The following is a 107,937-nucleotide window of genomic DNA, read 5'->3' on the forward strand; positions in this document are numbered from 1 at the left end:
AACACACGGATATACCCCACACCCCTCACTGTAACACCCTGATGTACCCCACACCCCTCACTGTAACACACTGATATACCCCACACCCCTCACTGTAACGCCCTGGTATACCCCACAACCCTCACTGTAACACCCTGATCTACCCCACATCCCTCACTGTAACACCCTGATATACTCCACACCCCTCACTGTAACACACTGATATACCCCACACCCCTCACTGTAACACCCTGATATACCCCACACCCCTCACTGTAACACACTGATGTTCCCCACACTGATATACCCCACACCCCTCACTGTAACACCCAGATGTACCCCACACCCCTCACTGTAACACCCTGATATACCCCACACCCCTCACTGTAACACACTGATATACCTCACACCCCTCACTGTAACACGTGATATACCCCACACCCCTCACTGTAACACATGATATACCACACACCCCTCACTGTAACACCCTGATATACCCCTCACCCCTCACTGAAACACACTGATGTACCCCACACCCCTCACTGTAACACCCTGATATACCCCACACCCCTCACTGTAACACACTGATGTACGCCACACCCCTCACTGTAACGCCCTGATATACCCCACAACCCTCAATGTAACACCCTGATATACCCCACACCCCTCACTGTAACACACTGATGTACCCCACACCCCTCACTGTAACGCCCTGATATACCCCACACCCCTCACTGTAACACACTGATATACCCCACACACCTCACTGTAACACCCTGATATACCCCACATCCCTTTCTGTAACACCCTGATATACCCCACACCCCTCACTGTAACATCCTGATATACCCCACACCCCTCACTGTAACACACTGATATACCCCACGCCCCTCACTGTAACACCCTGATATACCCCACACCCCTCACTGTAACACACTGATGTTCCCCACACTGATATACCCAGCACCCTTCACTGTAACACACTAATGTACCCCACACCCTCACTGTAACACACTGATATACCCCACACCCCTCACTGTAACACACTGATGTTCCGCACACTGATACACCCCACACCCCCACTTTAACACACTGATATACCCCACACCCCTCACTGTAACACCCAGATGTACCCCACACTCCTCACTGTAACACCCTGATATACCCCACACCCCTCACTGTAACATCCTGATATACCCCACACCCCTCACTGTAACACCCTGATATACCCCGCACCCCTCACTGTAACACCCTGATATACCCCACACCCCTCACTGTAACACGTGATATACCCACACCCCTCTTTGTAACACACTGATATACCCCACACCCCTCACTGTAACACCCTGATATACCTCACACCCCTCACTGTAACACGTGATATACCCCACACCCCTCACTGTAACACACTGATATACCCCGCACCCCTCACTGTAACACACTGATGTACCCCACACCCCTCACTGTAACACACGGATATACCCCACACCCCTCACTGTAACACCCTGATGTACCCCACACCTCTCACTGTAACACACTGATATACCCCACACCCCTCACTGTAACGCCCTGGTATACCCCACAACCCTCACTGTAACACCCTGATCTACCCCACATCCCTCACTGTAACACCCTGATATACTCCACACCCCTCACTGTAACACACTGATATACCCCACACCCCTCACTGTAACACCCTGATATACCCCACACACCTCACTGTAACACCCTGATATACCCCACACCCCTCACTGTAACACACTGATGTTCCCCACACTGATATACCCCACACCCCTCACTGTAACACCCAGATGTACCCCACACCCCTCACTGTAACACCCTGATATACCCCACACCCCTCACTGTAACACACTGATATACCTCACACCCCTCACTGTAACACGTGATATACCCCACACCCCTCACTGTAACACATGATATACCCCACACCCCTCACTGTAACACCCTGATATACCCCTCACCCCTCACTGTAACACACTGATGTACCCCACACCCCTCACTGTAACACCCTGATATACCCCACACCCCTCACTGTAACACACTGATGTACGCCACACCCCTCACTGTAACGCCCTGATATACCCCACAACCCTCAATGTAACACCCTGATATACCCCACACCCCTCACTGTAACACACTGATGTACCCCACACCCCTCACTGTAATGCCCTGATATACCCCACACCCCTCACTGTAACACACTGATATACCCCACACACCTCACTGTAACACCCTGATATACCCCACATCCCTTACTGTAACACCCTGATATACCCCACACCCCTCACTGTAACATCCTGATATACCCCACACCCCTCACTGTAACACACTGATATACCCCACGCCCCTCACTGTAACACCCTGATATACCCCACACCCCTCACTGTAACACACTGATGTTCCCCACACTGATATACCCCACACCCCTCACTTTAACACACTGATATACCCCACACCCCTCACTGTAATACCCAGATGTACCCCACACCCCGCACTGTAACACACTGTTATATCCCACACCCCTCACTGTACCAACCTGATATACCCCACACCCCTCACTGTGACACACTGATATACCCCACACCCCTCACTGTGACACCCTGATATGCCCCACACCCCTCACTGTAACACAGTGATAAACCCCACAACCCTCACTGTAACACACTGATATACCCCGCACCCCTCACTGTAACACACTGATATACCCAGCACCCTTCACTGTAACACACTAATATACCCCACACCCTCACTGTAACACACTGATATACCCCACACCCCTCACTGTAACACACTGATGTTCCGCACACTGATACACCCCACACCCCCACTTTAACACACTGATATACCCCACACCCCTCACTGTAACACCCAGATGTACCCCACACCCCTCACTGTAACACCCTGATATACACCCACACCCCGCACTGTAACACACTGTTATATCCCACACCCCTCACTGTAACACCCTGATATACCCCACACCCCTCACTGTAACACCCTGATATACCTCACACCCCTCACTGTAACACGTGATATAACCCACACCCCTCACTGTAACACGTGATATACCCCACACCCCTCACTGTAACACCCTGATACACCCCGCACCCCTCACTGTAACACACTGATGTACCCCACACCTCACTGTAACACCCTGATATACCCCACACCACTCACTGTAACACACTGATGTACCCCACACCCCTCACTGTAACGCCCTGATATACCCCACAACCCTCAATGTAACACCCTGATATACCCCACACCCCTCACTGTAACACACTGATGTACCCCACACCCCTCACTGTAACGCCCTGATATACCCCACACCCCTCACTGTAACACACTGATATACCCCACACACCTCACTGTAACACCCTGATATACCCCACATCCCATACTGTAACACCCTGATATACCCCACACACCTCACTGTAACACCCTGATATACCCCACACCCTTCACTGTAACACACTAATATACCCCACACCCCTCACTGTAACACCCTGATATACCCCACACCCCTCACTGTAACACACTGATGTTCCCCACACTGATATACCCCACACCCCTCACTTTAACACACTGATATACCCCACACCCCTCACTGTAACACCCAGATGTACCCCACACCCCTCACTGTAACACCCTGATATACACCCACACCCCGCACTGTAACACACTGTTATATCCCACACCCCTCACTGTAACACCCTGATATACCCCACAACCCTCACTGTAACACCCTGATACACCCCACATCCCTCACCGTAACACACTGATATACCCCACATCCCTCACTGTAACACCCTGATATACCCCACACCCCTCACTGTAACACCCTGATATACCCCACACCCCTCACTGTAACATCCTGATATACCCCACACCCCTCACTGTAACACCCTGATATACCCCGCACTCCTCACTGTAACACCCTGATATACCCCACACCCCTCATTGTAACACCCTGATATACCCCACACCCCTCACTGTAACACCCTGATATACCCCACACCCCTCACTGTAACACGTGATATACCCCACACCCCTCACTGTAACACACTGATATACCCCACACCCCTCACTGTAACACCCTGATATACCTCACACCCCTCACTGTAACACGTGATATACCCCACACCCCTCACTGTAACACACTGATATACCCCGCACCCCTCACTGTAACACACTGATGTACCCCACACCCCTCACTGTAACGCCCTGATATACCCCACAACCCTCAATGTAACACCCTGATATACCCCACATCCCTTACTGTAACACCCTGATATACCCCACACACCTCACTGTAACACCCTGATATACCCCACACCCTTCACTGTAACACACTAATATACCCCACACCCCTCACTGTAACACCCTGATATACCCCACACCCCTCACCGTAACACACTGATGTTCCCCACACTGATATACCCCACACCCCTCACTTTAACACACTGATATACCCCACACCCCTCACTGTAACACCCAGATGTACCCCACACCCCTCACTGTAACACCCTGATATACACCCACACCCCGCACTGTAACACACTGTTATATCCCACACCCCAAACTGTAACACACTGATATACCCCACACACCTCACTGTAACACCCTGATATACCCCACATCCCATACTGTAACACCCTGATATACCCCACACACCTCACTGTAACACCCTGATATACCCCACACCCTTCACTGTAACACACTAATATACCCCACACCCCTCACTGTAACACCCTGATATACCCCACACCCCTCACTGTAACACACTGATGTTCCCCACACTGATATACCCCACACCCCTCACTTTAACACACTGATATACCCCACACCCCTCACTGTAACACCCAGATGTACCCCACACCCCTCACTGTAACACCCTGATATACACCCACACCGCGCACTGTAACACACTGTTATATCCCACACCCCTCACTGTAACACCCTGATATACCCCACAACCCTCACTGTAACACCCTGATACACCCCACATCCCTCACCGTAACACACTGATATACCCCACATCCCTCACTGTAACACCCTGATATACCCCACACCCCTCACTGTAACACACTGATATACCCCACACCCCTCACTGTAACATCCTGATATACCCCACACCCCTCACTGTAACACCCTGATATACCCCGCACTCCTCACTGTAACACCCTGATATACCCCACACCCCTCATTGTAACACCCTGATATACCCCACACCCCTCACTGTAACACCCTGATATACCCCACACCCCTCACTGTAACACGTGATATACCCCACACCCCTCACTGTAACACACTGATATACCCCACACCCCTCACTGTAACACCCTGATATACCTCACACCCCTCACTGTAACACGTGATATACCCCACACCCCTCACTGTAACACACTGATATACCCCGCACCCCTCACTGTAACACACTGATGTACCCCACACCCCTCACTGTAACGCCCTGATATACCCCACAACCCTCAATGTAACACCCTGATATACCCCACATCCCTTACTGTAACACCCTGATATACCCCACACACCTCACTGTAACACCCTGATATACCCCACACCCTTCACTGTAACACACTAATATACCCCACACCCCTCACTGTAACACCCTGATATACCCCACACCCCTCACCGTAACACACTGATGTTCCCCACACTGATATACCCCACACCCCTCACTTTAACACACTGATATACCCCACACCCCTCACTGTAACACCCAGATGTACCCCACACCACTCACTGTAACACCCTGATATACACCCACACCCCGCACTGTAACACACTGTTATATCCCACACCCCAAACTGTAACACACTGATATACCCCACACACCTCACTGTAACACCCTGATATACCCCACATCCCATACTGTAACACCCTGATATACCCCACACACCTCACTGTAATACCCTGATATACCCCACACCCTTCACTGTAACACACTAATATACCCCACACCCCTCACTGTAACACCCTGATATACCCCACACCCCTCACTGTAACACACTGATGTTCCCCACACTGATATACCCCACACCCCTCACTTTAACACACTGATATACCCCACACCCCTCACTGTAACACCCAGATGTACCCCACACCCCTCACTGTAACGCCCTGATATACCCCACAACCCTCAATGTAACACCCTGATATACCCCACACCCCTCACTGTAACATACTGATGTACCCCACACCCCTCAGTGTAACGCCCTGATATACCCCACACCCCTCACTGTAACACACTGATATACCCCACACACCTCACTGTAACACCCTGATATACCCCACACCTCTCACTGTAACACCCTGATATACCCCACATCCCTTACTGTAACACCCTGATATACCCCACACACCTCACTGTAACACCCTGATATACCCCACACCCTTCACTGTAACACACTAATATACCCCACACCCCTCACTGTAACACCCTGATATACCCCACACCCCTCACTGTAACACACTGATATACCCCACACCCCTCACTTTAACACACTGATATACCCCACACCCCTCACTGTAACACCCAGATGTACCCCACACCCCTCACTGTAACACCCTGATATACACCCACACCCCGCACTGTAACACACTGTTATATCCCACACCCCTCATTGTAACACCCTGATATACCCCACACCCCTCACTGTAACACCCTGATACACCCCACATCCCTCACCGTAACACACTGATATACCCCACATCCCTCACTGTAACACCCTGATATACCCCACACCCCTCACTGTAACACCCTGATATACCCCACACCCCTCACTGTAACACACTGATGTTCCCCACACTGATATACCCCACACCCCTCACTGTAACACCCAGATGTACCCCACACCCCTCACTGTAACACCCTGATATACCCCCACACCCCTCACTGTAACACACTGTTATATCCCACACCCCTCACTGTAACACCCTGATACACCCCACACCCCTCACTGTAACACACTGATGTACCCCACACCCCTCACTGTAACGCCCTGATATACCCCACACCCCTCACTGTAACACACTGATATACCCCACACCCCTCACTGTAACACCCTGATATACCCCACACCCTTCACTGTAACACACTAATATACCCCACACCCCTCACTGTAACACCCTGATATACCCCACACCCCTCACTTTAACACACTGATGTTCCCCACACTGATATACCCCACACCCCTCACTTTAACACACTGATATACCCCACACCCCTCACTGTAATACCCAGATGTACCCCACACCCTGCACTGTAACACACTGTTATATCCCACACCCCTCACTGTAACACCCTGATATACCCCACACCTCTCACTGTGACACACTGATATACCCCACACCCCTCACTGTGACACCCTGATATGCCCCACTCCCCTCACTTTAACACACTGTTATATCCCACACCCCTCACTGTAACACCCTGATATACCCCACACCCCTCACTGTGACACACTGATATACCCCACACCCCTCACTGTAACACAGTGATATACCCCGCACCCCTCACTGTAACACACTGATATACCCCGCACCCCTCACTGTAACACACTGATATACCCCGCACCCCTCACTGTAAGACACTGATATACCCCACACCCCTCACTGTAACACACTGATATACCCCACACCCCTCACTGTAACACCCTGATATACCCCACACCCCTCACTTGAACAACATGATATACCCTGCACCCCTCAGTGTAACACATTGATATAACCCACACCCCTCACTGTAACACCCTGATGTCCTCCACACACCTCACTGTAACACCCTGATATACCCCGCACCCCTCATTGTTACACCCTGATATACCCCCACACCACTCACTGTAACACCCTGATATACCCCACACCCCTCACTGTAACACCCTGATTATACCCCACACCCCTCACTGTAACACAGTGATATACCCCACACCCCTCACTGTAACACCCTGATATACCCCACACCCCTCACTGTCACACCCTGATATACCCCACACCCCTCACTGTAACACCCTGATATACCCCACACCCCTCACTGTAACACACTGATATACCCCACACCCCACACTGTAACACCCTGATATACCCCACACCCCTCACTGTAACACACTGATATACCCCACACCCCACACTGTAACACCCTGATATACCCCACACCCCTCACTGTAACACCCTGATTTTACCCCACACCCCTCACTGTAACACAGTGATATACCCCACACCCCTCACTGTAACACCCTGATATATCCCACACCCCTCACTGTCACACCCTGATATACCCCACACCCCTCACTGTAACACCCTGATATACCCCACACCCCTCACTGTAACACCCTGATATACCCCACACCCCTCACTGTAACACACTGATATACCCCACACCCCACACTGTAACACCCTGATATACCCCACACCCCTCACTGTAACACACTGATATACCCCACACCCCACACTGTAACACCCTGATATACCCCACACCCCTCACTGTAACACCCTGATATACCCCACACCCCTCACTGTAACACCCTGATATACCCCACACCCCACACTGTAACACCCTGATATACCCCACACCCCTCACTGTAACACCCTGATATACCCCACATCCCTCACTCTAACACACTGATATACCCCACACCCCTCACTGTAACACCCTGATATACCCCACACCCCTCACTCTAACACACTGATATACCCCACACCCCACACTGTAACACCCTGATATACCCCACACCCCTCACTGTAACACCCTGATATACCCCACACCCCACACTGTAACACCCTGATATACCCCACACCCCTCACTGTAACACCCTGATATACCCCACATCCCTCACTGTAACACACTGATATACCCCACACCCCTCACTGTAACACCCTGATATACCCCACACCCCTCACTGTAACACCCTGATATACCCCACATCCCTCACTGTAACACACTGATATACCCCACACCCCTCACTGTAACACACTGATATACCCCACACCCCTCACTGTAACACCCTGATATACCCCACACCCCACACTGTAACACCCTGATATACCCCACACCCCTCACTGTAACACCCTGATATACCCCACATCCCTCACTCTAACACACTGATATACCCCACACCCCTCACTGTAACACCCTGATATACCCCACACCCCTCACTCTAACACACTGATATACCCCACACCCCACACTGTAACACCCTGATATACCCCACACCCCTCACTGTAACACCCTGATATACCCCACACCCCTCACTGTAACACCCTGATATACCCCACACCCCACACTGTAACACCCTGATATACCCCACACCCCTCACTGTAACACCCTGATATACCCCACACCCCACACTGTAACACCCTGATATACCCCACACCCCTCACTGTAACACACTGATATACCCCACACCCCTCACTGTAACACCCTGATATACCCCACACCCCTCACTGTAACACCCTGATATACCCCACACCCCACACTGTAACACCCTGATATACCCCACACCCCTCACTGTAACACCCTGATATACCCCACACCCCACACTGTAACACCCTGATATACCCCACACCCCTCACTGTAACACACTGATATACCCCACACCCCTCACTGTAACACCCTGATATACCCCACACCCCTCACTGTAACACACTGATATACCCCACATGGTGTGCCCATGTTTTGTGGCGTATATTTGTTGATTTTGGGACAATCTGTTTAGATTTTATTCTCACTTCTTCACTGGACATTTTGTCTGTCTTTCCTCCCTCCTAACCCTCCCCGTCTCTCTCCCACTCCACCTCTGCTTCATGTCTGTCCTCCCTCTCTCTCTCTCCCCTTTCCACCCATCTCTCTCTCTCCCTCACTCTCTCTCTCTTTTCCATTCATCGCGTTCTCTCTCTCTCCTTTCCATCTCTCTCTCTCTTTTTTTCTCATTTCCATCCATCTCTCTCTCTCTCTATCTCTCCCCCCACTCCCATCTCTCTCTCTCTCCCTTCCATCCATCTCTCTCTCTCTCTCTCCCTCTCTCTCTTTTCCATCCATCTCTCTCTCCCCCCCCTATCCCCCACTCCCTCCCTCTCTCTCTCTCTCCCCCCCCACTCCCTCCCTCTCTCTCTCTCCCCCCCCCACTCCCTCCCTCTCTCTCTCTCTCCCCCCTCCCCCCCACTCCCTCCCCTCTCTCTCTCTCCCCCCCACTCCCTCCCTCTCTCTCCCCCCTCTCCCCCACTCCCTCCCTCTCTCTCTCTCCCCCCCCCACTCCCTCCCTCTCTCTCTCTCTCCCCCCTCCCTCACTCTCTTGCCCCACTCCCTCCCTCTCTCTCTCTCCCCCCCACTCCCTCTCCCTCTCTCTCCCCCACTCCCTCCCTCTCTCTCTCTCTCCCCCCACTCCCTCCCTCTCTCTCTCTCCCCTCTCTCTCTCCCTCCCTCCCTCTCTCTCTCTCCCCCTCTCTCCCTCCCTCCCTCCCCTCTCTCTCTCTCTCTCTCTCCCCCCTCTCCCTCCCTCTCTCTCTCTCTCTCCCCCCCCTCTCCCCCACTCCCTCCCTCTCTCTCTCCCCCTCTCCCTGCAGATTGCTGCCTCCATTGCCTGCTGGCCTGCCTGTTTTGCGAGCTCCTCGTGTTCTGTGACCTGCTGTTGGAGTGTGGCCCCCGTGGAGCAGGTAGTGAACCCGGCTGTCCCTGCTGCTGCTCCAGCCCAGGCCCAGGCCCGGGCTCGGCCTGCCCAGAGCCAGACGACGGCTGGCCCTGCAGCGTGGAGTGCGGCCTGCTGGAGGACTGCTGCAGCTCCGCTGACTGCCTCGAAATCTGCCTCGAGTGCTGCTCGATCTGCTTCACCGCCTGAGGCCAGGCCCGGGGGAAGGGGGGAGGTCTAGTCACCTGAGGCCTGAGGCCTAGCTAGGCCCCAGGGGAATGGGGGAGGTCTAGTCACCTGAGGCCTAGCTAGGCCCCAGGGGAATGGGGGAGGTCTAGTCACCTGAGGCCTGAGGCCTAGCTAGGCCCGGGGGAATGGGGGAGGTCTAGTCACCTGAGGCCTGAGGCCTAGCTAGGCCCTGGGGGAAGGGGGAGGTCTAGTCACGTGAGGCCTGAGGCCTAGTTAGGCCTGGGAGAAGGGGGAGGTCTAGTCACCTGAGGCCTAGCTAGGCCCCAGGGGAAGGGGGAGGTCTAGTCACCTGAGGCCTAGCTAGGCCCCAGGGGAATGGGGGAGGTCTAATCACCAGAGGCCTAGCTAGGCCCCAGGGGAATGGGGGAGGTCTAGTCACCTGAGGCCTGAGGCCTAGCTAGGCCCGGGGGAATGGGGGAGGTCTAGTCACCTGAGGCCTGAGGCCTAGCTAGGCCCTGGGGGAAGGGGGAGGTCTAGTCACGTGAGGCCTGAGGCCTAGTTAGGCCTGGGAGAAGGGGGAGGTCTAGTCACCTGAGGCCTAGCTAGGCCCCAGGGGAAGGGGGAGGTCTAGTCACCTGAGGCCTAGCTAGGCCCCAGGGGAATGGGGGAGGTCTAATCACCAGAGGCCTAGCTAGGCCCCAGGGGAATGGGGGAGGTCTAGTCACCTGAGGCCTGAGGCCTAGCTAGGCCCGGGGGAATGGGGGAGGTCTAGTCACCTGAGGCCTGAGGCCTAGCTAGGCCCTGGGGGAAGGGGGAGGTCTAGTCACGTGAGGAATGAGGCCTAGTTAGGCCTGGGAGAAGGGGGAGGTCTAGTCACCTGAGGCCTAGCTAGGCCCCAGGGGAAGGGGGAGGTCTAGTCACCTGAGGCCTAGCTAGGCCCCAGGGGAATGGGGGAGGTCTAATCACCAGAGGCCTAGCTAGGCCCCAGGGGAATGGGGGAGGTCTAGTCACCTGAGGCCTGAGGCCTAGCTAGGCCCGGGGGAATGGGGGAGGTCTAGTCACCTGAGGCCTGAGGCCTAGCTAGGCCCTGGGGGAAGGGGGAGGTCTAGTCACGTGAGGAATGAGGCCTAGTTAGGCCTGGGAGAAGGGGGAGGTCTAGTCACCTGAGGCCTAGCTAGGCCCCAGGGGAAGGGGGAGGTCTAGTCACCTGAGGCCTAGCTAGGCCCCAGGGGAATGGGGGAGGTCTAGTCACCTGAGGCCTGAGGCTTAGCTAGGCCCCAGGGGAATGGCGGAGGTCTAGTCACCTGAGGCCTGAGGCCTAGCTAGGCCCCAGGGGAATGGGGGAGGTCTAGTCACCTGAGACCTGAGGCCTAGGTAGGCCCCGGGGGAAGGGGGAGGTCTCGTCACGTGAGGCCTGAGGCCTAGCTAGGCCTGGGAGAAGAGGGAGGTCTAGTCACCTGAGGCCTAGCTAGGCCCGAGGGGAATGGGGGAGGTCTAGTCACCTGAGGCCTGAGGCTTAGCTAGGCCCGGGGGAATGGGGGAGGTCTAGTCACGTGAGGCCTGAGGCCTAGTTAGGCCCGGGAGAAGGGGGAGGTCTAGTCACCTGAGGCCTGAGGCCTAGCTAGGCCCGGGGGAATGGGGGAGGTCTAGTCACCTGAGGCCTGAGGCCAGGTCCGGGGGAATGGGGGAGGTCTAGTCACCTGAGACCTGAGGCCTAGCTAGGCCCCAGGGGATAGGGGAGGTCTAGTCACGTGAGGCCTGAGGCTAGGCCCCGGGGGAATGGGGGAGGTCTAGTCACCTAAGGCCTGAGGCCTAGCTAGGCCCCAGGGGAATTGGGGAGGTCTAGTCACCTGAGGCCTGAGGCCTAGCTAAGCCCTGGGGGAAGGGGGAGGTCTAGTCACGTGAGGCCTGAGGCCTAGCTAGGCCCCAGGGGAATTGGGGAGGTCTAGTCACCTGAGGCCTGAGGCCTAGCTAGGCCCCAGGGGAATGGGGGAGGTCTAGTCACGTGAGGCCTGAGGCCTAGTTAGGCCTGGGAGAAGGGGGAGGTCTAGTCACCTGAGGCCTAGCTAGGCCCCAGAGGAATGGGGGAGGTCTAGTCACCTGAGGCCTGAGGCCTAGCTAGGCCCCAGGGGAATGGGGAAGGTCTAGTCACCTGAGGCCTGAGGCCTAGCTAGGCCCCAGGGGAATGGGGGAGGTCTAGTCACCTGAGGCCTGAGGCCTAGCTAGGCCCCAGGGGAATGGGGGAGGTCTAGTCACCTGAGGCCTGAGGCCTAGCTAGGCCCAGGGGATTGGGGGAGGTCTAGTCACCTGAGGCCTGAGGCCTAGCTAGGCCCCAGGGGAATGGGGAGGTCTAGTCACCTGAGGCCTGAGGCCTAGCTAGGCCCGGGGGAATGGGGGAGGTCTAGTCACCTGAGGCCTAGCTAGGCCCCGGGGGAAGGGGGAGGTCTAGTCTCCTGAGGCCTAACTAGGCCCCAGGGGAATGGGGGAGGTCTAGTTACCTGAGGCCTGAGGCCTAGTTAGGCCCAGGAGAAGGGGGAGGTCTAGTCACCTGAGGCCTGAGGCCTAGCTAGGCCCCGGGGGAAGGGGGAGGTCTAGTCACGTGAGGCCTGAGGCCTAGTTAGGCCCGGGAGAAGGGGGAGGTCTAGTCACCTGAGGCCTGAGGCCTAGCTAGGCCCGGGGGAATGGGGGAGGTCTAGTCACCTGAGGCCTGAGGCCAGGTCCGGGGGAATGGGGGAGGTCTAGTCACCTGAGACCTGAGGCCTAGCTAGGCCCCAGGGGATAGGGGAGGTCTAGTCACGTGAGGCCTGAGGCTAGGCCCCGGGGGAATGGGGGAGGTCTAGTCACCTAAGGCCTGAGGCCTAGCTAGGCCCCAGGGGAATTGGGGAGGTCTAGTCACCTGAGGCCTGAGGCCTAGCTAAGCCCTGGGGGAAGGGGGAGGTCTAGTCACGTGAGGCCTGAGGCCTAGCTAGGCCCCAGGGGAATTGGGGAGGTCTAGTCACCTGAGGCCTGAGGCCTAGCTAGGCCCCAGGGGAATGGGGGAGGTCTAGTCACGTGAGGCCTGAGGCCTAGTTAGGCCTGGGAGAAGGGGGAGGTCTAGTCACCTGAGGCCTAGCTAGGCCCCAGAGGAATGGGGGAGGTCTAGTCACCTGAGGCCTGAGGCCTAGCTAGGCCCCAGGGGAATGGGGGAGGTCTAGTCACCTGAGGCCTGAGGCCTAGCTAGGCCCCAGGGGAATGGGGGAGGTCTAGTCACGTGAGGCCTGAGGCCTAGCTAGGCCCCAGGGGAATGGGGGAGGTCTAGTCACCTGAGGCCTGAGGCCTAGCTAGGCCCAGGGGATTGGGGGAGGTCTAGTCACCTGAGGCCTGAGGCCTAGCTAGGCCCCAGGGGAATGGGGAGGTCTAATCACCTGAGGCCTGAGGCCTAGCTAGGCCCGGGGGAATGGGGGAGGTCTAGTCACCTGAGGCCTAGCTAGGCCCCGGGGGAAGGGGGAGGTCTAGTCTCCTGAGGCCTAACTAGGCCCCAGGGGAATGGGGGAGGTCTAGTTACCTGAGGCCTGAGGCCTAGTTAGGCCCAGGAGAAGGGGGAGGTCTAGTCACCTGAGGCCTGAGGCCTAGCTAGGCCCCGGGGGAAGGGGGAGGTCTAGTCACGTGAGGCCTGAGGCCTAGTTAGGCCCAGGAGAATGGGGAGGTCTAGTCACCTGAGGCCTGAGGCCTAGCTAGGCCCCGGGGGAAGGGGGAGGTCTAGTCACGTGAGGCCTGAGGCCTAGCTAGGCCCGGGAGAAGGGGGAGGTCTAGTCACCTGAGGCCTGAGGCCTAGCTAGGCCCGGGAGAATGGGGAGGTCTAGTCATGTGAGGCCTGAGGCCTAGCTAGACCCGGGAGAATGGGGAGGTCTAGTCACCTGAGGCCTAGCTAGACCCGGGAGAATGGGGAGGTCTAGTCACGTGAGGCCTGAGGCCTAGCTAGGCCCCGGGGGAATGGGGAGGTCTAGTCACCTGAGGCCTGAGGCCTAGCTAGACCCGGGAGAATGGGGAGGTCTAGTCACATGAGGCCTGAGGCCTAGCTAGACCTGGGAGAATGGGGAGGTCTAGTCACGTGAGGCCTGAGGCCTACCTAGGCCCTGGGGGAAGGGGATGAAGGCCAAAAAGACTCTTTGTTGCCTAGTCCTCTGCCAACCCCTCTCCCCCTCTGCCGTGCACACAAGTGGGCCGGTCCCCATCTCCCTGTCGCCAGCTCCTAGCATTCTCCCCCCAGTCCTCTGCCGGGTCTTTCCTCATTTCCCCCCACTCCTGCCCCCCCAACCCCAGACTCTCTCCGCCCCCACCACGGCCTCCCCAACTCTGCCCCCACCATCCACTTTCCCCATTACTCCCCTCCCTGTCTCCTCCCTCTCCACCATCTCCTCCCCCTCCCCCTCCCCATCCCCCTCCCCCTCCCCTTACCCCTCCCCCATCTCCTTCCCCCCTCCCCCATCTCCTTCCCCCCTCCCCATCTCCTTCCCCCCTCCCCATCTCCTTCCCCCTCCCCATCTCCATCCCCCCTCCCCCATCTCCTTCCCCCCTCCCCCATCTCCTTCCCCCCTCCCCCATCTCCTTCCCCCCTCCCCCATCTCCTTCCCCCCTCCCCCATCTCCTTCCCCCCTCCCCCATCTCCTTCCCCCCTCCCCATCTCCTTCCCCCCTCCCCATCTCCTTCCCCCTCCCCATCTCCTTCCCTATCTCCTTACCCCTCCTCCATCTCCTTCCCCATCTCCTTCCCCTCCTCCTTCTCCACCCCTCCTCATCCCCTTCCCCCTCTCCATCTCCTTCCCCCTTCCCCCTCCCCATCTCCTTCCCCCTTCCTCCTTCCAACCTCACCTCCCTCCCCTCCAACCACACACCCCCTTTTTGCCTTGCCCAGTCCCCTCCTCCACCACACCTCCCCCCACCCCCTTCCACCCTCTCCCTCGGCCCCCCTGCCTTACCCTGACGCCCACCTGCCTCCATATCAAAACTAGGTGACCCGATGCCACTACTTACGAAGCCGTGACTTTCTGTGCCTTGCTGGAGCCACTCCACCCTGCCTTAGCTCGTCACGATTTCCTGCATTTCAGTCCACACCCCACCCCCACCCCTCCAAACCCTTCCCGGCCTGTTGTCCACCCCCTGCATCCACCATTTTCCCCGGAAACCCGATCCATTTCCACGCGCCAGCGTGAAAATGCTATCCCTCTCCCCATCTCCCCATACACCCAACCTCTCTAAACCCTCTCATCCTCACCTCCCCATCCCTGGGGTGGGTGGTGGTGACACGATCTGCATTCGCTCGATCGCTACCCCACGCGTTGGGTGTATACACCTCGTTCCAGGGGAGGATTCTGGGTAATCCAAGATGGAGGACGGGGGAAAATGTCGCGTCAGTCCAGAGCTGCTCCTGTGTTGGAGGATTCTGGGTAATCCAAGATGGCGGACGGGGAAAACGTCACGTCTGTCCAGAGATGCTCCTGTGTTGGAGGATTCTGGGTAATCCAAGATGGCGGACGGGGGGGAAAAGGTCGCGTCTGTCCAGAGCCGCTCCTGTGTTTTGGACGATCTCCTCGAATCCCGGGAGCTGCAATTGTCCGCTGTCGGGACGGTCGCTATGGCAACGTTTGAGAGGCGTCTGGACGGGGACTGGGATAGGGAGGGGGAGCTGGGCCAAGTGCTGGGGGATGGGGACTGGGCAAGACCAGGGTAGCAGGAGCGAAGGGCCTGTTTCTGCGCTTGTACATCTCTCTCTGTGACTCCCTGAATAAAGGCCTTCTTCAATAGTTTCGTCTGAGGCCTCAAACTCCCTGAAACGGTTTCGGGAGGGGGGAGCCAGACCCCCTCGGGTTTTGAAAGCCGCAGTTTGGTGAGTTGCTTTACTTTCCCCGTGTGGGAAAGTAGGAATCGGGCTAAATTTGGACTACGGAGACCGGAATGGCTACACATGTTCCAGTAGAGAAACGGCCCTCTGCAAAATGCCGAGTTCACGGAGACAGATTGTCTCTCGATTAGAGAAACCCTCCCCCCTCCCTCCCCAGAGAGAGAGGGTTGGGGTGGGGGGGAGCGGGAAACAAAATTGTCTTCCACCTCTTCTCCTCCCCATGCACTCGAATCCGCGAATCTCCAGTCGTTGCGGGGGGTTATTGACCCCACCCGGCCAGGCTGCCTCTATTGTTTCGACCGGGATTTCCCAAACGCAACCCTGAGGCCTCGTGGGCAGGAGGGGGAGGAGTTGGGGGGAGGAGATGGAGGAGATGAGGGAGGTGCTTCAATAAATCCTCCTCAAACAGAAAAGCCCAGGCCGAAATAATCTTCTATCGCCACGTCTCCTGCTCCTGAGTTCCGTATCACCTCCAGATACAACCCTTCGTGTGCCCCATCCATTGTACCAGCCCCCACCACTTCCTCTGGCAACTCGTTCCACACACGCACCACCCTCTGGGGGGAAAAAGTTACCCCTTGGGTCCCTTTCCCCCCTCTCACCTTAAACCTACCCCCCTCTAGTTCTGGGCTCCCCCACCCCAGGGGGAAAAGACCTTGTCTATTTACCCTATCCCTGCCCCCTCATGATTTTATAAACCTCTATAAGGTCACCCCTCAGCCTCCGACGCTCCAGGGAAAACAGCCCCAGCCTGTTCAGCCTCTCCCTGTAGCTCAAACCCTCCAACCCCGGCAACATCCTTGTCAATCTTTTCTGAACCCTTTCAAGTTCCACAACATCTTTCTGATAGGAAGGAGACCAGAATTGCACGCAATATTCCAACAGTGGCCTCACCAATGTCCTGTACAGCCGCAACATGACCTCCCAACTCCTGTACTCAATACTCTGACCAATAAAGGAAAGCATACCAAACGCCTCCTTCACTATCCTATCGACCTGCGACTCCACTTTCAAGGAGCTATGAACCTGCACTCTAAGGTCTCTGTGTTCAGCAACACTCCCCCAGGACCTTACCGTTAAGTGGATAAGTCCTGGTAAGGTTTGCTTTCCCAAAGTACAGCCCCTCGCATTTATGGGAATTAAATGGAGTCCATGGCACCCCGACCAGTACCATTCATGGAGGCACGGAGAGGCCGCAGCGCACTCACAGCAGGATGGAGGGACATGGGGAGGTGCAGGTACTGGGTGCCAAATAAATCCAGTCTCAGACAGTGGGCCCACCCACACATCAGCGGGCATGGGTTTGGTGGCGATCACACATTCATTATTTCACTCACACTCACGCACACTCTCACACACTCACTCGCACACTCACACACACACACTCGCACTGACACACACACCCCCACACATACACCAGACACACACTCACTCACACACAGACACACACACACTCACACACACCCACACGCACACCCACACACTCACATGAATACACACACACGCGCTCTCACACAATCACATACACACACCCACACATACACACACACACTCACACTCACACACAGACACACACACTCATGCACACACTCACACACGCACCCACACACACTCACACTGACACACACACACACCCCCACACACTCACACGAGCACACACACACGCTCTCACACAATCACATATACACACACTCACAGACACAGACACACACACATGCACACTCACTCACACGCACACCCACACACTCACACTCTCTCACACACACAAAATTAATTATACACTCACTCACACACACTCACACACAGAGACACAGACACACTCACACACACACACTCACACACTCTCACACACACACACTCTCTCCCACACACACACACACTCTCTATCTCACACACACACTCACTCACACTCACACACACTCACACACTCACACACATACTCTCTCTCACACACACACTCACACTCTCACACATACACACTCACACATTCTCTCTCTCACACACAATCACACTCATGCACACACACACCCACACACTCACACGAACACATACTCACACACACTCTCACACAATCACATACACACACATACACACACACACCCCTCACTCCCCCCTCCCTGATTACACCTCTCACTCACGGTCACTCTGGGAGAGCTGTGGTCACTCACGGTCACTCTGGGGGAGCTGTGGTCACTCACGGTCACTCTGAGGGAGCTGTGGTCACTCACAGTCACTCTGGGAGAGCTGCGGTCACTCACGGTCACTCTGAGGGAGCTTCGGTCACTCACGGTCACTCTGGGAGAGCCGGGGTCACTCACGGTCACTCTGAGGGAGCTGTGGTCACTCAGTCACTCTGGGAGAGCTGCGGTCACTCACGGTGACTCTGAGGGAGCTGTGGTCAGTCACGGTCAATCTGGGAGAGCCGTGGTCACTCACGGTCACTCTGGGAGAGCTGTGGTCACTCATGGTCACTCTGGGAGAGCTGCGGTCACTCACGGTCACTCTGAGGGAGCTGTGGTCACTCAGGGTCACTCTGGGAGAGCTGTGGTCACTCACGGTCACTCTGAGGGAGCTGTGGTCACTCACGGTCACTCTGGGAGAGCTGTGGTCACTCAGGGTCACTCTGGGAGAGATGTGGTCACTCACGGTCACTCTGGGAGAGCTGTGGTCACTCAGGGTCACTCTGGGAGAGATGTGGTCACTCACGGTCACTCTGGGAGAGCTGTGGTCACTCAGGGTCAGTCTGGGAGAGATGTGGTCACTCACGGTCACTCTGAGGGAGGTGCAGTCACTTTCGGACACTCTGAGGGAGCTGCGGTCACTCAGGGTCACTCTGGGAGAGCTGCGGTCACACACGGTCACTCTGGGAGAGCCGTGGTCACTCTGGGAGAGATGTGGTCACTCACGGTCACTCTGGGAGAGCCGTGGTCACTCTGGGAGAGATGTGGTCACTCACGGTCACTCTGGGAGAGCTGTGGTCACTCAGGGTCACTCTGGGAGAGATGTGGTCACTCACGGTCACTCTGGGAGAGCTGTGGTCACTCAGGGTCAGTCTGGGAGAGATGTGGTCACTCACGGTCACTCTGAGGGAGGTGCAGTCACTTTCGGACACTCTGAGGGAGCTGCGGTCACTCAGGGTCACTCTGGGAGAGCTGCGGTCACACACGGTCACTCTGGGAGAGCCGTGGTCACTCTGGGAGAGATGTGGTCACTCACGGTCACTCTGGGAGAGCCGTGGTCACTCTGGGAGAGATGTGGTCACTCAGGGTCACTCTGGGAGAGATGTGGTCACTCACGGTCACTCTGAGGGAGGTACAGTCACTTTCGGACACTCTGAGGGAGCTGCGGTCACTCACGGTCACTCTGGGAGAGCTGTGGTCACTCAGGGTCACTCTGGGAGAGATGTGGTCACTCACGGTCACTCTGGGAGAGCTGTGGTCACTCACGGTCACTCTGAGGGAGGTACAGTCACTTTCGGACACTCTGAGGGAGCTGCGGTCACTCAGGGTCACTCTGGGAGAGCTGCGGTCACACACGGTCACTCTGGGAGAGCCGTGGTCACTCTGGGAGAGATGTGGTCACTCACGGTCACTCTGGGAGAGCCGTGGTCACTCTGGGAGAGATGTGGTCACTCAGGGTCACTCTGGGAGAGATGTGGTCACTCACAGTCACTCAGGGAGAGCTGTGGTCACTCAGGGTCACTCTGGGAGAGATGTGGTCACTCACGGTCACTCTGGGAGAGATGTGGTCACTCACGGTCACTCTGAGGGAGGTACAGTCACTTTCGGACACTCTGAGGGAGCTGCGGTCACTCAGGGTCACTCTGGGAGAGCTGCGGTCACACACGGTCACTCTGGGAGAGATGTGGTCCCTCACGGTCACTCAGGGAGAGCTGTGGTCACTCTGGTAGAGCTGTGGTCACTCAGGGTCACTCTGGGAGAGATGTGGTCACTCACGGTCACTCTGGGAGAGCTGTGGTCACTCAGGGTCACTCTGGGAGAGATGTGGTCACTCACGGTCACTCTGGGAGAGCTGTGGTCACTCAGGGTCAGTCTGGGAGAGATGTGGTCACTCACGGTCACTCTGAGGGAGGTGCAGTCACTTTCGGACACTCTGAGGGAGCTGCGGTCACTCAGGGTCACTCTGGGAGTGCTGCGGTCACACACGGTCACACTGGGAGAGCCGTGGTCACTCTGGGAGAGCCGCGGTCACTCTGGGAGAGATGTGGTCACTCACGGTCACTCTGGGAGAGCCGTGGTCACTCTGGGAGAGCTGTGGTCACTCAGGGTCACTCTGGGAGAGATGTGGTCACTCACAGTCACTCAGGGAGAGCTGTGGTCACTCAGGGTCACTCTGGGAGAGATGTGGTCACTCACGGTCACTCTGGGAGAGCTGTGGTCACTCAGGGTCAGTCTGGGAGAGATGTGGTCACTCACGGTCACTCTGAGGGAGGTACAGTCACTTTCGGACACTCTGAGGGAGCTGCGGTCACTCAGGGTCACTCTGGGAGAGCTGCGGTCACACACGGTCACTCTGGGAGAGCCACGGTCACTCTGGGAGAGATGTGGTCACTCACGGTCACTCTGGGAGAGCCGTGGTCACTCTGGGAGAGATGTGGTCACTCAGGGTCACTCGGGGAGAGACGCGGTCACTCACAGTCACTCTGGGAGAGATGTGGTCCCTCACGGTCACTCAGGGAGAGCTGTGGTCACTCTGGTAGAGCTGTGGTCACTCACGGTCACTCTGATGGAGCTGTGGTCACTCAGGGTCACTCTGGGAGAGCTGCAGTCACTCACGGTCACTCTGAGGGAGCTGCGGTCGCTCACAGACACTCGGGGAGAGCTGTGGTCACTCACGGTCACTCTGGGAGAGCCGCAGTCTCTCACGGTCACTCTGGGAGAGATGTGGTCATTCAGGGTCACGCTGGGAGAGATGTGGTCACTCACGGTCACTCTGGGAGAGCTGTGGTCACTCAGGGTCACTCTGGGAGAGATGTGGTCACTCACGGTCACTCTGAGGGAGCTGTGGTCACTCACGGTCACTCGGAGCTGCAGTCACTTTCGGACACTCTGAGGGAGCTGCGGTCACTCAGGGTCACTCTGGGAGAGGTGTGGTCACTCACAGTCACTCTGGGAGAGCTGTGGTCACTCATGGTCACTCTGAGGGAGCTGCGGTCATTCAGGGTCACTCTGGGAGAGCCGTGGTCACTCACGGTCACTCTGAGAGAGATGTGGTCACTCTAGGTCACTCTGTGGGAGCTGCGGTCACTCAGGGTCACTCTGTGGGAGTTGTGGTCACTGACAGTCACTCTGAGGGAGAGGGAGAGAGAGAGAGAGAGAGGGAGGGGGGAGAGGGAAAGAGAGAGGGAGGGAGAGAGAGGAAGAGAGGGAGAGAGAGGGAGAGTGAGGGGGGAGAGGGACAGAGAGAGAGAGTGGGAGAGAGTGAGGGAGAGGGAGAGAGAGGGAGAGAGAGGGAGAGAGAGAGAGAGAGAGAGGGGGTGAGAGAGAGAGGGAGAGGGAGGGAGAGGGAGAGAGAGGGGGGGGGAGAGAGAGAGAGAGAGGGAGGGGGGAGAGGGAAAGAGAGAGGGAGGGAGAGAGAGGAAGAGAGGGAGAGAGAGGGAGAGTGAGGGGGAGAGGGACAGAGAGAGAGAGTGGGAGAGAGTGAGGGAGAGGGAGGGAGAGGGAGAGAGAGGGGGAGAGAGAGAGAGAGAGAGAGGGAGGGAGAGAGAGGGAGGGAGAGAGAGAGGGAGAGGGAGGGAGAGAGAGAGAAAGGGAGGGAGAGAGAGAGGGAGAGAAAGGGAGAGAAAGAGAGAGGGAGGGAGAGGAAGAGAGAGAAGGGGAGGGAGAGAGAGGGAGAGCGAGAGATGGAGAGAGATGGAGGGAGAGAGGGAGAGAGGGAGAGAGAGCGGGAGAGCGGGAGAGAGAGGAGAGAGAGAGAGAGAGGGAGGGGGCGAGAGAGAGAGTGAGGGAGAGGGAGAGAGTGAGGGAGAGGGAGAGAGTGAGGGAGAGGGAGAGAGAGAGGGAGGGGGAGAGAGAGACAGTGGGAGGGAGAGAGAGGGAGGGAGAGAGAGAGGGAGAGAAAGAGAGGGGGAGGGAGAGAGAGAGAGAGAGGGCAGTTCCTGAGAGTGGGAGACGACTGTAACCCCGTGTAGACCCAGAGAAGCCAGGCTGTGACAGGTTCATCAACTGGGCTCTGTCAGAAAGCACTGGCCCCTCTCTCTCTGTCTGACTTTATCTCTCTCTGTCTCTCTCTGTCTGACTTTGTCTCTCTCTCTCTCCCTGACTTTATCTCTCTCTGTCTCTCTCCCCCTCTCTCTCTGTCTGACTTTGTCTGTCTCTGTCTCTCCCTCTCTCTCTGTCTGTCTCTGTCTCTGTCTCTCTGTCTGTCTGTCTCTCTCTCTCTCTCTCTCTGTCTGTCTCTGTCTCTGTCTCTCTGTCTGTCTGTCTCTCTCTCTCTCTCTCTCTGTCTGTCTCTGTCTCTGTCTCTCTGTCTGTCTGTCTCTCTCTCTCTCTCTCTCTCTCTGACTTTGTCTGTCTCTCTCTCTCTCTCTCTCCCAGAGCAGCTTAAATCCTGCCCCATAACCTCACACAGTGCTTTTAAAGGATTTAACTCTCTCTCTCTCTCACACAGAGTACCTCGATCATCACATCATCTCTCCCTGCTGCCTCTCAGATCCAACCCCAGCCCGCGCTGAAAACTTTCCTTCCTCTCTCACTCGATTGGGAGTTGAGAGGACTCTCTCTCCCTCTCCATCTCTATCTTTCCCTCTCGGACTCTTTCTCTCTCTCTCTCTCTCTCTCCCTCTCTCTCCATCCCTGCCTCAAAATCTCTTTATCCCTGTGTGGATCTATCCCTTTATCCGTCTCATTGTCACACTCTCTCCATATTTGTCCTTTCCCTCTCTCTCTCTCAATCTCCATCTCTCTCCCTCTCTCTCCATCTCTCTCTCTCTATCTGTCTGGCCCCATCTGTCTGTCTGTCTCTCTCTCTCTCTCTGTCTGTCACACTATCATTCTCTCTCTCTCTTTCTCCCTGTCTCTCCCCCACTCTCTCTCTCTCTCTCCCCCTCCGTCCCTGTCTCTCGGTCTCGTGTTTATATGATTTTAATATATTTATTCCATATTGCCTCTCTGTTGGACAGTCGGAGTTTCCCTCCCTCTCGATACCTATATTTATACCTTCCTCTCCTCCCTCCCTCTGTCTTTCACCATCTGTTTCTCTGTCCTTTCTCTGTCTCTCACTCCTCTCTGTTCCTTGCCATCCCTTCCCCCTCCTCTCTCTTCTCTCTCTCTCTCTCTTCCTCACTCTCCCTGTCTCGTTCTCTATTTCACACCCACTTCTCTCTCTCCATCACCCTCTTTCCATTCTCCTTCTCTCTCTCTATCACACACTCTCTCCATCCCCCATCTCTCTCTCTCTCTATCACACACTCTCTCCATCCCCCATCTCTCTCTCTCTCTATCACACACTCTCTCCAACACCCTCTCTCTCTCCATCACCCTCTTTCCATTCCTCTTCTCTCTCTCTCTATCACACTCTCTCTCCTTCCCCCTCTCTCTCCGTCACACACACTCTCTATCCCCCCTCTCTATCTCTTAGTCACACACTCTCTCCATCCCTCTCTCTCTCTCTCTCTCCATCACCCTCTTTCCATTCGTCTTCTCTCTCTCTCTCTCTGTCACACACTCTCTCCTTCCCCCTCTCTCTCCGTCACACACTCTCTCTATCCCCCCTCTCTATCTCTCAGTCACACACTCTCTCCATCCCTCTCTCTCTCTCTCTCCATCACCCTCTTTCCATTCCCCTTCTCTCTCTCTCTATCACATAGTTTCTCCACCCCCCCCTCCATCGTCCCCCCCCCCACCCCACAATCACGCGTTCTGTCCATCCTCGCTCTCTCTCTCTCCGTCACACACTCTCTCCATCCCTCCCCGCTCTCTCTCTCTGTCACACACTCTCTCCATCCCTCCCCGCTCTCTCTCTCTCTCTCCGTCACACACTCTCTCCACTCCCCCCTCTCTCACTCCGTCACACACTCTCTCCATCCCTCCCCGCTCTCTCTCTCTCTCTCTCTCCGTCACACACTCTCTCCACCCCCCCCCTCTCTCTCTCTCTCTCTCCGTCACACACTCTCTCCACCCCCCCCTCTCTCTCTCTCTCTCTCTCTCCGTCACACACTCTCTCCACCCCCCCCCCCTCTCTCCATCACACACTCTCTCCATCCCTCCCCGCTCTCTCTCTCTCTCTGTCACACACTCTCTCCATCCCTCCCCGCTCTCTCTCTCTCTCTCCGTCACACACTCTCTCCACTCCCCCCTCTCTCACTCCGTCACACACTCTCTCCATCCCTCCCCGCTCTCTCTCTCTCTCTCTCCCTCTCCGTCACACACTCTCTCCACCCCCCCCTCTCTCTCTCTCTCTCTCTCTCCGTCACACACTCTCTCCACCCCTCCCCGCTCTTTCTCTTTCAATCCATCGCACGTTCTCTCCATCTTCTCTCCCTCTCTCGCTCCTTCGGCCCCTCTATCACCTCCTAACTCTCTCTCCCATCGCCCCACACTCTCCCCTTGTCTTCTTATCCAGACCCACTTGGAAGGGGAGAGAGGAGGGGGTCACTCGGTTACCTCTGACCTTTAACCTCGACGTGCCCTCGAACCCCACCCCCCTCCCGCCTCCCCCTCCCCGTATTCCAGACTTGGATGGGGGTCTTCCCACCATCTGGGGTCTGATTTCCCCCCTGGCACGGGGAGAGAGCCGGGCAGAGGGTTCCTGGGACTGAGGAACTGGGATCTTCCTGTGCCTAGCGGTGATGGGGCTCCCGGGTGAGTCAGGGGCTCGGTGGAGGGACGTAGGGGGGTGGGGGGAGGTTTCTGAGCCGTGGGAATGGGGTGGGGGGGGGGGGGGGCGGGGGTTACTGTCAGAATGGTAGGGGATGGGGGAGGCACTGACCCAGAGAGAACGAGGTATCCGGGGGGGGTGAGTATGTGTGGGGTGTGTGTGTCTGTGTGTGTGTATGTTTGTGTGTGTGTGTGTGTGTGTGTGTGTGAGTGTGTGTCTGTGTGTGTGTTTGTGTGTCTGTCTGTGTCTGTGTGTATGTCTGTGTGTGTGTGAGTGTGAGTGTGTGTCTGTGTGTGTATGTCTGTGTGTGTGTGAGTGTGTGTCTGTGTGTATGTCTGTGTGTGTGTGAGTGTGTGTCTGTGTGTGTGTCTGTGTGTGTGTGAGTGTATGTCTGTGTGTGTGTGTGAGTGTATGTTTGTGTGTGTGTCTGTGTGTGTGTATGTCTGTGTGTGTGTGTGTGTCTGTGTGTGTATGTCTGTGTGTGTGTTTGTGTGTCTGTCTGTGTCTGTGTGTATGTCTGTGTGTGTGTGTGAGTGTGAGTGTGTGTCTGTGTGTGTATGTCTGTGTGTGTGTGTGTGTCTGTCTGTGTCTGTGTGTATGTCTGTGTGTGTGTATGTCTGTGTGTGTGTGAGTGTGTGTCTGTGTGTGTGTCTGTGTGTGTGTGAGTGTATGTCTGTGTGTGTGTGTGAGTGTATGTTTGTGTGTGTGTCTGTGTGTGTGTGTATGTCTGTGTGTGTGTGAGTGTGTCTGTGTGTGTATGTCTGTGTGTGTGTGTGTGTGTCTGTGTGTGTGTTTGTGTGTCTGTCTGTGTCTGTGTGTATGTCTGTCTGTGTGTGTGTCTGTGTGTGTGTGAGTGTGTGTCTGTGTGTGTGGTGTGTGTGTGAGTGTGTCTGTCTGTGTGTGAGTGTGAGTGTGACTGTGTGTGTGAGTGTGCTTGTGAGTGTGTGAGAGTGAGAGTGTGCGTGTGTGTGTGTGCGCATATGTGTCTGTGTGAGTGTGTCTGTGTGAGTGTGTCTGTGTGTGTGTGTGAGTGTGTCTGTACTACATGCCCAGGATAGGGGTATAAGTGGGTTAGGTGCCCCATACCCACTAGCTGAGCTGGGCTGAGGACGGGCTGATGTTGCTATTGAACTGTGGTGGGCAGCGCTCACCCCTCTCTCTGTTTCTCTCCCAGGCGTGTTTCCCAGCCATACCCCCTCCCCCTGGCCCAGGATCGCTGGCCCCTGGACACTGGGCACTGGGACCTGTTGGCTAGTCTTGGCGTTGGGGGTTGTGATGAGGCTGGAGCCTGGCAATGCCCACCAAGAGAGGCACTCCATCAGGATCGAGGGAGACATCACCCTGGGGGGCCTGTTCCCGGTGCACGGGAAGGGTGTGGCCGGGGTCCCGTGTGGGGATATCAAGAAGGAGAAGGGGGTCCACAGACTGGAGGCCATGTTGTACGCCCTGGACCAGATCAACAATGATCCCGAAATCCTCCCCAACTTGACCCTGGGCGCCCGGATCCTGGACACATGCTCCCGGGATATCTACGCCCTGGAACAGTCGCTGACCTTCGTCCAGGCCCTGATTCAAAAGGATACCTCGGATATCCGGTGCTCCGACGGGGGGCTGCCCATCATTCCCAAACCGGAAAGGGTCATCGGGGTCATAGGGGCCTCAGCCAGCTCTGTCTCCATCATGGTGGCCAACATCCTGCGGCTCTTCGCGGTAAGGTCACCCAGCCCCGACCTCTCACCTCTAACCCCTCACCCCTCACCTCCCAAACCCCTAAACCCAAACCTAACCCAAAACCCTAACCCCAAACTCAAATCACAAACCCTAATCCCAAATCCAAATAACAAACCCTAATCCCAAACCCTAACCCCAAAACCCTAATCCCAAAACCCTAATCCCAAACCCAAACCCTAACCCCAAAACCCTAACCCCAAACTCAAATCACAAACCCTAATCCCAAACCCAAATACCAAATCCTAATCCCAAACCCTAACCCCAAAACTCTAAACCCAAATCCGAATCCCAAACTCTAACCCCAAAACCCTAATCCCGAACCCTCATCCCAAACCCCAAACCCTAACCCTAACCCACAACCCTAATCCCATACCCTAACCCCAAACCCTAATCCCAAACCCCAATCGCAAATCCAAACCCCAAACACTAATCCCAAATCCAAATCCCAAACCTTAATCCTAAATCCAAATCCCAACCCCAAACCCTAATCCCAACCCAAGCCCAAACCTTAATCCCAAACCCAAATCCTAAATCCAAAGCCTAACCCCAAACCTCAATCCCAAACCCAAATCCCAAATCCTAACCCCAAACCCTATCCCCAAACCCTAACCCAAGCTCTAATCCAAAATCCTAATCCCAAACCCTATCCCCAAACCCTAACCTCAAACCCTAACACCGAACCCTAATCCCAAACCCTAACCCCAAACCTTAACCCCAAACACTAATCCCAAACCAAAACCCCAAACCAAATCCCAAACACTAATCCCAAACCTTAATCCTAAACCCTAATCCCAAAATCTACTCCCAAATCCTAATCCCAAACTCTAATAACAAAACCTAACCCCAAAAGCCTAACCCCAAACCCTGATCCCAAACCCTAACTCCAAACCCAAATCCCAAACACGAATCCCTAACCCAAACACAAACCCCAAACCCTAACCCCAAAACTGTACCCCAAACCCTAATCCAAAACACTAATCCAAAACCCTAATCCCAAAACCTAATCCCAAACCCAAACCCTAACTCCAAACCCAAATCCCAAACCCTAATCCCAAACCCAAACCCTGATCCCAAACCCTAACTCCAAACCCAAATCCCAAACACTAATCCCTAACCCAAACACATCCCCAAACCTGTACCCCAAATCCTAATCCAAAACCCTAAACCCAAACCCTAACCCCAAACCCTAACCCAAAACCCTAACCCCAAACCCTAACCCCAAATCCTAATCCCAAATCCTAATCCCAAACCCTAACCCCAAACCATAATCCAAAACGCTAATCCAAAACCCTAATCCCAAACCCAAACCCTGATCCCAAACCCTAACTCCAAACCCAAATCCCAAACACTAATCCCTAACCCAAACACATCCCCAAACCTGTGCCCCAAATCCTAATCCAAAACCCTAAACCCAAACCCTAACCCCAAACCCTAACCAAAACCCTAACCCCAAACCCTAACCCCAAATCCTAATCCCAAATCCTAATCCCAAACCCTAACCCCAAACCATAATCCAAAACGCTAATCCAAAACCCTAATCCCAAACCCAAACCCTGATCCCAAACCCTAACTCCAAACCCAAATCCCAAACACTAATCCCTAACCCAAACACATCCCCAAACCTGTACCCCAAATCCTAATCCAAAACCCTAATCCCAAACCATAACCACAAACCCTAACCCCAAACCCTAATCCCAAACCCTAACCCAAAACCCAACCCCAAATCCTAATCCCAAATCCTAACCCTAACCCTTAACCCCAAACCCTAATCCCAAACCATAATCCAAAACCCTAATTCCAAACCCAAACCCTAATCCCAAACCCTAACCCCAAAGCCAAATCCTAAATCCTAAACCCAAATCCCAAACCATAATCCCAAACACCAAAGCCAAATCCCAAACCCAAATCCGAACCCCAAACCCTAATCCCAAATCTGAACCCCAAACCTTAATCCCATTCATTAATCCCAAACCCTAACCCTAATCCCATACTCTAATCTCAAACCCTAATCCCAAGGCCTAATCCCAAACCCTAACCCCAAACCATAACCCCAATCCCAAATCCTAACCACAAACCCTAATCCCAAACCCAAACATTAATCCCAAACCTTAATCACAAACCCTAATCCCAAACCCTATCCCAAACCTTAATCCTAAACCCTTATCCCAAATCCTAATCCCAAACTCTAATAACACACCCTAACCCCAAAATCCTAACCCCAAACCCCGATCCCAAATCCTAACTCCAAACCCAAATCCCAAACACTAATCCCTAACCCAAACCTTAACCCCAAACCCTAATCCAAAACCCTAATCCAAACCCTAATCCCAAACCCTAAACTCATTCCCTAACCCAAACTCTAATCCCAAACACGAACCCCAAACCCTAATCCCAAACCCTAACCCCAAACCCTAAACACTATTCGCAAACCTGAACCCCAAACCCTAATCCCTAACCGTAACCCTAATCCCAAACCCGAACCCCAATTCCGAACCCCAAACCCAAACCCGAACCCCAAACCCTAATCCCAAATCCTAACCCAATCCCAAACCTTAACTCTAAACCCTAACCCCAAAACGCTAATCCCAAACCAAACCCCAAACCCAAACCCCAAACCCTAACTCCAAAGACCAAACCCTAATCCCAAACCCGAACCCCAAACCCTAAACAAAGCCTAACCTTAACCCCAAACCCTAACCCTAATCAGCACTGACCCTCCCACAGCACCCACTCCCTCAGCACTGACCCTCCCACAGCACCCACTCCCTCAGCACTGACCCTCCCACAGCACCCACTCCCTCAGCGCTGACCCTCCCACAGCACCCGCTCCCTCAGCACTGACCCTCCCACAGCACCCACTCCCTCAGCACTGACCCTCCCACAGCACCCGCTCCCTCAGCACTGACCCTCCCACAGCACCGACTCCCTCAACACTGACCCTCCCACAGCGCCCACTCCCTCAGCACTGACCCTCCCACAGCACCCACTCCCTCAGCATTGACCCACCCACAGCACTGACCCTCCCTCAGCACTGACCCTCCCACAGCACCCACTCCCTCAGCATTGACCCACCCACAGCACTGACCCTCCCACAGCACTGACCCTCCCACAGCCCCCACTCCCTCAGCACTGACCCTCCCACAGCACCCACCCCCTCAGTACTGACCCTCCCACAGCACCCGCTCCCTCAGCACTGACCCTCCCTCAGCACTGACCCTCCCACAGCACCCACTCCCTCAGCACTGACCCTCCCACAGCACCCATTCCCTCAGCATTGACCCACCCTCAGCACTGACCCTCCCTCAGCACTGACCCTCCCACAGCACCCACCCCCTCAGCACTGACCCTCCCACAGCACCCGCTCCCTCAGCACTGACCCTCCCTCAGCACTGACCCTCCCACAGCACCCACTTCCTCAGCACTGACCCTCCCACAGCACCCGCTCCCTCAGCACTGACCCTCCCACAGCACCCGCTCCCTCAGCACTGACCCTCCCACAGCACCCGCTCCCTCAGCACTGACCCTCCCACAGCACCCGCTCCCTCAGCGCTGACCCTCCCACAGCACCCGCTCCCTCAGCGCTGACCCTCCCACAGCACCCACTTCCTCAGCACTGACCCTCCCACAGCACCCGCTCCCTCAGCACTGACCCTCCCACAGCACCCACTCCCTCAGCACTGACCCTCCCACAGCGCCCGCTACCTCAGCACTGACCCTCCCACAGCATCCACTCCCTCAGCACTGACCCTCCCACAGCACCCACTCCCTCAGCACTGACCCTCCCTCAGCACCCGCTCCCTCAGCACTGACCCTCCCACAGCACCCGCTCCCTCAGCACTGACCCTCCCTCAGCACCCGCTCCCTCAGCGCTGACCCTCCCACAGCACCCACTCCCTCAGCGCTGACCCTCCCACAGCACCCACTCCCTCAGCTCTGACCCTCCCACAGCATCCACTCCCACAGCACTGACCCTCCCACAGCACCCGCTCCCTCAGCACTGACCCTCCCTCAGCACCCGCTCCCTCAGCGCTGACCCTCCCACAGCACCCACTCCCTCAGCCCTCTGTATCGGGTAACTCCCCTTTCTCTGTGTGTTCCTCACCTCGGTGCAGATCCCTCAGATTAGTTATGCGTCGACCGCCCCTGAACTCAGCGACAACAATCGCTACGACTATTTCTCGCGGGTGGTGCCTCCCGACTCCTACCAGGCACAGGCCATGGTGGACATCGTCAAGGCGCTGGGCTGGAACTACGTCTCCACCATCGCCTCGGAGGGCAACTACGGCGAGAGCGGCGTCGACGCCTTCGCTCAGATCTCCAGGGAAGCCGGTAAGGGCCTGGTCTGTCGATCCCCCACCCAACCGGGCGTTCGAACCTCACAGTGGGGCCTGGAAAATGGCGTCTGCCATCAAAGAGCACCCTGGGATACATAGGTTGACGCAACAGGCCCTGGGCAGGTCTGGTTGCCGAACTGAGGCCTAGTTGCCAAACTGAGGCCTAGTTGCCGAACTCAGGCCTAGTTGCCAAACTGAGGCCTAGTTGCCAAACTGAGGCCTAGTTGCCGAACTCAGGCCTAGTTGCCGAACTGAGGCCTAGTTGCTAAACTGAGGCCTAGATGCCGAACTGAGGCCGAGTTGCCAAACTGAGGCCTAGTTGCTGAACTGAGGCCTAGTTGCTGAACTGAGGCCTAGTTGGCGCTCCGAAGCCTCTGTCAAGTGGGTCCTCAAGATGGCCGCCGCAGAGGGCCGGAGCCAGCCTTGTTCAGTGCCGTTTTCTTCTTAACGGCCTTTCTCTTACTTTCGTTTCCTTCCCCCCACCCCCAACAAATACCACGCCCCCTCCGCCCTCTCCCCGCTGCCCCCTCAGGGGGCGTCTGCATCGCCCAGTCTCTGAAAATCCCCCGGGAGCCCAAACCGGGCGAATTCGACAAGATCATCCACCGACTGATGGAGACGCCCAACGCCCGCGGGATCATCATCTTCGCCAACGAGGACGATATCCGGTGAGTGTGGCGGGGGGGTGGGGGAGGGGCAGCAGGGGGGAGGGGCAGCATGGGGGAGGGGGGAGGGAGAAGGGGGAAGGGGCAAGTGGCGTTCGGTATGGGGTGTGGGAAGGGGGCAAGGGGCGTTTGGTATGGGGTGTGGGAAGGGGGCAAGGGGCGTGGTGCGAGGGGCATGGTGCGAGGGGCGTGGTGCAAGGGGCATGGGGCGAGGGGCGAGGGGCAAGGGGTGAGGGGCGAGGGGCATGGGGCGAGGGGCATGGGGCGAGGGGCATGAGGCATGAGGCATGGGGCGAGGGGCGAGGGGCGAGGAGCGAGGGGCGAGGGGCGAGGGGCGAGGGGCGAGGAGCGAGGGGCGAGGAGCGAGGGGCGAGGGGCGAGGGGCGAGGAGCGAGGGGTGAGGGGCGAGGGGCGAGGGGCGAGGGGCGAGGAGCGTGAGGCATGGGCCTTGTGACGGGAGACAAGAGTCATGGGGTATGGGGTATGGGGCATTGGCTTTGGGTCAGGGGACAAGGGTCAGGGGGTACAGGACAAGAGGCAAGGGGCAAGGGGCGAGGGGCGAGGGGCGTGGTGTGGGGCGACATCAACAACAACCTCAACTCCCCTCACCCTCACCTCAACTACCCTCACCCTCACCTCAACTCCCCTCACCCTCACCTCAACTACCCTCACCCTCACCTCAACTACCCTCACCCTCACCTCAACTACCCTCACCCTCACCTCAACTACCCTCAACCCCACCTCAACTACCCTCACCCTCACCTCAACTACCCTCACCCTCACCTCAACTACCCTCAACCCCACCTCAACTACCCTCACCCTCACCTCAACTACCCTCACCCCCACCTCAACTACCCTCACCCTCACCTCAACTACCCTCAACCCCACCTCAACTACCCTCACCCTCACCTCAACTACCCTCAACCCCACCTCAACTACCCTCACCCTCACCTCAACTACCCTCAACCCCACCTCAACTACTGTCACCCTCACCTCAACTACCCTCACCCTCACCTCAACTACCCTCACCCTCACCTCAACTACCCTCAACCCCACCTCAACTACCCTCACCCTCACCTCAACTACCCTCACCCCCACCTCAACTACCCTCACCCTCAACTCAACTACCCTCAACCCCACCTCAACTACCCTCACCCTCACCTCAACTACCCTCAGCCCCACCTCAACTACCCTCACACTCACATCAACTCCCCTCACCCTCACTTCAACTACCCTCACCCTCACCTCAACTACCCTCACCCCCACCTCAACTACTGTCACCCTCACCTCAACTACCCTCACCCTCACCTCAACTACCCTCACCCTCACCTCAACTACCCTCAACCCCACCTCAACTACCCTCACCCTCACCTCAACTACCCTCACCCTCACCTTAACTACCCTCACCCTCAACTCAACTACCCTCACCCTCACCTCAACTACCCTCACCCCCACCTCAACTCCCCTCACCCCCACCTCAACTACCCTCACCCTCACCTCAACTACCCTCACCCCCACCTCAACTACCCTCACCCTCACCTCAACTACCCTCATCCCCACCTCAACTACCCTCACCCCCAACTCAACTACCCTCACCCTCACCTCAACTACCCTCACCCCCACCTCAACTCCCCTCACCCTCACCTCAACTACCCTCACCCTCACCTCAACTACCCTCACCCCCACCTCAACTACCCTCACACCCACCTCAACTACCCTCACCCTCACCTCAACTACCCTCACCCTCAACTCAACTACCCTCACCCTCACCTCAACTACCCTCACCCTCAACTCAACTACCCTCACCTCAACTGCTCTCACCCTCACCTCAACTACCCTCACCCCCACCTCAACTACCCTCACCCCCACCTCAACTCCCCTCACCCCCACCTCAACTACCCTCACCCTCACCTCAACTACCCTCACCCCCACCTCAACTACCCTCACCCTCACCTCAACTACCCTCACCCCCACCTCAACTACCCTCACCCTCACCTCAACTACCCTCATCCCCACCTCAACTACCCTCACCCTCAACTCAACTACCCTCACCCTCACCTCAACTACCCTCACCCCCACCTCAACTCCCCTCACCCCCACCTCAACTACCCTCACCCTCACCTCAACTACCCTCACCCCCACCTCAACTACCCTCACACCCACCTCAACTACCCTCACCCTCACCTCAACTACCCGCACCCTCACCTCAACTACCCTCACCCTCACCTCAACTACCCTCACCCTCACCTCAACTACCCTCACCATCACCTCAACTCCCCTCACCCTCACCTCAAGTATCCTCACCCTCACCTCAACTGCTCTCACCCTCACCTCAACTACCCTCACCCCCACCTCAACTACCCTCACCCTCACCTCAACTATTCTCACCCTCACCTCAACTCCCATCACCCCCATCTCAACTACCCTCATCCCCACCTCAACTACCCTCACCCCCACCTCAACTACCGTCACCCTCACCTCAACTACCCTCACCCTCACCTCAACTACCCGCACCTCAACTACCCGCACCCCCACCTCAACTACCCGCACCCCCACCTCAACTACCCTCACCCTCACCTCAACTCCCCTCACCCTCACCTCAACTACCCTCACCCCCACCTCAACTACCATCACCCTCACCTCAACTACCATCACCCTCACCTCAACTACCCTCACCCTCACCTCAACTGCCCTCATCCCCACCTCAACTCCCCTCACCCTCACCTCAACTACCCTCACCCTCACCTCAACTACCCTCACCTCAACTACTCGCACCCCCACCTCAACTGCCCTCACCCCCACCTCAACTACCCTCACCCTCACCTCAACTACCCTCACCCTCACCTCAACTACCCTCACCCCCACCTCAACTACCCTCACCCTCACCTCAACTCCCCTCACCCCCACCTCAACTACCCTCACCCCCACCTCAACTTCCGTCACCCTCACCTCAACTACCCTCACCCTCACCTCAACTACCCTCACCTCAACTACTCGCACCCCCACCTCAACTGCCCTCACCCCCACCTCAACTACCCTCACCCTCACCTCAACTACCCTCACCCTCACCTCAACTACCCTCACCCCCACCTCAACTACCCTCGCCCTCACCTCAACTCCCCTCACCCCCACCTCAACTCCCCTCACCCTCACCTCAACTACCTCACCCTCACCTCAACTACCCTCACCCTCACCTCAACTACCCTCACCCCCACCTCAACTCCCCTCACCCTCACCTCAACTACCCTCACCCTCACCTCAACTACCCTCACCCTCACCTCAACTCCCCTCACCCTCACCTCAAGTATCCTCACCCTCACCTCAACTGCTCTCACCCTCACCTCAACTACCCTCACCCCCACCTCAACTACCCTCACCCTCACCTCAACTATTCTCACCCTCACCTCAACTCCCATCACCCCCATCTCAACTACCCTCATCCCCACCTCAACTACCCTCACCCCCACCTCAACTACCGTCACCCTCACCTCAACTACCCTCACCCTCACCTCAACTACCCGCACCTCAACTACCCGCACCCCCACCTCAACTACCCGCACCCCCACCTCAACTACCCTCACCCCCACCTCAACTCCCCTCACCCTCACCTCAACTACCCTCATCCCCACCTCAACTACCATCACCCTCACCTCAACTACCCTCACCCTCACCTCAACTGCCCTCATCCCCACCTCAACTCCCCTCACCCTCACCTCAACTACCCTCACCTCACCTCAACTACCCTCACCTCAACTACTCGCACCCCCACCTCAACTGCCCTCACCCCCACCTCAACTACCCTCACCCTCACCCTCACCTCAACTACCCTCACCCTCACCTCAACTACCCTCACCCCCACCTCAACTACCCTCACCCTCACCTCAACTCCCCTCACCCCCACCTCAACTACCCTCACCCCCACCTCAACATCCGTCACCCTCACCTCAACTACCCTCACCCTCACCTCAACTACCCTCACCTCAACTACTCGCACCCCCACCTCAACTGCCCTCACCCCCACCTCAACTACCCTCACCCTCACCTCAACTACCCTCACCCTCACCTCAACTCCCCTCACCCCCACCTCAACTACCCTCACCCCCACCTCAACTTCCGTCACCCTCACCTCAACTACCCTCACCCTCACCTCAACTACCCACACCCTCGCCTCAACTACCCTCACCCCCGCCTCAACTACCCTCACCCCCACCTCAACTACCCTCACCCCTGCCTCAACTACCGTCACCCTCACCTCAACTACCCTCACCCTCACCTCAACTACCCTCACCCCCACCTCAACTACCCTCAACCCCACCTCAACTACCCTCACCCTCACCTCAACTACCCTCAACCCCACCTCAACTACCCTCACACTCACATCAACTCCCCTCACCCTCACTTCAACTACCCTCACCCTCACCTCAACTACCCTCACCCCCACCTCAACTACTGTCACCCTCACCTCAACTACCCTCACCCTCACCTCAACTACCCTCACCCTCACCTCAACTACCCTCAACCCCACCTCAACTACCCTCACCCTCACCTCAACTACCCTCACCCTCACCTTAACTACCCTCACCCTCAACTCAACTACCCTCACCCTCACCTCAACTACCCTCACCCCCACCTCAACTCCCCTCACCCCCACCTCAACTACCCTCACCCTCACCTCAACTACCCTCACCCCCACCTCAACTACCCTCACCCTCACCTCAACTACCCTCATCCCCACCTCAACTACCCTCACCCCCAACTCAACTACCCTCACCCTCACCTCAACTACCCTCACCCCCACCTCAACTCCCCTCACCCTCACCTCAACTACCCTCACCCTCACCTCAACTACCCTCACCCCCACCTCAACTACCCTCACACCCACCTCAACTACCCTCACCCTCACCTCAACTACCCTCACCCTCAACTCAACTACCCTCACCCTCACCTCAACTACCCTCACCCTCAACTCAACTACCCTCACCTCAACTGCTCTCACCCTCACCTCAACTACCCTCACCCCCACCTCAACTACCCTCACCCCCACCTCAACTCCCCTCACCCCCACCTCAACTACCCTCACCCTCACCTCAACTACCCTCACCCCCACCTCAACTACCCTCACCCTCACCTCAACTACCCTCACCCCCACCTCAACTACCCTCACCCTCACCTCAACTACCCTCATCCCCACCTCAACTACCCTCACCCTCAACTCAACTACCCTCACCCTCACCTCAACTACCCTCACCCCCACCTCAACTCCCCTCACCCCCACCTCAACTACCCTCACCCTCACCTCAACTACCCTCACCCCCACCTCAACTACCCTCACACCCACCTCAACTACCCTCACCCTCACCTCAACTACCCGCACCCTCACCTCAACTACCCTCACCCTCACCTCAACTACCCTCACCCTCACCTCAACTACCCTCACCATCACCTCAACTCCCCTCACCCTCACCTCAAGTATCCTCACCCTCACCTCAACTGCTCTCACCCTCACCTCAACTACCCTCACCCCCACCTCAACTACCCTCACCCTCACCTCAACTATTCTCACCCTCACCTCAACTCCCATCACCCCCATCTCAACTACCCTCATCCCCACCTCAACTACCCTCACCCCCACCTCAACTACCGTCACCCTCACCTCAACTACCCTCACCCTCACCTCAACTACCCGCACCTCAACTACCCGCACCCCCACCTCAACTACCCGCACCCCCACCTCAACTACCCTCACCCCCACCTCAACTCCCCTCACCCTCACCTCAACTACCCTCACCCCCACCTCAACTACCATCACCCTCACCTCAACTACCATCACCCTCACCTCAACTACCCTCACCCTCACCTCAACTGCCCTCATCCCCACCTCAACTCCCCTCACCCTCACCTCAACTACCCTCACCCTCACCTCAACTACCCTCACCTCAACTACTCGCACCCCCACCTCAACTGCCCTCACCCCCACCTCAACTACCCTCACCCTCACCTCAACTACCCTCACCCTCACCTCAACTACCCTCACCCCCACCTCAACTACCCTCACCCTCACCTCAACTCCCCTCACCCCCACCTCAACTACCCTCACCCCCACCTCAACTTCCGTCACCCTCACCTCAACTACCCTCACCCTCACCTCAACTACCCTCACCTCAACTACTCGCACCCCCACCTCAACTGCCCTCACCCCCACCTCAACTACCCTCACCCTCACCTCAACTACCCTCACCCTCACCTCAACTACCCTCACCCCCACCTCAACTACCCTCGCCCTCACCTCAACTCCCCTCACCCCCACCTCAACTACCCTCACCCCCACCTCAACTTCCGTCACCCTCACCTCATCTACCCTCACCCTCACCTCAACTACCCACACCCACGCCTCAACTACCCTCACCCCCGCCTCAACTACCCTCACCCCCACCTCAACTACCCTCACCCCCGCCTCAACTACCGTCACCCTCACCTCAACTACCCTCACCCTCACCTCAACTACCCTCACCCTCACCTCAACTACCCTCACCCCCACCTCAACTCCCCTCACCCTCACCTCAACTACCTCACCCTCACCTCAACTACCCTCACCCTCACCTCAACTACCCTCACCCCCACCTCAACTCCCCTCACCCTCACCTCAACTACCCTCACCCTCACCTCAACTACCCTCACCCTCACCTCAACTCCCCTCACCCTCACCTCAAGTATCCTCACCCTCACCTCAACTGCTCTCACCCTCACCTCAACTACCCTCACCCCCACCTCAACTACCCTCACCCTCACCTCAACTATTCTCACCCTCACCTCAACTCCCATCACCCCCATCTCAACTACCCTCATCCCCACCTCAACTACCCTCACCCCCACCTCAACTACCGTCACCCTCACCTCAACTACCCTCACCCTCACCTCAACTACCCGCACCTCAACTACCCGCACCCCCACCTCAACTACCCGCACCCCCACCTCAACTACCCTCACCCCCACCTCAACTCCCCTCACCCTCACCTCAACTACCCTCATCCCCACCTCAACTACCATCACCCTCACCTCAACTACCCTCACCCTCACCTCAACTGCCCTCATCCCCACCTCAACTCCCCTCACCCTCACCTCAACTACCCTCACCTCACCTCAACTACCCTCACCTCAACTACTCGCACCCCCACCTCAACTGCCCTCACCCCCACCTCAACTACCCTCACCCTCACCCTCACCTCAACTACCCTCACCCTCACCTCAACTACCCTCACCCCCACCTCAACTACCCTCACCCTCACCTCAACTCCCCTCACCCCCACCTCAACTACCCTCACCCCCACCTCAACATCCGTCACCCTCACCTCAACTACCCTCACCCTCACCTCAACTACCCTCACCTCAACTACTCGCACCCCCACCTCAACTGCCCTCACCCCCACCTCAACTACCCTCACCCTCACCTCAACTACCCTCACCCTCACCTCAACTCCCCTCACCCCCACCTCAACTACCCTCACCCCCACCTCAACTTCCGTCACCCTCACCTCAGCTACCCTCACCCTCACCTCAACTACCCACACCCTCGCCTCAACTACCCTCACCCCCGCCTCAACTACCCTCACCCCCACCTCAACTACCCTCACCCCTGCCTCAACTACCGTCACCCTCACCTCAACTACCCTCACCCTCACCTCAACTACCCTCACCCCCACCTCAACTCCCCTCACCCTCACCTCAACTACCTCACCCTCACCTCAACTACCCTCACCCTCACCTCAACTACCTCACCCTCACCTCAACTACCCACACCCTCTCCTCAACTACCCTCACCCCCACCTCAACTACCTCACCCTCACCTCAACTACCCTCACCCCCACCTCAACTACCCTCACCCTCACCTCAACTACCCTCACCCTCAACTCAACTACCGTCACCCTCACCTCAACTACCCTCACCCCCACCTCCACTACCCTCACCCCCACCTCAACTACCCTCAGCCCCACCTCAACTGCCCTCACCCCCACCTCAACTACCCCCATCCTCACCTTAAGTACCCTCACCCCCAACCTCAATGAACCTCATCCTCACCTCAACTCCACTCATCCTCACCTCAAATACCTTCACTCCCACCTCAACTACCCTCACCCCCACCTCAACTACCGTCACCACCACCTCAAATACCCTCATACTCACCTCAACTACCTTCACTCCCACCTCAACTACCATCATCCTCATCTTAACTATCCTCACACCTACCTTACCTACCCTCATCCTCACCTCAACTACCCTCACCCTCACCTCAACTACCCTCACCCCCACCTCAACTACCCTCACCCCCACCTCAACACCCCTCACCCCCACCTCAACTACCCTCACCCTCACCTCAACTACCCTCACCCCCACCTCAACACCCCTCACCCCCACCTCAACTACCCTCACCCTCACCTCAACTACCCTCACCTCCATCTCAACTACCCTCACCCTCACCTCAACCACCCTCACCCCCACCTCAACTACCCTCACCCCCACCTCAACTACCCTCACCCCCACCTCAACTCCCCTCACCCCCACCTCAACTACCCTCACCCTCACCTCAACTACCCTCACCTCCATCTCAACTACCCTCACCCTCACCTCAACTACCCTCACCCCCACCTCAACTACCCTCACCCCTACCTCAACTACCCTCACCCTCACCTCAACTACCCTCACCCCCACCTCAACTACCCTCACCCTCACCTCAACTACCCTCACCCTCACCTCAACTACCCTCACCTCCATCTCAACTACCCTCACCCTCACCTCAACTACCCTCACCCCCACCTCAACTACCCTCACCCCTACCTCAACTACCCTCACCCTCACCTCAACTACCCTCACCCCCACCTCAACTACCCTCACCCTCACCTCAACTACCCTCACCCTCACCTCAACTCCCCTCACCCCCACCTCAACTACCCTCACCCCAACCTCAACTCCCCTCATCCTCACCTCAACTACCCTCACCCTCACCTCACCTACCCTCACCCTCACCTCAACTACCCTCACCCCCACCTCAACTACCCTCACCCCCACCTCAACTACCCTCACCCTCACCTATACTCCCCTCACCCTCACCTCAACTCCCCTCACCCTCACCTCAACTACCCTCACCCCAACCTCAACTCCCCTCACCCTCACCTCAACTACCCTCACCCTCACCTCAACTACCCTCACCCCCACCTCAACTACCCTCACCCTTCACCTCCACTACCCCAACATCCTCCTCCACTACCTACCCCCCACCCACTCAAGTATGTTCTAACCCTCACCTCGACCACTCTCTCCCGCATCCCAATTGCCCTCGCCTCTCCTCCTCTCCCCCCTCTCCCTCCTCAACCTCCCCGCCCCTCCCCTTCCGGACCCACCTCACCAACCATGTCCAGCACCCCCCCCCCCCCCGTTCACCCCCCACCTCCCCCACGTCACATCCCACCACCCTGGCCTCCAACCCCACCCCACTTCCTGAGGGAGCACACACTTCCCCTGAACTGATCGACTGCGTGGTGCATCACCTGGGGGGGGTGGGCGTTGAGAGTGGCCTTTGGTTAGTGCGTCATCCTTGTGGGGGTAGGGGAGGGGATGTGGCGGGGAGTCAGGTCTACGCGCCCCTCGCCTTCTCCTCCTCCCACTCCGCCCCCCAACACCCCCCCTTCAGCCAATCCCATTTCCTCACCCTCCCCGGTTCTAACCTCTGCCTCACTGTCTCAACCCCCCCCAACCACCTCCCCCACCCCCCGCCCCCTTGCCCCGTCTCTCTCTCTCAGGAGGGTGTTGAAAGCAGCCAACATGGCCAACCTGACCGGCCACTTCCTGTGGGTGGGCTCGGACAGCTGGGGGGCAAAGGCCTCACCCGTGCTGCACCAGGAGGAGGTGGCCGAGGGAGCGGTGACCGTCTTGCCGAAGAGGGCGTCCATCGAGGGTAAGGAGACGACAGCGATAACTGCCACAACCTCTCCCCCCACCCCCCACCCCGGAACCCCAACACCGCTCCCCCCCCCCCACCGAACCCCACTCCGTGAGCCCTGACCAGGCCTCCGCGAGCAGCGCTCAGGGAAGTCACAGGCTCTGGTTGAGGCCTACGGCACTCAGGAAAGTCCCAGGCTCTGGTTGAGGCCTACGGCGTTGTCAGGGCGACCGGAGCCTGGGCTGGGATTCGTTAGGCCTGGCCCAGGGATTAATTGGGTGAACCTCCACTGGGCTCCCCCTCCCTATCTTTTTCTTTCTTTCTCTCTCCCTCCCTTTCTGACTCTCTCTATCTGTTCCTCTATTTCTCTCTCTTTCTCTCCCTCTCTCTTTCTCTCCCTCTCTCTATTTATTTCTGTCTCTCTCTCACTCCCCTCTGTCTCTCTCCTTCTCCCTCTCTCTTTCTCTCTATCCCTTTCTCTCTCTATCTATCTCTCTCTCTCTTTATTTCTGTCTCTCTCTCCCCTCTGTCTCTCTCCCTCTCCCTTTCCCTTTCTCTCTCTATCTCTCTCTCTTCATTTCTGTCACTCTCTCCCCCTCTTTTTCTCTATTTCTCTCTGTCTCTTTCTCTCTCTCTCTCGTTATTTCTATCTGTCTGTCTCTCTCTCTTTCTCATTCAGTTTCTCTATATCTCTTTCTCTCTCTCTCTTTCTCTCTATCTCTCTTTCTTCCTGTCTGTCTGTCTGTCTCTCTCTCTCTCCTTCTCTATATCTCTCCCTCCCTCTTTTCCTCTCTCTCTCCCTCTCTTTTTCCATTCCACCAAACACTGAGGAAGCCAAACAGATGGGAGCCAGAGCTGGGCAAGTGTTAGATCAGAGAATAACCAAACACATGAATTAAACCTTTCCGATCTGAATCACGTTTGTCACGTGATTGAGAGACGTCTTGGGGTAAATGGGTATCATACACGTCCCTGCACATCCCTGGGCACTATGGGACAATTTAGCACGGCCAATCCACCCTAACCTGCACATCCCTGGGCACTATGGGACAATTTAGCACGGCCAATCCACCCTAACCTGCACATCCCTGGGCACTACAGGACAATTTAGCACGGCCAATCCACCCTAACCTGCACATCCCTGGGCACTACGGGGACAATTTAGCATGGCCAATCCACCCTAACCTGCACATCCCTGGGCACTACAGGACAATTTAGCACGGCCAATCCACCCTAACCTGCACATCCCTGGGCACTACGGGGACAATTTGGCACGGCCAATCCACCCTAACCTGCACATCCCTGGGCACTACGGGGACAATTTAGCACGGCCAATCCACCCTAACCTGCACATCCCTGGGCACTACGGGGACAATTTAGCATGGCCAATCCACCCTAACCTGCACATCCCTGGGCACTACAGGACAATTTGGCACAGCCAATCCACCCTAACCTGCACATCCCTGGGCACGACGGGGACAATTTAGCACGGCCACTCCACCCTAACCTGCACATCCCTGGGCACGACGGGGACAATTTAGCACGGCCAATCCACCCTAACCTGCACATCCCTGGGCACTACAGGACAATTTAGCACGGCCAATCCACCCTAACCTGCACATCCCTGGGCACTACGGGGACAATTTAGCATGGCCAATCCACCCTAACCTGCACATCCCTGGGCACTACAGGACAATTTGGCACGGCCAATCCACCCTAACCTGCACATCCCTGGGCACGACGGGGACAATTTAGCACGGCCACTCCACCCTAACCTGCACATCCCTGGGCACGACGGGGACAATTTAGCACGGCCAATCCACCCTAACCTGCACATCCCTGGTCACTACGGGGACAATTTAGCATGGCCACTCCACCCTAACCTGCACATCCCTGGGCACTACGGGGACAATTTAGCACGGCCAATCCACCCTAACCTGCACATCCCTGGGCACTACAGGACAATTTAGCATGGCCAATCCACCCTAACCTGCACATCCCTGGGCACTACAGGACAATTTAGCACGGCCAATCCACCCTAACCTGCACATCCCTGAGCACTACGGGGACAATTTAGCACGGCCAATCCACCCTAACCTGCACATCCCTGGGCACTACAGGACAATTTAGCACGGCCAATCCACCCTAACCTGCACATCCCTGGGCACTACGGGGACAATTTAGCATGGCCAATCCACCCTAACCTGCACATCCCTGGGCACTACAGGACAATTTAGCACGGCCAATCCACCCTAACCTGCACATCCCTGGGCACTACGGGGACAATTTAGCATGGCCAATCCACCCTAACCTGCACATCCCTGGGCACTACAGGACAATTTAGCACGGCCAATCCACCCTAACCTGCACATCCCTGGGCACTACGGGGACAATTTGGCACGGCCAATCCACCCTAACCTGCACATCCCTGGGCACTACGGGGACAATTTAGCACGGCCAATCCACCCTAACCTGCACATCCCTGGGCACTAGGGGGACAATTTGGCACGGCCAATCCACCCTAATCTGCACATCCCTGGGCACTACGGGGACAATTTAGCACGGCCAATCCACCCTAACCTGCACATCCCTGGGCACGACGGGGACAATTTAGCACGGCCACTCCACCCTAACCTGCACATCCCTGGGCACGACGGGGACAATTTAGCACGGCCAATCCACCCTAACCTGCACATCCCTGGGCACTACGGGGACAATTTACCACGGCCACTCCACCCTACCTGCACATCCCTGGGCACTACGGGGACAATTTAGCACGGCCAATCCACCCTAACCTGCACATCCCTGGGCACTACGGGGACAATTTAGCACGGCCAATCCACCCTAACCTGCACATCCCTGGGCACTACAGGACAATTTAGCACGGCCAATCCACCCTAACCTGCACATCCCTGGGCACTACGGGGACAATTTAGCACGGCCAATCCACCCTAACCTGCACATCCCTGGGCACTACAGGACAATTTAGCACGGCCAATCCACCCTAACCTGCACATCCCTGGGCACGACGGGGACAATTTAGCACGGCCAATCCACCCTAACCTGCACATCCCTGGGCACTACGGGGACAATTTAGCATGGCCAATCCACCCTAACCTGCACATCCCTGGGCACTACAGGACAATTTGGCACGGCCAATCCACCCTAACCTGCACATCCCTGGGCACTACGGGGACAATTTAGCACATCCGATCCAACCTAACCTGTCAATTCTCCTGCTCTTTGGATGCTGCCTGACCTGCTGCACTTTTCCAGCAACACATTTTCACCCCTCATGATTTTATAAACCTCTAGTTCTGGGCTCCCCCACCCCAGGGGGAAAAGACCTTGTCTATTTACCCTATCCATGCCCCCCTCATGATTTTATAACCCTCTATAAGGTCACCCCTCAGCCTCCGACGCTCCAGGGAAAACAGCCCCAGCCTGTTCAGCCTCTCCCTGTAGCTCAAACCCTCCAACTCTGGTAACATCCTTTCCTGAACCCTTACTGTGAAATCACCTTTGGGAATGATTGATCCATGTTGGAGTGCTCTGCATCAGGAATGCTGATGACTGGCCTCATTGGTAAGATTCCTGGATGAGCAGAGAGACGTCCCTGTATATAGATCCCTGAAAGTTGCCGCCCAGGTTGACAGGGTTGTTAAGAAGGCGTACGGTGTGTTAGCGTTTATCGGGAGAGGGGTTGAGTTTCGGAGCCACGGGGTCATGCTGCAGCTGTACAAAACTCTGGTGCGGCCGCACTTGGGAGTATTGTGTACAGTTCTGGTCACCACGTTATAGGGAGGATGTGGAAGCTTTGGAAAGGGTTCAGAGGAGATTTCCCGGGATTTTGCCTGGTACGGAGGGAACGTCTTGCGGGGAAAGACTGAGGGACTTCACACAGAGAGTGGTACGTGTATGGAATGAGCTGCCAGAGGAAGTGGTGGAGGCTGGTACAATTGCAACGTTTAAGAGGCATTTGGATGGGTATATGAAAAGGAAGGGTTTGGAGGGATATGGGCCAGGTGCTGGCAGGTGGGACTAGATTGGGTTGGGATATCATGGACAGGTTGGACCGAAGGGTCTGTTTCCGTGCTGTACCTCTCTATGACTTGAGGCTGTTTTTGTTAGAGAGAAGGAGGTTGAGAGGTGACTTAATTGAGATGTCTAAGATAATCCGAGGGTTAGATAGGGTGGACAGGGAGAGGCTTTTCCCTCAGACGGTGATGGCTAGCACGAGGGGACACAGCTTTAAACTGAGGGGGGGTGATAGATACAGGACAGATGGCAGAGGGAGTCTCTTTACTCAGAGAGTGGGGGGGGGCGTGGAACAGGAGTAGACTCGCCAACTTTAAGGGGCATTTAAACGGGCATTGGATAGGCATAGGGAGGAGAATGGAATAGTGCAGGAGAGAGGGGCATCAGATTTGTCAGCACAACATGGAGGGGCTGAAGGGCCTGGACTGCGCTGAAAGGTGCTTGGGGAAAACAGATATCTCCACGCAAAATTGTTCAGCTTTTAATGCAGGTTCTCAAGGTGGTTGAAGGGAAATGATGAAGGGGTAAATTGGGGCTTGGGATAACACACCGAAATATTCAGCACGAGGCAAGAGGGTATTTAAAGAAATATTATAGGACGTACGTCACAAACTTAGGACTCTGAGGAACAGAGACCTTGAGAAACATCAATTAACGCAAGTTAATGAGAGACTGCAGATATCGAAGGAGGTCTCTGATAAAAATACTCGGGAATTAGCTGGAGGATTGAGATATGGGCAACGAGGGGCCCTGAAAGTGTGACTCAAAAGGCAACAGGAATCCGAACGAAAAAATAGAAAAAGTGGAGGACAAAGTATCCCTCAGGGACATGAAAGGATGAGCGAGAGCGAATGTAGGACATTGAGAGATGGAGACAGCGGGTTTGTTACACACACCAGGAAAGGGGGGGGAACAGACTGACTGCGCACATGGCGCGGACTGTGCTGTTCCCAATTTGACGGTTCCACCCAAACCGACAGGGTGGAAACGGGCCCATTCGGCCCGGCGAGACCGCGCTGACCCTCCGCAGAGTAACCCACCCAGACCCATCCCCCCCCAAACCTATTACAGAACATCGAAACCTGACCGACCCACCCCAACACATCCCTGGGCACGACGGGGACAATTTAGCACGGCCAATCCACCCTAACCTGCACATCCCTGGGCACTACGGGGACAATCTATCCAGCGAGAGAGTATTACACAGGGAGATAGTAATCGAGAGAGAGAGTGTCAGAGGGAGATTGTTATCGAAAAAAAAGAGAGAATTAAAGAGGGAGAGAGTTATCGAGAGAGAGAGAGAGTTACAGAGGAAGATAGTTATCGAGAGAGAGAGGGAGTTACAAAGAGAGATAGTTATCGAGAGAGAGAGAGAGTTACAGAGGGAGATAGTTATCGAGAGAGAGAGAGAGTTACAGAGGGAGGTAGTTATCTCGAGAGAGAGAGTTACAGAGGGAGACAGTTATCGAGAGAGAGAGTTACAGAGGGAGATAGTTATCGAGAGAGAGAGTTACAGAGGGAGATAGTTATCGAGAGAGAGAGTTACAGAGGGAGATAGTTATTGAGAGAGAGAGTCACAGAGGGACATAGTTATCGAGAGAGAGAGAGAGAGAGAGTTACAGAGAGAAATAGTTATCGAGAGAGAGAGTTACAGAGGGAGATAGTTATTGAGAGAGAGAGTCACAGAGGGACATAGTTATCGAGAGAGAGAGAGAGAGAGAGTTACAGAGAGAAATAGTTATCGAGAGAAAGAGAGAGTTAAAGGGAAATAGTTATTGAGAGAGAGAGAGAGTTACAGAGGGAGATAGATATCGAGAGTGTGAGAGTTACAGAGGGAGCTAGTTACCCAGAGAGAGAGAGAGAGAGAGAGTTACAGATGGAGATAGTTATCGAGAGAGAGAGGGAGTTACAAAGAGAGATAGTTATCGAGAGAGAGAGAGAGTTACAGAGGGAGATAGTTATCGAGAGAGAGAGAGAGTTACAGAGGGAGGTAGTTATCGAGAGAGAGAGAGTGTTACAGAGGGAGATAGTTATCGACAGAGAGAGTGTTACAGAGGGAGATAGTTATCGAGAGAGAGAGTTACAGAGGGAGCTAGTTATCGAGAGAGAGAGAGTGTTACAGAGGGAGATAGTTATCGAGAGAGAGAGTTACAGAGGGAGCTAGTTATCGAAAGAAAGAGAGAGTTAAAGAGGGAAATAGTTACCCAGAGAGAGAGAGTTACAGAGGGAGATAGTTATCGAGAGAGAGAGAGAGAGAGAGTTACAGAGGGAGATAGTTATTGAGAGACTGTTACCGAGGGAGATAGTTATCGAGAGAGGGAGTTACAGAGGGAGATAGTTATCGAGAGAGAGCGTGTTGCAGAGGGAGAGAGTTATTGAGAGAGATAGTTACAGAAGGAGATAGTTATCGAGAGAGTGAGAGAGAGTTACAGAGAGAGGGAGTTATCGAGAGAGAGAGTTACAGAGGGAGATAGTTATCGAGAGAGAGAGAGAGAGTTACAGAGGGAGATAGTTATCGAGAGAGAGAGAGTTACAGAGGGAGATAGTTATCGAGAGAGAGAGAGAGAGTTACAGAGGAAGATAGTTATCGAGAGACAGAGAGTTACAGAGGAAGATAGTTATCGAGACAGAGAGAGAGAGAGTTACAGAGGGAGCTAGTTATCGAGAGAGAGTGAGTTACAGAGGTAGATAGTTATCGAGAGAGAGAGAGAGAGAGAGTTACAGGGGGAGTAGTAATCGAGAGTGAGAGAGTTAGAGAGGGAGATAGTTATTGAGAGAGAGAGTTACAGAGGGAGATAGTTATCGAAAGCGAGAGAGAGTTACAGAAGGAGATAGTTATCGAGAGAGTGAGAGAGAGTTACAGAGAGAGGTAGTTATTGAGAGAGTGAGTTACAGAGGGAGATAGTTATCGAGAGAGAGAGAGTTACAGAGGGAGATAGTTATCGAGAGAGAGAGTTACAGAGGGAGCTAGTTATTGAGAGAGAGAGTTACAGAGGGAGATAGTTATCGAGAGAGAGAGAGTTACAGAGGAAGATAGTTATCAAGAGAGAGAGAGAGTTACAGAGGAAGATAGTTATCAAGAGAGAGAGAGAGTTACAGAGGAAGATAGTTATCGAGAGACAGAGAGTTACAGAGGGAGATAGTTATCGTGAGAGAGAGAGAGAGAGTTACAGAGGGAGCTAGTTATCGAGAGACAGAGAGTTACAGAGGGAGATAGTTATCGTGAGAGAGAGAGAGAGAGTTACAGAGGGGGATAGTAATCGAGAGAGAGAGAGTTTCAGAGGGAGATAGTTATCGACAGAGAGAGTGTTACTGAGGGAGGTAGTTATCGAGAGAGAGAGAGAGAGAGTTACAGATGGAGATAGTTATTGGGAGAGAGAGAGAGTTACAGAGGGAGATAGTTATCGACAGAGAGAGTGTTACTGAGGGAGGTAGTTATCGAGAGAGAGAGAGAGAGAGTTACAGATGGAGATAGTTATTGGGAGAGATAGATAGTTACAGAGGGACATAGTTATCGAGAGAGAGAGAGTTACAGAGGGAGCTAGTTATCGAGAGAGAGAGTTACAGAGGGAGATAGATATCGAGAGAGAGAGTTACAGAGGGAGATAGTTATTGAGAGAGAGTTACAGAGGGAGCTAGTTACCGAGAGAGAGAGAGTTACAGAGGGAGACAGTTATCGAGAGAGAGAGTTACAGTGGGAGATAGTTATCGAGAGAGAGAGAGAGAGTTACAGTGGGAGATAGTTATCGAGAGAGAGAGTTACAGTGGGAGATAGTTATCGAGAGAGAGAGAGAGAGAGTTACAGTGGGAGATAGTTATCGAGAGAGAGAGAGAGAGTTACAGAGGGAGCTAGTTATCGAGAGAGAGAGTTACAGTGGGAGATAGTTATCGAGAGAGAGAGAGAGAGAGTTACAGTGGGAGATAGTTATCGAGAGAGAGAGAGAGAGAGTTACAGTGGGAGATAGTTATCGAGAGAGAGAGAGTTACAGAGGGAGATAGTTATTGAGAGAGAGAGAGAGTTACAGAGGGAGCTAGTTACCCAGAGAGAGAGAGTTACAGAGGGAGATAGTTATCGAGAGAGAGAGAGAGTTACAGTGGGAGATTGTTATCGAGAGAGAGAGTTACAGAGGGAGATAGTTATTGAGAGACTGTTACCGAGGGAGATAGTTATCGAGAGAGGGAGTTACAGAGGGAGATAGTTATCGAGAGAGGGAGTTACAGAGGGAGATAGTTGTGGAGTGAGTGAGAGAGTGTTATAGAGGGAGATAGTTATCGAGAGAGAGAGAGAGAGTTACAGAGGAAGATAGTTATCGAGAGAGAGAGAGTGTTACAGAGGGAGATAGTTATCGAGAGAGAGAGTTACAGAGGGAGCTAGTTATCGAAAGAAAGAGAGAGTTAAAGAGGGAAATAGTTACCCAGAGAGAGAGAGTTACAGAGGGAGATAGTTATCGAGAGAGAGAGAGAGAGAGAGTTACAGAGGGAGATAGTTATTGAGAGACTGTTACCGAGGGAGATAGTTATCGAGAGAGGGAGTTACAGAGGGAGATAGTTATCGAGAGAGAGCGTGTTGCAGAGGGAGAGAGTTATTGAGAGAGATAGTTACAGAAGGAGATAGTTATCGAGAGAGTGAGAGAGAGTTACAGAGAGAGGGAGTTATCGAGAGAGAGAGTTACAGAGGGAGATAGTTATCGAGAGAGAGAGAGAGAGTTACAGAGGGAGATAGTTATCGAGATAGAGAGAGTTACAGAGGGAGATAGTTATCGAGAGAGAGAGAGAGAGTTACAGAGGAAGATAGTTATCGAGAGACAGAGAGTTACAGAGGAAGATAGTTATCGAGACAGAGAGAGAGAGAGTTACAGAGGGAGCTAGTTATCGAGAGAGAGTGAGTTACAGAGGTAGATAGTTATCGAGAGAGAGAGAGAGAGAGAGTTACGGGGGGGTAGTAATCGAGAGTGAGAGAGTTAGAGAGGGAGATAGTTATTGAGAGAGAGAGTTACAGAGGGAGATAGTTATCGAAAGCGAGAGAGAGTTACAGAGGGAGATAGTTATCGAGAGAGTGAGAGAGAGTTACAGAGGGAGATAGTTATCGAGAGAGAGAGAGTTACAGAGGGAGATAGTTATCGAGAGAGAGAGAGAGTTACAGAGGGAGATAGTTATCGAGAGAGAGAGAGTTACAGAGGAAGATAGTTATCGAGAGAGAGAGAGAGTTACAGAGGAAGATAGTTATCGAGAGACAGAGAGTTACAGAGGGAGATAGTTATCGTGAGAGAGAGAGAGAGAGAGTTACAGAGGGAGCTAGTTATCGAGAGACAGAGAGTTACAGAGGGAGATAGTTATCGTGAGAGAGAGAGAGAGAGTTACAGAGGGGGATAGTAATCGAGAGAGAGAGAGTTTCAGAGGGAGATAGTTATCGACAGAGAGAGTGTTACTGAGGGAGGTAGTTATCGAGAGAGAGAGAGAGAGAGTTACAGATGGAGATAGTTATTGGGAGAGAGAGAGAGTTACAGAGGGAGATAGTTATCGACAGAGAGAGTGTTACTGAGGGAGGTAGTTATCGAGAGAGAGAGAGAGAGAGTTACAGATGGAGATAGTTATTGGGAGAGAGAGATAGTTACAGAGGGACATAGTTATCGAGAGAGAGAGAGTTACAGAGGGAGCTAGTTATCGAGAGAGAGAGTTACAGAGGGAGATAGATATCGAGAGAGAGAGTTACAGAGGGAGATAGTTATTGAGAGAGAGAGAGAGTTACAGAGGGAGCTAGTTACCGAGAGAGAGAGAGTTACAGAGGGAGACAGTTATCGAGAGAGAGAGTTACAGTGGGAGATAGTTATCGAGAGAGAGAGAGAGAGAGTTACAGTGGGAGATAGTTATCGAGAGAGAGAGTTACAGTGGGAGATAGTTATCGAGAGAGAGAGAGAGAGAGTTACAGTGGGAGATAGTTATCGAGAGAGAGAGAGAGAGAGTTACAGAGGGAGCTAGTTATCGAGAGAGAGAGTTACAGTGGGAGATAGTTATCGAGAGAGAGAGAGAGAGAGTTACAGTGGGAGATAGTTATCGAGAGAGAGAGAGAGAGAGTTACAGAGGGAGCTAGTTATCGAGAGAGAGAGTTACAGTGGGAGATAGTTATCGAGAGAGAGAGAGAGAGAGTTACAGAGGGAGATAGTTATTGAGAGAGAGAGAGAGTTACAGAGGGAGCTAGTTACCCAGAGAGAGAGAGTTACAGAGGGAGATAGTTATCGAGAGAGAGAGAGAGAGAGTTACAGAGGGAGCTAGTTATCGAGAGAGAGAGTTACAGTGGGAGATAGTTATCGAGAGAGAGAGAGAGAGAGTTACAGAGGGAGATAGTTATTGAGAGAGAGAGAGAGTTACAGAGGGAGCTAGTTACCCAGAGAGAGAGAGTTACAGTGGGAGATTGTTATCGAGAGAGAGAGTTACAGAGGGAGATAGTTATCGAGAGAGAGAGTTACAGAGGGGGATAGTAATCGAGAGAGAGAGAGTTTCAGAGGGAGATAGTTATCGACAGAGAGAGTGTTACTGAGGGAGGTAGTTATCGAGAGAGAGAGAGAGAGAGTTACAGATGGAGATAGTTATTGGGAGAGAGAGAGAGTTACAGAGGGAGATAGTTATCGACAGAGAGAGTGTTACTGAGGGAGGTAGTTATCGAGAGAGAGAGAGAGAGAGTTACAGATGGAGATAGTTATTGGGAGAGATAGATAGTTACAGAGGGACATAGTTATCGAGAGAGAGAGAGTTACAGAGGGAGCTAGTTATCGAGAGAGAGAGTTACAGAGGGAGATAGATATCGAGAGAGAGAGTTACAGAGGGAGATAGTTATTGAGAGAGAGAGAGAGTTACAGAGGGAGCTAGTTACCGAGAGAGAGAGAGTTACAGAGGGAGACAGTTATCGAGAGAGAGAGTTACAGTGGGAGATAGTTATCGAGAGAGAGAGAGAGAGTTACAGTGGGAGATAGTTATCGAGAGAGAGAGTTACAGTGGGAGATAGTTATCGAGAGAGAGAGAGAGAGAGTTACAGTGGGAGATAGTTATCGAGAGAGAGAGAGAGAGTTACAGAGGGAGCTAGTTATCGAGAGAGAGAGTTACAGTGGGAGATAGTTATCGAGAGAGAGAGAGAGAGAGTTACAGAGGGAGATAGTTATCGAGAGAGAGAGAGAGAGAGTTACAGTGGGAGATAGTTATCGAGAGAGAGAGAGAGAGAGTTACAGTGGGAGATAGTTATCGAGAGAGAGAGAGTTACAGAGGGAGATAGTTATTGAGAGAGAGAGTTACAGAGGGAGCTAGTTACCCAGAGAGAGAGAGTTACAGAGGGAGATAGTTATCGAGAGAGAGAGAGAGTTACAGTGGGAGATTGTTATCGAGAGAGAGAGTTACAGAGGGAGATAGTTATTGAGAGACTGTTACCGAGGGAGATAGTTATCGAGAGAGGGAGTTACAGAGGGAGATAGTTATCGAGAGAGGGAGTTACAGAGGGAGATAGTTGTGGAGTGAGTGAGAGAGTGTTACAGAGGGAGATAGTTATCGAGAGAGAGAGAGTTACAGAGGGAGATAGTTATCGAGAGAGAGAGAGAGAGTTACAGAGGAAGATAGTTATCGAGAGAGAGAGAGTGTTACAGAGGGAGATAGTTATCGAGAGAGGGAGTTACAGAGGGAGATAGTTATCGAGAGAGGGAGTTACAGAGGGAGATAGTTGTGGAGTGAGTGAGAGAGTGTTACAGAGGGAGATAGTTATCGAGAGAGAGAGAGTTACAGAGGGAGATAGTTATCGAGAGAGTGAGAGAGAGTTACAGAGAGAGGGAGTTATCGAGAGAGAGAGTTACAGAGGGAGATAGTTATCGAGAGAGAGAGAGAGAGTTACAGAGGGAGATAGTTATCGAGATAGAGAGAGTTACAGAGGGAGATAGTTATCGAGAGAGAGAGAGAGAGTTACAGAGGAAGATAGTTATCGAGAGACAGAGAGTTACAGAGGAAGATAGTTATCGAGACAGAGAGAGAGAGAGTTACAGAGGGAGCTAGTTATCGAGAGAGAGTGAGTTACAGAGGTAGATAGTTATCGAGAGAGAGAGAGAGAGAGAGTTACGGGGGGGTAGTAATCGAGAGTGAGAGAGTTAGAGAGGGAGATAGTTATTGAGAGAGAGAGTTACAGAGGGAGATAGTTATCGAAAGCGAGAGAGAGTTACAGAGGGAGATAGTTATCGAGAGAGTGAGAGAGAGTTACAGAGGGAGATAGTTATCGAGAGAGAGAGAGTTACAGAGGGAGATAGTTATCGAGAGAGAGAGAGAGTTACAGAGGGAGATAGTTATCGAGAGAGAGAGAGTTACAGAGGAAGATAGTTATCAAGAGAGAGAGAGAGTTACAGAGGAAGATAGTTATCGAGAGACAGAGAGTTACAGAGGGAGATAGTTATCGTGAGAGAGAGAGAGAGAGAGTTACAGAGGGAGCTAGTTATCGAGAGACAGAGAGTTACAGAGGGAGATAGTTATCGTGAGAGAGAGAGAGAGAGTTACAGAGGGGGATAGTAATCGAGAGAGAGAGAGTTTCAGAGGGAGATAGTTATCGACAGAGAGAGTGTTACTGAGGGAGGTAGTTATCGAGAGAGAGAGAGAGAGAGTTACAGATGGAGATAGTTATTGGGAGAGAGAGAGAGTTACAGAGGGAGATAGTTATCGACAGAGAGAGTGTTACTGAGGGAGGTAGTTATCGAGAGAGAGAGAGAGAGAGTTACAGATGGAGATAGTTATTGGGAGAGAGAGATAGTTACAGAGGGACATAGTTATCGAGAGAGAGAGAGTTACAGAGGGAGCTAGTTATCGAGAGAGAGAGTTACAGAGGGAGATAGATATCGAGAGAGAGAGTTAGAGAGGGAGATAGTTATTGAGAGAGAGAGAGAGTTACAGAGGGAGCTAGTTACCGAGAGAGAGAGAGTTACAGAGGGAGACAGTTATCGAGAGAGAGAGTTACAGTGGGAGATAGTTATCGAGAGAGAGAGAGAGAGAGTTACAGTGGGAGATAGTTATCGAGAGAGAGAGTTACAGTGGGAGATAGTTATCGAGAGAGAGAGAGAGAGAGTTACAGTGGGAGATAGTTATCGAGAGAGAGAGAGAGAGAGTTACAGAGGGAGCTAGTTATCGAGAGAGAGAGTTACAGTGGGAGATAGTTATCGAGAGAGAGAGAGAGAGAGTTACAGTGGGAGATAGTTATCGAGAGAGAGAGAGAGAGAGTTACAGAGGGAGCTAGTTATCGAGAGAGAGAGTTACAGAGGGAGATAGTTATCGAGAGAGAGAGAGAGAGAGTTACAGAGGGAGATAGTTATTGAGAGAGAGAGAGAGTTACAGAGGGAGCTAGTTACCCAGAGAGAGAGAGTTACAGAGGGAGATAGTTATCGAGAGAGAGAGAGAGTTACAGTGGGAGATTGTTATCGAGAGAGAGAGTTACAGAGGGAGATAGTTATCGAGAGAGAGAGTTACAGAGGGGGATAGTAATCGAGAGAGAGAGAGTTTCAGAGGGAGATAGTTATCGACAGAGAGAGTGTTACTGAGGGAGGTAGTTATCGAGAGAGAGAGAGAGAGAGTTACAGATGGAGATAGTTATTGGGAGAGAGAGAGAGTTACAGAGGGAGATAGTTATCGACAGAGAGAGTGTTACTGAGGGAGGTAGTTATCGAGAGAGAGAGAGAGAGAGTTACAGATGGAGATAGTTATTGGGAGAGATAGATAGTTACAGAGGGACATAGTTATCGAGAGAGAGAGAGTTACAGAGGGAGCTAGTTATCGAGAGAGAGAGTTACAGAGGGAGATAGATATCGAGAGAGAGAGTTACAGAGGGAGATAGTTATTGAGAGAGAGAGAGAGTTACAGAGGGAGCTAGTTACCGAGAGAGAGAGAGTTACAGAGGGAGACAGTTATCGAGAGAGAGAGTTACAGTGGGAGATAGTTATCGAGAGAGAGAGAGAGAGTTACAGAGGGAGATAGTTATCGAGAGAGAGAGTTACAGTGGGAGATAGTTATCGAGAGAGAGAGAGAGAGAGTTACAGTGGGAGATAGTTATCGAGAGAGAGAGAGAGAGTTACAGAGGGAGCTAGTTATCGAGAGAGAGAGTTACAGTGGGAGATAGTTATCGAGAGAGAGAGAGAGAGAGTTACAGTGGGAGATAGTTATCGAGAGAGAGAGAGAGAGAGTTACAGTGGGAGATAGTTATCGAGAGAGAGAGAGAGAGAGTTACAGTGGGAGATAGTTATCGAGAGAGAGAGAGTTACAGAGGGAGATAGTTATTGAGAGAGAGAGTTACAGAGGGAGCTAGTTACCCAGAGAGAGAGAGTTACAGAGGGAGATAGTTATCGAGAGAGAGAGAGAGTTACAGAGGGAGATTGTTATCGAGAGAGAGAGTTACAGAGGGAGATAGTTATTGAGAGACTGTTACCGAGGGAGATAGTTATCGAGAGAGGGAGTTACAGAGGGAGATAGTTATCGAGAGAGGGAGTTACAGAGGGAGATAGTTGTGGAGTGAGTGAGAGAGTGTTACAGAGGGAGATAGTTATCGAGAGAGAGAGAGTTACAGAGGGAGATAGTTATCGAGAGAGAGAGAGAGAGTTACAGAGGAAGATAGTTATCGAGAGAGAGAGAGTGTTACAGAGGGAGATAGTTATCGAGAGAGAGAGTTACAGAGGGAGCTAGTTATCGAAAGAAAGAGAGAGTTAAAGAGGGAAATAGTTACCCAGAGAGAGAGAGTTACAGAGGGAGATAGTTATCGAGAGAGAGAGAGAGAGAGAGTTACAGAGGGAGATAGTTATTGAGAGACTGTTACCGAGGGAGATAGTTATCGAGAGAGGGAGTTACAGAGGGAGATAGTTATCGAGAGAGAGCGTGTTGCAGAGGGAGAGAGTTATTGAGAGAGATAGTTACAGAAGGAGATAGTTATCGAGAGAGTGAGAGAGAGTTACAGAGAGAGGGAGTTATCGAGAGAGAGAGTTACAGAGGGAGATAGTTATCGAGAGAGAGAGAGAGAGTTACAGAGGGAGATAGTTATCGAGATAGAGAGAGTTACAGAGGGAGATAGTTATCGAGAGAGAGAGAGAGAGTTACAGAGGGAGATAGTTATCGAGAGACAGAGAGTTACAGAGGAAGATAGTTATCGAGACAGAGAGAGAGAGAGTTACAGAGGGAGCTAGTTATCGAGAGAGAGTGAGTTACAGAGGTAGATAGTTATCGAGAGAGAGAGAGAGAGAGAGTTACGGGGGGGTAGTAATCGAGAGTGAGAGAGTTAGAGAGGGAGATAGTTATTGAGAGAGAGAGTTACAGAGGGAGATAGTTATCGAAAGCGAGAGAGAGTTACAGAAGGAGATAGTTATCGAGAGAGTGAGAGAGAGTTACAGAGAGAGGTAGTTATTGAGAGAGTGAGTTACAGAGGGAGATAGTTATCGAGAGAGAGAGAGTTACAGAGGGAGATAGTTATCGAGAGAGAGAGAGTTACAGAGGGAGATAGTTATCGAGAGAGAGAGAGTTACAGAGGAAGATAGTTATCAAGAGAGAGAGAGAGTTACAGAGGAAGATAGTTATCGAGAGACAGAGAGTTACAGAGGGAGATAGTTATCGTGAGAGAGAGAGAGAGAGAGTTACAGAGGGAGCTAGTTATCGAGAGACAGAGAGTTACAGAGGGAGATAGTTATCGTGAGAGAGAGAGAGAGAGTTACAGAGGGGGATAGTAATCGAGAGAGAGAGAGTTTCAGAGGGAGATAGTTATCGACAGAGAGAGTGTTACTGAGGGAGGTAGTTATCGAGAGAGAGAGAGAGAGAGTTACAGATGGAGATAGTTATTGGGAGAGAGAGAGAGTTACAGAGGGAGATAGTTATCGAGAGAGAGAGTGTTACTGAGGGAGGTAGTTATCGAGAGAGAGAGAGAGAGAGTTACAGATGGAGATAGTTATTGGGAGAGAGAGATAGTTACAGAGGGACATAGTTATCGAGAGAGAGAGAGTTACAGAGGGAGCTAGTTATCGAGAGAGAGAGTTACAGAGGGAGATAGATATCGAGAGAGAGAGTTACAGAGGGAGATAGTTATTGAGAGAGAGAGAGAGTTACAGAGGGAGCTAGTTACCGAGAGAGAGAGAGTTACAGAGGGAGACAGTTATCGAGAGAGAGAGTTACAGTGGGAGATAGTTATCGAGAGAGAGAGAGAGAGAGTTACAGTGGGAGATAGTTATCGAGAGGGAGAGTTACAGTGGGAGATAGTTATCGAGAGAGAGAGAGAGAGAGTTACAGTGGGAGATAGTTATCGAGAGAGAGAGAGAGAGAGTTACAGAGGGAGCTAGTTATCGAGAGAGAGAGTTACAGTGGGAGATAGTTATCGAGAGAGAGAGAGAGAGAGTTACAGAGGGAGATAGTTATTGAGAGAGAGAGAGAGTTACAGAGGGAGCTAGTTACCCAGAGAGAGAGAGTTACAGAGGGAGATAGTTATCGAGAGAGAGAGAGAGTTACAGTGGGAGATTGTTATCGAGAGAGAGAGTTACAGAGGGAGATAGTTATCGAGAGAGAGAGTTACAGAGGGAGATAGTTATTGAGAGACTGTTACAGAGGGAGATAGTTATCGAGAGAGGGAGTTACAGAGGGAGATAGTTATCGAGAGAGGGAGTTACAGAGGGAGATAGTTGTGGAGTGAGTGAGAGAGTGTTACAGAGGGAGATAGTTATCGAGAGAGAGCAAGTTGCAGAGGGAGAGAGTTATTGAGAGAGAGAGAGTTACAGAGGGAGATAGTTATCGAGAGAGAAAGTTACAGAGGGAGAGATAGTTATCGACAGAGAGAGAGTTACAGAGGGAGATAATTATCGAAAGCGAGAGAGAGTTACAGAGGGAGGTAGTTATCGAGAGAGAGAGTTACAGAGGGAGATAGTTATCGAGAGAGAAAGTTACAGAGGGAGAGATAGTTATCGACAGAGAGAGAGAGTTACAGAGGGAGATAGATATCGAGAGTGTGAGAGGGGTACAGAGGGAGCTAGTTACCCAGAGAGAGAGAGTTACAGAGGGAGACAGTTATCGAGAGAGAGAGGGAGTTAACAAGAGAGAGATAGTTATCGAGAGAGAGAGAGTTACAGAGGGAGCTAGTTATCGAGAGAGAGTGAGTTTCAGAGGGAGATAGTTATCGAGAGAGAGAGAGAGAGAGAGTTACAGAGGGAGCTAGTTATCGAGAGAGAGAGAGAGAGAGATAGTTATCGAGAGAGATAGAGTTCCAGAGGGAGATAGTTATCGAGAGAGAGAGAGTTACAGAGAGAAATAGTTATCGAGAGAAAGAGAGAGTAAAAGGGAAATAGTTATTGAGAGAGAGAGAGTTACAGAGGGAGATAGATATCGAGAGTGTGAGAGAGTTACAGAGGAAGATAGTTATCGAGAGAGAGAGAAAGTTACAGATGAAGATAGTTATCGAGAGAGAGAGAGTTACAGAGGGAGATAGTTATCGAGAGAGAGAGAAAGTTACAGAGGGAGATAGTTATCGAGAGAGAGAGAGAGGGTTACAGAGGGGGGTAGTAAGCGAGAGAGAGAGAGTTTCAGAGGGAGACAGTTATCGAGAGAGAGAGAGAGAGAGTTACAGAGGGAGCTAGTTATTGAGAGAGAGAGTTACAGAGGGAGATAGTTATCGAGAGAGAGAGAGTTACAGAGGGAGATAGTTATCGAGAGAGAGAGAGAGTTACAGAGGAAGATAGTTATCGAGAGAGAGAGAGAGTTCCAGAGGGAGATAGTTATCGAGAGAGAGAGTTACAGAGGGAGATAGTTATCGAGAGAGAGAGTTACAGTGGGAGATAGTTATCGAGAGAGAGAGAGAGAGAGTTACAGTGGGAGATAGTTATCGAGAGAGAGAGAGAGTTACAGAGGGAGCTAGTTATCGAGAGAGAGAGTTACAGTGGGAGATAGTTATCGAGAGAGAGAGAGAGAGAGTTACAGTGGGAGATAGTTATCGAGAGAGAGAGAGAGAGAGTTACAGAGGGAGCTAGTTATCGAGAGAGAGAGTTACAGTGGGAGATAGTTATCGAGAGAGAGAGAGAGAGAGTTACAGAGGGAGATAGTTATTGAGAGAGAGAGAGAGTTACAGAGGGAGCTAGTTACCCAGAGAGAGAGTTACAGAGGGAGATAGTTATCGAGAGAGAGAGAGAGTTACAGAGGGAGATAGTTATCGAGAGAGAGAGTTACAGAGGGAGATAGTTATTGAGAGACTGTTACAGAGGGAGATAGTTATCGAGAGAGGGAGTTACAGAGGGAGATAGTTATCGAGAGAGGGAGTTACAGAGGGAGATAGTTGTGGAGTGAGTGAGAGAGTGTTACAGAGGGAGATAGTTATCGAGAGAGAGCAAGTTGCAGAGGGAGAGAGTTATTGAGAGAGAGAGAGAGTTACAGAGGGAGATAGTTATCGAGAGAGAAAGTTACAGAGGGAGAGATAGTTATCGACAGAGAGAGAGTTACAGAGGGAGATAATTATCGAAAGCGAGAGAGAGTTACAGAGGGAGGTAGTTATCGAGAGAGAGAGTTACAGAGGGAGATAGTTATCGAGAGAGAAAGTTACAGAGGGAGAGATAGTTATCGACAGAGAGAGAGAGTTACAGAGGGAGATAGATATCGAGAGTGTGAGAGGGGTACAGAGGGAGCTAGTTACCCAGAGAGAGAGAGTTACAGAGGGAGACAGTTATCGAGAGAGAGAGGGAGTTAACAAGAGAGAGATAGTTATCGAGAGAGAGAGAGTTACAGAGGGAGCTAGTTATCGAGAGAGAGTGAGTTTCAGAGGGAGATAGTTATCGAGAGAGAGAGAGAGAGAGAGTTACAGAGGGAGCTAGTTATCAAGAGAGAGAGAGAGAGAGATAGTTATCGAGAGAGATAGAGTTCCAGAGGGAGATAGTTATCGAGAGAGAGAGAGAGAGAGAGTTACAGAGAGAAATAGTTATCGAGAGAAAGAGAGAGTAAAAGGGAAATAGTTATTGAGAGAGAGAGAGAGAGTTACAGAGGGAGATAGATATCGAGAGTGTGAGAGAGTTACAGAGGAAGATAGTTATCGAGAGAGAGAGAAAGTTACAGAGGGAGATAGTTATCGAGAGAGAGAGAGTTACAGAGGGAGATAGTTATCGAGAGAGAGAGAAAGTTACAGAGGGAGATAGTTATCGAGAGAGAGAGAGAGGGTTACAGAGGGGGGTAGTAAGCGAGAGAGAGAGAGTTTCAGAGGGAGACAGTTATCGAGAGAGAGAGAGAGAGAGTTACAGAGGGAGCTAGTTATTGAGAGAGAGAGTTACAGAGGGAGATAGTTATCGAGAGAGAGAGAGTTACAGAGAGAGATAGTTATCGAGAGAGAGAGAGAGTTACAGAGGAAGATAGTTATCGAGAGAGAGAGAGAGTTCCAGAGGGAGATAGTTATCGAGAGAGAGAGTTACAGAGGGAGATAGTTATCGAGAGAGAGAGAGAGAGAGAGAGTTACAGAGAGAAATAGTTATCGAGAGAAAGAGAGAGTTAAAGGGAAATAGTTATTGAGAGAGAGAGAGAGAGTTACAGAGGGAGATAGATATCGAGAGTGTGAGAGTTACAGAGGGAGCTAGTTACCCAGAGAGAGAGAGAGAGAGTTACAGAGGGAGATAGTTATCGAGAGAGAGAGTTACAGATGGAGATAGTTATCGAGAGAGAGAGAGAGGGTTACAGAGAGGGGTAGTAAGCGAGAGAGAGTTACAGAGGGAGATAGTTATCGAGAGAGAGAGAGAGGGTTACAGAGGGGGGTAGTAAGCGAGAGAGAGTTTCAGAGGGAGATAGTTATCGAGAGAGAGAGAGAGGGTTACAGAGGGGGGTAGTAAGCGAGAGAGAGTTTCAGAGGGAGATAGTTATCGAGAGAGAGAGGGAGTTACAAAGAGAGATAGTTATCGAGTGTGAGAGAGAGTTACAGAGTGAGATAGTTATCGAGAGAGAGAGAGAGTTACAGAGGGAGATAGTTATTGAGAGACAGAGAGAGAGAGAGTTACAGAGGGAGATAGTTATCGAGAGAGTGAGAGAGAGTTACAGAGAGAGGTAGTTATCGAGATAGAGAGAGAGTTACAGAGGGAGATAGTTATCGAGAGAGAGAGAGTTACAGAGGGAGATAGTTATCGAGAGAGTGAGAGAGAGTTACAGAGAGAGGTAGTTATCGAGAGAGAGAGAGAGTTACAGAGTGAGATAGTTATCGAGAGAGAGAGAGTTACAGAGGGAGATAGTTATCGAGAGACAGAGAGAGAGAGAGTTACAGAGGAGGGTAGTAATCGAGAGAGAGAGAGTTTCAGAGGGAGATAGTTATCGAGAGAGAGAGAGTTACAGAAGGAGATAGTTATCGAGAGAGAGAGTTTCAGAGGAAGATAGATATCGAGAGAGAGAGAGTTACAGAGGGAGATAGTTATCGAGAGAGAGAGAGAGAGAGTTACAGAGGGAGCTAGTTATTGAGAGAGAGAGTTACAGAGGGAGATAGTTATCGAGAGAGAGAGAGTTACAGAGGGAGCTAGTTATTGAGAGAGAGAGTTACAGAGGAAGATAGTTATCGAGAGAGAGCGAGAGTTCCAGAGGGAGATAGTTATCGAGAGAGAGAGTCACAGAGGGACATAGTTATCGAGAGAGAGAGAGAGTTACAGAGAGAAATAGTTATCGAGAGAAAGAGAGAGTTAAAGGGAAATAGTTATTGAGAGAGAGTGAGAGTTACAGAGGGAGATAGATATCGAGAGTGTGAGAGTTACAGAGGGAGCTAGTTACCCAGAGAGAGAGAGAGAGAGAGTTACAGAGGGAGATAGTTATCGAGAGAGAGAGTTACAGATGGAGATAGTTATCGAGAGAGAGAGGGAGTTACAAAGAGAGATAGTTATCGAGAGAGAGAGAGAGTTACAGAGGGAGATAGTTATCGAGAGAGAGAGAGAGTTCCAGAGGGAGATAGTTATCGAGAGAGAGAGTTACAGAGGGACATAGTTATCGAGAGAGAGAGAGAGAGAGAGTTACAGAGAGAAATAGTTATCGAGAGAAAGAGAGAGTAAAAGGGAAATAGTTATTGAGAGAGAGAGAGAGAGAGAGTTACAGAGGGAGATAGATATCGAGAGTGTGAGAGAGTTACAGAGGGAGCTAGTTACCCAGAGAGAGAGAGAGAGAGTTACAGAGGGAGATAGTTATCGAGAGAGAGAGTTACAGATGGAGATAGTTATCGAGAGAGAGAGAGGGAGTTACAAAGAGAGATAGTTATCGAGAGAGAGAGAGAGTTACAGAGGGAGATAGTTATCGAGAGAGAGAGAGAGGGTTACAGAGGGGGGTAGTAAGCGAGAGAGAGTTTCAGAGGGAGACAGTTATCGAGAGAGAGAGGGAGTTACAAAGAGAGATAGTTATCGTGAGTGAGAGAGAGTTACAGAGAGAGGTAGTTATCGAGAGAGAGAGAGAGTTACAGAGTGAGATAGTTATCGAGAGAGAGAGAGAGTTACAGAGGGAGATAGTTATCGAGAGACAGAGAGAGAGAGAGTTACAGAGGGAGATAGTTATCGAGAGAGAGAGAGTTACAGAGGGAGATAGTTATCGAGAGAGTGAGAGAGAGTTACAGAGAGAGGTAGTTATCGAGAGAGAGAGAGAGTTACAGAGGGAGATAGTTATCGAGAGAGAGAGAGTTACAGAGGGAGATAGTTATCGAGAGAGTGAGAGAGAGTTACAGAGAGAGGTAGTTATCGAGAGAGAGAGAGAGGTACAGAGTGAGATAGTTATCGAGAGAGAGAGAGTTACAGAGGGAGATAGTTATCGAGAGACAGAGAGAGAGAGAGTTACAGATGGGGGTAGTAATCGAGAGAGAGAGAGTTTCAGAGGGAGATAGTTATCGAGAGAGAGAGAGTTACAGAGGGAGATAGTTATCGAGAGAGAGAGAGAGTTACAGAGGGAGATAGTTATCGAGAGAGAGAGTTACAGAGGGACATAGTTATCGAGAGAGAGAGAGAGAGAGTTACAGAGAGAAATAGTTATCGAGAGAAAGAGAGAGTAAAAGGGAAATAGTTATTGAGAGAGAGAGAGAGAGTTACAGAGGGAGATAGTTATCGAGAGAGAGAGAGAGAGAGTTACAGAGGGAGCTAGTTATTGAGAGAGAGAGTTACAGAGGGAGATAGTTATCGAGAGAGAGAGAGTTACAGAGGAAGATAGTTATCGAGAGAGAGAGAGAGTTCCAGAGGGAGATAGTTATCGAGAGAGAGAGAGAGAGAGTTACAGAGAGAAATAGTTATCGAGAGAAAGAGAGAGTTAAAGGGAAATAGTTATTGAGAGAGAGAGAGTTACAGAGGGAGATAGATATCGAGAGTGTGAGAGTTACAGAGGGAGCTAGTTACCCAGAGAGAGAGAGAGAGAGTTACAGAGGGAGATAGTTCTCGAGAGAGAGAGAGAGAGAGTTACAGAGGGAGCTAGTTATTGAGAGAGAGAGTTACAGAGGAAGATAGTTATCGAGAGAGAGAGAGAGTTCCAGAGGGAGATAGTTATCGAGAGAGAGAGAGAGTTCCAGAGGGAGATAGTTATCGAGAGAGAGAGAGAGTTACAGAGGGAGATAGTTATCGAGAGAGAGAGAGAGAGAGTTACAGAGAGAAATAGTTATCGAGAGAAAGAGAGAGTTAAAGGGAAATAGTTATTGAGAGAGAGAGAGAGAGTTACAGAGGGAGATAGATATCGAGAGTGTGAGAGAGTTACAGAGGGAGCTAGTTATCGAGAGAGAGAGTTACAGATGGAGATAGTTATCGAGAGAGAGAGAGGGAGTTACAAAGAGAGATAGTTATCGAGAGAGAGAGAGAGTTACAGAGGGAGATAGTTATCGAGAGAGAGAGAGAGGGTTACAGAGGGGGGTAGTAAGCGAGAGAGAGTTTCAGAGGGAGACAGTTATCGAGAGAGAGAGGGAGTTACAAAGAGAGATAGTTATCGAGAGTGAGAGAGAGTTACAGAGAGAGGTAGTTATCGAGAGAGAGAGAGAGTTACAGAGTGAGATAGTTATCGAGAGAGAGAGTTACAGAGGGAGATAGTTATCGAGAGACAGAGAGAGAGAGTTACAGAGGGAGATAGTTATCGAGAGAGAGAGAGAGTTACAGAGTGAGATAGTTATCGAGAGAGAGAGAGTTACAGAGAGAGATAGTTATTGAGAGACAGAGAGAGAGAGAGTTACAGAGGGAGATAGTTATCGAGAGAGAGAGAGGGAGTTACAGTGGGAGATTGTTATCGAGAGAGAGAGAGTTACAGAGGGAGATAGTTATCGAGAGAGAGAGTTTCAGAGGAAGATAGTTATCGAGAGAGAGAGAGTTACAGAGGGAGATAGTTATCGAGAGAGAGAGTTTCAGAGGAAGATAGTTATCGAGAGAGAGAGAGTTACAGAGGGAGATAGTTATCGAGAGAGAGAGAGAGTTCCAGAGGGAGATAGTTATCGAGAGAGAGAGAGAGTTACAGAGGGAGATAGTTATCGAGAGAGAGAGTTACAGAGGGACATAGTTATCGAGAGAGAGAGAGAGAGAGAGTTACAGAGAGAAATAGTTATCGAGAGAAAGAGAGAGTAAAAGGGAAATAGTTATTGAGAGAGAGAGAGAGAGTTACAGAGGGAGATAGATATCGAGAGTGTGAGAGAGTTACAGAGGGAGCTAGTTACCCAGAGAGAGAGAGAGAGAGAGAGAGTTACAGAGGGAGATAGTTATCGAGAGAGAGAGTTACAGATGGAGATAGTTATCGAGAGAGAGAGAGGGAGTTACAAAGAGAGATAGTTATCGAGAGGGAGAGAGAGTTACAGAGGGAGATAGTTATCGAGAGAGAGAGAGAGGGTTACAGAGGGGGGTAGTAAGCGAGAGAGAGTTTCAGAGGGAGACAGTTATCGAGAGAGAGAGGGAGTTACAAAGAGAGATAGTTATCGTGAGTGAGAGAGAGTTACAGAGAGAGGTAGTTATCGAGAGAGAGAGAGAGTTACAGAGTGAGATAGTTATCGAGAGAGAGAGAGAGTTACAGAGGGAGATAGTTATCGAGAGACAGAGAGAGAGAGAGTTACAGAGGGAGATAGTTATCGAGAGAGAGAGAGTTACAGAGGGAGATAGTTATCGAGAGAGTGAGAGAGAGTTACAGAGAGAGGTAGTTATCGAGAGAGAGAGAGAGTTACGGAGGAAGATAGTTATCGAGAGAGAGAGAGAGTTCCAGAGGGAGATAGTTATCGAGAGAGAGAGTTACAGAGGGAGATAGTTATCGAGAGAGAGAGAGAGAGAGTTACAGAGAGAAATAGTTATCGAGAGAAAGAGAGAGTTAAAGGGAAATAGTTATTGAGAGAGAGAGAGAGAGTTACAGAGGGAGATAGATATCGAGAGTGTGAGAGTTACAGAGGGAGCTAGTTACCCAGAGAGAGAGAGAGAGAGTTACAGAGGGAGATAGTTATCGAGAGAGAGAGTTACAGATGGAGATAGTTATCGAGAGAGAGAGAGAGGGTTACAGAGGGGGGTAGTAAGCGAGAGAGAGTTACAGAGGGAGATAGTTATCGAGAGAGAGAGAGAGGGTTACAGAGGGGGGTAGTAAGCGAGAGAGAGTTTCAGAGGGAGATAGTTATCGAGAGAGAGAGAGAGGGTTACAGAGGGGGGTAGTAAGCGAGAGAGAGTTTCAGAGGGAGATAGTTATCGAGAGAGAGAGGGAGTTACAAAGAGAGATAGTTATCGAGTGTGAGAGAGAGTTACAGAGAGAGGTAGTTATCGAGAGAGAGAGAGAGTTACAGAGTGAGATAGTTATCGAGAGAGAGAGAGAGTTACAGAGGGAGATAGTTATCGAGAGACAGAGAGAGAGAGAGTTACAGAGGGAGATAGTTATCGAGAGAGTGAGAGAGAGTTACAGAGAGAGGTAGTTATCGAGAGAGAGAGAGAGTTACAGAGGGAGATAGTTATCGAGAGAGAGAGAGTTACAGAGGGAGATAGTTATCGAGAGAGTGAGAGAGAGTTACAGAGAGAGGTAGTTATCGAGAGAGAGAGAGAGTTACAGAGTGAGATAGTTATCGAGAGAGAGAGAGTTACAGAGGGAGATAGTTATCGAGAGACAGAGAGAGAGAGAGTTACAGAGGAGGGTAGTAATCGAGAGAGAGAGAGTTTCAGAGGGAGATAGTTATCGAGAGAGTGAGAGAGAGTTACAGAAGGAGATAGTTATCGAGAGAGAGAGTTTCAGAGGAAGATAGTTATCGAGAGAGAGAGAGTTACAGAGGGAGATAGTTATCGAGAGAGAGAGAGAGAGAGTTACAGAGGGGGGTAGTAATCGAGAGAGAGAGAGTTTCAGAGGGAGATAGTTATCGAGAGAGAGAGAGTTACAGAGGGAGATAGTTATCGAGAGAGAGAGAGAGTTACAGAGGGACATAGTTATCGAGAGAGAGAGTTACAGAGGGACATAGTTATCGAGAGAGAGAGAGAGAGAGTTACAGAGAGAAATAGTTATCGAGAGAAAGAGAGAGTAAAAGGGAAATAGTTATTGAGAGAGAGAGAGAGAGTTACAGAGGGAGATAGTTATCGAGAGAGAGAGAGAGAGAGTTACAGAGGGAGCTAGTTATTGAGAGAGAGAGTTACAGAGGAAGATAGTTATCGAGAGAGAGAGAGAGTTCCAGAGGGAGATAGTTATCGAGAGAGAGAGAGAGAGAGTTACAGAGAGAAATAGTTATCGAGAGAAAGAGAGAGTTAAAGGGAAATAGTTATTGAGAGAGAGAGAGAGTTACAGAGGGAGATAGATATCGAGAGTGTGAGAGTTACAGAGGGAGCTAGTTACCCAGAGAGAGAGAGAGAGAGTTACAGATGGAGATAGTTATCGAGAGAGAGAGGGAGTTACAAAGAGAGATAGTTATCGAGAGAGAGAGAGAGTTCCAGAGGGAGATAGTTATCGAGAGAGAGAGAGAGTTCCAGAGGGAGATAGTTATCGAGAGAGAGAGAGAGTTACAGAGGGAGATAGTTATCGAGAGAGAGAGAGAGAGAGTTACAGAGAGAAATAGTTATCGAGAGAAAGAGAGAGTAAAAGCGAAATAGTTATTGAGAGAGAGAGAGAGTTACAGAGGGAGATAGATATCGAGAGTGTGAGAGAGTTACAGAGGGAGCTAGTTATCGAGAGAGAGAGTTACAGATGGAGATAGTTATCGAGAGAGAGAGAGGGAGTTACAAAGAGAGATAGTTATCGAGAGAGAGAGAGAGTTACAGAGGGAGATAGTTATCGAGAGAGAGAGAGAGGGTTACAGAGGGGGGTAGTAAGCGAGAGAGAGTTTCAGAGGGAGACAGTTATCGAGAGAGAGAGGGAGTTACAAAGAGAGATAGTTATCGAGAGTGAGAGAGAGTTACAGAGAGAGGTAGTTATCGAGAGAGAGAGAGAGTTACAGAGTGAGATAGTTATCGAGAGAGAGAGTTACAGAGGGAGATAGTTATCGAGAGACAGAGAGAGAGAGAGTTACAGAGGGGGGTAGTTATCGAGAGAGAGAGAGAGTTACAGAGTGAGATAGTTATCGAGAGAGAGAGAGTTACAGAGGGAGATAGTTATCGAGAGACAGAGAGAGAGAGAGTTATAGAGGGAGATTGTTATCGAGAGAGAGAGAGTTACAGAGGGAGATACTTATCGAGAGAGAGAGTTTCAGAGGAAGATAGTTATCGAGAGAGAGAGAGTTACAGAGGGAGATAGTTATCGAGAGAGAGAGAGAGAGTTACAGAGGGAGCTAGTTATTGAGAGAGAGAGTTACAGAGGGAGATAGTTATCGAGAGAGAGAGAGTTACAGAGGAAGATAGTTATCGAGAGAGAGAGAGAGTTCCAGAGGGAGATAGTTATCGAGAGAGAGAGTCACAGAGGGGCATAGTTATCGAGAGAGAGAGAGAGAGAGTTACAGAGAGAAATAGTTATCGAGAGAAAGAGAGAGTTAAAGGGAAATAGTTATCGAGAGAGAGAGAGAGTTACAGAGGGAGATAGATATCGAGAGTGTGAGAGAGTTACAGAGGGAGCTAGTTACCCAGAGAGAGAGAGAGAGAGTTACAGAGGGAGATAGTTATCGAGAGAGGGAGGGAGTTACAAAGAGAGATAGTTATCGAGAGAGAGAGAGAGAGAGTTACAGAGGGAGATAGTTATCGAGAGAGAGAGAGAGTTACAGAGGGAGATAGTTATCGAGAGAGAGAGAGAGTTACAGAGGGAGACAGTTATCGAGAGAGAGAGAGAGTTACAGAGGGAGGTAGTTATCGAGAGAGAGAGAGTTACAGAGGGAGATAGTTATCGAGAGAGAGAGTGTTACAGAGGGAGATAGTTATCGACAGAGAGAGTGTTACTGAGGGAGGTAGTTATCGAGAGAGAGAGAGAGAGAGTTACAGATGGAGATAGTTATTGGGAGAGATAGTTACAGAGGGACATAGTTATCGAGAGAGAGAGAGTTACAGAGGGAGCTAGTTATCGAGAGAGAGAGTTACAGAGGGAGATAGATATCGAGAGAGAGAGTTACAGAGGGAGATAGTTATCGAGAGAGAGAGAGAGTTACAGAGGGAGCTAGCTACCGAGAGAGAGAGAGTTACAGATGGAGATAGTTATTGGGAGAGAGAGTTACAGAGGGAGCTAGTTACCCAGAGAGAGAGAGTTACAGAGGGAGATAGTTATCGAGAGAGAGAGAGAGAGAGTTACAGAGGGAGATAGTTATCGAGAGAGAGAGTTACAGAGGGAGATAGTTATTGAGAGACTGTTACCGAGGGAGATAGTTATCGAGAGAGGGAGTTACAGAGGGAGATAGTTATCGAGAGAGGGAGTTACAGAGGGAGATAGTTGTGGAGTGAGTGAGAGAGTGTTACAGAGGGAGATAGTTATCGAGAGAGAGCGAGTTGCAGAGGGAGAGAGTTATTGAGAGAGTGAGAGAGTTACAGAGGGAGATAGTTATCGAGAGAGAGAGTTACAGAGGGAGATAGTTATCGAGAGAGAGAGAGAGAGAGTTACAGAGGGAGCTAGTTACCCAGAGAGAGAGAGTTACAGAGGGAGATAGTTATCGAGAGAGAGAGAGAGAGTTACAGAGGGAGATAGTTATCGAGAGAGAGAGTTACAGAGGGAGATAGTTATTGAGAGACTGTTACCGAGGGAGATAGTTATCGAGAGAGGGAGTTACAGAGGGAGATAGTTATCGAGAGAGGGAGTTACAGAGGGAGATAGTTGTGGAGTGAGTGAGAGAGTGTTACAGAGGGAGATAGTTATCGAGAGAGAGCGAGTTGCAGAGGGAGAGAGTTATTGAGAGAGTGAGAGAGTTACAGAGGGAGATAGTTATCGAGAGAGAAAGTTACAGAGGGAGAGATAGTTATCGACAGAGAGAGAGAGAGTTACAGAGGGAGATAGATATCGAGAGTGTGAGAGGGGTACAGAGGGAGCTAGTTACCCAGAGAGAGAGAGTTACAGAGGGAGATAGTTATCGAGAGAGAGAGTTAGAGTGGGAGATAGTTATCGAGAGAGAGAGTTACAGAGGGAGATAGTTATCGAGAGAGAGAGGGAGTTAACAAGAGAGAGATAGTTATCGAGAGAGAGAGAGTTACAGAGGGAGCTAGTTATCGAGAGAGAGTGAGTTTCAGAGGGAGATAGTTATCGGGAGAGAGAGAGAGAGAGAGAGTTACAGAGGGAGCTAGTTATCGAGAGAGAGAGAGAGATAGTTATCGAGAGAGATAGAGTTCCAGAGGGAGATAGTTATCGAGAGAGAGAGAGAGAGAGAGTTACAGAGAGAAATAGTTATCGAGAGAAAGAGAGAGTAAAAGGGAAATAGTTATTGAGAGAGAGAGAGAGAGTTACAGAGGGAGATAGATATCGAGAGTGTGAGAGAGTTACAGAGGGAGCTAGTTACCCAGAGAGAGAGAGAGAGAGTTACAGAGGGAGATAGTTATCGAGAGAGAGAGAAAGTTACAGAAGGAGATAGTTATCGAGAGAGAGAGAGAGGGTTACAGAGGGGGGTAGTAAGCGAGAGAGAGAGAGTTTCAGAGGGAGACAGTTATCGAGAGAGAGAGAGAGAGTTACAGAGGGAGCTAGTTATTGAGAGAGAGAGTTACAGAGGGAGATAGTTATCGAGAGAGAGTTACAAAGGGAGATAGTTATCGAGAGAGAGAGAGAGTTACAGAGGAAGATAGTTATCGAGAGAGAGAGAGAGTTCCAGAGGGAGATAGTTATCGAGAGAGAGAGTTACGGAGGGACATAGTTATCGAGAGAGAGAGAGAGAGAGAGTTACAGAGAGAAATAGTTATCGAGAGAAAGAGAGAGTTAATGGGAAATAGTTATTGAGAGAGAGAGAGAGTTACAGAGGGAGATAGATATCGAGAGTGTGAGAGTTACAGAGGGAGCTAGTTACCCAGAGAGAGAGAGAGAGAGAGTTACAGATGGAGATAGTTATCGAGAGAGAGAGGGAGTTACAAAGAGAGATAGTTATCGAGAGAGAGAGAGAGTTCCAGAGGGAGATAGTTATCGAGAGAGAGAGAGAGTTACAGAGGGAGATAGTTATCGAGAGAGAGAGTTACAGAGGGACATAGTTATCGAGAGAGAGAGAGAGAGAGAGTTACAGAGAGAAATAGTTATCGAGAGAAAGAGAGAGTAAAAGCGAAATAGTTATTGAGAGAGAGAGAGAGAGTTACAGAGGGAGATAGATATCGAGAGTGTGAGAGAGTTACAGAGGGAGCTAGTTACCCAGAGAGAGAGAGAGAGAGTTACAGAGGGAGATAGTTATCGAGAGAGAGAGAAAGTTACAGAGGGAGATAGTTATCGAGAGAGAGAGAAAGTTACAGAGGGAGATTGTTATCGAGAGAGAGAGAGGGAGTTACAAAGAGAGATAGTTATCGAGAGAGAGAGAGAGTTACAGAGGGAGATAGTTATCGAGAGAGAGAGAGAGGGTTACAGAGGGGGTAGTAAGCGAGAGAGAGTTTCAGAGGGAGACAGTTATCGAGAGAGAGAGGGAGAGAGTTACAGAGGGAGATAGTTATCGAGAGAGAGAGTTACAGATGGAGATAGTTATCGACAGAGAGAGTGTTACTGAGGGAGGTAGTTATCGAGAGAGAGAGAGTTACAGAGGGAGCTAGTTACCCAGAGAGAGAGAGAGAGAGTTCCAGAGGAAGATAGTTATCGAGAGAGAGAGAGAGTTCCAGAGGGAGATAGTTATCGAGAGAGAGAGTTACAGAGGGAGATAGTTATCGAGAGAGAGAGAGTTACAGAGGGAGATAGTTAGAGAGAGACATTGAGTTCCAGAGGGAGATAGTTATCGAGAGAGAGAGAGAGTTCCAGAGGGAGATAGTTATCGAGAGAGACAGTTACAGAGGGACATAGTTATCGAGAGAGAGAGAGAGAGAGTTACAGAGAGAAATAGTTATCGAGAGAAAGAGAGAGTTAAAGGGAAATAGTTATTGAGAGAGAGAGAGAGTTACAGAGGGAGATAGATATCGAGAGTGTGAGAGTTACAGAGGAGGCTAGTTATCGAGAGAGAGAGAGAGAGAGATAGTTATCGAGAGAGATAGAGTTCCAGAGGGAGATAGTTATCGAGAGAGAGAGAGAGAGAGAGTTACAGAGAGAAATAGTTATCGAGAGAAAGAGAGAGTAAAAGGGAAATAGTTATTGAGAGAGAGAGAGAGAGTTACAGAGGGAGATAGATATCGAGAGTGTGAGAGAGTTACAGAGGGAGCTAGTTACCCAGAGAGAGAGAGAGAGAGTTACAGAGGGAGATAGTTATCGAGAGAGAGAGAAAGTTACAGAGGGAGATAGTTATCGAGAGAGAGAGAAAGTTACAGAGGGAGCTAGTTATCGAGAGAGAGAGAGTTACAGAGGAAGATAGTTATCGAGAGAGAGAGAGAGTTCCAGAGGGAGATAGTTATCGAGAGAGAGAGTTACAGAGGGAGATAGTTATCGAGAGAGAGAGAGAGAGAGAGAGTTACAGAGAGAAATAGTTATCGAGAGAAAGAGAGAGTTAAAGGGAAATAGTTATTGAGGGAGAGAGAGAGAGTTCCAGAGGGAGATAGTTATCGAGAGAGAGAGTTACAGAGGGACATAGTTATCGAGAGAGAGAGAGAGAGAGAGTTACAGAGAGAAATAGTTATCGAGAGAAAGAGAGAGTTAAAGGGAAATAGTTATTGAGAGAGAGAGAGAGAGTTACAGAGGGAGATAGATATCGAGAGTGTGAGAGAGTTACAGAGGGAGCTAGTTACCCAGAGAGAGAGAGAGAGAGTTACAGAGGGAGATAGTTATCGAGAGAGAGAGAAAGTTACAGAGGGAGATAGTTATCGAGAGAGAGAGAAAGTTACAGAGGGAGATAGTTATCGAGAGAGAGAGAGTTACAGAGGAAGATAGTTATCGAGAGAGAGAGAGAGTTACAGAGGGAGATAGTTATCGAGAGAGAGAGTTACAGAGGGAGATAGTTATCGAGAGAGAGAGAGAGAGTTACAGAGAGAAATAGTTATCGAGAGAAAGAGAGAGTTAAAGGGAAATAGTTATTGAGAGAGAGAGAGAGAGTTACAGAGGGAGATAGATATCGAGAGTGTGAGAGTTACAGAGGGAGCTAGTTATCGAGAGAGAGAGTTACAGAGGAAGATAGTTATCGAGAGAGAGAGAGAGTTCCAGAGGGAGATAGTTATCGAGAGAGAGAGTTACAGAGGGAGATAGTTATCGAGAGAGAGAGAGTTACAGAGGGAGATAGTTAGAGAGAGACATTGAGTTACCGAGGGAGATAGTTATCGAGAGAGAGAGAGAGTTCCAGAGGGAGATAGTTATCGAGAGAGAGAGTTACAGAGGGACATAGTTATCGAGAGAGAGAGAGAGAGAGAGTTACAGAGAGAAATAGTTATCGAGAGAAAGAGAGAGTTAAAGGGAAATAGTTATTGAGAGAGAGAGAGAGTTACAGAGGGAGATAGATATCGAGAGTGTGAGAGTTACAGAGGGAGCTAGTTACCCAGAGAGAGAGAGAGTTACAGAGGGAGATAGTTATCGAGAGAGAGAGGGAGTTACAAAGAGAGATAGTTATCGAGAGAGAGAGAGAGTTACAGAGGGAGATAGTTATCGAGAGAGAGAGTTTCAGAGGGAGACAGTTATCGAGAGAGAGAGAGAGTTACAGAGGGAGATAGATATCGAGAGTGTGAGAGAGTTACAGAGGGAGCTAGTTACCCAGAGAGAGAGAGAGAGAGTTACAGAGGGAGATAGTTATCGAGAGAGAGAGAAAGTTACAGAGGGAGATAGTTATCGAGAGAGAGAGAAAGTTACAGAGGGAGATAGTTATCGAGAGAGAGAGAGTTACAGAGGAAGATAGTTATCGAGAGAGAGAGAGAGTTCCAGAGGGAGATAGTTATCGAGAGAGAGAGTTACAGAGGGAGATAGTTATCGAGAGAGAGAGAGAGAGAGAGAGTTACAGAGAGAAATAGTTATCGAGAGAAAGAGAGAGTTAAAGGGAAATAGTTATTGAGAGAGAGAGAGAGAGTTACAGAGGGAGATAGATATCGAGAGTGTGAGAGTTACAGAGGGAGCTAGTTATGGAGAGAGAGAGAGAGACAGAGGAAGATAGTTATCGAGAGAGAGAGAGAGTTCCAGAGGGAGATAGTTATCGAGAGAGAGAGTTACAGAGGGAGATAGTTATCGAGAGAGAGAGAGTTACAGAGGGAGATAGTTAGAGAGAGACATTGAGTTACCGAGGGAGATAGTTATCGAGAGAGAGAGAGAGTTCCAGAGGGAGATAGTTATCGAGAGAGAGAGTTACAGAGGGACATAGTTATCGAGAGAGAGAGAGAGAGAGAGTTACAGAGAGAAATAGTTATCGAGAGAAAGAGAGAGTTAAAGGGAAATAGTTATTGAGAGAGAGAGAGAGTTACAGAGGGAGATAGATATCGAGAGTGTGAGAGTTACAGAGGGAGCTAGTTACCCAGAGAGAGAGAGAGAGAGTTACAGAGGGAGATAGTTATCGAGAGAGAGAGGGAGTTACAAAGAGAGATAGTTATCGAGAGAGAGAGAGAGTTACAGAGGGAGATAGTTATCGAGAGAGAGAGTTTCAGAGGGAGACAGTTATCGAGAGAGAGAGAGAGTTACAGAGGGAGATAGTTATCGAGAGAGAGAGGGAGAGAGAGTTACAGAGGGAGCTAGTTATCGAGAGAAGTGAGTTACACAGGTAGATAGTTATCGAGGGAGAGAGAGAGAGAGTTACAGAGGGGGGTAGTAATCGAGAGAGAGAGTCACAGAGGGACATAGTTATCGAGAGAGAGAGAGAGTTACAGAGAGAAATAGTTATCGAGAGAAAGAGAGAGTTAAAGGGAAATAGTTATTGAGAGAGAGAGAGAGTTACAGAGGGAGATAGATATCGAGAGTGCGAGAGTTACAGAGGGAGCTAGTTACCCAGAGAGAGAGAGTTACAGATGGAGATAGTTATCGAGAGAGAGAGAGAGAGTTACAGAGGGAGATAGTTATCGAGAGAGAGAGAGAGTTACAGAGGGAGACAGTTATCGAGAGAGAGAGAGAGTTACAGAAGGAGATAGTTATCGAGAGAGAGAGAGTGTTACAGAGGGAGATAGTTATCGAGAGAGAGAGTGTTGCAGAGGGAGCTAGTTATCGAGAGAGAGAGAGAGTGTTACAGAGGGAGATAGTTATCGAGAGAGAGAGTTACAGAGGGAGCTAGTTATCGAAAGAAAGAGAGAGTTAAAGAGGGAAATAGTTACCCAGAGAGAGAGAGAGAGTTACAGAGGGAGATAGTTATTGAGAGACTGTTACCGAGGGAGATAGTTATCGAGAGAGAGAGTTGCAGAGGGAGCTAGTTATCGAGAGAGAGAGAGAGTGTTACAGAGGGAGATAGTTATCGAGAGAGAGAGTTACAGAGGGAGCTAGTTATCGAAAGAAAGAGAGAGTTAAAGAGGGAAATAGTTACCCAGAGAGAGAGAGAGAGTTACAGAGGGAGATAGTTATTGAGAGACTGTTACCGAGGGAGATAGTTATCGAGAGAGGGAGTTACAGAGGGAGATAGTTGTGGAGTGAGTGAGAGAGAGTTACAGAGGGAGATAGTTATCGAGAGAGAGCGTGTTGCAGAGGGAGAGAGTTATTGAGAGAGATAGTTACAGAGGGAGATAGTTATCGAGAGAGTGAGAGAGAGTTACAGAGAGAGGTAGTTATCGAGAGAGAGAGTTACAGAGGGAGATAGTTATCGAGAGAGAGAGAGAGAGAGTTACAGAGGGAGATAGTTATCGAGAGAGAGAGAGAGTTACAGAGGGAGATAGTTATCGAGAGAGAGAGTTACAGAGGGAGATAGTTATCGAGAGAGAGAGAGAGTTACAGAGGGAGCTAGTTATCGAGAGAGAGAGAGAGAGTTACAGAGGGAGATAGTTATCGAGAGAGAGAGAGAGAGTTACAGAGGAAGATAGTTATCGAGAGACAGAGAGTTACAGAGGAAGATAGTTATCGAGACAGAGAGAGAGAGAGTTACAGAGGGAGCTAGTTATCGAGAGAGAGTGAGTTACAGAGGTAGATAGTTATCGAGAGAGAGAGTTACAGGGGGGGTAGTAATCGAGAGTGAGAGAGTTAGAGAGGGAGATAGTTATTGAGAGAGAGAGTTACAGAGGGAGATAGTTATCGAAAGCGAGAGAGAGTTACAGAAGGAGATAGTTATCGAGAGAGTGAGAGAGAGTTACAGAGAGAGGTAGTTATTGAGAGAGTGAGTTACAGAGGGAGATAGTTATCGAGAGAGAGAGAGTTACAGAGGGAGATAGTTATCGAGAGAGAGAGAGTTACAGAGGAAGATAGTTATCGAGAGACAGAGAGTTACAGAGGGAGATAGTTATCGTGAGAGAGAGAGAGAGAGAGTTACAGCGGGAGCTAGTTATCGAGAGACAGAGAGTTACAGAGGGAGATAGTTATCGTGAGAGAGAGAGTTACAGAGGGGGGTAGTAATCGAGAGAGAGAGAGTTTCAGAGGGAGATAGTTATCGACAGAGAGAGTGTTACTGAGGGAGCTAGTTACCGAGAGAGAGAGAGAGAGAGTTACAGATGGAGATAGTTATTGGGAGAGAGAGTTACAGAGGGAGCTAGTTACCGAGAGAGAGTGAGTTACAGAGGGAGACAGTTATCGAGAGAGAGAGTTACAGAGGGAGATAGTTATCGAGAGAGAGAGAGAGAGAGTTACAGAGGGAGCTAGTTACCGAGAGAGAGAGAGTTACAGAGGGAGATAGTTATCGAGAGAGAGAGAGAGAGAGTTACAGAGGGAGATAGTTATCGAGAGAGAGAGTTACAGAGGGAGATAGTTATTGAGAGACTGTTACCGAGGGAGATAGTTATCGAGAGAGGGAGTTACAGAGGGAGATAGTTATCGAGAGAGGGAGTTACAGAGGGAGATAGTTGTGGAGTGAGTGAGAGAGTGTTACAGAGGGAGATAGTTATCGAGAGAGAGCGAGTTGCAGAGGGAGAGAGTTATTGAGAGAGTGAGAGAGTTACAGAGGGAGATAGTTATCGAGAGAGAAAGTTACAGAGGGAGAGATAGTTATCGACAGAGAGAGAGAGAGTTACAGAGGGAGATAGATATCGAGAGTGTGAGAGGGGTACAGAGGGAGCTAGTTACCCAGAGAGAGAGAGTTACAGAGGGAGATAGTTATCGAGAGAGAGAGTTACAGAGGGAGATAGTTATCGAGAGAGAGAGGGAGTTAACAAGAGAGAGATAGTTATCGAGAGAGAGAGAGTTACAGAGGGAGCTAGTTATCGAGAGAGAGAGTTACAGATGGAGATAGTTATCGAGAGAGAGAGAGGGAGTTACAAAGAGAGATAGTTATCGAGAGAGAGAGAGAGTTACAGAGGGAGATAGTTATCGAGAGAGAGAGAGAGTTACAGAGGGAGCTAGTTATCGAGAGAGAAAGAGAGAGAGATAGTTATCGAGAGAGATAGAGTTCCAGAGGGAGATAGTTATCGAGAGAGAGAGAGAGAGAGAGTTACAGAGAGAAATAGTTATCGAGAGAAAGAGAGAGTAAAAGGGAAATAGTTATTGAGAGAGAGAGAGAGAGTTACAGAGGGAGATAGATATCGAGAGTGTGAGAGAGTTACAGAGGGAGCTAGTTACCCAGAGAGAGAGAGAGAGAGTTACAGAGGGAGATAGTTATCGAGAGAGAGAGAAAGTTACAGAGGGAGATAGTTATCGAGAGAGAGAGTTACAGAGGGAGATAGTTATCGAGAGAGAGAGACTTACAGAGGAAGATAGTTATCGAGAGACAGAGAGAGTTCCAGAGGGAGATAGTTATCGAGAGAGAGAGTTACAGAGGGAGATAGTTATCGAGAGAGAGAGAGAGAGAGAGTTACAGAGAGAAATAGTTATCGAGAGAAAGAGAGAGTTAAAGGGAAATAGTTATTGAGAGAGAGAGAGAGTTACAGAGGGAGATAGATATCGAGAGTGTGAGAGTTACAGAGGGAGCTAGTTATCGAGAGAGAGAGTTACAGATGGAGATAGTTATCGAGAGAGAGAGGGAGTTACAAAGAGAGATAGTTATCGAGAGAGAGAGAGTTACAGAGGGAGATAGTTATCGAGAGAGAGAGTTTCAGAGGGAGACAGTTATCGAGAGAGAGAGAGAGTTACAGAGGGAGATAGTTATCGAGAGAGAGAGGGAGAGAGAGTTACAGAGGAAGATAGTTATCGAGAGACAGAGAGTTACAGAGGGAGATAGTTATCGAGAGAGAGAGAGTTACAGAGGGAGCTAGTTATCGAGAGAGAGTTAGTTACAGAGGTAAATAGTTATCGAGGGAGAGAGAGAGAGAGTTACAGAGGGGGGTAGTAATCGTGAGTGAGAGAGTTAGAGAGGGAGATAGTTATTGAGAGAGAGAGTTACAGAGGGAGATAGTTATCGAGAGAGAGAGAGAGTTACTGAGGGAGATAGTTATCGAGAGAGAAGGTTACATAGGGAGATAGTTATCGAGAGAGAGAGAGAGAGATTTACAGAGGGGGGTAGTAATCGAGAGAGAGAGTTTCAGAGGGAGATAGTTATCGAGAGAGAGAGAGAGTTACAGAGGGAGATAGTTATCGAGAGAGAGAGAGAGAGTTACAGAGGGGCGTAGTAATCGAGAGAGAGAGAGTTACAGAGGGAGACAGTTATCGAGAGAGAGAGAGTTACAGAGGGACATAGTTATCGAGAGAGAGAGAGTTACAGAGGGACATAGTTATCGAGAGAGTTACAGAGGGAGATAGTTATCGAGAGAGAGAGGGAGTGTTCCAGAGGGAGATAGTTATCGAGAGAGAGAGTTACAGAGGGAGATAGTTATCGAGAGAGAGAGAGAGAGAGAGAGTTACAGAGGGAAATAGTTATCGAGAGAAAGAGAGAGTTAAAGAGGGAAATAGTTATTGAGAGAGAGAGAGTTACAGAGGGAGATAGATATCGAGAGAGAGAGAGTTACAGAGGGAGATAGATATCGAGAGAGAGAGTTACAGATGGAGATAGTTATCGAGAGAGAGAGAGAGAGAGAGTTACAGAGGGAGATAGATATCGAGAGAGAGAGTTACAGATGGAGATAGTTATCGAGAGAGAGAGAGAGAGTTACAGAGGGAGATAGTTATCGAGAGAGAGAGAGAGAGTTACAGAGGGAGATAGTTATCGAGAGAGAGAGAGAGAGAGATATCGAGAGAGAGAGTTACAGATGGAGATAGTTTTTTTTTAGACTATACTTACAGTGTGGAAACAGGCCCTTCGGCCCAACAAGTCCACACCGACCCGCCGAAGCGCAACCCACTCATACCCCTACATTTACCCCTTACCTAACACTATGGGCAATTTAGCTTGGCCAATCCACCCTGACCCGCACATCTTTGTGACTGTGGGAGGAAACCGGAGCACCCGGAGGGGACCCACGCAGACACGGGAGAACGTGCAAACTCCACACAGTCAGTCGCCTGAGTCGGGAATTGAACCCGGGTCTACAGGCGCTGTGAGGCAGCAGTGCTAACCACTGTGCCACCGTGAGAGAGAGGGAGTTACAGAGGGAGCTAGTTATTGAGAGAGAGAGAGTTACAGAGGGAGATAGTTATCAAGAGAGAGAGAGAGAGATATACAGAGGGAGGTAGTTATCGAGAGAGAGAGAGTTACAGAGGGAGCTAGTTATTGAGAGAGAGAGAGTTACAGAGGGAGATAGTTATCGAGAGAGAGAGAGTTACAGAGGGAGGCAGTTATCGAGAGAGAGAGAGTTACAGAGGGAGCTAGTTATCGAAGGAAAGAGAGAGAGAGTTACAGAGGGAGCTAGTTATCGAGAGACTGTTACCGAGGGAGATAGTTATCGAGAGAGGGAGTTACAGAGGGAGATAGTTGTGGAGTGAGTGAGAGAGAGTTACAGAGGGAGATAGTTATCAAGAGAGTGAGAGAGTTACAGAGGGTGATAGTTATCGAGAGAGAGACTGTTACCGAGGGAGATAGTTATCGAGAGATGGATTTACAGAGGGAGATAGTTATCGAGAGAGAGAGGGAGTTACCGAGGGGGGTTGTAATCGAGGGAGACAGAGTTTCAGAGGGAGATAGTTATCGAGAGAGTGAGAGAGAGTTACAGAGAGTGGTAGTTATCGCGAGAGAGAGTTACAGAGGGAGATAGTTATCGAGAGAGAGAGAGTTACAGAGGGAGCTAGTTATTGTGAGAGAGAGAGAGTTACAGAGGGAGATAGTTATCGAGAGAGAGAGAGTTACAGAGGAAGATAGTTATCGAGAGAGAGAGAGTTACAGAGGGAGATAGTTATCGAGAGAGAGAGTGTTACTGAGGGAGATAGTTATCGAGAGAGAGAGTTACAGAGGGAGATAGTTATTGAGAGAGAGAGAGTTACAGAGGGAGCTAGTTATCGAGAGAGAGTTACAGAGGGAGATAGTTATCGAGAGAGAGAGAGTTACAGAGGGAGAGAGTTATCGAGAGAGAGAGTTACAGAGGGAGATAGTTATCGAGAGAGAGAGAGAGTTACAGAGGGAGATAGTTATCGAGAGAGAGAGAGTTACAGAGGGAGATAGTTATCGAGAGAGAGAGAGTTTCAGAGGGAGATAGTTATCGAGAGAGAGAGTTAGAGAGGGAGATAGTTATCGAGAGAGAGAGAGTTTCAGAGGGAGATAGTTATCGAGAGAGAGAGTTACAGAGGGAGATAGTTATCGAGAGAGAGAGAGTTTCAGAGGGAGATAGTTATCGAGAGAGAGAGTTACAGAGGGAGATCGTTATCGAGAGAGAGAGAGAGGGTTACAAAGGGGGATATTTATCGAATGAGAGAGAGTTACAGAGGGAGGTAGTCATCGAGAGAGAAAGAGAGTTAGAGAGGGAGATAGTTATCGAGAGAGAGAGTTGCAGAGGGAGGTAGTTATCGAGAGAGGGAGTTACAGAGGGAGATAGTTTACGAGAGCGAGAGAGAGTTACAGAGGGAGATAGTTATCGAGAGAGAGAGAGAGAGAGAGAGAGAGAGAGAGGGAGATATTTATCGAGAGTGTGAGGTGGGTGGATGGAGAGCCAGGTGGAGGTCGAGCGAGGGACATTTGGTGAGCGAGAGTGGGAATAGATGAACGGATGGAGGGAGCGAGAGTGGGACAGACGGAGGGGTGTGAGAGTCCGGGCGGAGGGTGTGTTGACAGTGTCCATGGTTGTTGGGCAGGTCTGGGAAACCCAGAGCAGGCCAGGCAGCTAGTGAGGGGAGTCTCTGGGTAATGTCCGTCCCTCTGGGGAGTGTGGGTGGTAATGTCCGTCCCTCTGGGGGGGAGGTGGTAAAGTCCATCCCTCTGGGGGTGTGGGTGGTAATGTCCGTCCCTCTGGGGGGAGGTGTAATGTCCGTCCCTCTGGGGGTGTGGGTGGTAATGTGCATCCCTCTGGGGGTGTGGGTGGTAATGTCCATCCCTCTGGGGGCGTGCGTGGTAATGTCCGTCCCACTGGGGGTGTGGGTGGTAATGTCCATCCCTCTGGGGGTGTGGGTGGTAATGTCCATCCCTCTGCGGGGAGGTGGTAATGTCCGTCCCTCTGGGGGTGTGGGTGGTAATGTCCATCCCTCTGGGGGGAGGTTGGTAACGTCCGTCCCTCTGGGGGTGTGGGTGGTAATGTCCGTCCCTCTGGGGGTGTGTGGTAATGTCCATCCCTCTGGGGGGAGGTGGTAATGTCCGTCCCTCTGAGAGTGTGGGTGGTAATGTCCGTCCCTCTGGGGGTGTGGGTGGTAATGTCCATCCCTCTGGGGGTGTGGGTGGTAATGTCCGTCCCTCTGGGGGTGTGGGTGGTAATGTCCGTCCCTCTGGGTTTGTGGGTGGTAATGTCCATCCCTCTGGGGGGAGGTGGTAATGTCCGTCCCTCTGGGAGTGTGGGTGGTAATGTCCGTCCCTCTGGGGTGTGGGTGGTAATGTCCATCCCTCTGGGAGTGTGGGTGGTAATGTCCGTCCCTCTGGGGGGAGGTGGTAATGTCCATCCCTCTGGGGGTGTGGGTGGTAATGTCCGTCCCTCTGGGGGTGTGGGTGGTAATGTCCGTCCCTCTGGGGGTGTGGGTGGTAATGTCCGTCCCTCTGGGGGGAGGTGGTAATGTCCGTCCCTCTGGGGGTGTGGGTGGTAATGTCCGTCCCTCTGGGGGGAGGTGGTATTGTCCATCCCCCCCCATTCCCCCCCCGCGGTGGTAATGTCCGTCCCTCTCTCTCTCCCCCCCGCGGTGGTAATGTCCGTCCCTCTCTCTCTCTCCCGCGGTGGTAATGTCCGTCCCTCTCTCTCTCCCCCCCGCGGTGGTAATGTCCGTCCCTCTCTCTCTCTCCCCCGCGGTGGTAATGTCCGTCCCTCTCTCTCTCCCCCCCCGCGGTGGTAATGTCCGTCCCTCTCTCTCTCTCCCGCGGTGGTAATGTCCGTCCCTCTCTCTCTCTCTCCCCGCGGTGGTAATGTCCATCCCTCTCTCTCTCCCCCGCGGTGGTAATGTCCGTCCCCCTGGTGGTGGTGGTAATGTCCGTCCCTCTGGGAGTGTGGGTGGTAATGTCCGTCCCCCTGGTGGTGGTGGTAATGTCCGTCCCCCTGGGAGTGTGGGTGGTAATGTCTGTCCCCCTGGTGGTGGTGGTAATGTCCGTCCCTCTGGGAGTGTGGGTGGTAATGTCCGTCCCCCTGGTGGTGGTGGTAATGTCCGTCCCTCTGGGGGTGTGGGTGGTAATGTCCGTCCCTCTGGGGGGAGGTGGTATTGTCCATCCCCCCCCATCCCCCCCCCCGCGGTGGTAATGTCCGTCCCTCTCTCTCTCCCCCCCGCGGTGGTAATGTCCGTCCCTCTCTCTCTCTCCCGCGGTGGTAATGTCCGTCCCTCTCTCTCTCCCCCCCGCGGTGGTAATGTCCGTCCCTCTCTCTCTCTCCCCCGCGGTGGTAATGTCCGTCCCTCTCTCTCTCCCCCCCGCGGTGGTAATGTCCGTCCCTCTCTCTCTCTCCCGCGGTGGTAATGTCCGTCCCTCTCTCTCTCTCTCCCCGCGGTGGTAATGTCCATCCCTCTCTCTCTCCCCCGCGGTGGTAATGTCCGTCCCCCTGGTGGTGGTGGTAATGTCCGTCCCTCTGGGAGTGTGGGTGGTAATGTCCGTCCCCCTGGTGGTGGTGGTAATGTCTGTCCCTCTGGGAGTGGTGGTGGTAATGTCTGTCCCTCTGGGAGTGGTGGTGGTAATGTCCGTCCCTCTGGGAGTGTGGGTGGTAATGTCCGTCCCCCTGGGAGTGTGGGTGGTAATGTCCGTCCCCCTGGTGGTGGTGGTAATGTCCGTCCCCCTGGTGGTGGTGGTAATGTCCGTCCCTCTGGGGGGGTGGGTGGTAATGTCCGTCCCCCTGGTGGTGGTGGTAATGTCCGTCCCCCTGGTGGTGGTGGTAATGTCTGTCCCTCTGGGAGTGTGGGTGGTAATGTCCGTCCCCCTGGTGGTGGTGGTAATGTCCGTCCCCCTGGTGGTGGTGGTAATGTCTGTCCCTCTGGGAGTGGTGGTGGTAATGTCTGTCCCTCTGGGAGTGTGGGTGGTAATGTCCGTCCCCCTGGTGGTGGTGGTAATGTCCGTCCCTCTGGGAGTGGTGGTGGTAATGTCCGTCCCTCTGGGGGGGTGGGTGGTAATGTCCGTCCCTCTGGGAGTGTGGGTGGTAATGTCCGTCCCCCTGGTGGTGGTGGTAATGTCCGTCCCTCTGGGAGTGTGGGTGGTAATGTCCGTCCCTCTGGGAGTGTGGGTGGTAATGTCCGTCCCCCTGGTGGTGGTGGTAATGTCCGTCCCTCTGGGAGTGTGGGTGGTAATGTCCGTCCCTCTGGGAGTGTGGGTGGTAATGTCCGTCCCCCTGGTGGTGGTGGTAATGTCCGTCCCTCTGGGAGTGTGGGTGGTAATGTCCGTCCCTCTGGGAGTGTGGGTGGTCATGTCCGTCCCCCTGGTGGTGGTGGTAATGTCTGTCCCTCTGGGAGTGGTGGTGGTAATGTCTGTCCCTCTGGGAGTGGTGGTGGTAATGTCCGTCCCCCTGGTGGTGGTGGTAATGTCTGTCCCCCTGGTGGTGGTGGTAATGTCTGTCCCTCTGGGAGTGGTGGTGGTAATGTCTGTCCCTCTGGGAGTGTGGGTGGTAATGTCCGTCCCCCTGGTGGTGGTGGTAATGTCCGTCCCTCTGGGAGTGTGGGTGGTAATGTCCGTCCCTCTGGGAGTGTGGGTGGTAATGTCCGTCCCTCTGGTCTCCTGGGCAGGTTTTGACGAGTACTTCACCAGCCGGACGCTGCAGAATAACCGCAGGAACATCTGGTTTGCCGAGTTCTGGGAGGATGACTTCGCCTGTACCCTGACCATCCCCCAGGGACGGCACCATCGCGGTGTCAACAAGTGTACAGGTACACCGCGGCACATCGACAGGGGCAGGCAGCACCCAGAGACACAGGGGGCTGGGGGGGGGAACGGGGGAATGTGAGGGGAAGGGGCGGGGGATGTCGGGAAGGGGTGGGGGAAGGGGTGGGGGAAGGGGTGGGGGAAGGGGTGGGGGAAGGGGAGGGGGCAGGGGAGGGGGAACGGGGGAATGTGAGGGGAAGGGGGAAGGGGGAAGGGGTGGGGAAGGGGAGGGGGAAGGGGAGGGGGAATGGGGGAATGTGAGGGGAAGGGGGAAGGGGTGGGGAAGGGGAGGGGGAAGGGGAGGGGGAAGGGGGGAATGTGAGGGGAAGGGGGAAGGGGTGGGGAAGGGGAGGGGGCAGGGGAGGGGGAACGGGGGAATGTGAGGGGAAGGGGAAGGGGGGAAGGGGAGGGGGAAGAGGAGGGGGAAGGGGAGGGGGAAAGGGGAGGGAGGAAGGGGAGGGGGAAGGTGAGGGGGGATGTGGTGGGGTAGGGGAGGGGGAAGGAGATCGGGGAAGAGGGGGGATGGGGATGGGGAAGATGGGGAAAGAGGAGGGGGAAGGGGAAGGGACGGGGGTAAGGGAAGGGTGGGATGATCTCCTGTCCCTCTCTCTCTCTCTGTCTCTCCTCCCTCTATCGCTCTCCCTTCCTTCCTCTCTTCTCCTCCCTTCCTCACACTCTCTCCATCCATCCCTGCCCCTATTTTAATCTTCCTCACTCCCACTCTCCCTCACTCCCACTCTCCCTCTCTCTCATCTCCCTCTGTCCCCCTCTCTCCTTCTCCCTCACTCTCCTTGGCCTCCCTCTCCCTCCGTCTCTCTTCCCCTCTGCCTCGCCGCCCCCCCCCTCTCGTCGTTCACCACCCCCCTCCTCAACCCTCACTCTGTTACCCCCGTCTCCCCCTTCACTTCCTCTCCCTGCCCTCTCTGAGTCTGTCTCTCTCTCTCTTCCCCCTTCTCCCCACCCGTTGCCATGGCACCCAACCGGGCCTACTGCCCAGGTCAGGAGCAGATCGGCCTGGACTCGGCCTACGAGCAGGAGGGGAAGGTGCAGTTCGTCATTGACGCTGTCTACGCCATGGCGCACGCCCTGCACAACCTGCAGCGCGACGTGTGCGCGGGGGCCACCGGGCTCTGCGCCAACATGGACGCCATTGACGGCAAAACGCTCCTGGAATACATTCGCGCCGTCAACTTCAACGGTGAGCCTCCAGGGCCGGGGACGTGGGACGGAGGGGCACGGGGTTTTGGGGGTGGAAGAGGAGAGAAGGGGCAACTGGGGGGGGGGGGGGGGCGCGCACCTTCCCATCATGCCCAGCGTTGCCTTACAAACTTGATCTCTGACCTCTGCCCACCAGCTACAGGCCAACGCGCCCTTTCCCACAAACTCTCATAACATGCCCCACTCCCATCCTGCCAGGAGGGGGCTGGAGGAGGTGACGGGGATAGGGAGGGGGTGTAGGGAGGGGGTGTAGAGACGGGAGGAGGGGACTGAGATAGGGAGGGGGACGGAGATAGGGAGGGGGTGTAGGGGACTGGAGGAGGGGACGGAGATAGGGAGGGGGTGTAGGGGGCTGGAGATGGGGACGGAGATAGGGAGGGGTGTAGGGGCTGGAGGAGGGGGTGTAGGGGCTGGAGGAGGGGACGGGGATAGGGAGGAGGTGTGGGGGGTGGAGGAGGGGACGGGGATAGGGATGGGGTGTAGGGGCTGGAGGAGGGGACGGGGATAGGGAGAGGGTGTGGGGGCTGGAGGAGGGGACGGGGATAAGGAGGGGGTGTAGGGGCTGGAGGAGGGGACGGGGATAGGGAGGGGGTGTAGGGGCTGGAGGAGGGGACACAGATAGGGAGGGGGTGTAGGGGGCTGGAGGAGGGGACGGAGATAGGGAGGGAGTGTAGGGGGCTGGAGGAGGGGACACAGATAGGGAGGGGGTGTAGGGGGCTGGAGGAGGGGACGGAGATAGGGAGGGAGTGTAGGGGGCTGGAGGAGGGGACGGAGATAGGGAGGGGGTGTAGGGGGCTGGAGGAGGGGACGGAGATAGGGAGGGGGTGTAGGGGCTGGAGGAGGGGATGGAGATAGGGAGGGGGTGTAGTGGTTGGAGAGCGTGACGGCCAGTTTTGGGATCGGTGTTGTTGCTGGGAAGTGAATGGGTTGGGGAGGTGTACCACGGGCAGTCTGAACAGTTGGCACACGCCCAGGCCGATGATCTCAGTTGGCGAGGGCCGTTGCTGGGCAGCGTGCAAGCAAATGTAGGTTAATGGAAGCCCCGGGCCTTCAATTATCTGTGACATCTTGCGACTGACTAACGTCCCAGCGAGATTCTTGGTAATTAGTTCAGGGCCTAACCCCCGCGAGGCCTGGAAGTAGAAACTGCAGCCTAATTGACCAAAACAAAATGGAGCCTGAACCACTTGACGTGTCAAAGCAACGCCTGACCGGAGGCGAGGTCGGGCGGGTGTATCCAGGGGCCTGGGTTTTAGGCCCGTCTCCATGGGTTACTATGGAAACCAGGCCTACAATCAAAAGGCAGGCCTTCTCTCTCTCTCTCTCTTTCTCTCCCTGTCCCCATTTCCCGGAGACCGTGGTCAGGAAGGGACCATGGGAGGCGTGGACGCAGGGGCGTCTATCGGACGTTTCCCCGATCGTCCGACGCGGCCTCCCGTTCTCCGCCTGGGGCCAGGCATGCTGGGGGTTTCCAGAGGTCAGGGCGGTCTGTACAACGGGGGCGCTCCGAGAGAGGGAGTCTACACTGAGATTTCCTCAGGATGGCCGGTGGGGGTGGCGTCTGAAGGCGCAAGTTGTCAAGAAGGTGAGAGAAATTGCCGGAAGGCCTTACTCATGAGTACGGTGAAGGGGGAGAGAGAGAGAGAGAGAGAGGTCAGGGTTGGGATTTCTCTTTCAACAGTGGGTCAACGTTGAATGGAGTGCAGGTTCCTAGCTCCTTGAAAGTGGAGTCGCAGGTAGATAGGGTAGTGAAGGAGGCGTTTAGTATGCTTTCCTTTATTGGTCAGAGTATTGAGTACAGGAGTTGGGAGGGTCATGTTGCGGCTGTACAGGACATTGGTTAGGCCACTGTTGGAATATTGCGTGCAATTCTGGTCTCCTTCCTATCGGGAAGATGTTGTTAAAGACTAGATTAGATTTCCCACAGTGTGGAAACAGGCCCTTCGGCCCAACAAGTGAGTGAGTGTGTGTGTCTGTGTAGTGAGCATGAGTGTGACCGTGTGTGAGCGTGCGAGTGAGCGTGTGAGAGTGTGTGTGAGTGTGAGTGAAATAATGAATGTGTGATCGCCACCAAACCCATGCCCGCTGATGTGTGGGTGGGCCCACTGTCTGAGACTGCATTTATTTGGCACCCAGTACCTGCACCTCCCCATGTCCCTCCATCCTGCTGTGAGTGCGCTGCGGCCTCTCCGTGCCTCCATGAATGGTACTGGTCGGGGTGCCATGGACTCCATTTAATTCCGATAAATGCGAGGGGCTGTACTTTGGGAAAGCAAACCTTACCAGGACTTATCCACTTAATGGGAAGGTCCTGGGGAGTGTTGCTGAACAAAGAGACCTTGGAGTGCAGGTTCATAGCTCCTTGAAAGTGGAGTCGCAGGTAGATAGGATAGTGAAGGAGGCGTTTGGTATGCTTCCCTTTATTGGTCAGAGTATTGAGTACAGGAGTTGGGAGGTCAGGTTGCGGCTGTATTGGTGAGGCCATTTAGGGAATACTGCATTCGATTCTGGTCTCCCCGTGACAGGAAGGATGTTGGGAAAGGGGTCAGGAAAGGGTTTGAGCCACAAGGAGAGGCTGGGTAGGCCGGGGGCTGTTTTCCCCGGAGCGTCGGAGGCTGAGGGGTGACCTTATAGAGGGTTATAAAATCATGAGGGGGGGGGGACATGGATAGGGTAAATAGACAAGGTCTTTTCCCCTGGGGTGGGGGGGTCCAGAACTAGAGGGGGGTAGATTTAAGGTGAGAGGGGGGAAAGGGACCTGAGGGGTAACTTTTTCCCCCAGAGGGTGGTGCGTGTGTGGAACGAGCTGCCAGAGGAAGTGGTGGGGGGCTGGTACAATGACAACATTTAAAAGGATGGGGGGGGGGAGACATGGATAGGAAGGGTTTAGGGGGAGATGGGGCCAAGGGCTGGGGAACGGGGGGACTGGGTTAGGTTAGGATAGCACGGACGGGATGGGCCGAAGGGAATGTTTCCGCGCTCTGGGACTGGATGAGTATCTGTAAGGGATGATGCTGGGATAACAGGGAGGGTTTTGCCAAGTGTGGGACGTTCTCTGACAGTTTCTTGCCTCCGACAGGGAGTGCCGGGACGTCAGTGATGTTCAACGAGAACGGCGACGCACCGGGGCGTTATCACATCTTCCAGTATCACCACACCAACACCAGCACTCCAGGGTACAAGGTCATCGGGCAATGGACAGACCAGCTCAGGATGAATGTAAGTCACACTGCTGTGGGAGGGTCAGTGCTGAGGGAGTGGGCGCTGTGGGAGGGTCAGTGCTGAGGGAGTGGGCGCTGTGGGAGGGTCAGTGCTGAGGGAGTGGGTGCTGTGGGAGGGTCAGTGCTGAGGGAGTGGGCGCTGTGGGAGGGTCAGTGCTGAGGGAGTGGGCGCTGTGGGAGGGTCAGTGCTGAGGGAGTGGGCGCTGTGGGAGGGTCAGCGCTGAGGGAGCGGGTGCTGTGTGAGGGTCAGTGCGGATGGAGCGGGTGCTGTGTGAGGGTCAGTGCTGAGGGAGCGGGTGCTGTGGGAGGGTCAGTGCGGATGGAGCGGGTGCTGTGGGAGGGTCATTGCTGAGGGAGTGGTTGCTGTGGGAGGGTCAGTGCTGAGGGAGCGGGTGCTGTGGGAGGGTCAGTGCTGAGGGAGCGGGCGCTGTGACAGGGTCAGTGCTGAGGGAGCGGGTGCTGTGGGAGGGTCAGCGCTGAGGGAGCGGGTGCTGAGGGAGGGTCAGCGCTGAGGGAGCGGGTGCTGTGGGAGGGTCAGCGCTGAGGGAGCGGGTGCTGTGGGAGGGTCAGAGCTGAGGGAGCGGTGGGTGAGGAGAGATGAGGCCTGTGTCCTGGGGTGAGAGGGGATGTGAGTTTGACCCCAGGGCATTGCCAACGTGGGCACCTCCCTCGCTGTGGGATCCTGCTGTGTGTACAGCGACCGGCAGCCCCAGTCTCCAGGAATCCCTATCTCACAGAGGGACAGAGGGACACAGGGCTGGGCGGGTTTTCCCAAGGCCGAGGGAGGTTGGAATGCCGAATCCTAGGGACTGTGATTGGACAGACCCCGGAGGTCTGCGAAATTCCTAGCGAAGAGGGGGCTAACGTTCGATTTGAACCATACATGAACGACTGGGGCCTAGCTGAGGTCGGTGCAAAACGCAGCCTGCCTCAGTTCAACACTTGGCAGACGCCGAACAATTAGACAACGACGTTGTCAGACTGAGCGACGGGGGATTTAACAATCTCATCAAAATAGGTTAAATCCCACAGCTCTGCTCCACTCAAACCGAGCTGCTTAAACCATTCATTTGATTTGACAATTAAATTGACGTTTTAACAGCTTGAAGAGGTGGCTCAGGCTAACGTTAGTTTAACCAGATGGGAACCCATCCCATCATCTGCTCAGCCCGGGCTGATGGGTTTCCACACTTACTCTGTATCTGACCCCCCTGTCCCTGGGAGTGGGGGGACAGTGTAGAGGGAGCTTTACTCTGTATCTGACCCCCTGTCCCTGGGAGTGGGGGGACAGTGTAGAGGGAGCTTTACGCTGTATCTGACCCCCTGTCCCTGGGAGTGGGGGGACAGTGTAGAGGGAGCTTTACTCTGTATCTGACCCCCTGTCCCTGGGAGTGGGGGGACAGTGTAGAGGGAGCTTTACGCTGTATCTGACCCCCTGTCCCTGGGAGTGGGGGGACAGTGTAGAGGGAGCTTTACTCTGTATCTAACCCCCTGTCCCTGGGAGTGGGGGGACAGTGTAAATGGAGCTTTACTCTGTATCTAATCCCCTGTCCCTGGGAGTGGGGGGACAGTGTTGAGGGAGCTTTACTCTGTATCTAACCCCCTGTCCCTGGGAGTGGGGGATGGTGTAGAGGGGGCTTTACTCTGTATCTGACCCCCTGTACCTGGGAGCGAGGGGACAGTGTAGAGGGAGCTTTACTCTGTATCTACCCCCTGTCCCTGGGAGTGGGGGGACAGTGTAGATGGAGCTTTACTCTGTATCTACCCCCTGTCCCTGGGAGTGGGGGACAGTGTAGAGGGAGCTTTACTCTGTATCCAACCCGTCCCTGGAAGTGGGGGGGAACAGTGTAGAAGGAGCTTTACTCTGTATCTAACCCCTTGTCCCTGGGAGTGGGGGGACAGTGTAGAGGGAGCTTTACTCTGTATCTAACCCCCTGTCCCTGGGAGTGGGGGACAGTGTAGAGGGAGCTTTACACTGTATCTAACCCTCTGTCCCTGGGAGTGGGGGGAGAGTGTAAATGGAGCTTTACTCTGTATCTAACCCCCTGTCCCTGGGAGTGGGGGGACAGTGTAGAGGGAGCTTTACTCTGTATCTAACCCCCTGTACCTGGGAGTGGGGGACAGTGTAGAAGGAGCTTTACTCTGTATCTAACCCCCTGTCTGTGGGAGTGGGGGGACAGTGTAGAGGGAGCTTTACTCTGTATCCAACCCCCTGTCCCTGGGAGTGGGGAGACAGTGTTGAGGGAGCTTTACTCTGTATCTAATCCCCTGTCCCTGGGAGTGGGGGGACAGTGTAGAGGGAGCTTTACTCTGTATCTAACCCCCTGTCCCTGGGAGTGGGGGGACAGTGTAGAGGGAGCTTTACTCTGTATCTAACTTCCTGTCCTTGGGAGTGTTTGATGGGGATGGTGATGAGGATGCATTATGTTCAAGTTAACAGAGTAGAGCATGCTTTACATTTAGTTTGACAGAATAAAGGGAGCTCTCCGTTTATGGTGCCACAGCGCCTCGGGGGTTAGCATTCCTGCCCCCAGCATCAAGATCCCGGATTCGATCCCAGCCTCAGGCGACTGTCTGTGTGGAGTTTGCACATTCTCCCTGTGTCTGCGTGGGTTTCCTCCCACAGTCCAGGGATGTGCAGGTTAGGGTGGATTGGCCGTGCTAAATTGTCCCCGTAGTGCCCAGGGATGTGCAGGTTAGGGTGGATTGGCCGTGCTAAATTGTCCCCGTAGTGCCCAGGGATGTGCAGGTTAGGGTGGATTGGCCGTGCTAAATTGTCCCCGTAGTGCCCAGGGATGTACAGGTTAGGGTGGATTGGCCGTGCTAAATTGTCCCGTAGTGCCCAGGGATGTGCAGGTTAGGGTGGATTGGTCAGGGGTAAATATAGGCTACTGGGGTCAGGGAATAGGTCTGGGTGGGTTGGTCTTTGGAGGGTCAGTGTGGACCCATTGGGCAAAAGGGCCTGTTTCCACACTGTCGCGATCCTTCTACGGATTCAGTTGAAGTGAGTAACTGGTGGTTTACTGTCAGTTTAAGGGTGGAGAGTGTTTTATTTCCTGTTGACCAGTGTAGAGAAAGCTTTACGTCCTGTGTAACGGTGTAGAAGCAGCATTCCTTTCAGTTTACAAGAGTACAGGGAGCTTGGTGTTCAGGTTAAGAGCGTAGGGGGAGCATTATGTTCAGTTTTGGAGTACAGGGGACACTTTGTTCAGGTTAATTGGGGGGAGAGAGCTCTGCAACCACTTTCATGGTGTTAATGGGTAGAGGGAGCATTACGTTCAGTTGGTCAAGGTGAAGGGATCATCATGTTTGGTGGGAGCGAGTAGGGGGAGCCATCCATTCTTTCGGAGTGGGGTAGAGGGAGCCCTCTGTTCAGGGGGAAGTGGGGTAGAGGGAGCCCTCTGTTCAGGGGGTGTGGGGTAGAGGGAGCCCTCTGTTCAGGGGGAGTGGGGTAGAGGGAGCTCTCTGTTCAGGTGGGAGTGGGGTAGAGGGAGCCCTCTGTTCAGGGGGGAGTGGGGTAGAGGGAGCCCTCTGTTCAGGGGGTGTGGGGTAGAGGGAGCCCTCCATTTAGTGTGTATCGGGGGTAGAGGAAGCCCTCCATTTGGGGTGTATCGGGGTAGAGAGAGCCCTCCGTTTGGGGTGTAGTGGGGTAGAGGAAGCCCTCCATTTGGGGTGTATCGGGGTAGAGAGAGCCCTCCGTTTGGGGTGTAGTGGGGTAGAGGAAGCCCTCCATTTGGGGTATATCGGGGGTAGAGAGAGCCCTCCATTTGGGTGTAGTGGGGTAGAGGGAGCCCTCCGTTTGGTGTGTATCGGGGTAGAGGGAGCCCTCCGTTTGGTGTGTATCGGGGTAGAGGAAGCCCTCCATTTGGGGTATATCGGGGGTAGAGAGAGCCCTCCATTTGGGTGTAGTGGGGTAGAGGAAGCCCTCCATTTGGGGTGTATCGGGGTAGAGAGAGCCCTCCGTTTGGGGTGTAGTGGGGTAGAGGTAGCCCTCCATTTGGGGTATATCGGGGGTAGAGAGAGCCCTCCATTTGGGTGTAGTGGGGTAGAGGGAGCCCTCCGTTTGGGGTGTAACGGGGTAGAGGGAGCCCTCCGTTTGGGGTATATCTTGGTAGAGAGAGCCCTCCGTTTGGCGTATATCGGGGTAGAGGGAGCCCTTCGTTTGGGGTATATCGGGGTAGAGGGAGCCCACCATTTGGGGTGTAACGGGGTAGAGAGAGCCCTCCGTTTGGTGTATATCAGGGTAGAGAGAGCCCTCCATTTGGCGTATATCGGGGTAGAGGGAGCCCTCCGTTTAGTGTGTATCGGGGTAGAGCGAGCCCTCTCTTTCGGGTGTATTGGGGTGTAGGGAGCCCTCCGTTTGGTGTATATCGGGGTAGAGGGAGCCCTCCGTTTGTCCCGTAACTCCCCACCCCGACCCCAGTGTTTGTTGCCTGGCAGCTGGAGGAGATGCAGTGGGGCGGAGGGGGTAGAGGGAGCCCTCCGTCTGGGGTGTATCGGGGTAGAGGGAGCCCTCTGTCTGGGTGTAGTGGGGTAGAGGGAGCCCTCCGTTTGGTGTATATCGGGGTAGAGGGAGCCCTCCGTTTGGCGTATATTGGGGTAGATGGAGCCCTCCGTTTGGTGTATATCGGGGTACAGGGAGCCCTCCGTCTGGGCGTAGTGGGGTTGAGGGAGCCCTCCGTCTAGGTGCAGTGGGGTTGAGGGAGCCCTCCGTTTGGGGTATATCTTGGTAGAGAGAGCCCACCGTTTGGCGTATATCGGGGTAGAGGGAGCCCTCCGTTTGCCCTGTAATTCCCCACCCCGACCCCGGTGTTTGTTGCCTGGCAGCTGGAGGAGATGCAGTGGGGCGGAGGGGGTAGAGGGATCCCGACGTCGGTGTGCAGTTTGCCGTGCCAGGCTGGTGAGAGGAAGAAGATGGTGAAGGGGGTGCCGTGCTGCTGGCACTGCGAGCTCTGCGACGGTTACCGCTACCAGATCAGCGAGTCCGAGTGCGCCCCGTGCCCCCTGGACATGAGGCCGGGCCGCAACCGCACCGGCTGCGTGCCCACCCCAGTGGCCAAGCTGGAGTGGCACTCCGCCTGGGCGGCGGTGCCCGTGGCCCTGGCCGGGCTGGGCGTGCTGTCAACCGGCGCCACCGCCCTGGTGTTCGCCCGCCACCGGCACACCCCCATCGTCCGCGCCTCCGGCCGGGAGCTGAGCGGCGTGCTGCTCTGCGGGATCTTCCTGAGCCACGCCACCGCCTTCCTGATGGTGGCGGAGCCGGGCGCCGCCGTCTGCGCCCTGCGGCGCCTCCTGCTGGGCCTGGGCACCGCCATCACCTACTCGGCCCTGCTGACCAAGACCAACCGCATCTACCGCATCTTCGAGAGGGGCAAGCGCTCGGTGACGCCGCCCCGGTTCATCAGCCCGGCCTCCCAGCTGGTCATCACCGCGGCGCTGGTCTCCGTGCAGCTGCTGGGGGTCGCGGTCTGGCTGGGGGTCCGGCCACCGCACGCCACCGTGGATTACGAGGAGCAGCGGCCGCCGGAGCCGGAACGGGCGCGCGGGCTCCTCAAGTGCGATATGTCGGAGCTCTCCATCCTCGGTTGCCTCGGCTACAGCCTGCTCCTGATGGTCACCTGCACCGTCTACGCCATCAAGAGCCGCGGCGTCCCCGAGACCTTCAACGAGGCCAAGCCCATCGGCTTCACCATGTACACCACCTGCATCATCTGGCTCGCCTTCGTCCCCATCTTCTTTGGCACAGCCGGCTCCGCGGAGAAGGTAACGCGCCGGGCAACGGGGCCCGCTCTCGGTGCGCAATCCCCTCACCGGCCACCAGCTCACCGTACACCCCTCTCACCAAACGCGCACTCACCTTCCCCCCTCACCGTACACACTCCCTCACCGTAAACTTGCCATCACCGTGCACACACCCTCACCGTCGACCCCCTCGCCACACACACCCTCCCTCACTGAACACACCCCATCACCGTACAACCCCCCTCACCGTACACACCGCTCACCGTACACCCCCCCACACCATACACCCCCATCACCGTACACACCCCTCACTCTACACCCCCCTCACCGTACCCACCCCTCACCGTACACCCCCCTCACTGTACACCCCCCTCACCGTACCCACCCCTCACCGTACACCCCCCTCACGGTACACCCCCCTCACCCTCACTGTCCACCTGACCACCGCCACTCCACACTCCCTCCCTCCCTCTCCCTGACCCCTCACCCCCCCACTATCCCATTCCCTCTCCCTGACCCCTCTCCCTCGCTAACCGGACAAATCTGAGATGATGTATTTTGGAGGGTGAAGTCCAGGTGGAAACGACACAGCGAACACCCTTCGGGGTTTTGATCTGCAGAGGGATCTGGGTGTGCGGGTGTACAGCTCACTGAACCTGCCAGCGCTGGTGGGTAAGGTCGCGCTGAAAAATGTGTTGCTGGAAAAGCGCAGCAGGGTCAGGCAGCATCCGAGGAGCAGGAGAATCGACGTTTCGGGGCACGAGCCCTTCTTCAGGGAATGAGGAGCGTGTGCCAAGCGGGCTAAGATAAAAGGTAGGGAGGAGGGACGTCGATTCTCCTGCTCCTCGGACGCAGCCTGACCTGCTGCGCTTTTCCAGCGACACATGTTTCAGCTCCGATCTCCAGCATCTGCAGTCCGCACTTCCTCCTAATAAAAGAGACGCACAGTATGCTTGCCTACATTGGAGAGACATAAGGATAGACAGGTTATTTTAGGGCACATCTGGAATATTGCAGACAACTCTGGTCACCACACGGCCTGAAGATTGTGAATAATTCGGACAGGGGACAGAGGAGGTTTTCCCAGGACGTTGCCTGGGATGCGGGATTTTAGTGACGAAGAAAGATCCGATAGGACTGGGGTCGTTTTCACTGGAAAGGTCGAGGGGGCGAGGTTTATAAGTTGGCGGACGGCCTGGATTGAGTGGAAGATATGAGGCTTTATTTTCCCCCCGGGGTGGAGGGGTCAGTTACTAGGGGACACAGGTTCAAGGTGCGAGAGGGGGGTTGAAGTTTAAAATAAATGTGCGAGGTTTTTTCACACAAAGGGGCGGTGAGTGAGTTGCCAGAGGATTTGGTGGGAGCAGACACAATAAATAGCAGCGTCCATGGACAGATACAGGAATGGGAAGGGAAGAGAGGGGGGGACGGACCCTGGAAGGGAAGACGGTTTCAGTGTGGATGGGTAGAATGTGCTGGCACAGTCAGGGCCGAAGGGTCTGCTCCTGCACGGTACTGTTCGCTGAGCCCGAGTTGCCCTCACTCTCCCCCCCCCCCCTCTCAGTGTCCCACTTCCCTCACTCCCTCTCCCCCCCCTCACTCTGACTCCCACTCCCTATCTCCCTCCCTCCTGCTCACACCCAGATCACCTTCAATTAGCCCTCACTCCACGAGCGAATCATTCTCACTCTCCCCCCTCCCCGGCCTCCCATCTCCATTCCCATGTCTCTCTCCATCTCTCTCTCTCCCATTTCTCTCTCTCGTCTACTTCTCTCTCCCTCCCTCTGTGTGTGCGTGTCTCTCTCTCTCTCTCTGCCTCACTCTCTACTTCTCTGTCTCTCTCCGTCTTTCACTCTCTCCGTGTCTCTCTTTCTCTCTCTGTGTCTCTCCCCATCTCTCTCTGTCTCGCCCCACCCTTCTCTCTCTGTGTCTCTCCCCATCTCTCTCTGTCTCGCCCCACCCTTCTCTCTCTGTGTCTCTCTCTGTCTTTGTTTGTCTCTCTCACTCACTCCGTGTCTCTCCCTCTGTCTCTTTCTCTCTGTCTCTGTCTCCATTTCTCTCTCTCTCTCTCTCTCTCTCTCAGGCTCTGTCTCTCTCTCTCTCTCCCCCAACTCTCTCTCTCACACTGTCTCTCTCTCTCGGTTTCTCTCTCTCTCTCTCTGTCTCTCTGTATCTCTCTCTCTGTTTCTCTCTCTCGGTCTCTCTCTCCCCAACTCTCTCTCCCACTGTCCCTCTCTCTCTCTCTCCATTTCTCTCTCTCACACACTGTCTCTCTCTCTCTCTCTCTCGGTTTTTCTCTCCCTCTCTGTCTCTCTCTTTCTCTCTGTATCTCTCTCTCTTTCTGTTTCTCTCTCTCGTTCTGTCTGTCTCTCTCTCTCCATCTCTGTCTCTCTCTCCCCAACTCTCTCTCTCCCACTGTCCCTCTCTCTCTCTCTCTCCCACTGTCCCTCTCTCTCTCTCTCCATTTCTCTCTCTCTCTCTCGGTTTTTCTCTCTCTCTCTGTCTCTCTCTTTCTCTCTGTATCTCTCTCTCTCTCTGTTTCTCTCTCTCGTTCTGTCTGTCTCTCGGTCTCTCTCTCCCCAACTCTCTCTCTCCCACTGTCCCTCTCTCTCTCTCTCTCCCTCTCTCTCTCTCTCTCTGTCTCTCTCCCTCTCTCTCTCTGTCTCCCACTTTCACTGTACAATCCTGCGATTAGACGGCACTCTGCCATTAATCCCATTAATCCTCCCATAACGCTGCCAATCCCCAGACCCAGCCAGGCATCTGCTCACACCAGCTGTCCCAGAAAACCCAGAGGTCAGCTTGGAAAATATTCCGGGCCGGACGCCAGGGAAAGCAGGGAGGGGGAAACACTCCGACATATTCAGGGAGTTGCAGAGATAGGGAGGGGGTGGAGGGGGCTGGAGGAGGGGACGGAGATAGGGATGGGGGTGTAGGGGGCTGGAGGAGGGGACGGAGATAGGGATGGGGGTGTAGGGGGCTGGAGGAGGGGACGGAGATAGGGATGGGGGTGTAGGGGGCTGGAGGAGGGGACGGGGATAGGGAGGGGGTGTAGGGGACGGAGATAGGGAGGGGGTGTAGGGGCTGGAGGAGGGGAAGGAGATAGGGAGGGGGTGTAGGGGACGGAGATAGGGAGGGGGTGTAGGGGCTGGAGGAGGGGACGGAGATAGGGAGGGGGTGGTGGAGGAGGTGTGATGCCCAGCTAACTGCTCTATAACCCTGGTTTATCTCATCGTCCCTTTGTAGATACTGGGGCTACATTCGCTGTCCTTCATTCTGTAGGGATTTCTCCTGGGGGCTGGGACTGGGGGGGATGGACTGGGGGGGATGGGACTGGCGGGGATGGGACTGGGGGGAATGGGACTGGGGGAATGGGACTGGGGGGGAATGGGACTGGGGGGGATGGGACTGGGGGGGATGGGACTGGGGGGGATGGGACTGGGGGGGATGGGACTGGGGGAATGGGACTGGGGGGGATGGGACTGGGGGGAATGGGACTGGGGGAATGGGACTGGGGGGATGGGACTGGGGGGGATGGGACTGGGGGGGATGGGACTGGCGGGATGGGACTGGGGGGGATGGGACTGGGGGAATGGGACTGGGACTGGGGGGGATGGGACTGGGGGGGATGGGACTGGGGGTGATGGACTGGGGGGGCTGGGACTGGGGGGCTGGGAGTGGGGGGATGGGAGTGGGGGCTTGAACAGTGTGAAACCTCACATAGCACCAGATAATTGTCCAGCAGTGCTCTCACTACCCGCCCTCTCACTGCCCGCTCCCTCATCAGGTTTACCACCCTCTCCCTCACTGCCCACACCCGCACTACCCTCTCCCTCACTACCCTCTCCCTCACTCACGCCTCCTTCCTTCAGTTGTCCCCTCTCACTACACCCCTGGCTCCCTCCCATTTCGGGGTCAATATTCTCTTCTGAGGGGACGGAACCGAAGCCGGTGTTCAATTCTCCTGCTTTTCCCTCGTTACATACCCCCTTCCCCCACCTTTCCGGACGGCACGTTTGTCCTCGGTTGTCTTTCCCTGTTGGCAGAAGCTCTTGCAGTCCGTTTGGATGTTGCTTGCGATAGTCCGCCGCAGCCCCTGTTCTCACCCAGCCCCTGGATCAAACCCTTTTGCCAAGCGCTCCCGATCCTCAGGGTGGTTGCTCTCCGGCGCTACTTTACACGGTTGTAAGACTGAAAGCGATGTGGGGGGGGGGGGGGGTGGAGACGGGAGTGGCAGCTGCGTTTGCGGAGTCGGTCCGTTTGTGAATGATCGGCGGTGCCCTGTCTCTCACAGATGTACATCCAGACCACGACGCTGACCGTCTCCATGAGCCTGAGCGCCTTCGTTTGCCTGGGGATGCTCTACCTGCCCAAGGTCTACGTCATCGTACTCCACCCGGAGCAGAACGTCCAGCGGCGCAAACGCAGCTTCAAGGCCGCGGCCACCATGGCTAGCGTCGCCTCGCGCCTCTCCCAGCGCTCGCACAACGGCGATACCGCCAAAGACGGGAAGGCGTGAGCCCGACAGTGTGGGGGAGCAGGGAGAGAGAGAGACAGCCGCCATCCAACTCTGGCGTCTGGCATTCTGCACCTGGCGTACCTGGCCCCTTGACCTCCTCGCTCGTGCCCAAATGGATTGCCTCCTCCACCACCACACCCCCAATTCACATGATCATCGCCCCCTTGATGTTCAATGGCGTTACCATCACTGAATCCCTTCCCCCCACTATCAACATCCTGGGGGTTACCGTCTCCAACAAGAGAGAGAAACTAACCATCGCCCCCTTGACGTTCAATGGTGTTACCATCACTGAATCCCCCTCCCCCCCACTATCAACATCCTGGGGGTTCACCGTTGACCAGAAACTGACTCGGACCCAGCCCCATATCAATCCAGCGGCTCCAAGAGCAGGTCAGAGGCTGGGAATCCTGCAGCAAGTAACTCCCCTCCTGACTCTCTCCCCCCAAAGCCCTGTCCCACCATCGACAAGGCACGAGTCAGGGAGGGGGGAGGGAATACTCCCCACTTGCCCTGGACGGGGGGCAGCTCCGACAACACTCGAGAAGCTCTACACTGTCCAGGCCCCTCTACTTCCCCCCGGTCAATTGATACGGTAACCCCACCTTCAGCACTCCCTCCCTCCCATCCCCAAGGTAGCTGGGCTCATTAGGAATGCTCGACTGGGCTCCAACACTCCCTCCCTCCCACCGTCCCCAGGGGTGGGGCAATTAAGGACGGTGGAGAATTTTGGGCCAGGCTAGTGAAAGCGGGAAACAGGGGGAGAGAGAGAGAGAGAGATGGAGACCCAGATAGTGACAGAGAGATACAGAGAGAGATGGTGTGTGTGTGAGAGAGAGATGGAGACACAGACAGTGAGATACAGAGAAATGGTGAGAGAGAGAGAAAGAGAGAGAGAGAGAGAGAGATGGAAACCCAGATAGTGATATAGAGATACAGAGAGAGATGGTGTGTGTGTGTGTGTGTGAGAGTGAAAGAGAGAGAGACAGATGGATACTCGGATAGTGACAGAGAGATTGTGAGAGAGAGAGAGAGAGAGAGAGAGAGAGAGAGAGAGAGAGGTGAATGGGAGACACACAGACATACAGAGACAGAGAGATAGTGATGGAGAGAGAGAAAGAGAGAGTGTGTGATGGAGACACAGAGAAATGGTGAGAGATGGAGACCCAGATAATGACAGAGATACAGAGAGAGATGGTGTGAGAGAGAGAGATGGTGTGAGAGAGAGAGAGAGATGGTGTGTGAGAGAGAGAGAGATGGAGACCCAGATAGTGACAGAGAGATATAGAGAGAGATGGTGTCAGAGAGAGAGAGAGAGAGAGATGGAGACCCAGATAGTGACAGAGAGATACAGAGAGAGATGGTGTGTGTGAGAGAGAGAGAGAGAGATGGAGACCCAGACAGTGACAGAGAGATACAGAGAGAGATGGTGTGTGTGAGAGAGAGATGGAGACACAGACAGTGACAGAGAGATACAGAGAAATGGTGAGAGAGAGAGAGAGAGAGAGATATGGAAACCCAGATAGTGATATAGAGATACAGAGAGAGATGGTGTGTGTGTGTGTGTGTGTGAGAGAGTGAAAGAGAGAGAGACAGATGGATACTCGGATAGTGACAGAGAGATGCAGAGAGAGATGGTGTGAGAGAGAGAGAGAGAGAGATGGAAACCCAGATAGTGATATAGAGATACAGTGAGAGATAGAGAGAGAGAAAGAGAGAGAGGGAGAGAGATGGAAACCCAGATAGTGATATAGAGATAGAGAGAGAGATGGTGTGTGTGTGAGTGTGAGAGAGAGAGAGATGGAGACACACAGATAGTGACAGAGAGATACAGAGAGATGGTGTGTGTGAGAGAGAGAGAGAGAGGGAGACACAGATAGTGACAGAGAGATACAGAGAGAGATGGTGTGTGTGTGAGAGAGAGAGAGATGGAGACCCAGATAGTGACAGAGAGATACAGAGAGATGGTGTGTGTGTGAGAGAGAGGGAGACCCAGATAGTGACAGAGAGATAGAGAGAGATGGTGTGTGTGTGTGAGAGAGAGAGATGGAAACACAGATAGTGACAGAGAGATACAGAGAGAGATGGTGTGTGTGTGTGAGAGAGAGAGATGGAGACACAGATAGTGACAGAGAGATACAGAGAGAGATGGTGTGTGTGTGAGAGAGAGAGAGATGGAGACCCAGATAGTGACAGAGAGATACAGAGAGATGGTGTGTGTGTGAGAGAGAGGGAGACCCAGATAGTGACAGAGAGATAGAGAGAGATGGTGTGTGTGTGTGAGAGAGAGAGATGGAAACACAGATAGTGACAGAGAGATACAGAGAGAGATGGTGTGTGTGTGTGAGAGAGAGAGAGATGGAGACACAGATAGTGACAGAGAGAAATGGTGTGAAAGAGAGAGAGAGAGATGGAGACCCAGATAGTGACAGAGAGATACACACACACACCATCTCTCTCTGTATCTCTCTGTCACTATCTGTGTCTCCATCTCTCTCTCTCTCTCACACACACACACACCATCTCTCTCTGTGAGAGAGATGGAGACACAGATAGTGACAGAGAGATACAGAGAGAGATGGTGTGTGTGTGTGAGAGAGATGGAGACACAGATAGTGACAGAGATACAGAGAGATGATGTGAGTGAGAGAGAGGGAGATGGAGACACAGACAGTGACAGAGAGATACAGAGAGAGAGATGGGGACACAGATAGTGACAGAGAGATATAGAGAGATGGGCACACAGAGAAATTGTGAGAGAGAGAGAGAGATGGAAACCCAGACAGTGACAGAGAGATGGTGAGAGAGAGATGGAGACACAGTGAGAGAGATTGAGTCAGAGACAGAGAGAGTGAGAGAGAGACACACACATAATGAAAGATAGAGATAGATAGAGAGAGAGAAGCTGGGGTTACAGCTGGCCTGGCAGGTGGGTGTACCTGAATGGGAACGCGGAGTTGGGACGGGGGAATGGGAACGCGGAGCTGAATTCTGCTCGCCGAGTACTGACCCTCCCCCCGGACAGGGAGGCTGGAGCACCGATGGGATCCCAAGCTGACCGTGGGGAAATGAGCACGTCACTCACACATTACACAGGGAGGCAGTGATTTAATTTCCAGCAGGCTTGTCTGGGCAGGTTACCATCACCTCTCCATCTCTCACATCAGGGAGTCCGAGTCTCAAACATCCCTGTGCGATCAGCCCTTCTTTCACCCGCTCTTTCTCCCTCTCTCTGAATCCTTCTCTCTCCCGGTTTTCTCAACGTTGGACTTAGTTCCTCTTCCTCATGCGTTCTCTCATTTCCTCTCTTACCCCCCTCCCTCTCAATCGCTCTCCTGAACTGCCCCAGCACTGCAGGTCAAAGACACCTCTCTCTCTCTCATTCCCCGGAACGTCGACTCTCCCGCTCCTCGGATGCTTCCTGACCCGCTGCGGTTTTCCCAGCGTCATGGTGTCTGACTCAGTCCTCCCTTTCTCCCACCACCCTCTCTCTGAAACAGAGAGAGAGAGAGAGGGGGAGAGAGAGAGACCACGTTCAGTATGGTTGGGGGGAGCTGGGAAGTCAGGAGCTCCGGGATCAGGGCGGATCCGAGGGGAAAGCGGAATGCCATCTCTGGCGCCCGTTTACCTCAGTACGATCCCACAGCTTGGCGATCAGTTCGCACCCCCATTGAGGTGGGCATGAGGGGGGTGGGGAGTGGTGAGAGCGTCCACCATTTTGAAGGGGGTTTTCCAGTCACCTCTTGGATTCTCTCCTCCTCGTTGGAACGGGACGGGGTCGTTGGCGTGGACTAGCCCTCTGAGGACGCTGCTGCTTTCCCCTTGCCCCCACCCCACAGTGGCTCTGTTGTCTCTTGGGCTAATTTCTAGCCCCCCCACCTCCCCCTCAACGTTGAAGGTTCCTCTAGTGATCTGCTTCTGCCGCTAAATCGCACCAACTCTGACATCTCTCTCTCCGTGGTCCCCATTCCCCGGCATCTCCTGGGTAAACCACCACCTCCCATGAGTTCCAGGGCCCAGCACCGAACACGTTGGGACCCCTCCGAACTCCCAGTTGGCTCAAAGGGGCTGCGTTATGTCGCCACCCCCCCTTCCCCCCCCCTCAACCAAGAGATAACCACATCCGCCCCCTCCCTCAACCCCCCACCATCACAGCCTCGATGGTTGAACGCCTACCCCCACCCCAGACTGGTAGCTCCGCAGGGATCGCCCAGGCTTCGGCCTAGTGACTAAGCCTTGGTTGTGAGGCTGATGCCCCCTTGGGGTGGGAGTGCAGGGGTGGGGTGGTGCTGCTCAGCAGGACGGCTAAGGAGGGAGGAAGGAACAAAGGCAAAATGGCTGGGAGATTTCCAGCCCACAGGAGTCTGGGCCCAAGCTGAATTGGTCAATGGCGATTGGGCGGCCATTTTGAATCTCTTCCCGGTATTCAAGAATGCTACACAGATATATAAGCAATTTAATGAATGTAAAAGCCTAGAGAATACTATATATATATATATAATGTATAGAGTGCATCAATAAAGTGTTTATCCAGTTCTGAAATGGAACAGGCTGAGTTTCAGTGAACAACGATGAGAGGTGAGGCACACGGGGGTACACAGACACACCTCACGGAAGCCCCATCTTTCCCTCCTTCAGCTGGTGGGACTGTCACAGGAATCAGACAACACAATGGCGCAGGAACCTTACAAAGATAATCTCACTTCGAAGGTTGGGGGTCAGCGCCAAGGGAGCGGGCGCTGTGGGAGGGTCAGTGCTGAGGGAGAGGGTGCTGTGGGAGGGTCAGTGCTGAGGGAGTGGCACAGTGGGAGGGTCAGTGCTGTGGGAGGGTCAGTGCTGAGGGAGTGGCACAGTGGGAGGGTCAGTGCTGTGGGAGGGTCAGTGCTGAGGGAGTGGGTGCTGTGGGAGGGTCAGTGCTGAGGGAGTGGCACAGTGGGAGGGTCAGTGCTGTGGGAGGGTCAGTGCTGAGGGAGTGGGTGCTGTGGGAGGGTCAGTGCTGAGGGAGTGGGTGCTGTGGGAGGGTTAGTGCTGAGGGAGCGGGCGCTGTGGGAGGGTCAGTGCTGAGGGAGCGGGCGCTGTGTGAGTGGGTGCTGTGGGAGGGTCAGCGCTGAGGGAGCGTCTGCTGTGGGACGGTCAGTGCTGAGGGAGCGGGTGCTGTGGGAGGGTCAGTGCTGAGGGAGCGGGTGCTGTGGGAGGGTCAGCGCTGAGGGAGCGGGCGCTGTGGGAGGGTCAGTGCTGAGGGATCGGGCGCTGTGGGAGGGTCAGCGCTGATGGAGTGAGTGCTGTGGGAGGGTCAGCGCTGAGGGAGCGGGCGCTGTGGGAGGGTCAGTGCTGAGGGAGCGGGCGCTGTGGGAGGGTCAGTGCTGAGGGAGGGTCAGCGCTGAGGGAGCGGGCGCTGTGGGAGGGTCAGTGCTGAGGGAGTGGGTGCTGTGGGAGGGTCAGTGCTGAGGGAGTGGGTGCTGTGGGAGGGTCAGTGCTGAGGGATCGGGTGCTGTGGGAGGGTCAGTGCTGAGGGAGTGGGTGCTGTGGGAGGGTCAGTGCTGAGGGAGTGGGTGCTGTGGGAGGGTCAGTGCTGAGGGAGTGGGTGCTGTGGGAGGGTCAGTGCTGAGGGAGTGGGTGCTGTGGGAGGGTCAGTGCTGAGGGAGCGGGTGCTGTGGGAGGGTCAGTGCTGAGGGAGCGGGTGCTGTGGGCGGGTCAGTGCTGAGGGATCGGGTGCTGTGGGAGGGTCAGTGCTGAGGGAGTGGGTGCTGTGGGAGGGTCAGTGCTGAGGGGTGCCCTGTCGGAATAGGGAATCCAACACTGCGTTCTCTCTGTGTCTCCCCCTCCACGATGTGGAAGGTCAGTGACATGTTGATGAAGGGACACTGGTGTTGATGAGAGAAATGAGTCTTCCCTGATTTCCCACGATGTAGAGCAACGTTGTGTGACCGCTTGTGATCTCTGACCCCTGCCTCCCCATTGCCGACAGAACAGCAGAATACCGCCCCTCCTGGACAGCCCCATCTCTCTCCCCTCCTTGGGACAGCTCGGGGTCACTCGTGTCCAACTCGATCAGGACCACAGGGACGCTCCTACCGAGGGACAGCAGGGAATTTTCACCTCAGAGTCAGTCCTCGTACACGTGGAGACACACACACACAAAATACAAACCAAAACACCTCCGCATGCTGCAAATCAGGAACACAGATTGCTGGAAAAACTCAGCGGGTCTGTGCAGTTCTCAGGGTCCCTGGATTCCAAATGTTAACCACACCCCACACACACACTCTCACATACACACACCCCACACACACCCACAAACAACCCCCCCACACACACCCCACACACACCCTCTCACACACACACCCCACACACCCCCCCCACACACACCCACACACACACACACACACCCCCCACACACACACACCCCCCACACACACACACACACACCCCCCACACACACCCACACACACACTCTCACATACACACACCCCACACACACCCACAAACAACCCCCCCACACACACCCCACACACACCCTCTCACACACACCCCACACACACACAGACACCCCCCACACACACCCACACACACACACTCTCACACACCCCCCCCACACACACACACTCTCACACACACCCCCCCACACACACACTCTCACACACACCCCCCCACACACACACTCTCACACACACCCCCCACACACACACTCTCACACACACCCCCCACACACACACTCTCACACACACCCCCCCCACACACACACTCTCACACACACCCCCCCACACACACACTCTCACACACACCCCCCCCACACACACACTCTCACACACACCCCCCCCACACACACACTCTCACACACACACCCCCACACACACACTCTCACATACACCCCCCCCACACACACTCTCTCACATACACCCCCCCACACACACACTCTCACATACACCCCCCCCACACACACTCTCACATACACCCCCCACACACACACACACACACCCTCACAAACACACCCCACACACACACTCCCTCACACAAGCAGACACACACAATCTCTCATATACACAGACACATGCTCCCTCACATACAGACACACACACACTCACAAACAGACACACACACACACACACACACACAGGCTCCCTCACACACTCACAGACACCCCCCCCCCCCCACAGACACACCCATACACACCCCCCCCCCACACACCCATACACACACGGTGCCACATTCCGGCCTATCTACCACACCCGCTGACACAGAGGCACCAGCCCATCCTGCGATGGATTCAAAACGACTTGGCACTGAACCCAGTGTCTCCGGGCTTCCGGGCTCACTCCCAGATTAATCCCGGAGTGAGGGAAGGGGTGACCGTGTGAGGGAGTGTGTGTGTGTGTGTGTGAGAGGGAGCGTGTGTGTGTGTGAGGGTGTGTGTGTCTGTGTATGTGTAAGGGTGTGTGTGAGGGAGCGCATGTGTGTGCGAGGGAGCGTGTGTGTGTCTGTGTTTGAAGGAGCATGTGTGTGTGAGGGTGTGTGTCTGTGTGTGTGAGGGTGTGTGTCTGTGTGTGTGAGGGTGCGAGTGTGTGTGTGTGAGAGTGAGGGTGTGTGTGTGTGTATGTAAGGATGTATCTGTGTGTGTGAGGGAGCGAGTGTCTGTGTGTGTGAGGGAACGTGTGTCTGTTTGAGAGGGAGTGTGTGTCTGTGTGTGAGGGAGCGTATGTATGTGTGTGTGTGAGGGTGTGTGTGTGTCTGTGTGTGAGGAAGTGTGTGTCTGTGTGAGGGAGTGTGTGTCTGTGTGTGTGAGGGAGTGTGTGTGTGAGGGTGTGTGTCTGTGTGTGTGAGGGCGCATGTGTCTGTGAGTGTGTGAGGGAGCCTGTGTGTGTGTGTGGGGTGTGCGCGTGTGGGGTGTGCGCGTGTGGGGTGTGCGCGTGTGGGGTGTGTATGGGTGTGTGTGTGGGGGGGTATGTGTGTGTGTGTGGGGTGTGCGTGTGTGTGGGGTGTGCGTGTGTGTGTGTGGGGTGTGGGGTGTGTGTGTGTGTGGGGTGTGGGGTGTGTGTGTGTGTGGTGTGTGTGTGTGTGAGTGAGAGAGTGTGTGTGGTGTGTGTGTGTGTGAGAGTGAGTGAGAGTGTGTGTGTGGTGTGTGTGAGTGTGAGAGAGAGAGAGAGAGAGAGAGAGAGAGAGAGTGAGTGTGTGTGTGTGTGTGTGTGGTGTGTGTGGGTGTGTGCGTGTGTGCGTGTGTGCGTGTGTGGGTGTGTGGGGTGTGTGGGTGTGTGTC

The 107,937-nt window shown here is 53.2% G+C and overlaps 2 protein-coding genes across 4 annotated transcripts in view; one reads left to right on the plus strand and one right to left on the minus strand.

Moving 5' to 3' along the window:
- Window positions 1–26,969: 26,969 nt before the first annotated feature.
- Window positions 26,970–102,014, plus strand: LOC132814150 (metabotropic glutamate receptor 6-like). 3 transcript variants are annotated; one of them, XM_060823391.1, is made up of 10 exons: window positions 26,970–27,260; window positions 31,394–31,625; window positions 32,148–32,283; window positions 42,075–42,229; window positions 84,848–84,988; window positions 85,981–86,181; window positions 89,281–89,420; window positions 94,250–95,185; window positions 99,459–99,654; window positions 101,478–102,014. In XM_060823391.1, the coding sequence occupies exons 1-10, from the start codon at window positions 26,985–26,987 to the stop codon at window positions 101,561–101,563; spliced, it is 2,499 nt and encodes an 832-aa protein (XP_060679374.1). In that variant the 5' UTR covers window positions 26,970–26,984; the 3' UTR covers window positions 101,564–102,014. The 3 variants fall into 3 exon arrangements, with proteins under 3 accessions (XP_060679374.1, XP_060679375.1, XP_060679376.1); XM_060823392.1 differs by lacking the exon at window positions 101,478–102,014 and having other exon boundaries at window positions 31,394–31,610; window positions 99,459–99,693; XM_060823393.1 differs by lacking the exons at window positions 84,848–84,988; window positions 101,478–102,014 and having other exon boundaries at window positions 31,394–31,610; window positions 99,459–99,693.
- Window positions 102,015–104,291: 2,277 nt separating this feature from the next.
- Window positions 104,292–107,937, minus strand: part of LOC132814148 (tyrosine-protein phosphatase non-receptor type 18-like) — a 49,815-nt gene continuing 46,169 nt past the window's right edge. Inside the window, exon 11 of the mRNA XM_060823389.1 lies at window positions 104,292–104,330. Coding sequence (XP_060679372.1) covers window positions 104,292–104,330 — 39 coding nt within the window. The remainder of the gene's footprint in view (window positions 104,331–107,937) is intronic.

This window comes from Hemiscyllium ocellatum, unplaced genomic scaffold (genome assembly GCF_020745735.1).
Source record: "Hemiscyllium ocellatum isolate sHemOce1 unplaced genomic scaffold, sHemOce1.pat.X.cur. scaffold_696_pat_ctg1, whole genome shotgun sequence".
NCBI lineage: Eukaryota > Metazoa > Chordata > Chondrichthyes > Orectolobiformes > Hemiscylliidae > Hemiscyllium > Hemiscyllium ocellatum.

Excerpts from the sequence above, each read along its gene's own strand:
- LOC132814150 (XM_060823391.1), top strand. The coding sequence starts at position 26,985 with ATGTTGTACGCCCTGGACCAGATCAACAATGATCCCGAAATCCTCCCC. Across the intron at positions 42,230-84,847 it reads GAAGAGGGCGTCCATCGAGG|GTTTTGACGAGTACTTCACC; the intron begins GTAAGGAGACGA and ends TCTCCTGGGCAG. Across the intron at positions 86,182-89,280 it reads TCGCGCCGTCAACTTCAACG|GGAGTGCCGGGACGTCAGTG; the intron begins GTGAGCCTCCAG and ends TGCCTCCGACAG.